The 144,179-nt window shown below is 37.2% G+C and overlaps 9 protein-coding genes across 14 annotated transcripts; 3 read left to right on the top strand and 6 right to left on the bottom strand.

Annotated features, from left to right (window-relative positions):
* The first annotated feature begins 36,834 nt into the window (after positions 1-36,834).
* On the top strand, positions 36,835-40,901 carry adrb2b (adrenoceptor beta 2, surface b). 2 transcript variants are annotated; one of them, XM_065287316.1, is made up of 2 exons: positions 36,835-37,064; positions 37,272-40,901. In XM_065287316.1, the coding sequence occupies exon 2, from the start codon at positions 37,275-37,277 to the stop codon at positions 38,514-38,516; it is 1,242 nt and encodes a 413-aa protein (XP_065143388.1). In that variant the 5' UTR covers positions 36,835-37,064; positions 37,272-37,274; the 3' UTR covers positions 38,517-40,901. The 2 variants fall into 2 exon arrangements, with proteins under 2 accessions (XP_065143388.1, XP_065143387.1); XM_065287315.1 differs by having other exon boundaries at positions 37,265-40,901.
* Positions 40,902-49,421: 8,520 nt separating this feature from the next.
* poglut3 (protein O-glucosyltransferase 3) lies at positions 49,422-55,454 on the bottom strand. Its single transcript, XM_065287314.2, has 8 exons — positions 55,045-55,454; positions 54,592-54,786; positions 52,818-53,101; positions 52,242-52,452; positions 51,962-52,158; positions 51,677-51,871; positions 51,477-51,581; positions 49,422-50,405 (listed from the first exon to the last, which is right to left on the bottom strand). The coding sequence occupies exons 1-8, from the start codon at positions 55,247-55,249 to the stop codon at positions 50,277-50,279; spliced, it is 1,521 nt and encodes a 506-aa protein (XP_065143386.1). The 5' UTR covers positions 55,250-55,454; the 3' UTR covers positions 49,422-50,276.
* Positions 55,455-55,774: 320 nt separating this feature from the next.
* Positions 55,775-77,983, bottom strand: tmprss15 (transmembrane serine protease 15). Its single transcript, XM_065287310.2, has 25 exons — positions 77,416-77,983; positions 77,163-77,299; positions 76,921-76,988; positions 72,790-72,941; positions 72,657-72,698; positions 71,414-71,539; positions 71,189-71,297; positions 70,986-71,095; positions 70,782-70,919; positions 68,852-69,004; positions 68,275-68,380; positions 68,003-68,153; positions 67,509-67,650; positions 66,921-67,010; positions 66,677-66,802; positions 64,349-64,489; positions 64,151-64,261; positions 63,936-64,062; positions 63,723-63,818; positions 58,482-58,531; positions 58,224-58,407; positions 57,564-57,745; positions 57,084-57,179; positions 56,734-56,873; positions 55,775-56,410 (listed from the first exon to the last, which is right to left on the bottom strand). Exons 1-25 carry the CDS (start codon positions 77,534-77,536, stop codon positions 56,231-56,233), a joined length of 3,078 nt encoding a protein of 1,025 aa, XP_065143382.1. The 5' UTR covers positions 77,537-77,983; the 3' UTR covers positions 55,775-56,230.
* A 275-nt stretch (positions 77,984-78,258) lies between these two features.
* On the bottom strand, positions 78,259-82,839 carry rbm11 (RNA binding motif protein 11). Of its 2 annotated transcripts, none has more exons than XM_065287312.1 (5): positions 82,604-82,839; positions 80,861-81,008; positions 80,695-80,758; positions 78,810-78,903; positions 78,259-78,627 (listed from the first exon to the last, which is right to left on the bottom strand). In XM_065287312.1, exons 1-5 carry the CDS (start codon positions 82,685-82,687, stop codon positions 78,403-78,405), a joined length of 615 nt encoding a protein of 204 aa, XP_065143384.1. In that variant the 5' UTR covers positions 82,688-82,839; the 3' UTR covers positions 78,259-78,402. The 2 variants fall into 2 exon arrangements, with proteins under 2 accessions (XP_065143384.1, XP_065143383.1); XM_065287311.1 differs by having other exon boundaries at positions 80,852-81,008; positions 82,604-82,837.
* Positions 82,840-83,500: 661 nt separating this feature from the next.
* lipia (lipase, member Ia) lies at positions 83,501-97,041 on the top strand. Its single transcript, XM_065287830.2, has 11 exons — positions 83,501-83,605; positions 84,192-84,255; positions 88,100-88,470; positions 92,857-92,965; positions 93,056-93,157; positions 94,891-94,980; positions 95,177-95,344; positions 95,466-95,555; positions 95,907-96,015; positions 96,114-96,287; positions 96,583-97,041. Exons 1-11 carry the CDS (start codon positions 83,603-83,605, stop codon positions 96,665-96,667), a joined length of 1,365 nt encoding a protein of 454 aa, XP_065143902.1. The 5' UTR covers positions 83,501-83,602; the 3' UTR covers positions 96,668-97,041.
* Positions 97,042-97,559: 518 nt separating this feature from the next.
* On the bottom strand, positions 97,560-101,587 carry LOC135776533 (uncharacterized). 4 transcript variants are annotated; one of them, XM_065287306.2, is made up of 7 exons: positions 101,420-101,585; positions 100,904-100,965; positions 100,696-100,790; positions 99,630-99,740; positions 99,146-99,372; positions 98,935-98,998; positions 97,560-98,214 (listed from the first exon to the last, which is right to left on the bottom strand). In XM_065287306.2, exons 2-7 carry the CDS (start codon positions 100,932-100,934, stop codon positions 98,176-98,178), a joined length of 567 nt encoding a protein of 188 aa, XP_065143378.1. In that variant the 5' UTR covers positions 100,935-100,965; positions 101,420-101,585; the 3' UTR covers positions 97,560-98,175. The 4 variants fall into 4 exon arrangements, with proteins under 4 accessions (XP_065143378.1, XP_065143381.1, XP_065143380.1 ...); XM_065287309.2 differs by lacking the exon at positions 100,904-100,965 and having other exon boundaries at positions 100,692-100,790; positions 101,420-101,584; XM_065287308.2 differs by lacking the exon at positions 101,420-101,585 and having other exon boundaries at positions 100,692-100,790; positions 100,904-100,943.
* A 14,953-nt stretch (positions 101,588-116,540) lies between these two features.
* On the top strand, positions 116,541-131,648 carry kif20a (kinesin family member 20A). Its single transcript, XM_065287303.2, has 19 exons — positions 116,541-116,692; positions 116,997-117,177; positions 117,546-117,659; positions 120,350-120,469; positions 120,659-120,797; positions 120,885-121,060; positions 121,138-121,243; positions 121,651-121,863; positions 121,992-122,103; positions 122,664-122,738; positions 122,824-122,967; positions 123,051-123,219; positions 123,294-123,443; positions 123,542-123,681; positions 123,776-123,878; positions 127,193-127,463; positions 127,651-127,742; positions 128,047-128,184; positions 130,642-131,648. The coding sequence occupies exons 2-19, from the start codon at positions 117,007-117,009 to the stop codon at positions 130,984-130,986; spliced, it is 2,778 nt and encodes a 925-aa protein (XP_065143375.1). The 5' UTR covers positions 116,541-116,692; positions 116,997-117,006; the 3' UTR covers positions 130,987-131,648.
* Positions 131,649-131,677: 29 nt separating this feature from the next.
* On the bottom strand, positions 131,678-137,792 carry cdc23 (CDC23 (cell division cycle 23, yeast, homolog)). Its single transcript, XM_065287305.1, has 16 exons — positions 137,678-137,792; positions 137,023-137,095; positions 136,705-136,842; positions 136,577-136,619; positions 136,143-136,248; positions 135,451-135,583; positions 135,189-135,366; positions 134,891-134,988; positions 134,725-134,806; positions 133,958-134,111; positions 133,757-133,876; positions 133,592-133,667; positions 133,251-133,312; positions 133,091-133,169; positions 132,171-132,290; positions 131,678-132,011 (listed from the first exon to the last, which is right to left on the bottom strand). Exons 1-16 carry the CDS (start codon positions 137,785-137,787, stop codon positions 131,844-131,846), a joined length of 1,740 nt encoding a protein of 579 aa, XP_065143377.1. The 5' UTR covers positions 137,788-137,792; the 3' UTR covers positions 131,678-131,843.
* Positions 137,793-139,872: 2,080 nt separating this feature from the next.
* On the bottom strand, positions 139,873-143,553 carry lig4 (ligase IV, DNA, ATP-dependent). The gene is made up of 2 exons (XM_065287302.2): positions 143,336-143,553; positions 139,873-142,971 (listed from the first exon to the last, which is right to left on the bottom strand). Exon 2 carries the CDS (start codon positions 142,957-142,959, stop codon positions 140,230-140,232), a length of 2,730 nt encoding a protein of 909 aa, XP_065143374.1. The 5' UTR covers positions 142,960-142,971; positions 143,336-143,553; the 3' UTR covers positions 139,873-140,229.
* Positions 143,554-144,179: the final 626 nt, after the last annotated feature.

The following is a 144,179-nucleotide window of genomic DNA, read 5'->3' as shown; positions in this document are numbered from 1 at the left end:
CATTTATAGATAGTTAGACAGACGGACGATAGAAAGACAGACAGACAGACACACAGACAGATAGATAGATAGATAGACTATACATACATTTATAGGTAGTAAGACAGACAGACGGATGGAAAGAAAGAAAGACAGACAGACAGACAGACAGACAGATAGATAGATAGATGGACTATACATAAATTTATAGATAGTAAGACGGACGGACGGATAGAAAGAAAGACAGACAGACAGACAGACAGACAGACAGACAGACAGATAGATAGATAGATATACTACACATAAATTTATAGATAGTTGCATGGACAGACGGATTGATAGAAAGACAGATAGACAGATAGATAGATTTTTAGATTGTTAGACAGATGGATAGACAGACAGACAGACAGACAGACAGAGAGACAGATAGATACACATACTATACATAAATTTATAGATAGTTAGACAGACGGACGGACGGATAGAAAGACAGACAGACCGATATATAGATAGACTATACATAAATTTATATATTTATAGACAGATAGATAGATTTTTAGATTTTTAGATTGTTAGACAGATGGACAGAAAGACAGACAGACAGACAGACAGATAGATAGATAGATAGATAGATACATTTTTAGATTTACAGACAGACGGACAGACGGACAGACAGACAGACAGACAGACAGACAGACAGACAGATAGATAGATAGATAGATACATTTTTAGATTTTTAGACAGACGGACAGACAGACAGACAGATAGATAGATCGACATACTATACATACATTTATAGATGATTAGATGGACGGACGGACGGACAGACAGACAGTTAGATAGACATACTATACATAAATTTATAGATAGTTAGACAGACGGACAGATGATAGAAAGATAGACAGTCAGACAGACAGACAGACAGACCGATCGATAGATAGACTATACATACATTTATATATAGTAAGAGGGATAAGACAGACAGACAGACGGACAGACATACAGACAGACTATAGATAAATCTATAGATAGTAAGACGGACGGACGGACGGACAAACAGATAGATAGACAGACAGACAGATATATAGATAGATAGACTATACATACATTTATAGATAGTTAGACAGACGGACAGACAGACAGACAGACAGACAGACAGACAGATAGATAGATAAACATAAAGATAGACTATACATAAATTTATAGATAGTTAGACAGACGGACGGACAGACAGACAGATAAATAGACTATACATACATTTATAGATAGTAAGACAGACGGATGGATAGAAAGAAAGACAGACAGACACATTTTTAGATTGTTAGACGGATAGACAAATAGATAGATAAAATGAAAAATAAAATAAAATAAAAATGGTTGCCCTAAATTTAAAGACTGCCAGCCTTATTTTATCTTCAACTTAGGTTTTCATAATGACTGTCTGATATGACTGATTTATGCAATTATGTGAACACTGGTTATATGAAATGTAAAAATAACTCCCACTTTTCTTTAATTTTGTAAAACGTACAATTTAATGGTTTCTGAAACAACATGATTGAGTTTCCAGTTTTGCTTCCTTGTTTTGTTTTTCATCAGTTTTTGAAGCAATCACATGTATGGACTGCAATATCTCCTTCATCCATAATTTTGTCATCTGAAAGGATTGAGTTGTGGATTTACACTACTGCTGGGTTCTAGCGTGTAATGAAGTTTTCTGACCGTGTCCACACACCAGGATATCTAGAAAACGAATACAATCATCTTATAAGATTTTCAAGGAACGCTCTATAACATTATGATGCAGGATCACATGCACCTGTCATGCCTAAATTCATAAGCGCTACCTGTACTCAACGGGAAACGACTGCAGGTCATGTCAACACAGCTTTATACTCTCACTCAAGGCAAATCTTGTATTAATAACATGGACTGAAGCATACAACCACGAGGGCAATTTGTCCTTGTGCACAACAACACTTAGATACACCAAAATCGAAAGGGAGGAAGCTGATTATCGTTGTCTCCAACATCTCTGCAGAGATCCAGCTTGCTCTAATCCTTGTTTTTAGCTTTCTCATGCTAAATGCATAAGTCAGAGTAACCTATTACCAATAAATTGAGTAATGTCATGTCATCGTATGTCATTTGTGGTTTAGACTGCAATTACAGAACAATAAAATGAATTACATTAACATCAAGTTTGGACGATTATTTGATCGTTAACATTCATAAATGAATCAGGCATGTATAACCTGCGGGTAAGTTGATTCAGACGGTTCACGTGGAGGGTACGGAGAAAAGTCAATATCTTAAAGGTGCATGGTCACCCAAGGGGTTGTGATGTGTCTTTGAAGAGACAGTCGAATGAGGGTTTTGCCAAGGTTCGATTTGTTAAAGATATTGAAGATATTAATCGTAATGATTTTCACAGAATGTTCTCTACATTATGTAGGATGAATTTATGTAGAAAAAGAGGTTAGCAGACTGGGTCACATTAGATTTGATTGTAGATAATAGAATAATGTCTTAATGTAACAACAGTGGCGTAATATCATTGCACCTGCAGCCATGTTACAGCAGTTAAGTCCTTGATTATTACGCCAGAATGAGAGTATAGTTCCTAGCCATATCTGCCTAGAAAATCACAACTTTTAATTTCCATCAGTCTTAAGGGCGATTTATAGTCGTGCGTAGGTCCTTCTGGTCCACCAGAACCCCTCCCGTCAGGTAAAAAAACTGCGTCATAGGTATTTCCGTTTGAGAAGGTGAAAACAAAGATGAGCCAAGTTGAGGAGTGATTTAACACAAACTGCAACATAAGTCGCTGTTTATTTACTTCCATCATTGCTGGTTTTCTCAAATTATACACAACAAGTTGCTATTTCTTCTTCGTTTGTTGGTTAACTTGCTTAGCTTCTTCTTCTGTGACGACTTTTGCTGCTACTGTGGTTAGACGCGTGATTACTGCCAACCAGCGGTTTCGTGTGTGTTTGCACGTTGACGCGGACGGCGACGCAAAAGTATAAATGAAAACCGACGCGGAACCTACGCACGACTATAAATTGCCCTTTAGTACACAATGTAACCGAAGAGTCAAGTTTTAAATAGAAAAAATATTGTAACTTTTTGGTTATTTTTTGTGCAATGCTAATGGTCTAATCAGATTCAATGGATTGTGCTAAGCTATGCTAAAAGTGCTAGCGCCAGACCCGGAGATCAGCTGAATGGATTCCAAAACTGTAAAAATCAAATGTTTAATGAGCCTATTTTTTTTTTAAATAAGTGGAGCGTCCCTTTAATTCAAATCAGAGCTAAAGCATATCACTAAGCTAACATTGCTGTGTAAAATTTATGTATACAATGTGATCTACAGATCCTTGAATTCTTGCCTGGCTGCCAAATCTGCACAGCTGGAATCCATGCTCGCCGTCTCCCCTCGTTTCTTGGAAACCAAAAGCAATTTTATTTTCCCAGTATTTGTTCCAGAGTTCAGTTTAGTCACTAGCCAGACAGGAAGTTAACTTTGTGCCATGCGTTTGCATCTGATAAAACCATCTATAGAGGATAAAATAATAGATGATAAATAGTCAGGATAAATAGTAATCAGTTGGACAAAATATAAAACACTGGCCTAATGGTTTTTTTGGATATTTTACTGCAAATATTTACAAACTGCACCTTTAAAAATAAACAAAAATTCACAATGCAGATTATAATAATGATTATAATTTGATCTGTCGGCTCGGTTTTCCTGGAAAAAAGTTTGAAAAACGTCATTTGACTTTTAATGATGACTTACACATCTGTAAACAAATAAGAGGAGCTGGCCTCTTCATCGAATGTGCTCCGGATGGGAGTGTGTACAGTAGCTTGTTTAGAAAACATGTCATCTAACAAGCCATACAAACAATGATTCAAGGTATACACTGTAAAAATGACTTTCTAACTAAGTATTTTTTCTTGTATTCAGTACAAATATCAAAGAATTCTTAAATCAAGATGCATTTTCTTGATGAGCAAAATGACCTAAGAAATTTTGTCAAATCTAAGTGAATTTGTGCATAAAAACAAGCACAAAAATCTGCCAATGGGGAATGGAAATTTTACAAGGTCTTATTTCAAGGTTTTTTTTTTTTTGCTTGTTTTAACCACAAGTTTACTTAAAGGTAGGGTAACACATTTGATCCTGAAACTTTTTTAGTTATGCTGGTTAAAAGTCTCTTCACATCCTGATAGCAATCACTGTGTTAAGTTGTTTAAATTTATTTGTAGAAATTTATATCATCTGTGAAATGTGTAGGACCAAAAAATGTTCAACCAATCATAGATCTCGGTCCGAACAGACGTTGGCTTTTTTGTCCCTAATCTGTAAGCGTAATTTGAATGGCCACCGCGCAGCTAGTCCACCCAGACACCATACGTCATCGGCGCGTTCACGTGCACTCACCTCCTGTCTGTAAACAGCGAGAACAGCAAACTTTTCTGCTGAATTGACAACCTGCACAGGAGGCACAAAACGAAAGACATCTTTTATAACAACAACACCAAAAACTGCCTGGATCAGCAAAGAGCAAAAACCCAAATTAACATCGGTGACTTTACTGCTTTACCACGAGATGCAAACAGCTGCGGGAGGCAAAGGATCCGAAAGGGTCGTTGCACTGTTTATTTTGGCGATATGTTTGTATTGAGATGGATTCAGATATTCTACTTTGATGAAACATTGTGTTGTTTTTAAAATTTGTGTTCGTTTATGATTTAGCGCAGGGGTCCCCAACCTTTTTTTCACCACGGACCGGTTTCAGCTTTAAAAACATTCGCTGAGTTGCTGTTCAAACGTGCTGAAAATCCTCCTTTTTGAAATTTACGTTTTAAACGGAAGTAAAGATAACAACCATGCATTAGGAAAATTAATAATTGCTTTATTTAGGCTATAGTATATTTTCTATAGATGTGTAAAACCATATTTTGGCGGATTGTTTTTTACTTTCATTGTTTTTACTAGTTTGCCTGTCCATTTAGTCTTAATAATTAATGGAACCTAAACGAACATGGCTTGCAGTTCTCGAAGGCAGCTCGAATCTTGGTCGGGTTCGAGACCCAATTCCAAGTAACAGAAGAGAAGAAAAATGCAGTGGAGGAGGAGAGATGCCAGAAGAATTGCGGCTGGGCGCAGAGGCACGGAGACTCACGTTTACCATGATTAATGATGATTGACAAGTTTAGGTTCCTTCCAAACCTCCGTTAAAAGTGTAGCCGTTAAAATATTATTAGCCTAATAGTTTATTTTGATCATGGTGCTACGATCGATGAATAATTCTGAAGTTGTTTTAAAGAAGAATAAAATAATAACTTTTCAGTCATTTGCGCTGTCACACATTTGAACGTCTCCCCATATGTACATCATTGCGACGTACATTTGCAAATAATTCATAAAGTCATACCTCCGCAATTCTTTGATCGATTGTGTTTTAGAAGTACTGTATGCTGAAACTCTAATGACAGCAATGTGATCGCTGATGCGCTGGTAGAGAGAGAGAGGCGGAGAAAAAGAGAGAGAGCGCGGCTCTGTTCAAAAGTGGAATTGATTGATGTTATTTGAAGTCGGCTCTTACAGTACAAAATTCCCGATAAAGCGATTACGTGGCTATTATAAACATTTTTTCGGGACGTTCTTGCGACCTGGTGGCAACTTGTCCACGACCCAGTACTGGGTCGCGACCCGTGGTTGGGGACCTCTGAATTAGCGTAACGATATAGTTACTACGTCTACACAACTGAAAGTGTGCTTTAACTAATTCTGATGTAAACCAGTTGTTTATGTTGGTTATTCTGGAAATGTTATTTACTTTGTACTGTATAGTTTTCTCACCAGTTAATGAGACATGAGATGTGACCGTCTGAACTGTGCGTGTTCATGTGTTTTGAAAGAGGCATGACTTTGGATGCCGATTTGACTGAAGGGTAGGATTGTGATTTCATTGCTAGGCGGCTACCGTTAGCATTTTTCAAAATGTGATACCCTACCTTTAAGTCATTTTTTGCAGTGTGCCCATCCATTCCCTTGCATAGTTTGGAAAATTTCCCTTATTTTCAAATCCCAACATTCTTAGTTAACATAATGAACCAGTTGGTCATGAGACACACAAGAGCCAATGCAATTTTACAAAGATGACGTATCATCGCTTCTTCTGGTGGCAGTTTTTGTATACACCAGATCTCATATTTACAGCGAACTGTCATCACTTTTGTGTCTTTTCTTTATATAAATCGATCATTTGACCCTTGGTTGTCACTGTTTTGTATAAATTGATTATTGCAACTCTCTGTACATTGGTGCCTCTCAGTCTTGCATTTCACGATTACAGCTTGTTCAAAATGCTGCCGCCCGGCTCCTAAAAGGAAAGCGTAAAAGCGAACACATCACACCAGTTTTAATTTCGCTTCATTGGTTACCTGTCAAGTACAGGATTGATTTTAAAGTTTTGCTTTTTGTTTATAAGTCTTTGAGGAACCAGGCACCACAGTACTTATCAGAACTTCTGCACCGGCCATCTCAGTCTTGAGCTCTTAGATCTGGACATTCTGATTTATTGTATGTCCCTAGAACTAGGCTTAAAAACAGGGGTGACCGCGCTTTCGCGGTGATGGAACAGTCTCCCGGCCCACATAAAAGCTGCTCAAACACTCTCTATTTTTAAATCTGTCCTGAAAACTTACTTTTTCTCGTTGGCATTTAATGTTTTTTGATACTAGCTGTTGTGTTTTACCATATTTTTATTTTTAAATTGTTTTATCTAATTTTGTTCTCGTCTCTGTAAAGCACTTTGGTCAATTTTAAATTGTTTTTAAATGTGCTATACAAATAAACTTGTATTGTATTGTATGCTGTGTTAATAAATATATGGGTCCCTTATATGCCCCAAATGCCTATATAGTGTAATTTGTAATATAAATACAATTAATCTTGCCAGTTTAAATTGAAAATGTAATGGACAAACAACCAAAACAATTGTTACAGTACAAAAACAAAACATGTTAAAACACTCCTCATTCTTCCCTGACTAAAACAAAACCTAAAGTAATAAACAGTAATGTCTTTGTGACTGTCCCAAATCTAACTTTGGTATATCTACTCTGTACCAGTGCAGTCCTGCCAGGTGTCAGTCAACATATGCTAGTAGGCGCTATTAGCTAAGACAGCCCTGTCAGTGTAACCAAATGATTGATCTGTTTGGTCTTACAAACGGCCTTTGGCTTTTTCTCTTATCAATGACCTTATAGTCGATAGGCTAATGCCCTGTGCTGTGCAGCAATAAATACTTAAAAAACTGTGCACCCACAGAGCTAGAATTTAGTATTGTGTGGTATACTGTACTGTTTGCTTACATTAAAAGTGTCTAATGTTAACAATAAACAGTAATGTGGCACCTATCCTTCATAGCCATCATGTGTCACTGACTTGACAAAGGCTACACCTAATGTATCTATGTAATAACATGTTCACTTGTGTGTGAGTATTTCCCAGGAGCATAAGCAAAAATCCTTTCCAAACATTCCTGAAGGCTCTTTTCCCCTGTGACCAATAATCCCCTTGGGATTTTCCGATCAACAGGTTCTTCTCGCATCTTCAACCCACGAGGCCATTACAGCATCATATGTCACTAGTCAAGTCATTAACCACGCAACTCGCTCGGGTCTATCCCAGTGCATGCGATCCCTCCAACTCATGCTAATCCCATTCAATGCTGTTGTAGGTAAATATGTGTGTCCTGGCATTCCTTCATGCTGGCTTTACCTCCGAGCTGGGCTGCGGTATTTAAAGCTCCTAATGAAACATTGCGCTCCATTTTGTTAGCGTGATCGGTCTATTTTCTAACCCTAGAGATCGTTTTACCTGGCAGCACTTGAGATTGAGTGCAGAGCCAAGATTCAGTCTGTTAAAGGTCACTGGAGAGCTGCCAGCAAACTGGCCTAATTTATGTAAGAGATTGTACTAAGTGTCTATAATGCTCACGTGGAGCGACTGAGTGGTGGATCCTGTGAATATTGATAACACGGCTTCATATGACTCAAACATAAAAGGAAATATTGAGAGCTGCACAAGTGACCGGAAGCATATGAGATCTTAAAAAAACAAAAACATTGCCATTGTAGAAATAGGATTTGTCTGTGACCCTGCCTGTGAAAACCTAGCTAAAGCCATTTTTTTGCGATTTTGTGTTAAAATCATCCAACATAAAAAACATTCTGTGAAAATATAACCTTGACATTTTTAATATTGACTGAGTAAGGTTATGTCAAAGACTGAAATCAATGATTGAAATCCAACTTTGGAAATGCCTCTTATCTCTCCATTAGATAATGAGACTTTAGCCTGAGTTACACAGATAGGATCACATATTCCAGGTCTTGCAAAGATATTTGCTAACTTTGTGTAAAAATTTTACTAAAATTGAAGTTATAAGTCGCTGAAAAACTTTTAAATATGATGCATCACAGTCGGATTAAGAGTTTAGCACCTTTGATGTCAAACCTTGACATGCCACCATCAAATTTATGCAAACACTGTGTTTCATATGAAAAAGAGCATTTAAAATATGTTTTTAAATATATGCTTAATATATATTGGAATTTAAAAATATATGTTGATATAAAGTTAAAAATAAATATATTGCGAAATGTATTTTACGGGCAACAAATTCCTTTCGAATGTACAACCCATATGGCAAGAAATGTATTCAAAATATACTTTACATATATGCTAAATACTAATCTAATTTTATAAAGTATATTTTCGAAGAATAAAATATATTGAATTTAAACTTTTTCAAAAACCAGTTATGTTAACAGATTTATAACATAAACATAAATTTTTCTTCCAATACAACGTGAATATATTTCGTTTTTTAAAATATATTTTAAAATATGCAAAAAAAAATTTTTTATAAAATTCCAAATATATTTCATCAAATATATTTTTTGGCCATTTAATGTATTTTTGAAATCAACCCAGTATCACAAAATTACGTACCTATCCACACCATTCCTACCCCCTATGACGCTTTGGGCGAATTATGGGTGCGACTTCCGGCGCGTACTGTCACTGAACCAGAGTCGGCGTTTTCCATGATGATTACGGTCATTATTTCATGTATGAGCCAGTGTGAGGATGAAATTAAGAAGTGTACTTATACATCACATGAAGATATATTCAATCGTTTCATGTTGCTCCTCGGGGGTGACGGGTCTTCAATGCACAAATATAACAGACATACCAGTATCTCTACAGTGGGACAGTCAGTTGAGTGTTTAATAACCTTTCAGGTGATGGTTTAAAATGTCACAATTGTCCCTCTGGTGTGAGGTTTTTTTAAACGGCAATTTTTAATCCACTTGTTTGAGTTTTTATGGCGACACATCAAGTTCACACGATCCGACAGCAGCAGTAACTTATGATTCTCATTCAACACATTGTAAGTTATTGAAACAAACCATAATAAACATATTAAACTACTATTACATGTTTTCAGTATTGTTTTCGTTTTATGGAAATATTATTATGCAGTAGATAAGACATGAGCTTATGAAATTATTTGCTTAAAAAATCATTTAAAACATAACAAAAGTAACGCTATGCGTAAACACATCACAAACTATTATAAACATTACCTAACAATAAGCAGTTTATGCAATCTCATTTATTTTTATAATACAGTATAGAGTAGCAGAATAAATAAACTAGCTAAATCAGCATATTTATATCAGCATAATATGTTGTTTTTGAATAATTATTGTATTTATTGTTCACTGTCAGTTTCTATGAAAGGTTTTACTGGATGGATGTTTGGATAATAGATGCACGTGTGTCACATTTAGATCTTGCGCGTGTAGTATAGTTAAAACAAATGTTTTGTAGAGATTTACTGAGTTTGTATCATCTATTATGGCAACCCTTAACGGCACAAGTTGTACCTGTCTTCCTCAATTTCATAATAAGCATTAAAATGCCAGTCAAAACGGCAGACTCGTATCCCTCGCAATAGGACTCCCATTAGCTGTAGTGGCTCACCTGGAAGTTTTACCCATCTGAGCTCAAAGATGGCGTCGCCCGCATTTACGTCAGGAATAGTGTGGATAGTCACGTAAATTTTTGAGTCTTTTGCGTGACACTGACACGTATTTCTGTTTACATGTCACTGTCACGTATTTGTTACTCAACTGTTTTGTCCTTTTTTCTTTACCATTGTCACTTCGGTTTAGGCTTAGATTTACATGACATCCTTAACCAAACTCAACTCTAGCCCCTAATGCCAGGCGACAATGGTTTAAAAATCATAAAATATAAAAAAATCATGAAAAAAGGTATAAACCAATACTTAAAGTGACATCCTAACGTAAACACCAAATCTAACCCTAAACCGAAGCGCCAATGGTTTGAAAATAGGATAAAACATGTTCACCCAAAAAGGTGGAAAACCGTTTCAGTGTCAAGCAAAAGACTTTACGTGACTTTAGGTATGTAATTTCGTGATACAGCGTTGTTTGAAATATATTGAAAACATATTTCTTGTCGTATGGGGCAAGCAACACTAAGATCATGGTTGAATTCCCAGGGAAAACACAAACTGGTAAATACCTAGATTTCACTTTGAGAAAAAAGGGGAATATTGACAAATAAATTTAATTTTGGTTAAAAATTTGGGTCTCGTAACTGATACTGTTTGTGACCCTGGACCATAATAAGTAGCACAGGTATATTTGTGGCATTAGTAAACAATACATAGTATGGGTCAAAATTATCGATTTTTGTAATGCCAAAATCATTAGGATATAAAGTTAAGATCATGTTTCATAAAGATATATTTTAAAAAAAAATTATTTAAAAAATTTATTTATAATTAGTAATATGTGTTGCTTAGGACTTCATTTGGACAACTTTAAAGGAGATTTCCTCAATATTTAGATTTTTCCACCCTCAGTCCAGATTCCAGATTTTCAAATAGTTGAATCTCTGCCAAATATTGTCCTATTATAACATACCATACATCAATAGACAGTTTATTTATTCAGCTTTTAGATGATTTATACAAAGCATTGACCTTTAAGACCTTTTTGTGGTCCAGGGTCACATATGTTTTATACTTTAGATTTTTTTTCACATATTGCAATCCAAAGGCTCTCATGTTGTCATAAGAACTTTGAGTATACTGTTCAGAAAAAAATGACCCATAACTCCTACTGGGGATTAACAGTCCTTTTAAAAAGGAAACCTTTACCTTAAGAGTTCATATTAGTACCTCAGAGGTACATATTTGTATTAAATGTATATTGTCTGTACCTAACATTGCTAAAGGACAACCTAGAAAAAGTTTGTATCTTTCATTATTATTTTTTTTAGTTGAGATTGTGCTTTGGAGTAGGAAATGATTTCGAGAACCAAACTGTATTCATTTTCAGACAAATATGTTTACTGTAGTAGCCTCAAGGCATTTTTGCTCATGTTGACTATGAAATAATTACTTTCCTCATCTTATTGGACTGCATTTATGAGCTAGTTTGCATAAAAGGTTTGAAATTTACAGGGAAAATCCATTAATGGTTGATATTGCATGGTTGGGCACAGCAGAAGGTCCATTTAAATTCAGTTTAATGTATTTTATCAGCCTAATTTTTCTTCAGGTCCTGACAGAAACACCAGGATACATTTAAAAAAAAATGTTTTGAGCCATACAATAATCCCACATTGCCCTCAGGCACAAACAGGATGCAAATTCTGTCTCTATAGTTACCAAATCATAGCTGATGGGTTAAAACTGACGTGTTTACAAAAGGAAGGCAAAGCAATTTAAGCGGGAGAAATGTTGCCAAAATATTGACCTACCGCAGGTGACCAGTGACCATCTTTTCATCAAAATCTCATTTAATCAAAATCGTGAAACACACGGCTATAAACTCCACACACGTAACAGAAATTTCCATTGTATTTCATTACGTTCACCATTAGCATCTCACAGGTCAAGCTGTCTATTACCATGGAGATGTGCCATCAAAGTCCTCATGGGATTCAGATCAGACCTAGAACAAGTCTGTACACAGTGTACGAGAACTGCCACTTGTGCATTTGTACTGGTGTACTAATACACTATCAGTTTAAACCCAGAGGTATTTTGGTTAGTTTAAGTTATAGTGGACAAGAAGTGACACGGTGTCACACACACATCAATGTATTAGTGGCAGATCTGTCACAGCAATAACATTCTTTCCATTGCTTGCTATATTAGAGCACATTGTGTTTTAGCAGCACGTAGCAAGCTGGTACAGTCAATCTCAAGGCCAGTTTCCCACAGAAGATAATGGGTACATCCAAAATAGAAATGACAAAACCTCACTCCATCGAAATCTACTGTATAACAAGTTAATCTTATTAGTAACCTTTACACATGCAATATCAAAGTATGAACTGCAATAAACATGTAAACAACTTCCGGGACATTTAAATCTGCTTTAGCTTTATTAAACATTGGGTTTAATGATTGGGCTTCTTCTTGCTTTTTTAATAATTGTACATTTTTTTACCATTCACATTCCCGCTAGTTCACCTTCACCATTCCTTGCTGGTGAAATACTTTTACAAACTCTGTCCGATCCGCTGCATCTCTCACAGCATTTACAAAATCATGTTGAAAAAAATCCATGAACACTTGACAGGAACATGTTAAAAGCTCTGCCTATTTATCATGATTTGAGAGCAGTGTTCAGTAGGTCCCAAGCTTCATCTCTCACTCCCAGCTGCCCATATGATTGTGCAATAGAGCTATTGCCTGGCACTTCTCCACCTAATGGGTGCCTTTACTCGCTCTCTGTACTGAAAGTGAGGCCATTAAAGATTCCCTAGTAGCCGGTATAATACATCCTTCTTCCTGTCTGTCTGAGATGGGGTTCTTCTTCGTGGTGAAAAATTATTGGTCGTTGTGTCCTTGCAGTGATTATCAGGGGTTAATTAATATCACATCCTTTGTAGGGAGCAACCATCTTTACAAAGTTGAACCTATTCAAGGCTTATCACCTCGTATTAAGGAGAAAGAGGAATGCAAGACTGCATTTATGTCATTTACAATATTTGATTATGCCTTTTGGTCTATCTAACTCGCCCGTGGTCTTTCAGGCATTTGTTAATGATACCCTCAGAGACATGGTCAACCAATTTGTATTTATCCTGATCTTCTCCCAGAACAAGTGCGACCATGCTCGACACATCAGGTGAGTGTTACAACGGTTACTTGCGAATCGGAATTTGCAAGTTTCATGCATGGTCAGTTCTGTTACTGGGGTCATCTGAATGTATCGTGGAAAGGTAAAAGCAGTTGCAGATTGGCCCACCCCAGAGAAACGTAAGACGAGTTCGCCCTTACATCTAATGTGATTGCGCAAGTAAGCATATTTTGGTGTTCTGTTCTGGGGGAGGGCTCTGGATCTGGAGTGAAGCTTGAACTCAGGATTCGGGGTATGGCCCGAACCCGGAGAACTCCCCCATCCCTGACGTGGGATAAAAACAGATTAGAGTGGGGAGTTGGGGTGGTGAAGGGATGTCGGAAAACGAACTCAGGACTGAGGTAGGTAGGATGTATGTATATGTAGTGTTTAGCCTGATAACCTAATGAGTTGCACCTGTGCCGAATTAGTTAATTATCTGATCCTGCTCCCTCCGAACCTTGTTAATAAATCATCATTTAGCGATTCCTGGGGTTCAGCAATTTTTACAGATGATTTATTCTGGATTCTGGTGCCCGTCAGTGGTGTGGGATGCATGGAAAGTCATATTGGCCTGCCTGGTGTAATCATATCATTCGCATCCAAGGCCTTTCAGTGGACTTAGTCTCTGACAGTGGTCCCCAAGTCGTATCTAGACAGAATTCTGTCAAAACTAGGGGGAAAATATGACGTTGCTTTTCGGGCTAAATCATAGCCTTTATTTAGCCCAAAAATAAGTTTTTTTTTGTCCATCCGATTTAAACCAAATTGAGCCCAAGATAGACTTCCGGTTCGGACCCCATACAGCCCTAAAAAAGTAGCTAGCCAAAAAAGTCTATATGATGTTGAGCATCTTGTCTGATACAAGTGGGGTCTGCCATTGTCATATTGATCTTAAGACACCCAGGCTGAGATTACCACAGGTTCCCATCACCTGGCTATGGTCAACATCCGGTGAACTGTACAAGGTTGAGCATTAGGCCAAACCAAAGATGGGTCTGTTAGTTGTGGGTGAAAGGACAAGATATGTAGACAAAACAAGTTAATTTTAGCCAAGAGTTTGCTTACACATGTAAAACATGATTCGACTGGTCGAGTTAACTGTTTTGTCAGTTATTTGGTGAATTCTTGGTGAATGATTTATTCATAAATTTCCATGACGTTTCTAAATCACTTAATTTACAAAAAACACTGTAACAAGCCAATGCGGCAATGAAAAATATGACGTTGCTTTTCTGGCTAAATCATAGCCTTGATTCAGCACAAAAATAATTTCCATCCAATTTAAACCAAATTGAGCCCAAGATAGACTTCCGGTTCGGACCCCATACAGCCATAAAAAAGACTTAAATAATTACAGATCACATTAGTGTGAATGATTATTTATTGATAAAAATGTGTGCTATGATGTGTATTAGAATAATGTCAGAACATGTGCGAACAAAGTAGGGTCTATTCTAAAAGTTTACTATTTTCCCAGTACACAAAGATACACCTAAACAACGTATTTTTTATGGTGATGTCACACCATAAAAATATGTACTCTCTAGAGGCAATACAAAAGTGTTTCAGACATCTTTTAATGACATCTTTTTAACCAAATTTTGATGAGAGGGACGCCTTGTTACGGATATCTTTTTAACGGTTAGGAAAAGACTTCTTTTTAATTTCACATTTTAACCAGATTTAGACATAGAGGGACGTTTTATTATGGATGTCTTTTCACCTTTCACTTTACAACCAAATCCTTACGTTGTTTAGACCAATGGTTCTCAAACTGGGGGCCGTGGCCCCATGGGGGGCCCTGAGATGATGCCAGGGGGGCCCGTTTTTTTATAAATAAATAATAATAAAAAAAATAATAATTTTAGCATAAATTCTGTGTAATTAAATCTCAGACAAAAAAGGCTACTTACCATTAGCACTACATTAAACAATTTTATATGTTGTGTTTAATTAAAATTTGAAGTTTTACAGTGTTTTATGTCATAAATATTCTTTGGGGGGCCACAAAAAGATGCACCGTATACAAGGGGGGCCTCATGCTGAAAAAATTTGAGAACCACTGGTTTAGACGTCTTTTCAGTAAGTCTTTGCTGGGTGGGTACGGTCTGTCACCTGTTAATTTCTGCTGTATGTTTTGTTCCTGTCATTCTTGTCTGCACGTGGACTGAGCAATTAATTGTGCTCAATTACTACACAAATCATTTAACTTTCGCTTGTTTCCCTTTCTCTTTACATGTTCTTATGCATCTCACCCAGGCTGTCAGTTGATCATTTTGTGATATAGTGCTTACGTATGATCTGTGCTTCCTACCATTGTGTTCAGATAATTACCTGTTTGCTTTCATTGTGCTCAGGACCCTATATGACGATAAGTTAGCAGCAAGACAGTCTGCTGTACTCAGATTTATTATTTGGCTATCCGCCTTCTCTTATTACAGCGTTCTCCCCAGTCAGTGGGATCAGCTGATACGTGTTCGGAGAACATAAGACTTTCATTTCTGAGTCTCTCACTCAGGCTCATTTTTCCTGTTCACCCTTTTGTTCCTTTGAAAGATTTTATAATAAACTTCATTCATTGTCATCACGGCCATTGAGTTCTGACACTTACTGCTTTCTTATGACAAATTAATTCACTGTTTTCTTCGCTGTATAAAAGCATCTACTAAATGCTTGAATGTAATGTAAATTTGAGTTCAAGACTGTGTTGGCATTTTCTTGCTGTAGAACTGGTTTTAACTGGTAAAGCATTTGGTTATGAGTTTAGTTCCCAAGGAACAAACATACTTATAAAATGTATGTCATAAACGTGCTGTAAGTCATTTAAAAGGCATCTAGAAAGATAAAAGTATATAAAATACTGTATAAATCTTTTGGTGACTGGTCAGGACAAAAATAGCCAGAACATTCCCGAGGGTACTCTAAGTTAAATGCTCAGACACAATCCTATAGCAGGACTCTTACCAGTGGAAGATTGAGTTTGTTTGAGAAACGCCTTTGTAATACCAAATTTATTTACAAAAGCTTGACATGACAGGGATCAAAGTGAGAAATACAGTAAACAGTGTACAGGCCTACGGTAACATACTGTAGCCTACTTCAATTCACCTTTCACCTAATGTCTTGAGTTCAAAAGTGTAACTTACATCAAAACTCTGTTTCTATAGCCAAGTAATGATTGCATTAGCAATAACTTCATTGTTTTACACTATATCCCATTAGCAGACCACTCCTCAGTTTGGCAATATCCTAGCGGAAATTGCCACACCTTCATTGTGTTAGAAAACCACAACGTAAACAACACAGTTAAGACCTGTTTTTCATTAACTTTGTTTATAGTAAGTTACATTTGCACAATGTCTGATTCATAATGTATTACACTTTATATTTAAAGTGATTGGGAGTGTGCCAAAAACGGAAACATCCTCTTTAAACAAAGAGGGGGGAGAGATAAAGAGTGAGACAGAGAGAGAGAGAGAGTGAGTGAGACAGAGAGAGAGAGAGTGAGTGAGAGAGAGAGAGAGAGAGAGAGAGAGAGAGAGAGAGAGAGAGTTTATCTATACTGATAATTAAATGTAATAGTGATTGACCATTGACCAAGTTTACATGCACCTCCCATTTCCTCGATTTCCCACGTAGGATCAATAAAGTAGCTGTCAATAAAGTATCCATCCATCCTTTATTTAGATTTCGATATAAGGATATAAACCTGAGTATTATTTTATTTACGTATTGCTCATATTCTAAATAAACCAATGCATTATTTGTTTGTTATAACTTCTTCTATTCCTGCTATTCTCTTGTGTAAATAATTAGGGTGCTTGCTTTTGACATTTATTTTAATTCAACTTTAACAGATGTGCACAGTAATTTGATCAATTTAATTTGACAACTGCACATAGCCTAATCAATTACAATGCGTTTCGGTGCTTTCATCTGTCTGCATATTGATTTATATTCATTTCTTTTTGTGCTTGCAAGAAGGAAACATAACAAGGGAAAAACATCCTGTGTCTCACTCCAAATTGCTTTTATTCAGACTTGCAGTGAATATACAAAATAACACATTTACATGTCATATGCCAAACCAGTATCACGAAATTACATACCTATAGACACGTAAATTTGTGAGTATTAAGCGTGACAATGACACGGTTTTCCGCCTTTTTGCATGAACATGTCACGCATTTCTGTTTATGTGTCACTGTCATTTGTTACACAACTGCTTTGTCCTATTTTTTTACCATTGTCACTTCGCTTCAGGGTTAGATTTACATAAAATGACATCCTTACCTAAACCCAACTCTAACCCTAACGCCAGGAGACAATGGTTTAAACAATCCTTCCTAAAATGCATTAAACTTTCGTTTACAAAGACGTGAAACTCACCGAGTGGTCAGGGGTGTTCACTGGTATGCTCACACAAAAATCGCTCCAAAAGACGCATTCCAACAGGTTTTATCGTAGTTTTTTCCAACTCCATTGACTTGTATTAGATGTCCTGTGAGGTACGGTATTACTCCGCGCCGGGAACTTTGTTTCTATTCTTGCAATTGGCAAAGGGGGATTAGCGCCACCACCTGGGCTGGAGTGTTTATTATTAAAGCTCTCAGCGGAAGAATGTACGGGTGTGAGGCGTTTGGAAAAATAGATCCACAAGTTAACAACGAATGCTAAAACAGCTGTTGAAAAGCATCTTTTGCAGCGATTTTTGTGTGAGCATATCAGTGAACACCCCTGACCACTCGGTGAGTTTCACGTCTTTGTAAACGAAAGTTTAATGCATTTTAGGAAGGATTGTTCCAGTGCACCATTAAACCCATTGTAGAGGTGTGAGGTGAAACACAAACACGCGAAAATTCTCAGGGCAGCCGCAAATGTCGAAATTTCAGTCAAAACCATTCTATTTCACCATAAACAATCTGAAATCAGGGCTTTAAGTCTAAAATACCTAACTTGTCTTTTAAAAATCATAAAATATAAAAAAATAAATCATGAAAAAAGGTATAAACCAATACTTAAAGTATTGGTAACGCAAACACCAAATCTAACCCTAAAATGAAGCGACAATGGTAAGAAAATAGGACAAAACAGTTGAGTAACAAATACGTGACAGTGACATGTAAACAGAAATGTGTGACATGTTCACACAAAAAGGCGGAAAATCGTGTCAGTGTCACGCTTAAAGGAACACGCCCACATTTTGGGAATTTAGCTTATGAACCGTATCCCCCAGAGTTAGATAAGTCCATACCAACCTTTCTCATCTCTGTGCGTGCTGTAACCGATGCAGCCCCCGCTAGCTTAGCACAAAGACTGGAAGTGAATGGCTCCAGCTAGCATACTGCTCCCAATAAGTGACAAAATAACGCAAACATTTTCCTATTTATGTGTTGTGATTTGTATAGTCACACTGTGTACAAATAACAAGGTCATATGAGACACACCCATCTTTTAAAAGTATATATACTGCGAGCAAATCCCTTCACCCAAGTAGCAGTGCTTCGCCTTCTGAGAATATAATTCCCAGTATGTATAGACCATTTCAAAAGATGTAAACAACACTGGTCCAGAAGCACTTCCTGTTTCAGTTTGTGACTGTTTTTTTTTTAATTTCACACATATATCATTATCTTTAAGATGTTTGTTTAACTTTTTGACTCAGTTCTATGTGTTCTTTTGGTTGTATTTTATCCCAACGTTTATCTAGTGTTAAAAAACTGAAACAGGAAGTGCTTCTGGACCAGTGTTGTTTACATCTTTTGAAATGGTCTATACGGTTAAAAAATGTCTGTGTCTCATATGACCTTGTTATTTGGGTACACGGTGTAACTATACAAATCACAACACATAAACAGGAAGTGTTTGCGTTATTTTCTCATTTATTGGGACGGTATGCTAGCTGGAGCCATTCACTTCCAGTCTTTGTGCTAAGCTAAGCTAAGTAAGATAAGTTAGATAAGTATGGACTTATCTAACTCTAAATTCCCAAAATCTGGGCGTGATCCTTTAAGACTCACAAATTTACGTGACTATAGGTACATCATTTCATGATACAGGGTTGCAACCCATAGCTGGAATATAATCAATTTCAGATATTAATCTGAATTGTTGATGTGCGTTTGTAAACATGTTTACTAGTGTCACAGTACTGTATGAACTGAGAATTTGAGGAGTGCTGCAGGTGCTGGTGTGAATATTAAAGTTGTATAACAAATCATTTATCAAATCTGCAGTCTTTCCACAGCACTGACAATGGGGAGAAGCGTCAAAAGCATCCTGGAAGCATGTCACGGCACAATCATTTAAACATGCACTTCAGGAATGAGATCAAACTGCTCAGCTGACAGCAGTGATCTGTCAGTGGCTACACACAATTGATAATAACACAATTGCACAATTTACCCTGTCAACCTGTGAAATTCCATTATCTATTAGCAACATAAGAGCTTACATGCATGAAAAGGAACACAGTTGATTAAAATGGTAAACATAATGGCTGTCACTAACCCAACACACTGTCAAAAATGTGTCCCCTTTGCACCTAAAGTGTTTATACTGTATGTATAAGTACCTCAAAGGGTACATATGGCTAAATAACAAAAGTTTCCAAATTAACTGAGACTTTTTGCTAATCTCATGTTAATCTTGAGTACCAATAGAGTAGTATTGCATCCTTCATATCTCCGAAGAGTCCGAATCACAAGCAAGCAACACACACAAAACATCATCATTTTTTTTCTTTTTTATTACCTGAGATGCAATATAACAAATCATCACTCAAATGAGATATGGATGTAAATAACTGCTTCAATATAATAAAAAAAACTTACAATAAAATTTACATTAATAACTGTAAAAAAGTCAATAGGACCATGTCAATGTTTGTGGAAGCTAGCCAAAAAAGTCTATATGATGTTGAGCATCTGGTCTGATACAAGTGGGGTCTGCCATTGTCATATTGATCTTAAGACACCCAGGCTGAGATTACCACAGGTTCCCATCACCTGGCTATGGTCAACATCCAGTGAACTGTACAAGGTTGAGCATTAGGCCAAACCAAAGATGGGTCTGTTAGTTGTGGGTGAAAGGACAAGATATGTAGACAAAACAAGTTAATATTAGCCAAGAGTTTGCTTACACATGTAAAACATGATTCGACTGGTCGAGTTACCTGTTTTGTCAGTTATTTGGTGAATGCCTGGTGAATGATTTATTCATAAATTTCCATGACGTTTCTAAATCACTTAATTTACAAAAAACACTGTAACAAGCCAATGCGGCAATTCCAACTTTACAGAGCTTCACACATGACCCATCTACAACAAAAATAGTCAGCAATTCTGCTTTTACATGTAGTAATGTGCCACAAGAATTCACATACACAATCTCCAAAGTACTTTTAACAGTACATTACTGCCATTTAAATGTGTGGAGGGTGTTAACTTTGAAAGAAACAAACATGCATCACCTTTAAAAACAGGATGTGTCTCTCATATCAAGCGGTCACATACTGTATGCACTCCATAAAATGCCTTCACTCCCAGCTAATACTCCTTTGCTGGTACAAATCTGAATGTTGCACCAACACAAATATATCAAAGGTGGAGGTGGTAAACATAACATTCCTTTTGTTTTATGACATGGGAGTATGACTTGAATCCCTACAGTAGCTGGTAGCAATCGTTTATTGTTTTTTTATTGCAGTATGTTGTGTTTCTGTAGCTTAACTGATGAAGCATTGCGTTAAAAAATGTGCAAAGGTCATGGTTTAAATTCACTTGGAACAAGTCGATTTGGATTTGGATAAAACCGTCTGTCAGATGTGTTACTGTAAATAAATGTGTTTGTGAATATTTGAGGCTCACCCCTGTGCTTTTGGTGGTGGGCATAAAAGTGATACTCCAGCCAAATATCAAAATTACCCCATCTAGCCTGGGTGCCAGCCGATCTTAGCCCTGCCCATAACATTTTGAGGACGGGAAGATCGGTCAGGGGTTTCTCCCTGCTGAAAAAACCAGCATACCAGCAAGACCAGCATATGTTGTGTTTTGGTGCTGGTTTGCTAGTGAACACCAGCTAAACCAGCATCAAACCAGCATTAGCACCAGCTAAACCAGCATCAAACCAGCATTAGCACCAGCTAAACCAGCATTAGCACCAGCATCCCATGCTGGTCATACCAGCATATGTTGTGTTTTGGTGCTGGTATGCTGGTGACCACCAGCTAAACCAGCATAGACCAGCATAATTCCCATGCTGGTCCATGCTGGTTTGATGCTGTTTTTTCAGCAGGGCTCCGTTGAGGAGCTACTGTACTTTGCGAAACCCAAAGCTGGTCGACCAATCAAATTGTCAGGGAGGGCTTTATACGATGATGGACAGATGATCAACAGTAACGTAATCAACCACGTCACCAAAGAGCGCGTGTGTTGAATCTATTTACAACAAAATGGCTGCCGGTGTAGGATTCAGATGTGTGGATTCTGACATTGAGTCTGTTCTAAAAGATATCGACAGAGCATTGATTTTAAAAGAGGAACAGAGAAACGCGATCAAGGCAATTGTTGATCGGAAAGATGTTTTTGCCGTCCATCCTACGGGATACGGCTAAAGATGATCGCACTTATGGAGGACCAAGTTAAAGAAGCAACTGAAATGGGTATCACGGCGATGCAACTTGGCGTGCACGACGAGATGGATATAATTAGCCCTCTCTGCCAGCTTCTTTTCGGAAGCCCGGAATCGTGACTGCTGAATAAGTGGAGGGACGTCATGCTAGGCTCTGATATTTTTCAAGCAAACGTAAAGGGTATCGTCGTGGATGAAGTTCACCTAATGTACAAATGGTAAGAGATAGTCTTACTGTATGACTTAGTAAATACTTAATGTTGTGATATAAATGAAATGTTGTAAACATAGTAGGTGTTGATGTACGTTCGCTAACTCAGACTTAGTATAATCACAATGTTAGTGTCATTGTAGCGAAACAACTAGCAGTTCGGTCAGGCTGGCAAGACGTCATTTCAACATACGTCACACACTCCGTTGCTCTGATTGGTCGTAGGTCTATCCAATTAAGTGCAAAAGCATTTTTCGGTTGAGACACACCTTATAATCATAGCCCAATGGAGCGGTATCAGACTCAAATTCTGACTAGAATAATTGAGTATGACAACGTCAGGCTACCATGATTCACTTTCCCCCCCAATCAATCTGAGATACATATGTCCATCATCTTTCAAACGAACACATTTGGAGTAATTTTAGTAAATGTCCTTGCTCTTCCAAGCTTATAATGGGAGAAAACAGGGATCAGGAAACAACCTCTGACTTTGAAACCTAAAAAAGTGCATGCATTGTTTACAGAGGTAATCTTACAGTTCTGGTAATGAAGCCATCTTGGACTCACAATTCACTCATGAGTTTTAGCAGGGTGAGCGTTGGTTGCTATGGATACCCGCAGTGACTCTTGAATCTCTTGAATCCAAGATGGCGTCATAACCGGAAGATAGTTTGGTAGTTGATAAAGTTTAAATTATGATAAAGTTTATATTTTTTTACAAAATGGCATTGTTTACCCGCAGAAGACCTAACCCCTTGGAGCCGTGTGGATTCTTCTGTTAAGGACGGATGCACTTTTTGGGGGCTTCAAAGTCAGAAGTCTGTTCCATGTTTTCTCCCATTAGACGCTCGGAAAGGAAGTACATTTAGTAAAATAACTCCAAATTTGTTCGACTAAAAGATGAAGGACATATGTATCTCGGATTGCTTGAGTAAATCATGGGGTCATTTTGATGTTGGGTTGGAGTTTCGCTTTAAAACCATCAGCAGGAGTTTACTCATCTTTTTTGTGTTTACAATTCATGTTGTCCTTGTGCAGGAAATAGCTAGAAAGTGATTCTGGACAAGTATATGTACGGTATTCTGAATATGTAGAAATAAATTAATATAAATTAAAAGTTCAACTTGTATTATTTTCACTGCAGGAATGCACAGGAAATCATTAAATCTGCAGGTTTCCAGTACCGTTTGAGTATGCAATGTAATAAGAGCATTTAAGGTAATGATTTAGTCGGTATGCTTGATAAAGTAGCAGTTGGTCTGTATTGAGGAGATTTACCCTGCTGGATGCCCAATTACGCTCTTTGCTGATATCAAGGTTGTGCGTATGATGGTGACAAATGGAATGCTGTTTAAAGTGGCAGTAAAATGAATTACACTGCATGGTAATAGACACATTAAATTTTGTCATTTGCTTGAAGTGGACTCGGGCCATATTTGCTGTGAACTAATATACAGTCATTGGGTTTTAGAGGCCACACCAGCTTGACTTTGAGTGATGCTAATGTTAATGGTGATGGATGTCTTTACTATTTATTTATTTACTTATTTGCTTTGTAGTCTTGCTAATAGCTGCAAATGGAGGCAGAAGATAAGGTTTGACTAAAAAAAGATATAAATTTGTATAACTTTAAACTAATAGTCCTCTTCAGTGAGTGATAACAGGCCTCCCTGTCCTGGTTGTGTATGAAATCCTACAGCAGTTTCCTGGCAGGCCTCTGACCTACATACATTAGAGGAAGACAGATGTGTCCCGAAGTGACCATGCCTTAGCCCTGACCCTTCTCTCATACTTTGTTCACATCCGCTTTACATCACTGACAGAGCATCAGTTCGTTTGAACCTTTTCAGGACAAGTTCAGCTTGTGCATTTGATGTTTACAGTCATAACTGAAAAGCTCAGATGAAAAACTGCTAAACGCCACCTCCGTCAAACATTAAACACTGTAATGATATTGACTGAATTCTCTAGGAATGTATTTTATGTTCAGTAGATACTGTCGATTAAAACAGTAATAAATGTTTATTGGCAGAATGGTCACAGCTTTTTTTGCAAAATCCTCAAAGTGCACAGAAGATGAATTGGATGAATGATGGTTTGCGTACGTCAAGGTGCAAGAGTCTTTTACCTGAATATATCACAATATTGACCGAATATGTGAGTATTATTAAAAAAGTATTTTGCAGTCAAATGTGTTAAATACCAATGAAATTACTAAAGTGCCATTTTTGGAAAAGTAATCTTTTTATTGCCATTAAAATCCAAGATAAGTGGACTTTTATGGCAATGAAAAGATTATTAGATTATTTCATTGCCATTAAAGTCCAAGATAAGTTTATGTATAATTGTTGTCCATAAATTGAAACAACACAAGTAATAAAAAAAACAATTGTAAGAGCATATGCGTGTAGGTATGAATGTGTGTTTATGTGTTTATATATGAAGTTTGTATATATTTATGTGTGTATATACCTATTTGTTTATGCAGGTATATTGCTTATGCCTAAATTACGATGGGTAGATGTTGTTTGGTTAGCAGGGTAGGCGTAATAAGCCATGGCTTCAGTCTACACCTTTTCGGTTACCCCCTTTGTTTGTAATGAATTTGCTGTAAATATATCTTGTTCTATGTTCAGTACCCGAATAAACTTTCATTCATTCATTCATTCAAAGTAAAATTTCTGAAACTAAACAAAAAAGCCTGATAAAAATGCTCATTTACAAGAAAAAGTGTCAGATGCACGTCAGGGAGTTTCATCTGAGCTCTTTATTTGTTGTGTATTAAATTGCATGCTGTAGATCATGTGTTACTGTCAATAAATTGTCAATACAATTTTCAACTGGGTAAATATGTATAAACAAAGTATTCAGTAAAGATGCTTTGCAGTGTCAATATTTCAGAGGCAATCAGACATTAAATACCGTGATTAATATTATAGGTTAAGATAAGATTTTATCTCAGTTTTATGAGCGTAATCTCAACATGAAATCCTGACTGGCGTTAAAATACAGTCATAACAACGTAGGAGAAAAGTCCCATGAAAATTCCTAAGGATCCTTTAAAATGCTGCATGAACTCTTTAACATCACCCCACCCATATAAACAAACTCTGGAGCAAATGTGAAACAAACATGCAATGGAAATGTCTGTTAGCTTTGTTCTCAGGTTTTGTATGTTGTATACCCAAACTGGTATAAGCAGGAATCTGTTCTGCTTTGTTGTCCCTTTAGGATATGCTGCCCATCGACCAGAAAAGTCCTTATTTTGATTTATACTTTAATTTTTAGAAATATCTGACTCATGCCTCTGTACGTTAAGAATTAATCGAGTGAGACTTTTTATTTGACTGATGAAGCTGTTCTCTGTCCAGAAGCTGCTTTGAAGACTTCGTTATTAAAAACCCTGGTTTCCCGAATAGGGTTTAGTTTAATCCAGGTTATTGGTTATGGTCTTGGTTATTTTAGGACATTTAAGTAGATTTACAAACAAAAACATTACTGCTGTGCATCTTACTGTGGGTTCACAGTGGGACGATGTGAATGCGGCGCGTTTGCCGCAAAAGCACGCACTATTTGCCTTAAACGTGTCTTTGCCCAAAATAAAGATATTCAACTCAAGCGAAAAATTTGCATAAGTAAACTAGAGCGAGTAGCGCATGAATGTAGCATTGGAGTTCTAAACGGGTCGGGCACGTTTATTGTTTATAAAGTTTATTGTTTCAGTTGTTTGTATTGTTAAAAGGCGTGAACATTAAAGCTTGATTTGAATTCCCGTCTGCTGGTCATGATAATAGCCTACGTGTATAAGAAAAAAAAGGCGGGGGGGGGTCGGCTGGGTCGGGCCGCGGGTCGGATTCGGACAGATAATTCACGTTGATGTGTCGGGTTACATCGGGTCCGGGCTTTAAAAGCCAAGGGCCAGGTCGGGTCGGGTTGTAATTTTCAGGCCCGTTGAGAACTCTATGTAGCATTAATGCTGCGTTCACACCAGTCGTGGTAGAGGCGTCAACCGCGAGTGATTTTAATGTTAAGTCAATGTGAAGACGCATTGATGGGCGTCTGGAGGTCTCGCAGCGCGAATGAGGCAGTAGACGGGATTCCGCCTCATTCGCACGTCTAGTTTGCGCGAATGCCGCGAATTGATCGTTGCTGCGGAAAAAGTTCAAAAAAAATTTATTTGGTGGAAAAATGTGCCGCGTTAAACATCAGGAGCTTTCTCTAGTAGTGACGTGATTACAGGAAGTACGTCCCTTGTAAATGTACCATTAAAACTAGACGCGGTAGACGCAAATTTGATGCCTCAAACGCAGCTGGTGTGAACCAACAGTAAGACAAAACTAGGGCACTGATATGTTTTTTTACGATATGTCAGTGCAAGCTGTTTTCAGTTAGGACAACTCAAACAAGCATTTTAGTCTTGGACTAGACCTAATTAAGCCATGTCTGGGAAATGCCAAATTATTGCCAAATGCATTTAAAAGTACAGAAGTTATGCAAGTTTAGCAATACTGTAAAAAAATTCTGCCTTAAGTTTAATCAGATTGGTTATGCAAGTCATTTCAACCAACTATTAAAGTTTTGACTAGTGATGAGTTGACATTAATGATAAAAACAAGTTGTTTTATTGTTTAACCTAATTTGTTAAGATTAAATAACAGCACCGATCGACAGGCCATAAGTCCGTTTTGTGTTTAATGTCTGCCAATCTGTATTATGGACACAAAGCTGGAATGTGCCTCTGAAGGGAACTGCCTTGAAAATAGTCTCGATGACATTTTCTTTTAGTCTTATCTCAGTATAATGTCTGATAAAGCGCTGTTTATAAGAGAACACGACATGCTTTGTTTAGGGGTAACCCTGGCAACTGCTGTATAAGCGCCTTTGACAGAGAGTGAATTTTGAGCTTTAATTCATTTCATAAAAAAGGCAAAGAATGTAGACAATGTGTTGACTATCTCTCTATCTCTCACTGACGTGCACGTGGATCAGCACCTGCATGACGGCAATAAATCATGCCCTGGTAATTTAAACCATATTGCATGATGTAGTTTTGATGCGCCGCTTGCTCATTATACAAACACCTTTGACAAGATGAGGAATGCCGCAGCAGTGTTGCCAGATTGGAAATGTCCAAGGATCAAACCAGAAGCTCAAAATTATGGTATCTGGAAGAAAGTCAAATGTGCAGAATACAGCTATTTATCTAGACCAGTGGTTTTCAACTCCATTCCTGGAGGCCCACTGTTCTACGCATTTTGTATGTCTCTTATATCTGACAGTTCATAGAGATATCTACTAATGAGCTGATGATATGAATCAGCTGTATATGAATAAGGAAGCCATACAAAATGTACACAGGAGTTGGCCTCGAGGAAAAATGCTGCAAACCACTGATCAGCACTTTTGATATCCTGCAGATTTTGAAAGTAGATACATAAGTAGGTGTACCTTATAGTAAGAGGGTCAAAACAACTTACTAGAAACTACAAACCTAAACATAATTGAGAAGAGATGGAGTTGCCGCACTGTTTTATCCTAATTCTACCACCAAACCTAACCCTAAACCCAACATTTAACAGGATTTAGGCCGTAGCTGTATTCCATCTAGCCAGGACCGTTGTTTTCCTAATTATATTCCCAAACCTAACCCTAAAACTAGGCATCTCATGAGTTATAGGCCGTAGCTGTATCTCTTCTAGCCGAAACCAAGGGATGGAAGACATGCTTAACACAAGTTCTCCACAAAATTATGGCGGTAGACGTAGGATCCAAAGCTAGATCAATGATTATAGAAGCCCTATGCTTGTAAAAACCCTTTCAAGCGTCACAAAGTTTGGAAATTATTGTACACTAAGGGATTTTTGATTTATGATACAAATAGAATAACTATCATACATCTGGCAACACTAGGGCACAGCAGCCATAAAATACCCTTTCGGCGGTTCATCGTTACCATAAGGCTTCAAAGAAAATTAATATCCAAAAACACTAAAGCCCATTTAAGTGATTTATATTACAAGTCAAGTTTAAGTTGGTTATACTGTACTTCTATTATAAAAACAATATAGACACAGCATGTTTTATGTCTGTATGGTATACAAGGACATCAAGTTGTTAATCATTCTCTCTCCCCCTTTCTTCTCTCCATAGTGGTAAATTAATTTGTTCAAATTAATTTACAGACCGATTTGCTGTTATCATGTGAAATATAAATGTTGCAGTCCCTTCTTCAGGGATTACCAAAACAACCGATAATGGCAGCCCTATTTTATTTAAAACAGACCACTTTGTATTAATCTTTATATCATGTTATTTATTAATTAATTATAGTACAATAGTAATTATACACTATACACTTTCTAAATAAAATGTGAAGTGGTGCTTGCCTTGGCAAAATTCCGGGGACGATATCATTCATGATTATTCTCCGAGTCACAAGTTAAACAATCCAACTCCTGTGTCTCCACGATGTTCTGATGCATAGTTATAAGGCTTTGTTTATTTTGTTGCTAGAGTACAGTATTTGGTTGCTAGGGAAAAATTTGGCATCTACTAGTGATTATACTCTGAGTCACAAGTAAAATGGCCCAACCCTCGTGTCTCTACGATGTTCTGATGCAGATATATAAGCCTTTGTTTATTCTGTTGCTAGGGTACTGTAGTTGGTTGCTAGGGGCGTGGCTTAATACCTCTGTAAGGATTAATGAGGAAAATGAGTGACACTGTGGTGCGAAAATATGCTTCTGAGTATTTAATAATGGCAGTCTATGGGATCGGTTGCTAGGGTACTCTCTTTGGTTGCTAGGGTGTGGCTTGGGAGTGGCCAGTGATGATTCTCAATAAGCTAATTAATTGGTCTTCTGCTGTTGTAGCCCATCCGCCTCAAGCTTGTGCGTGTTGTGGCTTCACAAATGCTTTGCTGCATACCTCGGTTGTAACGAGTGGTTATTTCAGTCAAAGTTGCTCTTCTATCAGCTTAAATCAGTCGGCCCATTCTCCTCTGAGCTCTAGCATCAACCAGGCATTTTCGCCCACAGGACTGCCGCATACTGGATGTTTTTCCCTTTTCACACCATTCTTTGTAAACCCTAGAAATGGTTGTGCGTGAAAATCCCAGTAACTGAGCAAATTGTAAAATACTCAGACTGGCTCGCCTGGCACCAACAACCATGCCACACTCAAAATTGCTTAAATCACCTTTCTTTTTCCATTCTGACATTCAGTTTGGAGTTTAGGAGATTGTCCTGACCAGGACCACACCCCTAAATGCATTGAAGCAACTGCCATGTGATTGGTTGATTAGATAAATGCATTAATGAGAAATTGAACAGGTGTTCCTAATAATCCTTTAGGTGAGTGTATATATATATATATTAAATCCCTAAAGGGCATCTGCAATAATCCATACCTTAAACTTAAAAAAAAAGTCATTTATAACACACTGCGAGTACACATGGCCGATTTCCAGAAACCTTTAGTCTGGTGATCAGTACAATAACTGCAAACAGTCAAAACACTGATCTCATCTGTTAAAACTGCTTAAAAGAGGAAACAGCCCACCTTACAAATATCTCACTCAAGCAACAATAAACACAAAGCCAACTGTGCTCAGATGTGCACCTGTTTTCTTCAGCGTCACGGAAAATCAATCCATGCATGATAGCGAGATCCAAGATCAATTCAGTCCAATCCCACCGAAACACTGAATTCTTGATCAGACTTGGTGTGGAGGGCCAAGATCTTATTTTATAGAGCTGTGAACCCATGAGTGGCATTTGAAGCCTCTGATCGGAGGAAAATGCATTAATTGGTATGACACACGATGTCTGAGACAGGGATTTAGCAACACATTGCTAAACCTCACTAACCTTTCCACAAACAGGTTGTCACATCCTGGAAACCAAAGATCAAAACAACAGAAACTAGTGTAAGCAGATATTTATTTTTATCAGTGTGATTTTTTATCTCTATATTCTTTTTTTTTTTTTAAAGATATATTGGTTGCATAATGGCTCACGTTGGAAAATATGCAGTTGTTACTGTAAAAATATTTTTATGAGATTTGACCCTTAAACATTATCATTGTTGCTACAAAACAATGTATTTAGGTTATATTAAATATCACACCAGTCAGTTAAGATTGAAACACACCTTTAAGTTACCTAAGCAAATAGCTTTTCTCCATGCTACAGTATAGCCTGCACAATTATGCAGAATAATATTAGAAGTTTTTCCTTTGAAGATTCACTTTCAATTTGCATTCTGCTATCTTCAAAATATTAAAATGAAATGAGAAACCGAGAAATAGAAAAAACTAATCAAGCATAAAAATATCCTAAATTAGAGAGGACACGTGTCTATCATGAATTCTTTAAGTGCTGTAGATTTATCTTCTTCACTGATTCTTAGGACAGTAAGCTTTTATCTATAATTGACCAGAGTGCATCGCTGTCTGCTTTCATTACTTTGGTGCTTTCTTTGACAATGCACCTGCTGTTTTGTGTTAATAAATGGATCAGGTCAGCAGGGCTGAATGTTCTTCCATGATAAAGGTTTTGAATTCTTTCAGAAGCTGAAAAAGGTAATTGTTTATCCTGCTCTTTAAACAGCCAATTCAGAAGAACCAATTAATGAACCAGTTAAGTAAAATTTTCTTGACCCTTTTATTGCCAGCCAGGTAGTGTGTTGTCTAAATTCATCATTTCCAGGATTTTAAATGTTATTTTTGTGATACATACTAGAAAATTTTATTAAATGACAGAATATATACTGTAGATTTATGAACTACTAATATACAGTAATTTACAGTAATTTAGCCAAAACTATTTATACAGTATTGTGTTCTCAAATTACAAGAATACTGTAATCAACTGCACAGGTAGTTGTAAACTGTAAAAACAGTATTTTGCAGGTGAAGCCACTACCAGTTACAGTGAAAAGCATTACTTTGTATGACCAGTTAATAGAAAACACTAATCAACAGCACAGATATTTGTAGTAGCCTACTACACTTTTACTTTAAATACAGTAAAAAACTGTAAAAACAGTATTTTGCAGGTGAAGTCACTACCAGTTACAATGAAAAGCGTTACTGTGTATGACTAGTTACAAGACAACAGTGATCAACAGCACAGGTATTTGTAGAAGCCTACTACACTTTTACTTTAAATACAGTTAAAAACTGTAAAAACAGAACTTTGCAGGTGAAGCCACTACCAATTACAGTGAAAAGCGTTACTGTGTATGAAAAGTTACAAGACAACAGCGATCAACAGCACAGGTATTTGTAGTAGCCTACTACACAGTTACTTTAAATACAGTAAAAAACTGTAAAAACTGTATTTTGCAGGTGAACCCAATACCAGTTATAGTGAAAAGCGTTACTGTGTATGACTAGTTACAAGACAACAGTAATCAACAGCACAGATATTTGTAGAAGCCTACTACACAGTTACTTTAAATACAGGAAAAAACTGTAAAAACAGTATTTTGCAGTTGAACCCAATACCAGTTACAGTGAAAAGCGTTACTGTGTATGACTAGTTACAAGACAACAGTGATCAACAGCACAGATATTTGTAGAAGCCTACTAGACTTTTACTATAAATACAGTAAAAAATTGTAAAAACAGTATTTTGCAGGTGAACTCAATACCAGTTACAGTGAAAAGCATTACTGTGTATGACTAGCTACAAGACAACAGTGATCAACAGCACAGATATTTGTAGTAGCCTACTACACTTTTACTTTTAATACAGTAAAAAACTGTAAAAACAGTATTTTGCAGGTGAACCCAATACCAGTTACAGTGAAAAGTGTTACTGTGTATGACTAGCTACAAGACAACAGTGATCAACAGCACAGATATTTGTAGTAGCCTACTACACAGTTACTATAATTACAGTAAACATACTGTAAAAACAGTATTTTGCAGGTGATGCCACTACCAGTTTCAGTAAAAGCATTACTGTGTATGACTAGTTACAAGAAAACAGTAATCAACAGCACAGGTATTTGTAGTAGCCTACTACACAGTTACTTTAAATACAGTAAACAAACTGTAAAAACAGTATTTTGCAGGTGAAGCCACTACCAGTTACAGTGAAAAGCGTTACTGTGTATGACTAATTACAAGAAAACAGTAATCAACAGCACAGGTATTTGTAGTAGCCTACTACACAGTTACTTTAAATACAGTAAAAACCTGTAAAAACAGTACCAGTTACAGTAAAAAGCTTTACCGTGTATGACTAGTTGCTTTACAGTAAATTTTACAATAATGGTTTTACATTTTATTTCAAATTAAATGACAGTAAACAAGATCAGAACAAGACTGCCCACACAGCAGTCAATTCCGCACCAGAGCTGTCTACTTTGGCGTGGATCGAGTGCGCATCAGCGCCAGAGTCGACTGCTGCATGGGTGTGCTGAAACCTTGTAAAAGTCTAAGATCCAAGTTTCCAAATTAGACACTTATCTTCACAATCTTTTTGAAAGTAATTCTAATCTATATTCTAAAATTGCCATGCTTTCGTTACTTTATTGTTTCTATTCGATGCAAAGTTGCTCAGAAACAAACAATTTTTTTTAAATAATTGTAAAAAGTGCTAAATAAATTAGAATGTAACTTAATTTTAACTTAACTTTATAGTATTTATAGTGTTTCTAATGCTATAAATACTTTAGTGTATTTATACTATAGTATAAATAACAAATAATCTTTTTAAGACAGAAAATAACCAAGCCTGCACTCATTACAGGTTTTTAAATTTTTTATTTTGGATAAAACGTTTTTTTACAATGTACTGCTTATTGTTTATTTATTCTTAATGCAGTTCCAGCATCTATGGTGATATTTATAGCAAGGAACTGATTCATCCATTGATCCACACAAGTTAATCCATACACAAATGAATCAATACACAAGTTAATCCATACACAAATGAATCCATATACAAGCTGAGGGAGGGGCAATTTGGCACAGGGAGAGTACTGCTTATTGTAAAGAGGAAAGTATTAAGGTGTCACTGTTACAATGTAATAATACAGTACAGGGTTTATAATTACAGCATGTACTTACTATATAGGATTAGGATTAGGGTCTGGTTTAGGGTATTTGTAAATTATGCAGTATTTACATTTACTATTACTACAAAAGTTACACACACAGGCACTGTAAAATAAAGTGTTACAGAGTTGACCAATGTATTTATTTAGTACAAAAATTGTATTCAGTGTCGTGTTTATGAATGGATTGAATGCATATCAATTTTCTACATGTACAGTATGTCTGACTAAACACACAAGCATCCAGTTCCCCCTCCACCCTCATTTCCCCAGGAAGATCAGCGATCTGTGGCCCGTCAAATCTCTGGCATTGCATGAGAATACAGCAAAAACCACTGGAAGGGCATCCTGTGGAAAAACCTTCAGAAGATTTCACTTCCTTAACTGCTCTCGCTTCTCTTCACCGAAAGTTTCTAGTATGAAGGGGTGTGCTGGTATTTACAGTGTGCCTGAATGTGTTTTGGCAAGGATATCGTTTCGGAACCATACGTAAGCGCTTGTCTGGACGTAGTAGATGTCCCTCTTGGGGATACTTTGCTCTAAACACCATTTCCTCATGATCTTCATAGAACCGACGGCATTATTGTTTTCCGGATGTCAAATGTGTCCCCCGCTTGCCTTCAAAGTCAAGCTGACGCATTAGAGGCCAGAAATACTAAGATGGATGTGTTATTGTGCCACCGGCTTAATTGTTTGGGCCTTAAAATAATTAGGATGCATTAAAACCCTAATAGGTGGAACGTTTATATTGCCTTCATGGCAGCACAGTATGTTCAACCTGCTATTTGACAGGTTAAAACCGGAACGGCACAAATCATTTGCAGCACATTTACAATTAAAGAGACGCTTTTCATGCATGTGTGTTCATTACCACATTTATAAACGAAACAAAGGTTAACATGGGGCATTCTGTAAGGTTTCTAAATGCAGTCAAAATGCAAATGCAACCACTCTCCTTTCCTGTAGTGAAAGCGCAGTGGCAGCATTTGGGTGACATTAAACATGATTTGTTGTCAACAGAACATGCTTACAACCGATACAACATGCTCACAGAAGTCAATAGCTGCTGTTTCTGGTGAATGATTAAACACATGCTGTGCTATATCACATGAACGTTTGACTCAGCATTAGGAGTCACTTGGAGTTTGGTGCTTTCATGTTGTCTTATCTGATTTTAGTTGGAGACCCTGAAGTGAACTGTGCTTTTGACAGGCATCATTGCTTTTCGATATAGTCATATTTTAAAGAAACTTTTTGCAGTTTAAAAGTGCTTGGGGTTTAGCGTTAGGTGTAGGGTCAAGATACTTTAAATGTCAATTTAACAACATGTATGTACACTGTACTGTAGTTACATTATATACATTTTTGTCATGTAAGTACATACTAGTTAAAGAGGCCTTATATGAAATGGGGCAAGCTTAACGCGCTAATAAAATAATAATAAACGATATTTAAAAACTAGTTTGCTGTGTGTGAGTTTTATAAATGAGCAAATCTCTATTTTTGAGGAATACTCTAAACTGCACATTTTCTTTGGTCAGAAGGCAAAGTTTAACACTGAGGGATAAAAGTATTGATCCTGCACAGCCAAAGTAAAAAAAAAAACAGTGGGAATTCTGACAGGGTACATAGACCATTCATTTCACAGCAGAGATGATTAAAACAGAACAAAACAAGTGTCTCTCCGCCTGTCTATTAGTCTCCCCTGTCTATCTGTATGTCTTTATTTGTCTGCATGTCTCTGTCTGTCTACTTGAATGGCTGTCTGTCTGTCTGTTTGTTCGTTTGTCTGTCTGTCTACATATGTCTGTTGGTCTATTCATCTATCTGTCTGGATGTGTCTAGTTGTTTGTCTGTCTGTCTTTCTGTCTGTCTGTCAGTCTCCCTGTCTAGCCTGTATTTGTCTGCATGTGTCTGTCTTTCTGTCTATTTGAATGGCTGTCTGTCTGTTTGTCCCTCTGCCTGTCTGTCTGCTTGCTTGCTTGTTTGTTTGTCTGTCTGCGTATGTATGTGCTCTATTTGTCCATCTGTCTGTCTCTCTTTTTGTCTGTCTGTCTGTATTTATCTGCATGTGTCTGTCTGTCTGTCTGTCATTTTGTCTGCCTGTTTGTCTGTCTGTCTGTGTATGTCTGTTGGTCTATTTGTCAATCTGTCTGTCTGTATCTGTCTGCATGTGTCTATATGTCAATCTGTCTGCCTGTCCATATGTTTGTCTGTCAGTCTGTCTGTTTGCCTGTCTGTCTGTTTGTCCGTCTGTCTATCTGTCACTCCGTCTGTCTATGTTTGTTTGTCTATTTGTCCACCCGTCTGTCTGTATTTGTTTGGAAGTGTCTGTTTGTTTGTTTGCCTGTATATATCTGTCAATCTGTCTGTCTGTCTGCATCTGTTTGTTTGCATCTGTCTGTCTGTCTGCGTATGTATGTTGGTCTATTTGTCCATCTGTCTGTCTGTATCTCTCTGGATGTATCTATTTGTATGTCTGTCTGTCCATATTTCTGTCAATCTGTCTGTCTGTTTGCCTGCCTGTCTGTAACTGTCTACTTATTGTATGTCTGTCAGTCAATTTGTCCATCCGTCTGTCTCTCTTTTTTGTCTGTCTGTCATTTTGTTTGCCTGTTTGTCCCTCTGCCTGTCTGTATCTGTCTGTCAAGCTGTCTGTCTGCCTGTCTGTCTGTTTGTCTCTCTGCTTGTCTGTATCTGTCTGTTAAGTTGTCTATTCGTCCACCTTGTTGTTTGGATGTGACTTTTGTTTGTTTGCCTGTCTATATATCTGTCTGCCTGTCTGTGTATGTATGTTGGTCTATTTGCCCATCTGTCTGTCTGTATCTCTCTGGATGTGTCTATTTGTTTGTCTGTCTGTCCGTAATTCTGTCAACCTGTCTGTCTGTTTGCCTGCCTGTCTGTAATTATTTACATATTGTATGTCTGTCAGTCTATTTGTCCATCCGTCTGTCTCTCTTTTTGTCTGGCTGTCTGTCATTTTGTCTGCCTTTCTGTCAAGATGTCTATTTGTCCACCCGTCTGTCCGTATTTGTTTGGATGTGTCTATTTGTTTGTTAGCCTGTCTATATATCTGTCTGTCTGTCTGTCTGCGTATGTGTGTTTGTCTGTCCATCTGTCTGTCTTTATCTCTCTGGATGTGTCTATTTGTTTTGTCTGTCTGTCCATATTTCTGTCAATCTGTCTGTTTGCCTGCCTGTTTGTAACTGTCTACATATTGTATGTCTGTCTGCGTTTTTGTCCATTCGTCTGTCTCTCTTTTTGTCTGTCTGTATCTGTCTGCATGTGTGTGTGTGTGTGTGTGTGTGTGTGTGTGTGTGTGTGTGTGTGTGTGTGTGTGTGTGTGTGTGTGTGTGTGTGTGTGTCTTTCATTTTGTCTGTCTGCATTTGTGTCTGTCTGTCAATTTGTCTGCCTGCCTGTCTATTTGTGTCTCTGCCTTTCTTTATGCTTTATGTATGTATGTTTGTCTCCTGTCTGTCTGTCTGTCTATATAATTAGTTATATATATATTTTTTTTTTTCACACAAGTCACACAGAAGATCTTTTATGCAGTTTCACATTGAAGAGTGCTACTTCTCTTTACAAACATACTCATCTACAGTGCATGGTAGACATTTTCTGATTGGCTGTGGGCGAGTTGTGATGTCATCGCCAACCACTATAAGAGTCCAGCTGATACACAGAGACACATTTAGTCCACAGCGTGTGTTCAACAAAGTGTGCTGCGAGAGCATGTAGAGAAAACACAGTGAGAAAACATGACAGGGTGAGATAAAATCTTCAATGAACACACGCTAGTGAAGACGTAAGAGCTGGAGAAACACAGTTCAAAAGGATTATATTTGGATATCTTACGTGTGATAAAGAGCAGTGGAAATCATTTGGAGACTCTAAAACACTCTTGTGATTTCAGTAAGTGCATTTGCTAAAAACTTTATTGTTTGTCTTTGTGTATGTAACTATTTTAATGCAAAGTTCTCATACTTTAAAAGCAATGCTGGTCATATTTTGTCATCTAAAAGGGTTCAGTATTTATTTGTACATTTAAATGTCACTTTTTTGCTTAGTTTCTATTCTTAATGTTGACTTTGTCTCCTCTGGTTATTTTTGAGGTCACAGCTCATGGAGGCAGAAGATACGTGGAGCACTGAGAATGTCTCCATGCGCGGGAACGTTACCTTGGGTTTAAATGACTCCTCTCCGCTATCTCTGCTCGGCTCGGAGTACAGCGACGCAGAGGTGGTCTCAATAAGCATCCTGATGGCCCTGCTGGTCCTGGGAATTGTTTTCGGCAATGTACTGGTCATCACTGCCATTGTACGGTTTCAACGTCTGCAGACGGTCACCAACTACTTCATCAGTTCTCTGGCCTGCGCCGATTTGGTCATGGGCCTGCTGGTGGTCCCATTCGGGGGGTGTTACATTCTCCTCGACACGTGGCACTTCGGAAACTTCTTCTGTGAGTTTTGGACGGCCACGGACGTGATGTGCGTCACCGCTAGCATAGAGACGTTGTGCGTGATCGCCCTGGACCGGTATGTGGCGATCATGTGGCCCTTGCGTTATCAGTCGATGCTCACAAAGCGGAAGGCCTGGGGGGTGTTGCTAGGGGTGTGGGGGGTAGCCGCCCTTATCTCTTTCTTACCCATTCATATGAAGTGGTGGGTATCTGATGACCCAGTGGCACTGAGCTGCATGGAGAACCCCAACTGTTGTGACTTCAACACCAACGCCGCCTACGCCGTCACCTCATCCATCGTTTCCTTCTACATACCGCTGGTCATCATGGTTTTCGTATACTGCAGGGTCTTCCAGGAGGCCCGTCGGCAACTTCAGAAAATCGACCGCATCGAGGGGCGAATACGGACGCAGAGCTTTAGTACCCAAGAAGGAAACGAGGTGAAGATCCGGAGGACCAAGTTCGGCATAAAGGACCACAAAGCTTTGAAGACCTTGGGGATTATAATGGGGACGTTCACCATCTGTTGGCTGCCATTTTTCGTCCTCAACGTAGTGGCGGCCATTTGGAAGATGGACAACATCAAATTGCCCTTCAGGATCTTGAACTGGATCGGCTATGCCAACTCTGGTTTCAATCCCCTGATCTACTGCAGGAGTCCTGAATTCAGATGCGCCTTTAAGGAGGTCCTGCGCTTGAGGACTTCTCGCACACCCGCCACAAGAAAAAACAAGGGGTACATCTATAGCGGCGACAGTTGGAGGTGTCACACAAAAACCACCAGACAACGAGAACCTTCTTTGTCTAACTGTGAAACAGAGATGGGTACTGACTGTTTGACAGAGGATGTCAAAAACACAAATGGGAATTGTAATAACCATGCAGACATTTTTGAACAATTGTAACCCCGTCCCACATGTACCGAAAATAGTTTTAAAGCACTACAGACAAATTCTGGTGTTTGGATCGAGAGGTTTGCCTCGAAATTATATTTATGATGTACTACTGACATACTGTGATGTTTTGGGACAGAACAAATAGAAATTATGGACATTAATGTGGATCGGATCAGATTTGAAATCTTAAAAAAGACAGAAAACAGTCTACCTCTGCACCGGATACCTCTGGAACTACCTCACGACGCATCTCAAACCTGTGCAGTCTTTGTATTTATTAAAAAAACTCAACGTATATACTTAAACGCATCCTGAATTTGGATTTGCATAATAATATTTGACTTAAAGGGCCATGGCCAATGGGGTGTTTTGTACCTTTGGACTCCAATACATTCCAATAAAGCTTCAGCTTTAGCCTGGGATCTTCGGCACGAACCCTTTCCAGAGAGGTGAAATCTAACCCTCTGATGGGACGCAACAGGTGCACATTGCCGTCTGTGCAATAACCAGCTGTTCTTGTCAAAAGCAAGAAACGGAAAGAGCCAAGCAGTTCCCTCTCTCTCTCTCTCTCTGTCAGACCCCCAACACTTTAACATTTCCACTGGGAAATCATTTTAAGGTTACAGCTGAGAGGTTATGTCTTTGTAACTATTTATCATAGGTAAGGTTTATATAAACACACATCGCAGGCCGGTTCGCACGAATAGTGGTGGTGTAATTTAACACGTCAATATTTGCAATCAAATTAAAATGGGCGTAAACAAACGTTCATTATCACACAGTGATTTGAATAATGTTCGCAAGTAACCCCACTTCAGCAGTCGTTCGTTCAGAAATCCGACTTATTGGATGTATGTTTTACGTGCTGGCTGTTTGTGTTGTTGTCGGACTGTTTACAGATACTGGAACAAACTGTCCATAGGGCAATCCTCCTGATAATGATCCAGCAGATATTTCCACGGGTTTCGTGTTAATAGCACAGGTTGTGTAACGCATCCGATTATGGAAGAGATATTAATGGAAAATATCTGACATTAAAAAAGAAGGTTATGATTTAAATAGCAGATTCAAATGTACATTACAGCTGCTCAATAACATTGTGTTGATGTTATTGATGGTGCATGTGTTGTTATATACATTTATGAGCTTAAGTCAGTGTTCGTGTGTGTGTGTGTACTTGTACAGCTATCTTTGTCATAACCAATTGAAAAAGCATCAGAGCGAAGACAAAGAGAGTGAAGACATTTTGTCCGGTCCTCACTTTCTGGCACCCCTTTAAAGGCCTTTTGGGGGGTTAGGGTTAGGTTAAAGTTGGGGTTAGGCATTTAACTGTGATGGTTGGGGTTAACGTGTGTTCCCAGGTGAAAAAAAAGTACACTTTAATAATGTACTATTATCACACACTAATGTTGTATTTATGGCTGTCAAAAGATTAATTGCGATTAATCGCATACAAAATAAAAGTTTATGTTTGCATAATATATTTGTGTGTGTATTGTGTGTAATTAATTTGTATATATAAATACACACATACATTTATAAATGTAAGCATTTTAAATTTATTTATGTACATTTTTAATTTATATATAATATAAAAAAATCTAAATAAATATATATATATAAACATGTAAATTTTTCTTAAATACATACATGCATTTGTGTGTATTTATATATACAAAAAATATTACATACAGTGCACACACATATATTATGCCAAAAAAAACTTTTATTTTGTATGCGATTAATCACGATTAATCTTTTGACAGCGCTAGATACAAAAAAATCTTCTGTAGTATTTCTTAAGATCTTAAATGTATTTATCTGTGCTATTTTAAAACGCCATGAATATTATGCTAAAAATGTTTATTTTAAAAATGTATTTAAGTATGAAAGATGGGTTCAAGTTTAATAAAAGTGGTAATATTTTTAAACAGAGATTGTGTGTTAAAATCACATTTTTGTTTATATTCATGGTGTCTCAAAATAATAAGGATAAGTACATTTAGATATTCTTATGATTATTATTAAGAAGAATTTTTTAGGAATCAAGGACAAAAATAGGGCGTGAAAATAGAGCACTTTAAGACGTGTACTACAATTATTTGTTATTATCATCGGATTAAAGTGTTTGACTAGTGAGCTGTACAATTGTTTGTGTGTGTGCGTGTGTGATGTGATACGCAAACAAGATTTGTATTTCTAAATATAAGTATTTTTCAACATCTATCTAGTATTGTTTTGTGAAATCTGTTCTTTGGGTAAAAATCTGTGAGGCTTGAATTGCTTTCATTTTGTAAAGCATTTATGGTGCTTCCCTTAAGAAAATTAGCCATGGTTTTACTACAGTTAAAACCAAAAAACCATGGTTACTGTGGTAAAACTATGGTAACCACATGGTTTTCAAAAAAAAGTTTTGCTGATTGTAATCAATACACCAAAAAAACATGGTTACTACACTTTTACCACAATAAAACCATTGTTAATTTTCGTAAGGGTTTGTTGTGGGTACTGTGTTACGTCATACGTTTCATTTTGAGCTTATGGGTAATAATAACTTTTTAAAGTCTTGATTGTCTTAGGCTCACGTGGCAAGAAGTATTTACTAAGATATTCAGCATTTCCACGAATGTGAATGTTGCCTAATGTGTTACTGTGTCATGACGACACATCTCTAAACTTAGTTTGTGTCATTCCACGAAACAAGAGCGACTGTTTCGTCTATGCTCCTATATGTTTCGTTTTAAAGTGTATTATTTTGTTTATTTATTTTTGTATGTCCAACCTGCTGCTGAATGTACATGTGAAGAATTAAACATGGCTGTTTGTAATTGTAGTTGCCATTGTGTGAAGCTTGTGGGCACTTTGCTCTCTCTAGTGGTCACATGAGGCCAACACTCAATATTTTGACTACTATACTAAACCTAAATTTCATTATTTCCAGGTTGAAGAAATACAGATGAAAAGAGTGATTTATCACTGTATGAAAGTCCAGACCGAAGCATGAATGAATAAATTAACGCATGGGTATATACAGACAAGCAGTCAATGAAGCTTATTTCAAATATATATGAATAATGGTAGCGGTTATTCTTGCACCCATAAAAAAAGTAATGTACGTGTCTCTTTAAACATAAATGCTTAAGGGCATCTCAGCAATTAAAATGCACTGTATAGAAAGTCATATGTAAAGTTTAACCTGTGAAACACAGGAGTGGGTGGATTTGAAATAGCATTGTGATGTCAAAGGCACAGATCTTAAGGGAAATCGAGCATAGAGGGTTGGCTTCTTTGTAGACGGGGTCACATCTGATCGAAAACTCACTGTTTATGCCCGCAGGACTCTAAGCTATCTCATTTTAAATTCATCCACGCTAAATGACTCACTGTTTCACATGTAGTCTGCTTATGGACAGAGATATTTTTGTTAACCCTTTGGGTAGGTATGTGACAAAAAATATAAATACTAGAAAATTCATATATAATCATATGTTAGATAATAAAAATACCTTTAATGTTTTTTAAATGAAAATTTGATTACTGATAATTATTAAGAAAGTTATGGAATTTTTAAACTCGAATATTAGGGGTCATTTTTGTACCCAATTAAAACAATAAAACTATGAAAAACTGACCTCTTCCGCTTGACCAAACACTTTAAAATATCATAACTCATCATTTATTGGTCTATTTGCATAATTCAAACCCCAGAGTGTAGGTAATTAAAAGCCCAACAAGATAAAGATGACCTCTTTTTAAAAGGTATATATAAAAATTGTATTATTTCTGATTAACCACTAATTAATGAAACTGTGAGCATCAATCCACGCATATCTTTCCATATGAAATCAAAGCCCTCTCAAATAAAAGCTATATTTTTATATATTAAAGAAACATTTCATTGTTTCTTTAATATTTCTTAATTGACTACTAATGCTGGCGAGCAATTTAAATAGTCAGATATTATTAATACATTAATTGATGATTATGTTATTTATCATTAATAAATCAATAAATGCATGCATGTATTTATTTATATGTTTGAAAAATCATGCCGATAATGTAATCTAGAGATTCTAATTATTCGTTCTGTATGATTACTTTGAAAAATACTGCACGGATTGAATGGCCAATATGATTGAATGGCCGATTCTGCTTTTGACAACAACGTCACTTGCGGATCGTAATAAACACATGCGAATGTTAAAATCAATCCCAAACTTCACCTAGTTCAAGTTAAATGTATATTCTATCAAAAGTATTAGGTTTGAATACTTATTAGGCCAAAGTATTAGGCCAAACACAAGAGAAATTTTGCTTCGCTTATAACTTTCTTCTTACGGCAGCGATCTTGGAAATTCGAACGAGAGAATCAACGTGAGGAACTAATTCATGTCACTAGTATATGGGCTTTAGAGGTATTCACAAAGCAAAGATATGACCGATTTCCTAGTCACCAACAAATACCTGCTGGGAACACAGCCGTGGGAACAAAACGCTTGTGCATATTACGTCATTTTGTCACATATCTACTTTGGGAAAAAGTTATGGAAAAAATCCATCTTTTCTCCGAACCTGCTTGTCTTCTGCACGGTCTTTACCTAGACAGTAGACGACTCTGGGCCGGATCTGCACCGAAGTCAACAGCTCAGGTGCAGATCCGGCCCAGAGTCGTCTGCTGTCTGGGTAGGGAAAAATCCACATCCTACACTCTTAGAAGAAAGGGAACAAAACCGTTCACTGTGATGGTACCCTTTAAAAACGCCCTAATATATGCACCACACTGTAAGATAAAGGACACAATAAATTATAGAAATTTTTCTTGAAACAAACATATTTTTTTTCTGTAATTCTACATTAAAGATATGTACTTTTGAGATACTATTGTAATATTTACACTTTTGTTTACACATTTGTACTTTTTAAAAGGGTACTGCCCCACGCATTGACAGACTTATACGGTACGGTATTTTTAAAATGATTGTGTTATTGTGGTTTTTAGACAACTCAATAAGGAAAATAAAGAGGAAAAATCAGTTAAAGATTTAATTAAATAAGGAGTATAGACAAATTTCAGGTTTCTATACAAACAAGATATATTTTCGGTCAATATCTGACGTTATTTGCCGATTCATTCCAAACTTTCCCAAGGACCCAACTCCAGGCCATATGTAAAGTATACATTCAATCAGCAGTGCAATTGACCAGTTGAATAATCCTGTTTGCTATATTGTCTGCTGCTGTTCCCTATGGTCTGTAATACAAAAGATCTTAATAACATCTTTAGACCGGTTAGAGTAAGTGGATTTCTGAAGAATGAGATATAATGACCACCTGCACACTTCAATCTATGCTAATCACTGTGCCTGTGTCTATTGAGTTCAGTCTTCACGACTGAGAAAAGCACAGGACTGTGATACACAATTACCATTGAGATGATCTTTAGTTGTCATTAGTGCTTTGAGGATAATGGGCAAAATTCAAAGACCTGGTCATTGAAAATCAATGAAAGGGACATAAAGAGCCAATCTGCCACAGATCCGGATAAAACCTGTGCACAATTCCCACTCGGCCTTATCTCCTTCGGACCACATCAAATCGATTATTTACAAAAACATCAATTCTTTGAAAAAAAAATTTCAGCTGCACAATAACCACACACGTAAAAAGCTTTTACACACTGTGTATGCATCCAGACAATATGTTAAATCTCTAACACAGCTGTGACATAAACTAGGAGCCATTTTACTATTGTTGTCGTTTTTACGGTAAAAAACTGGTAGCTGTGTTTGCCAGAAAAGCAGTACAAATACAGGAAACATGTAAACAACTTTAAGGGGTAAAAACATGGCGTTAACTTTTTCATGACAGCAAAGTTTTGTACATTTCAAGATTCTTAACGGTTTGTTTAATTAACTGATATATTTGTCTGTTATTATAAATCTGCTTTGTATTTCATAACACAGGTGGTAACATGGACAGCCACATGCTGAATCAAAGTTGATCACAACAAGTGGCCTTTCCATAGATCGTTGCCAAAACATGCAAAGATGGTTGGTGTGTAGTGTCATTTACACAAACACCATCATTGTAATGCATGTGACATGGAAAAAATTATATATATTATACTAAACGTAACACCCCCTAATGTACATAACTGGTAAAATATAAGAGTAGGCTAAACATTATTATTTAAATGAAATGTCATTAAATGTGAAGGTTCACACACTGGCAGTTGTGGAAATGTCATTTTAGTTTTTCACCATAGATTTTACGGTGACTTTTAACTTACAAAAAACCCCGTAAATTTAACAATATTTTACTGTAATGTAAAATTCAGTTATACATGGATATCAGCTGACGTCACTCACTTGTCTTCTGCCATTTTGAGTACCTGAAGTGGTCGCAAAAGAACTAGAAGCTATGCCTTCAATATGCTGTGAGCATCAAAATCGCTATTTTTACAACACTAAGAAGGCTCGACACAACATGATATTTTGCTCGAAGTATCGCCTGTGTCTCTACACGTGAACTCGAGCATTGAGAACATTGTTTGTGAACACAGAGTTAACAAAAAAGAAGGTTTTGAACAAATGACTTTGGATGATTTGGCGTCCGGTCGCCGCCTTCTTCCCAGTCAAGATGTATCGATCTCCAATTGCGATGTAAGGAGTGAGGAGAGTAAAGATTGATATCTCCTAAAGCATAGTTCCATAAATTTGCACGGATAATTCGTTGTTTTGTCGCAAGTGAAAAACAATATTGACCTTCTAGTTGAAAAGGGAGCCTCATATGAGATTCATTCATTCGCATTCCGAAATCAATTCTTTACGTCTGGCAGAGACGACGAGCGGACACCATAACATCCAAAGTCAGTTGTACAAAACCTTTATTTTTAGTAAACTCTGTGTACACAAACAATGTTCTCAATGCTCGTGTTCATGTGTAGAGATCCAGGTGATACTTCGAGCAAAGTTTCATGTTGTGTCGCGCCTTCTTATGTTGTAAAATAGTGGTAGTTCGGTAGCAGCGGACAGCGGCTGGAAGAACGCATCAGGGATCGAGTAGGCACCCTAACCAAGATATATTTTTTTAAAGTAGCGTTTATTTTCATGACAGTCGAGATGCGACATGTTGTCTTTTGCAGCCCTTTACTATATCCGTAACATCCATAGACAGTAAAAGATAAGAAATCCGTAAATCGTAGCAAGGTAGCCAATGCTTGTCAATAGACCTTTCTCACAGTAACCGGAAATACGTAATCGTTGTGTAAGCGGAGTTCCTGTCAAGCGTCAACACACTAGAAAAACATAAATCCGGGCAAGTTTAAAATGGATCAAAGAGTCTACAAAACTTCGTTAACGGATTTGCCAAATATTACATTTGCTGATGTGACACGACTAATGGAGGAAAACTTTTTCCATGAAGAATTTGTCAATAAATTTCTAGGTAAGTAGAGAGCGAGTATAACTGTTACTGAACTGTTAACTAAAACGACACATTATAAGTCTCTCCGGATAGCCTGAATCCACTTCTGTATACCTTCACCATCAACAGGGAATTTATGGAACAGATACGGCTTTTTACATTGCCTTGACTGCGGAGGAAGTAGATTTCCGCGACGATTGCGTAGTTCCGGTCATAAATACGGAAGTTGTGAGAAAGGTCTATAGCCTACTGGTACTCGGTAGGTCCTCAAGATGGCGGCATGACGTAAAAGGTCACATGACTGAAATCTATCTATAGGCTATTATAAAGATTTCAACCGTAAAAATGCAGACATTTTTACTTTATTTCTCTGTAAAACTAAATCTAATATTTGTTAAATCTATTACAGTTTTTAACCGTAAATGTCAAGGTTTTTCAGAATTAGTCAATAATTTGTTTACCATTAATACTGATGAGGATAAGGATCACTTATTACTGATAAGGATCACTTATTACTGATAAGGATCATTTATGACTGATAAGGATCACATATTACTGACAAGGATCAATTATTACTGATAATGATCAATTATTACTGATAAGGATAATAACCCCTCCCTTGCACATGAGGCTGCAAAAAGGTCATTGTAACTTTGAAGCATTAAATCTTCAAAACATACAGTCATGCGGCACATCATTTGAAAGCTTAGACTCTCAGGATTCCATTAAGCGCACACACAAAAAAGTAAAAAAAAAAATATTAGTGCAACTTTCATGAAGTTAAATCAATAAAAACCATTCCTTCCAATACAAAAAATAGTCCCTGACCATTAATAAAAATGTGTTTCAATGTGTAATATGCATGAAAGCTCAAATTAAAACAACAAACCGTTCTCAAACTGATACGTGTGGTTGCTAGGTTGCTAAGGGCGCAGTGATAAACAGAACCGTTGGGTGAAGCGGTCATAGCTGTGTTTTATCGTGAATAAAGCACACCTGTTGACCAATCAGAATCAAGGATTGGAACTAACCGTTTACCGTTTCAGCGGTAACAAAATAAACAAGCCGCTGTCGCGGTCCGCACGTAACTTCCGGTAAACTCCGCTAATAATAAATAACAACAAATTCTTTAAACATAGTTTATTTATATAACAAGCAAACAAAACAACACATAGATTACCTAGGAAATCAAAACATTATTTATTTTCGACGAGGCATTTGTTCAAGAGATCAGTTTAGCAACTAGTCAGAGTACCATTAAAAAAACGAAACCGGAAGTAAGGTTCGGATCCAGACGTGTATCACGTGCGTCCGATGAAACCATCTTTAAAGCAGTCATAAAACTGTAACCTAGTTGTTAGTTACCTGAACCGGGCGGTGCCGATTTAGGATATTACCTTACCTTCAAAATCTTCCCTTTATCCACTTCGGTGAAATTGTCCAAAACAAATTGTTCATAAATCCCCCAATGTCCAAGGAAATGGAATATCCAAGCCTTTAAATCCAAAACTATTTGTTCGCCTCACAATCTTGACTTTTCTGACCGAATTACGATATAAATACTGTAAACAATTAGTTCACAACATTCGTTCGACTCTCACTTTTCATTCACGATTTATAATGATATATTCAACAAGTGTCACGTTTATTGTGCAACGTCTGAGGAACAAATACGCCCCCTTGTGGAATTTCAGCCGTTCCTAAAATTACAATTTTTTTCAATATTAAAAATTAGCTTTGTTAGCTTTCTTTCTACTACTGAAATCCTAAAAACTATTACATAAAAAAAAAACATGTAATACTAATTTTAAGATGTGGAGGCCACCATTATGTTTCATTCTGGATCAACAATAGTTGTCATGAAATATTACTACAGTTTACTATAGTAATTGGGTCATTCTACAAAAAAGGTGGAAATGCTTGTCCCTTGCTTTTGCAGACCCCTTAATAATTTAATTTGACCCAAAAATCCCATAATGATATATATTTAATAAATATAGACTGTCCTTAAAATGATGAGAGAGTTTATTTATATAAAGTTCTTTTTTTTTTTTTACTTTTTTTTAAATGTCTGGTACTGAAAATTGCCCTGTCCCTTTGATCATACATGGAAGTTGAACTGTGTACTTTTTATAAAACAAATCTAATTCACATTTACCTTTAACCCTGTTTGAATTTACTACAACACTGAAATGGTAAAAATACACTATTAATATGAATAATATCAAATAAATATTTGTCCACCAAATTTATGTCATTGGTGTTACCCTACCCAAAGCACTGAACAATGCTTCAGCTCTTTGAAGTTTTTCTTGGGGCAAGAGGTCAGTGGAAGAAGTGCAGTGGAGGAAGGCAAAAGGTTTGTGAGATGTCTTATCTTATTTGTCTAAAATATCATGATATATCTAAGAATTCTGAAAAAGATTTTTTGGATGTCATTAGTGTTACTCTTTTTTTATAGCTGGGAGTGTTAAGATCTTTAAATAAAAAATACATTATACTGAATTAGTATGTGATTGTTACATCTCTGATGAAATAGCACATGGCTATAGTTTTTTTCTGCAAATTGTCATTGGTGTTACCATCATTGGTGTTTCCATCATTAGTGTTACTAATCTAATGAGTACTTCCTAAGCACTATTCCTTTAACTGACCAACATAAAAGCATAAAAACAAAACAAGATGGAACATTTTAAAGTTTTATCATATTCATTATCTATTATTATATTCTAAATTTGTCATTGGTGTTACATTGTGTCATTGGTGTTAAACCAAGTTTTGGTGTTATGAATGTATTTTCTTGTACTTTCTAATATTTAGTTGTTGACATGGGATGTAAGACATTTTTGATATTTTAGTCTTTGCATCAAAGCCTTTTTGGTTGAATATTTTTGTTTTTGTTTAAAGAAAAAAGTCAAACTGAGAATCAAATAATTTCATACAATGCTGGGTAAAGATGAAGAATTTAATTAAACAAATATTAATAATCAATTATTTTTCTTGCTGTTATCATTCCTCTACTCAACCTTTAATTAAATACACAAACTGTAATGAGAATTTTTTTTTAGTATCAACAACATTAATGTTGTTTAAATCACAGGTAACACCAATGACAAATACATGACTCATGGATTCTTTATTAAAATTTATTAAAAAGTTAAAAATAGATTAAGCTCATCGTTTTGCGGATTCATAGATTTGACAAGTTAATTAATACTATTAAAGAAGTTTTTGGTATGTTGAAAGGCGTTAATTTAAGCAGATTTCCATCACCCGGAATTTCACCTTTTCTGTAGAATGACCCAATTCCTATCTACTATAGTTTTTCATGTGAGAATGTTTTACTCCCACACTTTTACCTCTCAGGTCTTTATTTTGTTCAGCTTTTATTTGTTTTCTGTATTGTTCATCATTTATGTCACTCTCCGGTTCATATTTTGACATCATGTGTTGTGATGTTAAAAAAAAAAAACATGGCAAACTCAAGAGTAAAAAGATTTTACCAAAGTTTATTAAAACTGTGACATTTGTTCTGTGTTGACTTTCACATCATCCCCAGTGTTAATCTATTACGCCGTCCATGTGTTTATGCATGTCAGGTTACCAAACAACCATTTCATTCATTTCCGTAAATCATTAAATTGGAAAATAGCTGACCGTTGGGAACCACAAGACCCTGTTTGGCACAAACAAATAACAATTTAAGGCAAACACACTACATGAGGCACAAAGTGTTCTACATGTATAACCATCATCATTTTTTTTTTTTTTTAAACAAGAGCACTTCAAGTTTAAGCCAAAACACAGTCAAACTGTAACACACCAACATTTTACATTATCTGCACATTTAGTGTTAAGTAAAAAAAAAAAACAGATTGTTTATTTGCAATACATACGTTATTTCCTCTTGTAGTCATGTAGTGTTCACTTTAATGCCGTTTTTAAGTACAAAACTATTAAAAACAAGACTAACAGCATTCACAGGATTCAAAAGCTTATGTCCCCTTTCACCTGACCAACCAACTGAAACTTATTTAATCCAATACATTTTAAGGAAAACTATATATTGTAATGCATATCTGTGAGCAGAGAGGTATTTTTTAAATAAACGATTATAAAAATAATGAGGAAAGTTGAAAATTAACACAAAAGTATTAGGAATAATGCAAAAACACCACAAGTAAATACCTAATTTTTTTGTCCTCTTGAGAACACACACAAAAAACCCATCCAATTTTAACGCTTGAATGGATTTTTGTTAAAAATGTTCAATTCGACCTTGTGTCATACGATGTGGATTTTTGGGTGTAACAGTGATGGATTGAAGTTGTTAAGCTGATTGTGTCAGAGCTCATCTCTCTGCTCCACTAATCTCCTCTCACAGTTACACAGTGCTGTGTGATCAGACGGTTGATGAACCGCCTCCATATCAGGATGAACTACAGGCTGAGAGGTCTGACGACTCGCATATGTCTGCAAAAAAAGCAAAATTATTGCTTATAACTTGATGGCAAATGTGTCTGTATAAATAAATGTATATAATTGTATATTTATAATTTTTGTGTCTACAAGGCTGTTAAGCTGCAACCTATGTGGAGTATAAAAATATCATGTCTCCAGGTACTTATAATATTGATAGATATTGAAAAATTATAAGAATTGTGAAAAACTCACTTGTAAAACACAACTATGCAAAAAAGCATTTTGGTATGAATCAACATTCGCATACAGAAGAGCATTTAGCATTTAAAGCGAACAGTTTAGTACATGTGCTTAAAAAGTCTAGAATTTTTATGATATTATCCTACACTACACATGAAATAGTATGGATTTTTTTCCAGAAAACTTCTTGCATAAAATAGATTCAAGCACTTTTAATGACCTGTATCTATGTATGTATATTTTTTTGCAAAAACTTCCCAGGGCCTTGAACTTTTTTACCCAAATTCACAAACTTTCAAGGATTTCAAGGACCGGCGGGAACCCTGATTATGGTTGTTTATGTATGCTATTTATATTTATGAATAACTCTATTTGACTACTAACTAGTGATGCACCGATGTATCGGCCACCGATATTTATCGGCCGATTTTTGATGAATTTGAAACCATCGGCATATCGGCAATAGCACGAGAAAGGCCGATACCGATTGTTTATTAATTAACAGCATAAAGAAATCCATTATATGTAAAAAATAAGTTAATGCCGTTAATAACATAAATACTGAATAGCAAAAACCACCTTTGAAGGTTGTCATGTTGTCTAATTATATTTGTTTTAGCTTAATTTGTGCCTCTCTTATTATGTTGGTCAGTTGAATGTTAATTAGATCCAATCCGTGTTCGGGTAAAAATAATTTGATGCAGAAATAAACTAGCTAATAGACCAACTGTATAGTATTGTATACAAGTGTTTAATATCGGTATCGGCCAGAAGTTGTCTGTTTAAATCGGTATCGGTCCAAAAAAATCCCATCGGTGCATCCCTACTACTAACCTCAATAAATAATTAAGGATTCATTGTTTATTTACTTCAGAGTCTTACCTGAAATACTGAGTAGTAGTAGCAGTAAAGTCTGTGAGGCTGGAGCAGATCTCTGACCAATGATTGGCCGCTCTTAGCAATGACCTCTGCTTCTGCATCACTGTTCTGTGTATGTTAGACAGGAGAAATTTTGTTAAAAGTCCTGTGAAATTTAAATTAGGTGTCACATAGTCAGTGTAGCAAGTAACAAATTTTTGTACCTTAGCCCAATTGATCTTATCAATGAGGTCAGAAAGGTTCCTCATCACAGGTATGTAGTGCACACCTGCTTTCAAATGTGTGTAGAAGTGTTCATAATACGGTGAATCCTGCTTTAGGACCAAACTGTTGCCCAGCATCAAATAAGGAAACCTGTAGGCAGCTACCGTCCCATCTACATTCACCTGGTATTTGTACTAGAAAGATTGCAGAAGAATGTATCATTAAAAACCTGTATTTTTTAAGAAAAAAGTTTTTCGAACAAACCTTTAAGGGTCTTATTTTACCTTGAAAAAGTCAAAGAAACCAACCAGCGGAGCCTTGCCGAGATCCTTCTCCCGGTCCCTAAAGAAAAAATATGCCGTTATTCCAGCGTCAAGCAGCTCTGGGTTTTGTTTGGACATGGTTACCAGATTTAAGCGTTCTTCTCGACTGTCTCTGCCTCTGAAGAAGGCCTTGCTTGTTTTATTTGACCACATAGGACCTAGAACACAGATAAACAAGCACAGCACGATGAGACACAGATATTGCCGATATTAGTATTCGAGACACGAACTGAAGCAGCACCTGTGTTCCCCTGGACGGACAGCAGGTCATTTGTTACGCCTCTCATCGCCTCTAGAGTGGAGTGTGTGATGTCGTAAGTGGGAAGGATGATGTCCCGTGTGTCCGTGGACCCACACCATGAGATTATTGGCACTGGTTTGTCACCCACTTTTCTGTTCTCCATCGGCCAGTCGCCTACATTAATATAAAATTCCACATCAGGTAATTTTACCTGGTTGTGATAGAAAATATGATAGAAATGATAAGAACAGAGTTCATTGAATAGCTTATATATCCAATTAATCACCTCACCAACTATCTAATATAATATATGTGACCCTGTCTGTGATAGTCTCATAATCGAAGCATGATATTAGGAGAATCAAAGTTTGATTTTAATCTTTGTCATGATCTTATCTAAAGATATCAAGGATATATTTTAACAGAATGTTCTTTATGTAGGATCATTTTATGTAGAAAATCAGTAAAGCACAAAGAAATGACGTTGGCTGGGTTTTCAGACTGGATCACATACTGTTACCCAGATTGCATGTTGTGAAAGTCCCTTACAAGTGAAATAAGGTGGAAAAATCGTACCTTTCGAGCCAAGGAGAGGAGAATCTCATCTGAGAACATCTTGAAATCTGTGTATTTGCCTAGTGAACGACGATACACTTGGTTATTCAGGATGGTGTAGTGAATGAGTCCACCCCGCTTTGCAAATCGCTGTGGAACTTCCTGCAAGAGTTGCTCAAGGTCAATAGAAGGAAATGAACTGAAATCCATTTGAATTTGAGGATCTTCCTCCGGGCACTGCATGGTCTTCTGCCAGGCTGACACATCTGACTGTGAACAATCACAGTATTCGTGATAAACAGGACCTGGAAATGAAATAGACTTTCAGACTATGCAACAAAGTAAGCCTTCTTGCCAAATCTAATCCAGGACTGCAATACTTCATTTTATTGACCTTATACGATGTTTCTTGCATATTAATATTGAAATGATATACATTCAGCACTTTTTGTGTTATTTTAGCAGTTTACCAAAATTTAGTCCAGTTACAGTAAAATAATGAATATTAGCTTAAAGGAAAACACCACCGTTTTTCAATATTTTACTATGTTCTTAGCTCAACTTAGACAAATTAATACAAACCTGTCTTTTTTTTAAAATGCGTGGACTTAATCTTTTTACAGCTTGTCGTGAATGTGTTAGCATTTAGCCTAGCCCCATTCATTCCTTAGGATCCAAACAGGGAAGAATTTAGAAGCCACCAAACACTTACATGTTTTCCCTATTTAAAGACTGTTACACGAGTAAGTATGGAGGCACAAAATAAAACGTGTTGAGAGAATGAGAACTATAATGTATGGCGGAAGAGCAGCACTTCAACCTCGGCGCGCCGTAACATCATCACTCCTGACTACTCCCCCTCTCGCTCAAACTTAGTGCTGCAAACAAACTAAAGGGCTCGTTATAGTCGTGCGTAGGTCCTACGGCATAGCCGCGACGGCGTAGGTTCCGCATCGGTTTTCATTTATACTTTTGCGTCGTCGTCTATGTTGACGTGCAAGCACACGTGCGTTTAACCACAGTAGCAGCGCGAACGTCAAAGAAGAAGCAGCTTAGCAAGTTAACCCACAAACGAAGAAGAAACAGCAATTTGTTGTGTATAATTTGAGAAGACCAGCAATGATGGAAGAAAATAAACAGCGACTTTTGATACAGTTTGAGTTAAATCACTCCTCAACTTGGCTCATCTTTGTTTTCACAGTCACGAATGGAAATACCTATGACGCAGTTTTTTACCTAACGGGAGGGGTTCTGGTGGACCAATCACAGCGCTTGCGGTCCGTGTAGAACTGACGCGCTGTAAAAATGTTTGCGAGGTGCGCGTCAGGCTACGCAGAGCTACGGATAGCCTACGGCGTATAACCTACGCACGACTATAAATCGGGCTTAAGTGCCCTTCCGCCATACAAAATAGTTCTCATTCTCTTGCCATGTTTTATTTTGTGCCACCATACTTACTTGTGTAACTACTCATGTAACAGTCTTTAAATAGAGAAAACATGGAAGTGTTTGGTGGCTTCTAAATTCATCACTGTTTGGATCCTAAGAAATGAATGGGGCTAGGCTAAATGCTAACACATTCACGACGCGCTGTACAAAGATTAAGTGCACGCATTGAATAAAGATAGATATGTATTAATTTGTCTAAGTTCAGATAAGAACATAGTAAAATATTGAAAAATGGTGGTGTTTTCCTTTAAAGCACACTCTTTATTTAGACGATATTCAATTTAATGGTAATAATAATTTGGTATTGCTAATAATCCATTAATGTTAGTACAAAACATTATTTTACCTTTAAGCGTGTATGGTGATTTTGCCACTGGCTGGTCTTTATACAACACTTCAATATTTAAACCCTTTGTAGAGCTTCCATAGAGACGATATCTAACAAGCAGAGAACCATCACCCCGATCCAAAGGTGGCTGGATATGAATACGAAGATACTCCTTTTCCAAAGAGGTTATCTTCACTTTAAATAAGTCGTTACCTGACATGAATAATACAGAGTAGGGAGAGAGAGAGAGAAAAATGTGAAAGTTGTGCACTAGCATCAAAGTACTGCTATTAAATGAGAACGGGGAAAAAAGAGATATACTAACTGGGAAGACACATTTATTGTTCATGTAATTAAACGGGTAACTTAACCTATCTTAAATAATACTGTATAAAACGTTCATAACGTTGACATTACTACATTATATAGGCTACTGTGTAGTTTAATGATCACATCATAATGATAAATTACCAGGCGAGACAGTGATGTTTGCTCCTTGCGAGTCGACAGTCTGAATGTAGAAATATCTGACTGGCAACACAACATCAGGATTCAATCCAGGACCCCACACAACACATTTAGCCGGATCAATGGCAATGTCTTTACAAAAACCTAAGTTTAAAAGTGCAATAATGATGAGCACATGTGCGTTTATAATGTTTATCTGAGAGAGCATTGTGTTTGTCCAGCCTTTCGGAGCAACGCCGATTAATTACAGAAAAAAGATCACAACAAAAATGCTAAAATATCTACAAAATTAAACGTCGTTTACATTAATCATTTCTAAGGCACAGCTGTAGCATTTACATAAAAAATGTAAGTAAAGAAACAGTTAACTATGCAGATTTTGAGCGTGGCGCTTATGTTGCGGTGCGCCTCAAAATAATTCCGGCGTGTTTCAAAAACTGCACATATACAGTTCCGCATCTCTTCATTAGTAAAAACTCTACCATTTTTATATTATTAGTTGTCATTAATTTTAAAGTTATGCGAGTAATGGTATAGGCATACATAAATATATTTATTACAAAATAATTTTCTTCCATCTTATAAAAATGTAGTCTCTCAAATATAAAAAAAACTGTAGTACTACTCCTACTACGGATTCGTTTACTGATACATTTTTTAAAATCAGTTTAAAAACGTTTACATAAAAAAAGAAATACACAAAGTCTTTATACATTATAATTACAAAGTCTTTATTAAGGATATACTGATTTGTGTTTTAGCAAAAATACAATTTCAGTACACAATTGAGGAGGTGAGGTCGGATACAAAAGCTTTCACTTAACCTTGCTTAATCCTGGCCTCAGGTGATTCAGATATGGTTGTTGACAAAATCCATTATGTCTGATAAAAATAAATGCTAATTTACAAGAAAACAAGTTAGATGCATTTAGAGGGTTTGGCATCTGAGCTCTTCAATAAAAGTTCAAGAAATAAATGTATTTATTTAAATTCAGGTAAATATACACCCTGGCATCTGAACAAGACAAGTATGTTGAAGTTTTGAGAAAAGACCCTCAGTAAAGTGCGCAGGTCACAGCAATTAACAAGACAGGTACAGTATTATGTTTATGTTACATGATGTTGTGTTAACATGATGTCCAGAAGCCCAGAGGAATCATGAAGCAATTTATTAAGACATAACTTCACTTTAACCCTTCCAGTCTGAGTATAAACGTCGTGTCTCCGCCACCCACTCAATAAACCTATTGACGTTTGCAAACACACCGGGCCGCTGGGGTCGTCCACAGCCTACACCAAAAGATGTCACTCCCACAAGAGTGGCCCAATGGATGTCCTCTTTACACATTAGTGGACCACCAGAATCCCCCTGTCATATATTAGATGTGATAAATGTGTGAGAAAAATCTTCATTTTCTTCATTCTACGTTATGAAAAAATACATGCAGCATTTCTGCAAGTGTTAAGATTATACACATCCCAATTTTGTTATTTAATAATAAAATGAAGGACACACATAATATTAATAAAGTAATATCAATAGTAATATAAAAAGACACCTTATGTACTGCATGGTATTAACAAACACATATTTCTTTACTGCCATGTAGTAAGAAAGGTGTGCAATACGCAATGCAATGCTAAATAAAAAAACAAGAAGTTTATTAAGGGTAAGTTAAAACCTGTACATACCTTACAGGTGTCGACACCACCTTCAGGATATCCTGCACATATCATCTGCTCTGAAATGTTGTACTCAGGCATCCATTGCTGACACTGTGTCCTGTTTACCAGCGGCACAACAGCCTGCTGTAACACATTAGCTACCGTGTCTAGAAATCACAAAGAGAAACATTTAGACCAAAAATAGCACATTCACAACCAAATGAATAACATAAAGTCTCAACACAACATATACATATATTAAGATAATGAAAAAACTCTAATATTAGTTTGCATAATGCATAATTGAATTCTTTCATACAAAGTTGGGTGAAAGATCGAATGTAAAAAAAAAAGGCACAGAGATGTGCTCATCTGACCGGTTTCAAAACGTCTTCCCCAACCAGCAATGAAGCACTTTTCGCCTTGTTCAAATATCGTACTGGGTTCTGGTAGGCAGATGGGCTGAACATAATCTGAAAGATAATAATACACTTCTTATAAGTTGTTTATTTATTCAAAATCATTAAAACGAATAAAATAACAAAAGAAGCGAACAGGTGAATCACATTAAAGTAATGTGTAGATACTTAAAATAGTCCCAAAGTACACTTAACTTTCTTTCTTTAAAATATAATTTCTTTCCTTTCTTTTAGTTTTGGTGTAAAATATTATATGTGCAATCATGAGAATTTACATTGTTCTGTAAGATTCACACATTTTATTGATTTAATTTATAGATTTACCCGCTTTTAAATTCCAACAATAGAGAAGCATTTGCATAATGTTTATCCCCTGCCCACAGAAATTAATATCAAGTTATATTGAAACACCTAATTTTATATTAAATAAATACTTACCTGTGAAGTCGGCAGGTGTCTCTAAATGCATTAGGGCGATGTCCGATTCCTTTGTCCTTCTGTTGTAGTGTTTGTTCATAATAATCTGATCAATCGTACGGTATTGTTTGTCCGAGTCTTCCGTATTATACTGAGCATGAAGACCCAAAACAGCCACCCAGCTTGACAGGTGAATGTTCTTCCTACAAGATCAAGAGATCCTCATTGCATGCTCATTCTTGTTATTCCTATATAACTTACAGTCACAATGACAGTGTTTCATTAAAGGGGTCATATTATGAGATATTTTTAAGATGTAAAATAAATCTTTGGTGTCCCCTTTTAGCTTATTATACCCCACATATAATTTATTATTGCATGTTAAAATTGCCACTTTGTAGGTGTGAGCAAAAATTTGCCATTGTTGCAAACTTTAAAATGCAAACACTGATCGCAATAATGGTGGTTTGTTGAAATTGAAACTCAATTGTCATGAAACTCTACATCACAAAACAGGCAAAATCTGAACGACCGAATTTTCAGAAAATGATTTACCAAAACTTGTTCTTTATCACGTTTTCTAGGTTGATAAAAGCATTGGGGACCCAATTATTGAACACATGAATAAAGTCCAATTTTCTTGCTATGACCCCTTTAACGAAAACTCTGAGCAGCACTCACCCATAAACACAATGTGCGGCTGTAATCAACCATTCACTGTCAATCAATGAAGCTCCACAAACATGGACACCCTGCCATCGCAGAGACACTATCCAAGGCCACGCCCCTTTCTTAGCGTCCTGTCCTCCCACCACCCTGCCTGCATCATTGTTTGGGGCACGTAGCACTTTGGGCAAACCGCATGCTAAAACAAACATGATGAGTTGTTTATGTGACTTGTTTGTGAGTCTGATTGTGAGCCGCAGGTTTCAAACTTACGCATATTATCACACCAAAGTAATACAATCTTCTCGTTGAGACATTTCTCACTGTGAAAAACACAAAAACATGAAATTTGATTATATCAGATTTGGAAATAAAAGTTCTCCCCTATGTCTTTATCAATAACAATTTCACTTAAAGGTGCAATGTGTAACTTTTAGAAGGATCTCTTGACAGAAATGCAATATAATACATATAAATATATTATCAGTAGTGTATAAAACCTTACTAAATAACTGTATAGTTTTTATTACCTCAGAATGAGCCATTTATCTACATACACCTTTATACAGTATTTTATGCCGCAAATGTTTCTACAGTAGCCCAAAACGGACAAACTACTCTTTAGATTGCGTTTTGTCACTATGTTGTGTAAGACAATGACGTGTTTGTCCTGTGGTGGCAACCATAGCTTCTTACATGCGTTTCGAAAGGGAGGGGTGAGCTGTGGACTGAGCTGTCAGTTGCAATTCCCAGTCTCACCAATAGATGCCGCTGAAGATCTCTCATTGCACTAGTAATGCACCGAATTTTCACCAACTGAAATTATTCAGCCGAGAATAGCAAAAAACTAATTTTCGTTGTTCCGAACAAGTGAAAAGACTGAATCAATTTTACAAAATAATTATGTCTTTGATGACGCGATCAAATAGCAAGCAGTGGAGATTGAGAGACGCGCAAATGCAGCAAACATGTTGGTGAAAGCATTTTTTAGTTCTTTATCTCAGGTCATAGAATGAAGAAAAGCATCAGCAGTATGTAACAAAAACTTCCTAAGTCCTACAATGCCTAGATGTGTCACGATTCTCCAAATCCTCGATTCGATTACATTTATTTCTATACTAAGGTCACGGTTCGATTCTCGAGTTTTTGAAAGAACGGGTTGCTGTGCCATTTTTAGACAAGACTTTTATTAAAGGGGCCATGGCACAAGATTTTTTAAGATGTCAAATAAATCTTTGGTGTCCCCAGAGCACATATGTGAAGTTTTAGCTCAAAATACCATATAAATAATTTATTATAGCATGTTAAAATTGCCACTTTGTAGGTGTGAGCAAAAATGTGCCGTTTTGGGTGTGTCCTTTAAAATGCAAATGAGATGATGAAATTCAAACACTGATCACAATAATGGTGGTTTGTTGCATTAAAACTCAATTGTGCTTTTTCCTGCACTAAATGGCAGTGCTGTGGTTGGATAGTGCAGGTTAAGGGGTGGTATTTTTATAATAAGAGCTCCTTATGACATCATAAGGAGAGCCAAATTTCAACTACCTATTTTTTCATGTGCTAGAGAATGGTTTACCAAAACTAAGTTACTGGGTTGATCTTTTTTTCACATTTTCTAGGTTGATAGAAGCACTGGGGACCCAACAATAGCACTTAAACATGGAAAAAGTCAAATTTTCATGCCATGGCCCTCTTAAATATAATATCTGACCTTGAACTCGGAGTTGCTGGGTTCTGGCTGTAGCTAGCTAAGTTAGAGAAGGTTGACTCGCAGCACTCAAAACATGTTTTTTCCCGCTTGGCAAGCCGACTGGACGTGACAGCATCGACGATTCCATTCTTTAATTCGAAGTTGTGACTTAATTTCGATCAAATTTCGATTTAAAATTGAAATCGTGAGACACTTAAAGGTGCAATTTGTAAGATATTTGCAGTAAAATCTCCAAAAACCACAAGGCCAGTGTTATATATTTTGTCCAGCTGATTACTATCAATATCTGTAATGTTTTCAACTACTTGTAAATCGTGAGAAAATTTCCATTCAAAACATTGACACGGGGCAGTGCAGTCTCCTGTCAATGACGTTAATATCCATGTGACCCTTTGTCACCGCCTTTACTGACGTAAACCACATGACAACAGTGGTCGAGCTTGAAAAAATAAAATGGCGGCCAAGGAAGCGGCTGGAGCACAAATTTAGTGAAAATAAACGTATATTTTCACTTTTTAAGCATTTTAATTGCATTTCTATTGAGAAATTAGTATTGTAGTTTTCAAATATGTGATTAGTTATCACAAAGGCGCTCTCTGTTTATATTTCAAACACGCTGCCTTTGAAGTGCGTCGGAAAGCCTTTCTCTGAGCGGCCTTCAGGCCTCCGAGGCCGAAGTCATTTCCTCAAGAGGCAGCGAGGCAACAAGTCCTCACTGCCTTGAGTTTTCGGACGCAGCGAGCCAGTGTTGTGGACAAATGCGGAACTACCGTATGCGATAGCGCCTGTCGGGCTACGCGCTTGCTTATGAACTTATGGATATCTCTGTACCGTCTGCCGCTGGTTGTGTCAGCTCCTGTAAGCGTACGGGCCAACCAAACGACCCAAGAAGAGTTTGGAACAAAACGAGGGAGGATCAATTTGTTGTTGCATTATCTGGATGGAGAGAGCTTCACGACAACATTTAACTAGACCGAGATTCTGATCCTGCTTGTGTTTTACGCGATGGGTGAGTTGTTTTGATTCGTAACCCTTCAAAAAACGTATGCTATTATATTGATCACAACATTAGTGTGTAGATTGTAATCAGCGCGTCTTCCCGCGGACGATATGCACATCAAAGGTATTGTACAGCAATATAAATGTTCATTTTAAGACACTTCACAATAAGATTTGTACTGTCAATACATTATGTCAAAAATCATTGTAGATTGTAAGTTGAAAACTTAATTCTGTGCTGTGTTTACCATCGAATTTGGACTAATACTGTAATATATATGACTAACAATTTCGTTTTGAACATCACATATAAACTTACATAATGAAATAAACGATGTCATCAAACGCAACATTTATAAGACTTGATTACCTTACGTGATTTCTCGTTCTCGTCTGATTGATGGCCATCAGCGGTTGAGTTAAAGACTACAAATCCCATAATTCCACGCTGCTTCAGAGCGTCAGTAAACAACATCATTGTTTTTGTTTGATCTGGTGCCATCTAGCGGCCGGATAAATACAAATTGTATCTTTAAAGGCCGCGGTATACTATTTTCCGCGTCCGCGTCCGGCTCGCGCGCGCACGCGTCCGCGCAGCTTTTCGAGTATACTCCCCGCGGCTACACGCGGATGGCCGCGTTCGACACTATACGCAATACAAATGATTTCTTATTCAAACTATTAGTCTAACAGGCTGTCAGGGCAGCACTGATTTGGCGACATTTACAGTAAATTAAAACATTAGGATAGGAGAAGAAAAGTAACTGATCCACCATTGCAAACACAGTTTAGAACAAACAACAAGACAACAAAGAACAGGAATCAAACAAACATGCTCCAGAGCTTTCTGTTCTTGGAAGAAGTAAAAGTTAAAGAAGAAAAACGATAGTGTGTGTGCAAATGCTGTCTATTTCCTTTGTATAATTGTTTATAGTGGAGTGCACTGTCTAAATATTTTCACGCGCATGCGCTGTTGTACGCGGACTGTACACGCACTGTCCGCGCGGTCTCAAATTTTGGGCTGCACGCGGACGGTCCGCGCGGCCGGCCGCAGACCCTCTTGATGACGAAAATGACGTCATGCGGACGGCGCGCATACGCGGACGTCCCTAGTATACTTTCGGCTTAACAATGACAAACAAGAAATAAAACATTTAAATCCGTGGTATACTTTTTTCCGCGTGCGCGTGCGAGCCGGACGCGGACGTGCAGCTTTCCAAGTATACTCCCCGCGGCTACACGCGGATGGCCGCGTTCGACACTATACGCAATACAAATGATTTCTTATTCAAATTATTAGTCTAGGCCGTCAGGACAGCACTGATTTGGCGACATTTACAGTACATTAAAACATTAGGATAGATGAAGAAAAGTAACTGATCCACCATTGCAAACACAGTTTAGTACAAACAACAAGACAACATAGAACAGGAATGAAACATTATGGTAACAAACATGCTCCACAGCTTTCTGTTCTTGGAAGAAGTAAAAGTTAAAGAAGAAAAACGATAGTGTGTGTGCAAATGCTGTCTATTTCTTTTGTATAATTGTTTATAGTGGAGTGTCCTGTCGAAATATTTTCACGCGCATGCGCTGTTGTACGTGGACTGTACGCGCACTCTCCGCGCGGTCTCATTTTTTGGGCTGCGGACCCTCCTGATGACGAAAATGACGTCATAAGGACGGCGCGCATACGCGGACGTCCCTAGTATACTTTCGGCTTTATTAACAAAAGCTTTTTGTTAGACTGCTTTGTTGAGCGCTTTTTTCCTCCGTCATCTCCTGTCAATCTTGCCTCTGTTTCTCTTTCTCCCTTTGACCGTACATGCAGCCGCGTCCGCTGCTCAACATAGAGTACATTGCTGCATAAGCAGCAAGTCTCTAAGGTCTACGAGTAATTTTAATCTGCTCCAGCCTGGCTCACGCTTAAAGTCAAGAGGGGACCGTGCCTTTGCAGTTGTTGGTCCTAGGCTATGCCTCTCTCCTTAAGATCTTTATCCTCTGTATGTGAATTCAAACATAAACTAAAGTTGTATCTTTTGGAGCGAGCATTTTCTTAACTTTAATTTTATCCATGTTTTTTCTACAGTCTGAATGTTTTATGTACTTTATCTATCTTTCTGCCTTATGCTTTGTGAAGCACAGTGGTCAACGTCTGTTGTGTTTACTTGTGCTACATACATAAAGGAAGAAAGAAAGAAAGAAGCGCCTTTGCAAATTTCTTAAGGCATAGTAATGAGTAGGTTATTTGTGTGGGAATAGAAAATCAGATTAATATCTGTTTAGCCAAGACTCATTTATGTGGTCGAATGTAAATGAAACAGTTTTAACAAGCCTATCTATAGCTGTCTGATCAGAGAAGTGACTAGGTGTAAGGCGTAAGTCATTGTTAAATAATGTGAAATAAATAGAGTTTAAAGGACATTTTGAATGTAACTTGTGCAATGGTGAAAAAATTGGCAAAATAATTAGGAAAATTAAAAAAATAAATAAATTTGGTTGTTTGGTATTTGGCCTTTAGCTGAGTATTTAATTTTATACGGCTTTGGCCAAGAAATTACCTTTCGGTGCATCCCCACATTGCAACTTTCTATTTACATTTTTTATTCAAACATTTCTATATTTATTATGTCTCAATAAGCAAACAATTTAAAAACATTTGAGGTCATGGGTGTATTTCCCGGTTATCACAAAAACTGTGATATTGATAAAATGTACCATAAGTGCACTCTGGATGAAAGCATTTGTCAGATGAATACATTAAAAATACAGAGACCTAAAGCTATTGGACTCTGGTTTACCTGGGTTTCAGCTCCAATGTGCCATTTGCATTAAGACCAACTGTAATAAAGGGAGCATCTCCATCCATAATCTGTGATGATTTATAACCTCCTGCCCTTGGAATATAAAACAAAAAGATATTAAGATGTGTAATTCCTTATATCCTTATGGTATCATACATAATTGTAAAACTAAACACATGATCCATTATTTAGGCATTAAAAGTAACCTACCTATACCCCAAGTAGCGACAAAAGGATCTAGATATTGCTCTGGTCCAATTCTGAGAGCAGGCTGTGTAAATTTTATCCTGAACTTGAATCCGAAGTCGATAATTTTCATTATCTGTTATTAGATGCACTAAAATAAAAAATTATTAAATAGAGATTAATAATGCAATTGCTGTGAACCGGTTTGTGAGGTTTTGTTGTTAAATCCAATAATGTACCACAGTCAGTTTCATCTGATCCATCAGGACAGTGTTTTACCCCATCACACACGCTGGTAGCAGAGACACACGTGCCCGTTCTACATTGAAAGTGGCCGGTGGGACAAGGATCTGTATGTAGATGAAAATTTTGCAAACACTTAGACTTAAGTGTTATAACAGTTTTGAGTAGCAGCTCACGCACAGAGGTAAACATACCCGGTTGACCGAGGTGAAGACCGGTGCTGAAGTTGGCTAGAAAGCCTCTGTTGCTCCCCGATAAGTCTGTAAAAAACAGCACGGTCATCTGGGAGGATTTGGAGAAAAGATCCGGAAAGGAACGATCCCCTGTTAGGACAGCTGTGAATAAAAAGATTATATAGTCTGCATTTTTGTATTGTTGTGCATAAGAAAGGAATCATCAATTAAAAATATATTCAAATGAAGTGCATTGTCATAGCAGGTTGCAAAATCTTGCTGCTCTGTGACATGATGGTGACATGCAAAATTTAAACAGGTGCACATTTGATTTTATAAAAGATACAAAGCTACAATAAATAAAGAGGGATTATTAGTTAAAACCAATTAAAAATATGATAACACTTTACAATAAGGTTGTATTTGTTAACATTAGTAAACACATTAGCTAATATAAACTATAAGAAATATGGTATTTCAGTAATAATAATTTTTTTGTTAATATTAATTAATGCAAGTACAATTGTTCATGTTAATTCAATGTGGATAAACTAATGTTAACCTAATGTTTATTAGTTAATGCTGCAATTAACATGAACTAATTGTAACTTGTCTTGTTAACTACTGTTAAAGGTGGGGTGCATGATCTCTGAAAGCCAATGTTGACATTTGAAATCACCTAAATAAACACGCCCCTACCCCAATAAAATCTGGACCATCTTTTGATAGACCCGCCCCACACATGACGCAACCCAGGCAACAATGTCAGTTTGTAGACACGCCCCTTACTGCTGATTGGCTACAAGTGTGTTTTGGTAACTGTCCCGACTCCCTTTTCCAAAGTGTTATTTTAACAAATATAATCTAATTGTAAATTTACAGTTATGGTACTTTTATTTTTGGCATTTTTGCAGCTTGGCACCCGCTGGTCACCATTAATTACTACTGTACAGAAACAATTCATGTGGACAACCTGCATACAGTCTCCTTTTGTGTTTTAAAACACAAGAAAATTCAATGCAATCTCATGGCAATTTGTACGCATTTTATGAAGTGGCTAATTTGAATTAATTCTTACAATAACATTCATAAGTTTTTGTACGATTTGCTTTTTGACCTGTGACGTTGGGTTAGGGGCGGGGTTTCATTATTGTTTTAATCGTATGTTTAAAAGCACATGAGTGATTTAAAAAAAAGATGTAAAAACAAAATCACCAAAAAACAAAAACACAAAAAAGGCCTCCCCTTCTGTTGCTACCTTGTCGTGGTGGGGAGGCTTGTGTTCCTCCGTGACCCTGAAGATTATACCGACGGGGGTTATACAGCTGGCAGGAACTACCAAGCCAGGCAGTTTTGCAGGTTAGAGGCCAGTATAAAAGCAGCAGGATGATTGGATGAACATTGGGCCGATATATTTATCAAACATATGAATGATGTTTCTGCCTATGCAAATTAGGACATATTAAATAAGTGTAAAGCTCATGTGGATATTCAAATTCATTTCAAAATAAATTGTAATACTAAAAAGTTACTTTTGGGTGTATTTTGGGCATATTCAATTAATGTATAGCTCATTTGCATATTAAACTTAATTTTCAAAGCAACTTGTAATACAAAAAAAATTTCTTTTCATGGGTACTTTCATTGTGTAAAGTTTCATTTTGATAGGAGTAAAGGAAAAAAATAGCCCCATTGGGGTGTATTGTAGTCTGGCCTTATTGGCACACATTTCGGATTGATGAGAAATTAACATATTTCCTCAACTAGGATTTCTTGGGACTTTTAGTATGTTGTTCTGGACACCTCATAGAAATAATCTATGCTGAAAAAAATTCTTTTACAATTAGTCTGTCGTAAAACGCTATTTTGCCTGGACTAATAGAAAAACACATTACATTATATTACAAACACATTACAATGACTTTTTTTTAATAGAGATGCACCGATATAAAATTTCGAACCCTACAGCCGGTTTTTCAGAGTGATATCCGCTGATACCGATAGTTTGGTGGTTATATTAACTTCCATTAACTAAATTCTGAAGATTAAACTTTCTGAATGTTATTCATTCATATTATGATCTTTAATAATGAACATTAAAGTAGTGATGTTTCTTTACATTTTCTATACACAGAACATTGCATTTTCTCTTTTGATTGACAGGATATATATAGGCCATGACTATCGGCTGTTTTTAAACTATCGGCCGGTAGTGTGAAAACTTGCTTTTATCAACCGATGTTGCTTATTGGCTGATCACTTTCAATGCAAAAACATTTAGCTCCTGGTCATAAGCCTCCTGACCTGCTGGTTTTTCACCTTAGAAAATGTTGGTCCAAACAGACTCACCTATCAATTCTGAATTAGGATCCACTCCATCTCGAATTTCTAAGACGTCATTAGATGCCTCCAAAGCAACATCTTGAAAATGCAGCTGGATATTCTGTCCTTCCTCAGCATGCAAAATCCACATACCTAATAAACAATAATTCAACTGTTATAAGTCCAAGTTTTTAAAGTTAAGTTAAGAATATTCCATCAATTATTTTGCGTTTCTTGATTTTTTACTTGCTAGTGTGTGTTTAGTACTTACATGAAGCCTCTGCTCCATAACCAAGTGGGTAATTTGGAGAACTGAATGTCGAGTTTGACTCATATAGGTCAAATGGTCCTCCACAGTCAGCTATTATGACAGAAGAACAATGGGTCATAAGAGTACTTAATTGTATATAATTATAAATCACCCCTTTTAAGTATTCCAAAAATGATCACAATCATATTAACACCACAGCTGTGATATTATACGAGTTATTTACTTTTACAATAATGCATCTGACAGACACTTTAGTCCAAAGTGACTTGCCGTGAATCTGAGCTATTCATTAGAGCAATAATGTGAATCGAACCAATGTGATGCTAAGACAATTCTCCACCAATTGAGCTACAGTAAAGATTCAACTGAATGCAAATGGCAAAAGTTTCAGAGAATTTAAGCACTAATGAGAGTTTTAATGGGTTTGAATATATACAATAAAATAATGGAATTAGACAGAACATGCATGCATGTTAAACTGAGACGCTTGACATTAAATATGATTAATTGCACAAGTGTAGCTTTCAGGTATTGGGCCATAAATCAATATTTTTGTTGGTAATAATTTGCAAATAATTTGTTAGTTACCTGGCATGGGAGGTGGAGTCATGGGCGGGGGGACACGGGTTGGTTCAGGTGGACCCGTCCCACAGGAACCATGCACTATGCTGATGTCATCTATGGCAATATCATTCAGGATGCCCGCTCTCTTCTGAGCTTCAAAGATAACCTGAGAAATAAACAGAAACCCTTATCGTAATAGTCACTTTACAATAGAGTTGTATTTGTTAACATTAATAAATACATAAGTTAACAATATGAGCAATATAGTTTATCCGCATGTATTAATCTTTGTTAATGCCAATGCATCTGTTAATGTTAGTTGTGCATTAACTAATATTTAGAGTTACAACTTTTGATTTTAAAAATGTATTAGTAAATGCAGAAATGAGCATTAACAATAAGATTAATTAATGCTGTTGTAATGTATTGTTCATTGTCATGTTAGCTAATGCATTACCACTGTTACTGACTTTTTAATAATAATAATTTTTTATTAAGTATACAAAAAATAAACACACCACAACATGTGCATTTGCATTGTTTAAAGTGGTTTGCCCGTAGTTCCAGTTGTCACCATAATTCCCTTCTTTCTGAAAGATGACGGTGACGTCAGACCCTTCCTTTGTCATGACTGTCAGACGCCAAACGTCGTCCCCGAACATATGATACCTCAAAGAGAACACCATCATCAGATGTCTACAGAAATGCATAATGCAAACCCGACCTATAGATATTTTGTTTATAGATATCTCTAAGGCTTTACAAAAAGTGAAAAACATCAAAAACCAACCAGAATTGCAGACACATCAATTGATTTGTAGGAGCAAGTGGAAGACTGTAAAGGCGAAATTTTGTTTCCCGACTCCCAACACTCCGAGGGGTCACTATGTAGAACCCTGGTAGAGGAAAATATCAACCGGATCAGTTATGTATATTATGTAAATAAGTTGTTTATTTATTTATTTAAAGAAAAGGATGCACTATAATGCAGCTAATAGTTTAATAGAGCATTTAAAGGTCCAGTGTGTAGATTTTTAGCAGAATCTAGAGGTAAGATTGTGAATTGCATCCAACGGCTCAGACCACAGCTAAACTCTCCATTTCGAAATGCGCTCTATATAAAAGTTTGTCTGTTTAGGGCTACTCTAGAAACATGATGTCTTTAATATCTTTATACATTACTGATTGCATTTCTGTCAAACGATTCTTCTAAAAGTTGCCTAATGCACCTTTAATATCTGAATATAATACTATGGTTGTTACTGTTTAGATGTTTATGCTGTTTTTAGTTCCTGTCACAAATTTCAGTTACATTTTATGTCAGCCTAATTTTTATTATTTTGAATGGTTGCATTATTGAATTGCACCTGATTGGTTGCCCAGCGTGTGATCAAAACTCGGGCCAGTTTCAGGTGGAGGAGTAGAACCTCGAACTCTTAACCAGTCGCCATTATCATCTTTGAGTTCTTGCCTCCAGAGACAAAAGTCCTCTTCAAATGAACAGCTGATCTTGTCTTCATCTGCCAAAGAACAAACTTCAGTTAAGTACACTCTTAAAAATTAAAGGTGCTACACAATGCCATTAAAGAATTAGACAATTTTCTGACACAAAGACATTAATTATTATCATTCAACATACAACAACGTCGGAACGGTCCTCTTATCCACACTTGTAAACACTGGGGCGTAGTTTCGCATACGTCATTCGTGACCTCTTGACGTGATGACGTATTGCGTGAGCTCGCGCTGGGTCATCACAGGACCGGAAATAGACGAGAAGTTGTGGTTTAAAAGTGTATATTTATTATTTTTCTTGTCAAAAATGACAATTGTTTTGCTAGATAAGACCCTTATGCCTCGTTTGAGATCGTTTAGAGTCCTTTGAAACTCCGTTGAAAAAAACTGTTAAGTGTTGAGTTAAGTGTTAAGTGTTGGGGTCAATTAAAGTCCATTAAAATGAGAAAAATCCTTGAATGTTTTCCTCAAAAAACATAATTTCCTCTCAACTAAACAAAGAAAGACATTTTGGATGACATGGTGGTAAGTAAATTATCTGGATTTTTTTAAGAAAATGAACTAATCCTTTAAAGGCATCACAGTACAAAACCTATATTTTTAAAGACTACCTTGACTATGACGACTTTATATATGCCTTCTACTACTAAAATACAGAAACACATTAAATATTTTCATTACTTTAAAAAATTTTAACCTATGGAGGCCGCCATTATGTTTCACTCATAGTCCATTCTGGATTGATGATGTGTAATGGTTCTTGTGAAATATTACTACAGTACAATAGTAAATACAATGGCATCTGCTATAGTTTTAAATGTGAGAATATTTACTCCCCAATCCTTCTTACCTCTCAGGTCTTTTTTTTTATCATCCTTTGATCAAAAATGTTTTCTTTATTGTTCATCATTTATGTTACTCTCCAGTTCATATTTAAAACGCTAAACAGAAGACGCCATACATGTGTTTATAGTCAGGGTAGCCTTTTAACTCTTTCCTCACCAGCTTTTTTTTAAGTTGCCAATCAGTGCCAGCATTTTTTATGATTTTCACAAAAGTTGAATGGCTTCCAGAAAATATTCTTCTTTAATTATATAAACATACAATATATCAAATGAAAGAACAGACCCTTTGCTTTCAATTAAAAACATTCATCCTAACCTTATTTGTGCTTTTTTAATAACCTCTCAAATATGGGTAGGTTTCTTAGAAAATATATAATTTTGAAGCTGAGATAATTGCATTTTTGTATAGGACTTTTGTTAGAGATCAGATTCAGAACGATGATCAAAACATGTTGTTGAATCCATGTATGCTTTAGTGTTTTATAAGTTGGGTAAGATCGCCACCTAGTGGATAATATCGGAAATATAGATTGCCGTAAAAAGTCGTCAATGGCAGGGAAGTGTTTCTTTTAAAGGAACAGTATGTTGGATTGTGGCCAAAACTGGTATTGCAATCACAAAACTTGTGGCTAAAACTGGTACTGCAATCACACAACTGGTGGCCAATACACAAAATGACAACATAAACATCAGAGGGATGCAACACCACATTTTAAATGACAATATCCTGTTTAGACCACTGTTGTCAGTGATATAAGTATTTAAAATGAAAATGATTTCTTAATGTCTAGTGACATATCAGGGCCATTTTATGATTCATTGATATAAATTTCTTATATACTGTTCCTTTAAATGACGAGATGGTGGGGAAAGAGTTTAAAGTGCAGGTCATTAAATTCACATTGAATACACCTTAAAATGGTGATCTGATACTCACTAGACAGATGACTAATGTTTTCAGCTCTGTAACTTGCATTGAAGCCTTGAAAGTTGTTGAAGTAGTCTGTGTAAAATTCAAGCGTGGCTTCATGAGACAAAAGCCAGATGTTTCCAGATGCCACTCCTGAGAGAGAGTCTGAGAGAGAGTCTGATGTCAATGCACTCATTTCAAACAACAATAAACTTAATAGTGTTTACTCACATGTTAACTGTTTCATAGATCCAGTTCCCTCATACAGATCCAGAACATCAGTCTGCTCTTCTGTACGGAAAGCATGGAAGGTGATTTTTATGGCTAAGCCGTCGTTCACTCTGTGGGTGGAATGAAAGATAAACTCTCTGTATCTTAATGGTATTATATTGATTATTACAGCATTTATGAGTTAGTATAAAGTACTTAAGTACCGTATGATCCAGCGACAGATCGTTTCTCTGTCGTATTCCTGTGGAAAGTTTTTCGAGTGGAAGGATCCAGTCGGACCAAGCAGAAGAAACTGTCCATCACAAACTGTTGCTATGGGGCACAAAAAACATAACATATATAAATACACACACACACACACACACACACACACACACACACACACACACACACACACACACATATATATATAGATACTTAATACATACCACAAACACTTTGATGTTCATCTGAGGCATCAGGACAGTTGTTTATTCCATCACAAAATTGAGATGTAGATATACAGGTACCATCAGCACATGCCGTCTCTCCATCTGGACACTTCACTGAAGTGACTGACACAACATCATTAGTCAAGTTTTTTTCGACTACTGAATCTCTTGCACGAAGTGTGTTGTTGTTTGTGAGGGAAATTTAAGCTTGTGTAGCTTCCCAAAGAACCCAGCATTACGGAAACAACGGAAATTGTTTGTTTATGCGTGGCAGCAGCGGAGTTGTGTGTGTGTGTGTGTGTGTGTGTGTGTGTGTTTGTTTATGGCTGAATTTTGTTGAAATGGAGCGGTCCCAACCAGGTAATGAGTCGCAGGCGGTAAGTAAAACTGCATCAAATGTCTGTGTTTTGTTGGAAATCGCCGCTTAACTCATTCCCCACCAGCCTTTTACTTTTTAAGAGTTGCCCGCCGGTATTTTTGTGATTTTCAGTTTCACAAAATGCCTTCCAGGAAAATTTTATTGTAAAATTATAAAAACATACAAATATATTAAGTGAAAGAACAGACCCTCTGCTTTCCAACAAACAATAAACAAACAAAACGGGGAGGGGGGACGTTTCACCCTATCTATATTTTTCTCTGTTTATAAACTCTTCAAAAATACTACATTTTTAGCAAAAAGCTGAAATAATTGCATTTTTGTGAAGGAATTTTGTTAGAGATCTGATTCAGAACGATTATGAAAACATACACAGAGTTTAAAATTAATACATTTTTTGCTTCAGTTTTTTTATAAATTTGTTAAAGATGCCATCTAGTGGATAATCAGGGTATTACAGACTCCCATAAAAACTCATCAGGAACGCGTTTTTTCCATGCAAATGTTTTCTCTTAATTAACGAGATAACTTGTCAATGGCGGGGAATGAGTTAAGTGCATATAATGTAAATGACATGAAGCATAAGTTAAGAGATAGTGGGTTAAAGTTTTAGTATACTATGTGGAATAACACAAATACTATATTTTGTGATTAAAATGTTTGTAAAGTCATCAAAACGTTTTAGTCAGGTGACCTTGAACTTTTTAGCAGTACTCTTTTAGGGAGCAAAATGCATTGATTAAATCATTGATAAACTGATAACATTTATAAATGCATCGCTAAAATCTCTAATGTGGCATGTGTACGGATTTCCATTACAATGAATGACCCCAAACACTGTCATACATCATAAAATCTCACCTGGATTGGTTGTAGGTGGCCTCTTAGTTGTAATTTCTTTGTCTAAGAGTATATAACAGTCATTTAACACAATCAAGTACATTAGTAAACCAACACTTAAAAATAAAAGTCTTCAGACAAACTGTAAAGATACCTGAGACATGCACGCTGCTGCTGTCTATTATGAGTCCTTCGTTTGATCCAGTCTCACCCTGTTTCAAACCATCTATTAATTCTTCTTGCGCCGTGTTAGAATCCAAAACACCATGGAAGAAGATATCAAAGTGCACAACAACACTTCCTTCACTGAAAATAAACAACATATGTCTTCTTAATGTAAAGTGAAAGTGATGTGATTGCCAAGTACGGTAGCCCATACTCAAATTGTGAGCTCTGCATTTAGCCTATCGTAGTGAGAAGTGAACACACACACATGCACACACACTCGTAGCAGTGGGCAGCTATCACTGCAGCGCCCGGAGAGCAATTGGGCAACGAGTGAGACTCGAACCGGCCCACAAACAGGTGATAATAAGTATTTTGCCCATAAAACAATGTGTTTATAGGGAAGTAAAACTGCTTAAGACATCTATCAGAGGTTTTTCTTAAAGGTGCCAAAGCATGCATTGATACAATATGTTTAATTGTTTTCTGATATCTGCATAGAAGGTATGTGACTTTATTAAGTGCAAAAATTATCCAGAAATGGTTTAACCAAAAAAATGATCAATCTTACCCCCAAGCCACTTTTCTTTAGTTAAAAGTTTGTGACTTTTCTAGACTATCTGTCAATATTTATATAAAAACTCGGCTTGATTCGGTCTAAAGATTTGTAAAAAATTTACCAAAAAAGGCCCTTGGGAGTAAAAATAAAAATGAATGGGAAATGCATAAAAAAAAAAAACGCACACATGCATGCGCACACACACAAACACACACAGATTCAGACACACACACACTTACATTCAGTCAAATTTCTGTGGAAATTTTGTAAAAACATATATTTCAAAATTCATCAAAAACTACAAAAAAATTATACTACTTGAAATAATATTTATTTTAATGTCCTTTCTAATGTTTCTAATATACATAAATTCACAAAATCATTTTGACCAGCAGAGGCCCATAAAGACCCATTCATTTCACTTGATATGGACAACTGCTTAAATCACTACTTTAGTGATACATTTTACGGGCTCTATCCTACACCCGGCGCAATGCAGCGCAATGCGCGACGCAAGTGTCTTTCGCTAGTTTCCACCCTAATTTTCACGTTTAGCGCCGCGTTGTTTAAATAGCAAATGCATTTGCGCCCCCTTTTGCGCCCATGGGCGTTCTGGTCTGAAAACGAGGTGTGTTCAGGCGCATTGTTAGCGCGTTGCTATTTTGAGGCAACTAAAATAGACTACGCCATTGACCAACAAAAAACTGGTCTAAAGTCTAAAGTCAATGGCGCAATGTGTTTTATGTTATTTAAAGAGCGCATTAGTAAAATGCGCCTATACACGGGAGGACAACGCGGGTTTGCTTATCACAAGGTACATGAATGCGCAGCAGCACAAAAATGCTTTTAAATATGAAAGATTAAAGGATTGAATGTAAAAGATTATTATTGAGTCTCTTGGACATAAATGAGGACTAATTATGAGACGTTAGAAGGCACAAAGAGTTGCTTCACCTGCAGCCTGGTAAATAAATAAATGCTTTGCTTTGAACAAATGCGTCTGTTTTTAAATGTTTTTTTTTACGCTACCTCACGGATTTATTTCATATGATGACTCTGTACCTGTGGATATGGTGAGATGAGAAACATTTTTAAGTAACGCTTAAAAAAACTCTTTGCTAAAAAAACGATGTCCAAAGTGCTGAAACGTGAGGAGAGCCGTTTGTAAATTCTTTATCTCCTGTTTGTTACAAATAAAGTATTTTTAGAGTACAACCCTTTTCTTAGATACTTGTAAATTATTTTTTGATGATATTGGATAGCCATACATTTTAAGCAATTACAAGCCTGCTTTTTACTTCCATGACTAAAAGAAAACGGGTTTTAAAGGTTTTAATAAAAAAATAACAATTTCAATACAAGTGGAAAAACAACATAATTATTTAACATTAATCTTACACTGGGGATCTTCTTCCTCCGCTTAGTTTTTCAGTTTACAAAGTCCGTCATCTAAATAGGGATTAGACATAGCGTCAGCGCAACTGGCTTTTAAAGGGGATGAGAGCTGTGACTCTCATTGGTTTACTGCACGTTACGCCCAAAATACTCCCATTACAATAGGACCTACCCTTTTCGACCATGCGCTCGGCGCAAAAACCATTTTTCCCGTCGTTAAATTAGCAAAAGTGGATTCGGACACGCCCATTTAGACGTTGCGCTGTGCGCTTTAGACAATGCCCTAAATGTATCACTAAAGTAGTGATTTAAGCAGTTGTCCATATCCAGTGAAATGAATGGGTCTTTATGGGCCTCTGCTGGTCAAAATGATTTATTTCTAGCGCTGGGCATAGATTAATCTAGATTAATCATTATCTCATACAAAATAAAAGTAATTTTTTGCATAACATATGAGTTTGTGCTGTGTGTAATTATATATATATATATATATATATATATATATATATATATATATATATACACACACATCCATGTATTTATTTAAGAAACATTTACATGTGTATATATATCTATTTATATTTTATATATTCTAAATTACATATAAATTAAAAAACGATATTTAAATTAAACATTTCTTAAATGTGTATATATGTATGTGTGTGTGGTTAAATATACATAATATTTACACACATCACAAACTCTTATATTATATGGAAAAAATTAATTTTATTTTGTATGAGATTAATCTAGATTAATCTATGCCCAGCCCTATTTATTTCATAAACTGCATTTATTTTACGTTTTTTTTTTCTAAACACCAGATGCCCGAATTCAACACAAAGCATCTAGATCAATATCTAAAAACAATTTAAATATTTTAGATAATCATTTATGTGCATTTTTCATAAAACATTTATATTTTACAGACAAGCTAATGGTGTAGTTGAGAAATTTAGTGGTAAACAGGTACAAAAGTACTTCATATCTCCCAAAACACAGAATTAATGTATAGATGGGAAGTAAACAAAAAATTACACTGCAAAAATGACTTTCTAACTTAGTATTTTTGTCTTGTTTTCAGTAGAAATATCTAAACATTCTTAAATCAAGATGTTTTTTCTTGATGAGCAAAATGACCTAAGAAAATAACACTAGTTTTTAGACAAAAAATATACAAATGAAGTGAATTTGTGCTTAAAACAAACAAAAATTAGTTAAGTGTCATTTGTATTTTTAAGTTTTTTTTCTTATTTTTTCTTATTCACTTATTCTTATTACACTGTTAACCTTTCTATCGTCGCGCATGAGCATAATGTATGTGGGTTGATATGAATAGGTTGCATATGGCATGAATATGCATGGTCATGCAGGTGTATAAGTATAGTTGTGTTTGTATGAATATATGGGGTGTGTAATGGTATGTAAGGTGCATACATGTATGATTATGTAGGTATATGCATTGTTTTTTTTAAAGGTAGGAGTATATTCAGGTATATAACATTTGTATACACTATCAAAGTCATTTATATCTATATCTCTTTCCTCCTATGTTTAAATATTCAGGTATTTACGCAGACAATCATACACTATTTTTATTTTTATTATTAATATTTTTTTTATATTATATATTTTCTATTTAAATATGTATGTATAATATGTATATATACATTTTGTGTAATTTTTTTTTTTATTCCAGTTATTTATTATTTCTGACACTTATAATTGAACAAGTTGTGTTTGTTAATGTTTCCCTGTTTATGAAAAGCCAAATAAAAAAATAAAAAAAATAAAATAAAAAACAAACAAAAATATCTGCCAATAGGGTGAGAAAATTTAGAGTGTTTAAGAAAAAAGAAATCTTATTTCACAATTTTTTTTCTCACCCCATTGGCAGATAATTTTGCTTGTTTTAAGGACAATTTCACTTAAATTGTATATTATTTGTCTTAAAACGAGACATATTTACTTAGGTAATTTTGCTTATCAAGAAAAAGCATCTTCATTTAACAATTTTTAGATATTTCTACTGAAAACAAGACAAATATACTAAGTAAGAAAGTCATTTTTTGCAGTGTATATATTATTTGTACCATTAAAAATTTATATATTTTGTGATCACTCTTTTAATTTCTACACAACACAATTTTAATGGTTTTGTCTTACCTGAATTCATTAACCTTACAACTTTTGAACTGCTCCTTTAGGGAACCATGACTGTAGGCTTTGTTTATCTGCCGGGAACAATCACATAAAAACAACAGTAAAACTGTATGCTATTAATGCTTTAGCTTACATGAACTAGCAATGAACAATACTTCAACAGCATTTATACATACATTTACAAATTCAAAAGTTGTAATTGTTAGCATGTTAACTGTTCAATGAGAAATTAATGTCTTATGTACCCGCTGTGTAGTGTCATAAGCCAGAGCTTTAAACTGTACACTGCTTCTATTGAGGAGATCTGCTGTAAAAATGGCTCCATGAGAGATAACAAAACGTCCCGTAAACTGTGAACCCGTTTCCTCCTCTCCTCGCTCCCCTAAAAGAAAACAAAAAACTTTATGCATTTTTTTAGATGACATAAACATGCTACTTTCTCATAGTGAAAATATACAGTCTACATTATTATTAAATTATAAAAATATAGTTTCATACCGTTCTTGTCCAGCGCAAGCCAAGTGACGACAATTAGACCCACACACACCACAAACAGAACAACCAACACCGTCAACAGCAGACCCTCCACGGATGACAGACGACAACCTCTCCGAGACATATTTTACAGACAACTTACTCGTGTCTCCTTGACTTACGATTTTAGATTTGTCTCTTGTCTGCCTTGTGTCTCTCTTATATAGCCCGTAATAATTTTTTATTGATCAACAACTAATATTGCGTGCACTACTGAGTGCTTTTTATCAGCATTTCCATGAGGTGTAACCCAAGACAGTAGGGAAGCCTGTAAATAAATAACAAGGCCTATTTAATAACTAGCCTATTTATATCAAAACATACTTCCCAAATCACTTCATCCATGGCTGTGAAATCCATCTTTCTATGAAATTTTGGTAGTTCAGTTTATTATCTGTTATTTTGATACACAGCAGAATACAGTAAGATTGCAACATGGTATGAAAAAGTGACCTCTGATGTTAAAATGACCCTGAATTATCATCCATTATAACATTCGTCATTTTATTCCCTCATAAATATGTCATTGTGTGACCAATCAATCATTTTGCTATTGACTTTCTTATTACACGCTTGATGTCACAGCTACAACAGATGCAAAGTCTAACCCAAAAACAGAAATATTTTACCCGCCCACTGCTTGAAGGGATTTCTGGTTACCAAACAACACTTAAAAAACGGTTTGGGTTTTGAAGAACAAAAAAGATATTAGGGGTTAATTTGACATAAGGGTGAGTAAATAATACATTTTCATTTTTGGGTGAACTATCCCTTTAAATAATTAAAGAGACAGTGGCCTGCATTTGGAGTAATTTATTAGAGATTACAGTATAGTACAGTATTTTTGCATTTGTGCAGTGCTTTTCTCAGAAAAGTATTGAATATCAGTGTGGCGTTTCATAGATTTAAATCTAATGTAAATCTGAGCCATTCACAACTTGATGTTATTGTTTACAGTGAAGTTCGCATTTTTCTGTGTTTGCCATGTTTGTTACCCACTAAACTCGCATTTGCGCAACCCGCTGTGGTACTGGTTGACCTTAAGAACAGACAGTGATCATTCTGGTACGATGTCCAAGGTGAGAAGCCCGACTCAATCCACTGCTGGAAAGGAGGACTGTACCACACAGCTGGTGGCACAACTGAAAGGCACATATCATTGGGTCTGTAGAGTGGCTAAGACAAAGAAAATAAAAAGACTGGTTACTTATCTTGCAATACCTTTGAAGATATTGTTTGAAAAGGCAAGGGATCTAAAGAACAAATAATAATACCCCACAAAAAAAAGTACTCTGTTATCCTTACTTTAAGACTTTAAGTTCGGAAAAGTCTGTGTTATGAGTTTTTAAATGGGTTACCGTATCACTCCAGCTGTGTGTTGTATTATGGTTTTCCACACATGGGCTGGTATTTACTTTCAAAGCCATATTGTCCCTGAAGACAGCGCACTGGCTTTATAGAAATCATACAGAGAAAATAAGAAATAATATATTGAATCAATACATAACACAACATTTGATGAAATATAATTAACTTTCAAAACAAATATTAGGGTAGGACATAGTTCTTTAATGCACAAGGGAATTACAGAGGTATTTGAGTTTGACAATATACTAAAATCTGACATCATGCTGAAATCTAACTTATATAGTAGTTTTATATATATATATATACTTTGATTGTGTTTACAGTGCACAATTTAATGTGTGTTCATATTTCACGTGTAAAAACAACAACATAAACAAGCGGCTGTCGTGGTCTGCACGTAAGTTCCGGTAACCTCCGCTATTAAAGCGACACTATGTAGTTTTTTTAACTTTAAATAATGTCTCTAAAATTATTTCAGTGATAGAACAACTTTTAACTGGACAATTTGTACTGTTGCTGCAACCTAAGCAGCCTCCTAGCTGCTACAAGCACACTCTGAAAGTGGCGGTGGAGGGTAGGAAACACAGCCCCGCCCCTCCCCCTGCCTGCAGAAGAGTGTCTGATACCAGGCACTGTTGCGCTTTTCAACCACATGGGGAGCTGTAAGTAATTTTTACATGGAAACTACATAGTGTTGCTTTAATAACAACAAAGTTACGTAGTTTATTTATATAACAAGCAAAAGAACAACACATAAGTTACATAGGAAACCAAAACATTTGTTATTTTCGACGAAGCATTTGTTCAAGAGTTCAGTTTAGCAACTAGTCAGACCATTAAAAAAAACGAAACCGGAAGTAAAGTTCGGATCCAGACGTGTATCGCATCAGCACACGTGTGTCCCATGAAACGGTCTATAGCGCTGTTTTCACTGACCTAAAAATGACTGATGCCTTCCTTGTTCAATGGAGACCCTCCTATAGAAATATGTATCGAGTTCTGATTGTGTAGTTTGTTTAGTTAGGGTGACCATACGTGCCATTCTTCCCGAACGTGTCCTGTCCAGGATTTCAGGTTCGTCTTCCGGAAGTCGTATTTGTCGACCGCATACGTCTTAGAGGATTATTATTATTATTATTATTACAGAAAAGCAACCATTACGTTTTAAGGAAAGAATGAAGCTACGATTGTATGTCTTATGTTTTAACTGAATGGCGTATAACAAATACGACTTCCGGAAGACGCATCGAAATCCTGGCCAGGACGCGTCCGGAAAGAATGGCACGTATGGTCACCCTAGTTTAGTGTGTTGTGATTCGATAGCAGCTTAGCTTGCCGTTAGCTTAGCTGGCGACTGACGCATCCCTGTGGGCGGAGTTTAGTCAAAAAAACTGTTCTACCGACGTCATTAAAGCAGGAAGTAGAGGGCTGTAGTCCAAACCGTCAGTTCACTGTAGGCTTTGAAAAGCGAATTCTGTTAAAGAAAATATATCGCCTGGCAGGGTTTAAAAAATTTGATCAGAATGAATGTGACCTTTAACGTCTAGCACAGCACTTACCATTATAAATGTAACGGTTTCAAAACTTTCAATACGTCATCCATAAACATAAATGTGCGTCCAATCAGATCAGTTCTTATCAACAGTCAAGATGAAAAATACAACTTCCATCATTCCACACTTTTTCTAGACAGCATCATTAAGCTGCAGCCGTTGCTGTTGTTTAGCAAATCACATATTGTGCCTTTAATCAAAGGTTGCTATCTTTAAAAAGTGGGGATAGCATTTGCAACTGCAACAGCAAAAACTTAGAAAAGCGTCATGTGACTTGTGTAATATTACATGACAGTGTAATATTTATTGTAATCTGACACACCTGTTTGCTATCACTCCACTGTTCATGTCTGCATATCTCATGTCATGTTCTTGATAACTGCCACCTATAATTAGTACAGTAGAAACATTCAGTGGTTAAGTACCTTAAGATAACAAGTTTGCCTTCAAATTAAAGCTGATCATTATAAGTTACCCACCAAATTTACACTGTAACTTGATTGGCTGCCCATAAATCCAGATGCCATTCAGAAGTTCAACAGCATATGGAACCGCTTCAGCATGCTTATAGTAAACCAATGCATAGGGCTTCTGGTGTCCATTTCTGAATATGTGCACCTTTTCTACTGGCCCAGCCTGATGGGGAAATCACATATTCAACATTTTATAATGAAACACAAAAACTGAAAACAAATGCAAGGAATATTTTTTCCAACTGAAGTTACTTAAGCTTTAATGAAAATTCATATTCAAAAGACCATTTTTGTGAATTGAATTGAATTCCACAAAACTTGTAATGTGCACTAGGGAGTACTATTGTCAGGAAAAGTACAAAAGTTGTCACCAGGAAAGGCAAAAAGGTCCTTTGGACCATTTAGGTACAGATATCACATTTGGTACCAATATATATCTTTGAGGTACTACTATGCACTCTTCAGGTAAAAAGGTGTTTTTTTAAGGGTAATGCCCCGGTGACAGCTTTTGTCCCTTTAGGGTCGATGTTTTTTTTTTATACTTTAGCTATTATCATAATTGTCATATTATTTCAAAAACTAGCCAGGGTATCTCTATCTTTCAATTCAGATTGAACGCAATTCACCTATTTACCCTCTGCCCTAAAAATATATACTTTCTTTTTAAATTTAAGTATATGCATTCAATACTCATTTCAACATACTGTAGTCTGGGACACATTATTTCTAATTCTTAATACTGTTTTAGGAATAGTTCACACAAAAATGAAAATTAATCTTCATTTTACTTACCCTAAAGCCTTCATAGATGTATATGATATGACTTTCTTCTTTAATTTATTATTTATTTGATCATTTTTTTTGTTATATTAAATAATATCATGGCTCTTTTCAGCTTTATAATGGCATTGGATGGTGCCCCATTTTTAAAATAAAAATAAAAACATCTAACCAACAAAAACTAATCCATATATTTATTAAATGTCTTCTAAGGTAAAGCGATGGGTAAAACGTTATAAACTACGCGGCCATACGAGTGTTCATGTGAAAGCTGAGGTCAGGTGGAAGGCTGACCTCTGACCAAACATAACAAAAACCCATAGCTTCACCTCATAAGACATTTCAATAACTGTATGGATTCGTTTTGTATGAATCTATATGGATTTTATATAATGTAACTCTGACTGTGGTTGCTGGTCGTTTATGTAGGATAGTTGGGGGTAAGTAAAGCATGGGTTAATTTTCATTTGAACCCAAACGTCTTTGGTTTCAAATGTAGGCTAAGGGAGTGAAGGAAAAAAAAGATAAAATACAGAGACTCTAAATACAGGGAAAATGTAATATCTAGGATATTTATTACATTATGAGGATCAAAGTTTGATTTTACATTGATTTTTTAATTTTTCACAGCGTGACTTTTGACAACAGCGTGGGGTCGAAGTGAGGAATGACGTCATAAAATCATAAATCCGGCGGAGAGACTGTCAGTTTTTAATGTTAAGGTGAATTTGTTAAATGTTTTGAAGTATACTAGCTTATAAATATCTTAAATGCTAACATGTTCATACTGAAAGCCAAAAATCTTTCATTTTGATTTAATGGTTGATTTTATTTTATTTGTTTCATACATACATGTCATCAAATCTTCAAAACAAAATATATAATTTTTAGTGGAAAAAACTCTAAGATTTAGTTATCAGTGATGACAGCAGGACTTTGAACAGTTTGATGACTGAGATGAGATGAGATTGAGCTCACCTGCAGAAATAACTCATACAGGATTTCCTCCGTCACACAGCTGTGTATGTTTCCCACAAAGATGCTCCTCTCCACCTCGCTCATTTTTACATCGCAGATTTACAGGTTTTTCATTTATTTTTATTGGATGATGTTTGCTTTTCAATGCCTCGTTTGAAAAGATGGTTTAGCATGTATATGTCGTGATTAGCCTTGCGACAGTGCAGTGACGCACTAATCCAACAGATGGCGCCAGAGGGGCGCTCTTCTTAAATGATCACTCGGCGTAGGTCAACACAACCGGTTAGCAACAATTTAATACAAACTCTGATAAATGTATAACTTAAATGCACTGTAAGTCACTTTGGGTAAAGTTGTCTGTCAAATGTGTAAATGTAGCCCAAATGTAAATTTTAACAAACATAGTACACAAAAACGTATTTGTAGCAGGACACTTTAGTAACAGTTGTAGAAATTACAATTGACGAAATATCAAATATATATGATTAATTTTCAAATACTTTAATGCAATTGGCTAGTCAGTGTGAACTCTAAAGGATGTGTTCATTTTTTACACATTTTTTTGTGTTATGCTATTTTTAACACATTAGCCTATGTGTCATTTAAACACATTTTGTGTTAAAATAAAACAAAAGTTGGAACTGTGTTGTTTCAATAATAACACAGAGTTGTGTGTATTCTGAGACAAAGCATTTATTGTGTTGTCCCTAAACTAACAGTGATTGTGTTGTTTTTAACACACCGGTTTAAGAGTGTGTTTGTGTGTGTCCTATTGTGAATTACTCATCTGCTTGCTTGTCTTAATTTTCATCACAACAGGTATTGAAGTCTGTATCCGGTTTCAGGAATGTGCCACCTGTAGGTGAAAGTATGGAGGATTGATAGGCGGAGCTTGTCCTGATAAAGTCAGGGAGGAGTTGCCCTTCCAGTAGTCTTATGTTATTTCCTGGTGTCTTTAAATGAAGTTTCAGCAGCTGAAACAACACTGCCAGATCCACCATGGTAAGATGTATCCTATTTTCCTATAAAGTAGCCTTTTGAGCTTTGCGAACGAAATGTTTACGGTTTGATGCATATATATTACCTATAAAATGGGTTTTATTTGTTTGAATGTTGCATGTATGGCCATTGGGAAGATATGAGTATGTTTGTCTGGCTGTTTACATGATTGTTTTATCAGATTATGTGAATACTGTACGATCAGTTTTGGAGATTTCAGACAAATAAGCTTCATGTTATTGTTCGGCTTGTTTCGGAAAGCACATTCTTATACACTCCCTGTGGCAAAAGGGAAAACCAGTTTGTCCTCTTTTACTGCTGGGAGGTTTGAATATGCTGTAGTCCCCAAAATGTAAATAACCAGACAATGACACCCACACTGCACAGTACTGAGTTATATAGAAACTGAAGGTAATGTGTGAGCTGGGGTCATCTGAAGACCTGGGGTTTCGTTATGACTTACTGTAAAAATGTCATGTTGTTTTCAGATGGCTAAGGAAAAACAATAATGGAAGCAAATATATAAAGGAAAGAGAAATGCTTTGGAAGGAAGACTTTCTGTCTATTTACTCTTTGTTTCTTGTTATAGGTCAGTAAGATGATGTTTTTGGGGCTCTTACATCTGATGCTGGTGGCGTTTGACACTTACACAGGTAATGTTGAACCTTACGCATATCAAAATCTAATCTCATGTTTCCTTTCTTTTCCTTTTTTTTCTGTAGCTCAGATATGAATGCACTGTAAGTCACTGTAAGGATTAAAAGGTTCTGTCAAATCTATAAATGTAATCTTTTAAAGAAACGTTAAAGGATTAGTCCACTTTCTTAAAAAAAATCCAGATAATTTACTCACCACCATGTCATCCAAAATGTTGATGTCTTTCTTTAAGTCGAGAAAAAAAGTATGTTTTTTGAGGAAAACATTCCAGGATTTTTCTCATTTAATGGACTTTAATGGACCCCAACACTTAAGTTTTAATGCAGTTTAAAATTGCAGTTTCAACAGAGTTTCAAAGGACTCTAAACGATCCCAAACGAGGCATACGGGTCTTATCTAGCGAAACGATTGTTAAATATATATAAATGTAAAAATATGCACTTTTAAACCACAATTTCTCATCTATCTCCGGTCGTGCGACATGCCAGCGTGACCTCACGTAATACGTCATCACGTCAAAAGGTCACGGATGACAAATGTGAAACTACGTCCCTGTGTTTGCAAGTGTGGAGAAAGAGGACCATTTCGACGTTGTTGTATGTGGAATTATATTAATTAATGTCTTTGTGTCAGTTTATTGTTTAAAATGGTCCGCAAATGTGCGTTTCATACATGTATCACGTGACTTTTCCACAGCATTACGCAATTACGTGAGGTCGCACCGGCGCATCACAGGACCGGAGATAGACGAGAAGTTGTGGCTTAAAAGTGCATATTTTTTATTTTTCTTGTCAAAAATGTCAATCGTTTCGCTAGATAAGACCCTTATGCCTCGTTTGTGATCGTTTAGAGTCCTTTGAAACTGAAATTTTAAACTGCATTAAAACTGTTACGTGTTGGGGTCCATTAAAATGAGAAAAATCCTAGAATGTTTTCCTCAAAAAACATAATTTCTTCTCGACTGAACAAAGAAAGACATCAACATTTTGAATGACATGGTGGTGAGTAAATTATCTGGATTTTTTTTAAGAAAATGGACTAACCCTTTAAGTATTTTTGTTATGTCATAAGTGAGTACCACATGGACCATGTGACATTCTCCATATCATAAGGCTGAGAAATGATTTTGTGTCTGCTATTTATCCCACACAGTGGTTAACCATAACAATGAGTCAAACTTTTAAACCATAACAGAAGTACAGTAGTGGCCAAAAGGGATGTCCGGAATGGGAGGGGTGTACAATAATTCATGGTTTCATAAAGAACCTTTGACATCTGAAAAACCTTTCTATTTAACAAAAGGTTATTTTTAGTGAAAACAGTTTTTTTAATATAAAAATATATCCCCTTTTCGGTTCCTCATACACCACATTCCAATTTATTATGCACATGCCATTTTTGTTTATTTCAAATACAGTCAGTAAGTTTCACATTTTATTTTACCCTCAACAGTTATATGACAGTGTGGATGTTATTATATTTAAATTAAATAAATGTCAAAAGATACCTTCCAGTTTTTCTCAGTCGCTTTGGTGCATTTCTCACATCACTATTTACATTTGCAACAGTAAATGCAGTTCTCAAAACAGTTAGTACAAACTGCAAAACCTAGTAGTTGATAACCTAATTCCTCAAAAGTATTTATGTCAATGAGAGTGTCAGTGTCATCAAGATGAAAAGTCCTGACACCATTGTTTATGAACAAGATCGTCATGTTTTCATTATGACTGTTTACTCTATAAATGTTTTCCAATCCAAAAAAAGTCAGATCTTTGTGACAATACATAAAAAAATGCTCAAGACAGCACTATATTTGCACAGCTATTTGAAAAATACAGTAAAGTTACACATTGTATGTTTCACATTTTTACTGTATATGCTCTTTGCAATTTTAATTTGTTCACAGCATTGTGCAAAAGAAAAAATACACTCTTATTTAAAACAAACATAAACTCCCTTTGGGTAGAGCTGTGCACAACTGTAAACAATATTGCAGTACATTGAAACTGAACAGCAACAACATCCAGACATTCCTCTCTGTCTGGCCACATAATTTCAGAAATTGTTCAATTTCCTTTATATGGAGTGACTAGTCAGCATTCACAAGTATAGTTAATTTTGACTGACATGACATACAAGCAAATGATAGTTTTATAAAACAGCAGAGAATTGTATAAAAGCTATTGATGCATGTCCAAAAGCATTTGCAATTTGTTCGGAGGAATGAGAAACTGCAACTATGATGTGCACGAATGACTAAATTTTGTGAAGGTTAAACCAACTGTTGTACAAATGTAAATAGTGATGTGAGATATTCACCAAAACTGTAATACTTTGAAAAATATGCAAAATATGCTGTTCTAAATTATTAAGCAAGTTGTAGTTCTCATGCAATATTGCTGTGAAAAAAGATCTTTCTAAAGACATAAAAAGTGTGCATTATCTTAAAAAAGCAATGCATTTCCTATAACAATTTATATTTGGTGGCCTAAAGAGAAATTGTTGAACTACTATAAGATTTATGAGTGATGTACAGAAAGATTTGACTATATAAAGGCTTTTTTTAAATATTATTTAGGAAAAGGCAGCAATAAAAAAACACCATTAAGGAGCAAACATGTATTTAAACCTGCTGGTGTCTCTGGAATCCCAAGAACCCCTTTGATATGGGATCCTTCAGTGCATAAAGTTGTATTTCTACCCCTCCTCAAAACTTTTACACAGATTTTAATAACATTTGCTGTGAGCGCATAATACAAGAAGACTATTTTCACACAGTTTTATTCATTGACATGCCATATTACACTTAATATTATAGATTATTGTCAATCTGGATTGTTGGTGAATAGCCACTATATTCAAACAAAACTGTAACATTAGGGAGAGGTGGGAGAGTAATGATTCGGACTGGAATATTGGGAAGTTACAATTTTAATTCATACGGGCATAAAATAAGAAAGAAATGGGTGTGACAACCATTATCCTCTGACCTTAGTCCTATGGTGCATCATTATATGAAAGATCTGTGAGGTGGACAGCACCTTTTTATATTATTATTATATATTATTATGTAAGAACCTATATATTTTATAAAACCATCCATTTTACTCAAGGACTAGCTAGAAACCAGCCTTAAAACATTTTTAAAGGTCACATAACACACAGTGTTTCTGCTAATCTCATGTTAACCTTGTAGTATTGCATCCTTCTGAAGAGTCTTTAATTTGATCAGATTTATAAAAGACAGTTTAGCTGTACCTGGAGGCGTAACGTGGCCGGAGCGAGTACCGAACAAGCAACAAACAAAACATTATTCCATTATCATTGGATAACTTATGATTCCCAATGTTCATGTCACCGTCCCATTTTAATGAAATCCAGCATTAAACAAACGCACACGCATAAACAAACGCATAAATAAACAAAACCTCTGCTGCTACCTTGGATAAACAAACTGTATCCATTGTTTTCATAAGGCTGGGTACTTTGGGAAACTGAACAAGCTTAAATTTCCCTCACAAACAACAACACACTTCTCTGGTGACGCTGATTTCGTTTAAGCTCTTGGTTGGTGTGTGTGCTATTCTGAGTGAAGTGCCCATATAAGGACTTCCTCTGTACTTCCTGCACTGAAACGTATGAATCTTTCATGTACGAAAATTTCCCAAACTTGTAAGAACCCTGGTAAAGGGCATACGGTAAGGAAATACGTCCAACTGCTTTTTGACACTTTGCCTATGTTTAGCATGAGCAATCCAACTCTTTTATTATTACCATTACAGTGGTAATAAGTCAGAACGCATGAAATAGCTTAAGACCCCCCTACCTTTTTTCTTGCAGCCGAGGAATGTTTGCAGATGACAGACCTTGATCTTAAACACTCCATTGCCGGAACGGCTGTGGATGTCCGATTGCTGCTTTATACACGGGCCAATGTCACCTGCGGTCAGCTGCTCTCTCACGAAAACCCTTTCAACAATCCTCACTTTGACCCCATCCGCCCCACCACCTTCCTCATCCACGGGTACCGGCCCACCGGCTCGCCCCCGGTCTGGCTGTACAAGTTTGTGGAGTTTATTCTGATGCGCAGTGATGTGAACGCAATCGTGGTGGATTGGAACCGCGGTGCAACCAACGTCAACTATCTGAGAGTGGTGAGAAACACACGTGTGGTGGCCAAGCAGCTTACAGACCTCATCCATAAAATGAAGGTAATGCTATGATTTTGTTTTGGTGGGAAATTGTATCTTCTGGATTGGGATAATTATAGTAACAGTAAAAAATTGCCCCTAGCTATCACTGCGACGGTTTCAACTAAAGAGTTCATATTAGTATCTCAAAGGTAACTAGTAACAAACGTATACATATATCGGTCCCTATATTATAGCTACAGTTGTTGGCACTACACTGTTAAAAGTGAGATAAACTTAAAAATTAATTTTATTGGAAACACCACATATTTTCTCACTTTAAAAGAGTAGTTCACCCAAAAATGGCCCACATTGACTTGACCATACTAATTTTTTACTACTATTAACAGTCAATAGGCCCCATTTTTAGGGTGGACTCCTTCTTTAAGCTAAAATGAGAACATTTAAAGTGTGAAAATAGGTTCATAAAACTTTATTTTTTAAAGTGATGTGTGTAAATTTCAGTGGCACCTAGTGGTGAGATTGCAAATTGCAACCAACAGCTCACCCCTCAATTTCAAAACGAATATATGGTAGCCACCACAAGACAAACATGTCGTCATCTGAGACAATGTAGGGACGAAAGCAAGTGTACATGAATGTACGCACACGGTCGAAAACACACAGCCTTGCAAAGTATAGTTTATTTGACTCATACGTGTACCAGACGTTCAAAGCATATGCATTGTGACAAAATGCAATGCAACTCCTGGGCTACATACTACATTCTCCTGTAAGAGCACGCGCGCACTCTGCTGATGACCAAAATTGACGCGCTCACTGTATGCGGACCCTCGCGTATGTGTTAAAAGGTCACCAATACTTCGGCCTTAAAGGTGGGATGCACGAGTCGGGCTGAGTACCAAAACACACTTATAGCCAATCAGCAGTAAGGAGCATGTTTACTAATGACATCGTTGACTGGGTTGCGTATGTGTGGGGCGGGTCTATCAAAAGAAGGTCCAGATTCTATTGGGGTAGGGGTGTGTTTGTTTAGGTGATTTCGAAAGTCAACATTGGCTTTCAGAGATCTTGCACCCCACCTTCAAAGCATACCTTTTGTGCGTAATCTCATCAAAAGGTCATGCGTTACATATGTGAAACGCACACTTGCAGACCATTTTAAACAATTAAGTTTTTGTTAACACTGGAGTGGTAGTTTCGTTTACGTCGTGCGTGACCTTTTGACGTGCTTACGTAATACGTAAGGTCGCACTGGCACATCACATGGCTAGTGCAAGAAAAGAAGTTGTGGTTAAAGTATTTTTTGTGGCAAAATGACAATGGATTTTCGCTTGAAAAGATGCCTTGGTTGGGATCGTTTAAAGTCCTTTGAAGCTGCGTTGAAACTGTAAACTGTTGAGGTCCAATAAAGTCCACTATATGGAGAAAATCCTGGAATGTTTTCCTCAAAAAACTTAACATACTTAGCAAGTGTAAAAATGTCAATCCAGGTAGTGGCAGCAATTTGCACAAAAACGTTATAGTTTTTATTTAGGCTACTTAAAATATATATTTGTACATTTTCTTTAAAAAAAGAAACATTTAGGGAAATGAACATTTTCAGCAGCAGAATTCTTTGCATCTGTAAAAAAAACTTAGCATCTTACATTTTGTGAATGAAGCTTTATTAAAGTTCATTGTCCCTGAATAAACGACAATAATTGTTGTTTCTCTAATTATGTGGTAAAAGCAGTTGCAGATGTTTTACAGAATACATAACAATGTTTGCACCAATGTGCCACACTTTCCATTTTACAACCAAAATATGTAATATCTATTTATTTATTTGCAATTAAATGTTTCCGTGACATATCGCGAGGTTTGGGCAAAAGTCTCACAATTTACATCCAACACATGATGCATGATGGGATACGTTTAGCCTTGAATAACTTCTGATGCGGTAGTGTGGGTTAAGGGAATTGCCAGTTTCAAGACATGGGACAGTCTTGCGCACTTCCTACATTTCCTACCGCATGCACACGCTCTCATGTGGCCAAAACCGCAAGTGTGGATATTTGGACGCAGCCATTGTCCCCTATTTATAGGAATAGCAGTGGTCAATCTTGTTACATCCAATATCTTTGGCTATACACAAAGCTCATTGCAAAGGGGTGTTTCAATCTATGGATCAGTAAGAAAGTGGAAAACTTCTGTGAAGTTTAGTTTTTTGGTTAAAAGCAAAAACGTATTAATCTTAGGTAGACGTCATGGGAAAAATATACAGTATGACCCCTTTAGGGTGGAAATTTGCAATAACCAAAGGCAGTTTGTCTGTTAACAGTTAAAGTGTGCAGACATTTTATAATCACTTGTTTATCATTAACTCAACCATGTGAAGACTTGCATAGGAAAAAACCACAAGGTTCAATCTCAAAGTGTTTTATTGCAGAGCCTATTTATTATGTTGAGATAGTAGTCATATATGTGGAGGGGTGACAACCTATTAATATCTAAGACCATGACCAGAAGCAAAGGGAGGAGAATTGCGTTGTTTTCTTGCATTATTCGTTTCCACCCATCTTTAATGATCTTGCTGTAAATGATTTTTCTGATTCATAACTTGCTGTAAAATATACAGTACACTGCAACATTTTTATGCCACCATTAGATTTGTTGTTTTTGCAATGGTATAGTGAAGATGTATAATTATTTCTCAGTCTCTTTAGAATACAACTAGACAATAAAGGACATTTATATGTAATACCAAAAGCTGTATAAAAGTATAAGCTGAAGTGTTAAGTATACAAGTATACAATAAATCAGGGGTTTTCAAACTTTTTGTGTGTGTGGACCACTATTTATATTCAAGAATTTTCGCGGACCACCTCATAATACTTATTATAAAATATGTCTACACAAAGTCCTGAATTAATCTGCACATCTAAATAGTCTTACTAGCACTAAACTAAAACTATAACTGGTCATCACATCAGTACAACAGGTTTCTTAACCTTATATCATAATTATTTATATACATATTCTTAGTGTTGGGAAAGTTCATTTTCTACATGAACTAGTTTAGTTCTTAGTTCACAAATTTTAAAATGAACAAGTTCAGTTCATAGTTCATATTTGAAAATGTTAAACTAGGTCACAGTTCCAAAAATGAACTAATTTATAGTTATTTTTCCCATATTATTTTTTTTTAATGATTGCCATTATAGCCCATATAGAACCACCGACAGCAATTATTTGATCAGTTTTAACACTGAAGCTAAATGCGTCAGATTTCATCTTCATGTCCAACTTTAAATCCTTATCCAACCAGAGTTTACATTAGCATTGACTGTCTTTTAATTTTTGTATTTGCTTACACATACCTTGAAAGGCTAGCTGGGTGGGGGTCGCACCCCGGGCGAGAAGCGCTGGGAGGCATTGCGTGTATGACAACTCGCAGGTATTGCACACCACACGTGCACGTTAAATAGCATGAGCTTATTCAAAGTATATTTCAAGATCCGGAATATGCGTTAGCAGCCTGTGTTAATCGTTAACGATTTAGGACAAATATGATGTTATTTAATGTTAAACTATTTGAGTTGCGCGGCAGGAATTTCAGCAGCGTCTGTGTTGTTGTGATGACGCATGCAGCGTGAACACTGACTGGTGGCGGTGTTGCCAGATTGGGTGTTTTTTTCGCTTCACATTAAGGCCTGTTTACAGGGTGTTTTAGTCGGGTTTTCGCCTGGAAGAATATACAAATCTGGCACCCTGTTGAACGACGTAAAACTGAGAGAGCGTGCCGTTCACAGGCACCAGAATGAATGACGTTCACAGTAACGTTTATTAGGCAGCAGTACACGTTCGCCCAAAATATGAACGAGTTTGTATATTAAAATATATTCTTATTTTGCCTTTTCACGGACCACCTGCAGTACCCTCACGGACCACTAGTGGTCCGCGGACCACAGTTTGGGAATGGCCGCAATAAATGACTTCAGTCTCCTTAAAGCAACACTATGTAGTTTCCATGTAAAAATGACTTACAGCTCCCCCATGTGGTTGAAAAGTGCAACAGTGCCTGGTTTCAGACACTCTTCTGCAGGCAGGGGGAGGGGCGGGGCTGTGTGCTCTACCCTCCACCGCCACTTTCAGAGTGTGCTTGTAGCAGCTAGGAGGTTTCTCAGGTTGCAGCAACAGTACAATTTATCCAGTTAAAAGTTGTTCTATCACTGAAATAATTTTAGAGACATTATTTAAAGGTAAAAAAACTACATAGTGTTGCTTTAAAAAAGCTCCAGATGTGTTTATTGCCACACTAAATAGTCACACTAAATACTGACTGATGCCTGAAGAAGACATTAAGTTCTGAACATTTTGGTTTTTTATATTTCCAGTATCTTCTATTTGTGTTAATAAAAAGAGTGAACAATAAATATAAGACTTTTGTGTGTCTCATTACAGGGAAGCGGGACCGTCCTCAGTTCCATACACATGATTGGTGTTAGTCTGGGAGCCCATATTTCTGGTTTTACTGGGGCCGATTTTAACGGTGAAATTGGCAGGATAACAGGTGGGATATGTCTGCTTTTCTAAACCACTCTGTAATCAGTTCAGTAAGTGGTTATGACACTGTAAACTAAAAACATGTGTATTTTCTCAGCATTGGATCCAGCTGGACCACAATTTAATCATAAGCCAATCAGTGATCGTCTCGACCCATCTGATGCCAAGTTTGTGGAGGCTCTACACACAGATATGGATGGTTTGTGTCTGTCACATGATCTTTTTTTGGTTCTTTGTGCATCATCCATGCAAAAACAGCAGAGGACTGAATATGACAATAGTGTCATTATCAAAAGATGTTGACTTTCTGATCTACAAGATGTTCATGCTTTAATTAAAGGTGCTTTGTGTACCTTTAACCCCTGTTAGACCCAAATATACTGTACTGTACTCATTGGTTATCTGTAAGAGCAATGATCATGACGCAAACTGTCAGAGCTACTCCAGTGTTATATGAAGGGAGATGAAATCATTAAAGATATCAGTATTGAAACTGAAAAAAAAAATTTCAGACAGTAATACCTGTCATGGGGCAAGGTATTTGTTATTGAATGGCTTGGTTTTGTTGGCGTGATGTCCACATAATCATCATATAGGCAGACATAGAGACATATTTTTAAATGTGTTTTTTTTTCAGTTCAGAGGCATTGTCAAATACCTCCTCATAAGTCATATCAAAGTCCTATCATAAAGTCACTTTTCCCAAATTTAGATGATATAAATGACCGTCCTGTCTGGTAGCATTCTGAAATTAAAAACACACTGATTATTGTCATGCTTATTAATCTTGATGCAAATCAATTCCAATCATACTTATACATTTAAAAGGATTCACCCATTCCACAGAATTCACACAATGTTGTCTAGCAAGCTCACTGTCCTCTATTTATAATGCTACCTATTCCCCCCACCCCACATTCCAGAACATTATCACCTGCCCCTTATGCAGCAAACAGATATTTGGGCAAACAAAGCCCAGACAAGAAAACAAGACCAGCTAAGTATTTTTTATAAATAATAAGATACAGATAATTTTCAAAAATTGCTACATAAATACTTTCAAATTCTCAAATAAATAATTAATTTCCTAAAAATGTATTTAATAATCTTATATCAATATTATATTGTGTTGCTACCAAAAAAATCTTTAAAAAGGTAAATTTTAACAGGTAAGAAGTACAGTTAATTCATGTAATGTGCAAGGTCCACAAGTGAATTGTGATACCTTAAGACCAAAAGTTGTAAAACTACAACATTATACAAAATATAACATAATCAAAATATTCAACTGTATCTTAAAATCTGCATGATCCAGACACACAGTTAATCACAGAAAAAATATTTTAGGCATTTTACTTCAAGGCAGGTTTACAGGTTTTGTAAGTCTATGGCCAGGAAAACAAACCTATTTACAAAGTCTACCATTCAAAACCATTGCCGGGTTAAACAATAATCAAACAGGTTTATGTCATTTAATAAAATTATATATATATTTTGCAAGGAAATGTTTGTCCTCATATTCTGAGAATGACTTAAAGCAACACCAAAGAGTTTTTTTTAACCTTAAAATAACGTTTCCAAAAAAGTTTCAGTCCTTCATCCACTCGAAACAGGATGAACGGCACTTTCACATTCGCTTTGCAGCCCTCTATCAGCCAAAACCGCACTAAAGAAGTTTCCAACCATCGGGTCGCGGTCCTGTAGTTCGAGTAAAAAACTACAAAAACTTGCTTTACGGCAGACCTACAATCCAATCAGAGCCAGCTATGCTGCAGTATTTACGACAGTGGGTAATGGACAATTACGCTTCTAACCTGTAGGGGGAGCAAAGAGCAAAAACTCTTTAGTGTTGCTTTAAAAGAAAATGTGCATGCATTTATTTTAAGAATCAATCATTCTAATTATTATTTTTTTTTCTTTACCATCTTGCAGCATTAGGTTACAGGAATCTGCTGGGTCACATTGATTACTATGCAAATGGTGGAGCGGATCAGCCAGGATGCCCCAAAACCATCTTTTCAGGTCCGCTTATATCATGTCAAAGTTGCAAAATTGCTTTTGGTCGTATTTAACAGTATGACCCACACACTGTCCATGAAATGTCCCTTTAGATTAAGAAACGTGTAGTTTTGTATGGCCTTTGTAGGTAATATTGTAAAAATAAAACTGCATCAATTCATAGAATAATGTACTTTTTCCTATCCAATTGTTTTTATAGGATCAGGATATTTCAAGTGTGACCACCAGAGGTCTGTGTTTCTTTATATGAGTTCTGTGAATGGCTCCTGTCCCATCATTGCCTACCCCTGTGACTCCTACACAGACTTCCTGGATGGGAAGTGCATGGATTGTAGGAAGTTTGGCTTTGACGAATGCCCTGTTTTTGGTGAGCTTCAAACGAGCTACGTTATTTATTATGTCATGTATTCATGCAATCAATTTGCATGTGCATAATTTGATTCATTTCCATCTCTGAAAACTTTAATGTTTTTTTATTTATTGTCCAGGTTATGATTCTATCAACTGGAAAGAGTTGCTGGTGAAGTATAACCAAACACGGACATATTTCCAAACAAATGCCGCCTCTCCATTCTGCAGTGAGTATCTCTTTGATTACATTTAGCATTACTTCAAGAATAAATGGGTAATTAATGTACAGTATAACTATTTTATTTATCTGTTTTCTTACATTTTTGCTCCTTTTTTGTTTGAAAAACATTAAAATTGTTACTTTTTTTAAAACCTTTTTGTGATTAATTCCTGTGTAAAGGAACCAACGATAAACTAATTATAAAAAAAACAATTTAAAGTACAAATGTTCATAAAAGGTATTAATAATAATTGTATATAAAAGCTTTACTTTTTTACAAGATGTAATCTGGATTTTGAGAGCTCGTGTGTGTTTTATGAAACTGTATCTCATTATATTCAATCTTTTACTCCACCAGAGTTCGGTTACAAGGTTGATATCGTGATATGGAACCAGAAAACACATTGGGGTTATTTAACAATTAAATTACAAGATGGAAATGAAGAATCAGAAGTTGAACTCAAGCAGTAAGTCTGTGAGATCTCTATTCCACTCTCATATCTGACATTATTTATAGATGACGATAATTGTGAAATGATGCAAATGTTTCTCATCTCTATTCCAGTAAGGCCTTTACGTTTGAAACATTTGTGGAGACCAGTCTTCATGCTCAGTTTGATCGAGAGATCCAGTCTGTTAAACAGATCACTGTGAAGTATCGTACAGCGAAAGCACTCTGTCCAAAAAACAAACTCCGGATACTTCGCATACGTCTCACTCCTTTACAGAGCAAGCTCAGGTCTGTCTTTCCTTTATTTAGGACAGCCTACAGTGTGATGCATGTTAAAGCTAATTTATTGCTAAGTTATTGCTGAGGATCTTAGATTTTCATTTTATTTGATTTTTAGGAACGGGTATAGTTACTACTAATTTTTATCTTGGGAATTGTTTACACATGTTTTGCAAAATATCAAAGCTTTGCATAAAATTGGTCAATGCATCTTTTATACCCCGCTCTCCCCTCCTGGCATGAGAAAGTTGGCTTATGATTTCAAGCTAACAGATATTAAAATGGTTGCTTTGCTTTTGCACAGGCCTCTGTGTCGCTATGATCTTCTTCTGGAAGAGAATAAAGATGTGACCTTCAGACCGATTCCTTGTGAAGACTCAAACTTCTGATCCACATACAACAGTGTAGATATTTGAAGACCATGTATCCGCATGACACAAATGTTTTTTGATACTTTTATAGTTTAACTTAAAAGTGTTAGTTTTTTAGAGTTATACTTTCGTATTCATGTTTCGTGTTTTATTTTGTTAATGAAAATACAGTTGAGAAGCTTTTTATGTTATGTAAATAAATATTTTTGTAAATATAAATTTTTCTGTTTACTGTGTGATATGAACTTTATATTAATGATATTTATGGATTCACTTTTGTTTGTAGGCTATAAAAGTAAGTGTGAAGTCTGATAATAAATGTGTTCTCAGTTTGTGACACCGCCCAAACAAATTTGAACGATTAAAAGAAACACCAAGTAAATAAAAGAAATTAATCTGCTGTGAAAGTGTCTGCTGTGGCGCTGAAACCACGCCCACAAAAGCTTCCGGCTCTCTCGACTTCCAAATACCGCTACAACCTTGAATAGATTCTCGAGATTCTGTGTAACATTTTTTGTTTCATTTCTATTAGTTATAATGTGTTTAGAAACAATTCTCTAAAATGATTTTACACAGACTTAAAACTCATATGATGTGGGAATTTAAAAGGAATAAAACACAGAGTAAAACAGATTAATGTCAAACAAAGATTGTGTAATATTTAATGATATTGCTTCATATGTTATACATTTTTCCTTATACTCCACATAAAATTAAAAAGAGCTTTTTTGTTAAATTGCCATTATAACATAGTAGACATAAAACACAGAATAAATGAAACGTAGAGTTTAAAATCAAGTAGTTCAAGCATAAAGAAAATGCATGAATGTGATCAATTCAATTCAATTCAATTTTATTTATATAGCGCTTTTCACAAAAGTCAATTGTTTCAAAGCAGCTTTACATAAATAGAAGCAGTGAAAAGCACAGAAAACGACAGATAGCACAACAGAATACATGATAGCATGAGCAGTTAAATTTGCTGCGGCTATGACTCAATATTATAATTGCACGTATTACTAAAGCAACGTATTGAAGAGGAAGCTAGGTAAAGCCCAAAAAGGCTGCCTCCCCGGGGTGAAAAACCCCCTAGGAGAAAAAAAAATCATCAGCTTTAGGTTATTAATGTCTGTGTGTCATGGTCAAAAACAGCAAAAAGCATAAAATGCAATGCAAAGCATTAACATAACGTGTTTTACAAAATCTTAATATATTCCAGTTCCACATTTCCATTTGTCCTTCTTTCAGACTCACACAGTACGTAGCGGGAGTTTGATTTTGTCTGAGCTATTAATAAAAGCATATACGAATTCATATTAAAATATAAAGATTATACAAATAAAATATGTAGACTGAGTAACTTAAGGCTTAAATAATTTTAATTCATTTAAACCATATTTAAAAACCATGAACCCGCACTCTGGCTAAGTATTGCAGTACCCTTGTTTGTCGATAGGTGCCCCCAAATCACAAACTTAAAAACTCCGCAAAGTTTGTACACTTTGCTTTGAAGTGAAGTTGTTGGGTCACTTGGACAGGTGTTTCTTAATGCGTTCTACATCAATCTGAGGTAAAAAAAAAAAAAAAAGAGTAACGATTTAGTAAAGACATACACTTTTAGAGTATCACTAAACTTTAGGTAGTAAATATTTTTTCTTTAAAACAGTCCTTGAAGCTTTTTTATATTTTTACAGTCAGTGGCCCCAAAAAGCATCTGGACATTATATTACCCTTAAAACTGTATTAATTATAATTGGATAACGAAATACCAGAAAAGTTTTTTTTAACTTGGCAAAACCTTTCCGGCAAAAGTTCAAAACTTTCTGAATGTAAAAGTTGGAACTGTAACTAGATGAATTCAATGGTTTTATAAATAAATCGCTTTACACATCCACTTACAATGGTCAGATTTAATTGGATAGGCTTTAAATGCAACACTTAGTATTTTACGAAATATATTACTGTACATCTTAAAGGCTCCTTGAAAAACCAATCGAATGCAAATTATACTGTTCATATACATTAAGTGTGGAGTAAGTGTCCAAATACTTTGTATAGAGCAGGCCACACTGTCACAAAAACATGGCCAAAAATGGATCCAAGCTGTTACTGGGGCAGTAGCCTTTAAAAAAGGTCCTAATATGTGTCATTTAGGTGCAAATGTGTAGTTTTTGAAGGGGCACCGCCCAAGTGACGGCTATATAGACACTTTTTTTCTGACAGTACACACTTTAAAACAGTTCAATGACAGTTTCTCCTATAAGGACAATTTACATCTCACTTACTTGCAGTGACAAACGCATCTTCTTCTCCTCATCCAGTTCATTCATCAACAGTCTGATCTCTTTTCTGAATCAGCATCCGTACATTAAGATGAGAAACGCATTCCCAAAAATAATGCATAGTAAATTCTAATATAAATGTAATAAGCAATTATCAACAAAAAAATCAAGAAATTTTTTATTTAGTTCATATATGCATTTATATTGCACTTACTTATGCTGAGCTTTAAGCAGGTCCAGTTCATCCTGTATTTTTTGAAGCTGCACTTTCATCTGCTCCACTGTTACAGGGCCCTGCGGGGCGTCTCTGGATTTTGCTGGTAATGATCCAGAGAGAGCAGCAGAGAGCAGAGCGGGAAGGGATGAAGCCATATCACTGCCAGGAGATAAAGAGGATACATCCACTGGCTTTGGAGCAGGGGTGCCATTCTGGACTGGTTCCTGAAACATTTAAGACAACAATCATATTAGACTTATTCAGATATGATCGTGACTGTTTATGGAGGGCCACTGTCCTACAGAATTTAGCTCCAACAATTCAGAAAAAAACTGGATTAGGAGGTTCAGATATTGCATATCCATAAATTATTTTTATACGACCATACCAGCCAAAATATATGAACTCTGCGTGTTTGTAATCACTTAAGAGCCAGACCGAGTGGTGTATTTAGAGTTGTCTCAGAATGCTATTGACTTACTGTGATGTCATCAGGTGTGTCTGTGTTAATAAAGAGAAACTTGAGAGCCAGCAGGTCTGGTTCCTGCTTCACTTCATTCATTTCCTGTCCTGTTTGTTCCTCAGCAGTGGCCTGCAGGGAAAGACTAAATTGAGGATTGTTTATTTCTAGAGTTGAGTGTTAGGTTCTCAGAATGACATGTTGTTATACACATAGGCAGAGTTTGGGGGGTACTGCCACCCCAGACCAGAGCCAATTATGATTTTGTCTGAGCTATTAATAAAATATAAATATTAAAATGAATATTTAATTCGTCTATTATTTATATTTTAATTAACAGGCTGAGTAACTTAAAGCTAAAATCGTTTTAATTCATGTAAAGCATTTAAAAAACAATGAAGCCGCACTTTGTCGCTAATCTCAGAGTATGCAGTACCCTTGTTTGCCGGTAGGTGCCCTCCAAGCACAAATGTGAAACTATGCTTATTATTGTTATAGACAGTTACATGTTGCATTTTATTCAAGCATGGTATTCAAGTACTTACTACAATTGAAGGAATCTTAGTATCTGCTCTAACAATTTAAATTATTTAAATATATTTAAAATATAAACTTGATATCCTTCATATTGGGCGAGCAAGGTCATGTCAAGGATTCAAATTGATGTACAATCAGTGAGTGAAATCAAACTTTGATGCTTCTCATCTTATCATAACAATATGAGACTTGACTAAAACCAATAAACACTGAAACCAATAAAGGTTGAATTTACTTAAAAATATAGTGCATCATTTTTGCATTCATTTTTTGCAAGCAATTTATGCAATTGTTTAAATTTCAAGCAAAACTTACTTAAGTGGATGAAAAAATAATGCACTATATTTTTAAGTAAATCCAGCGTATTATTTTTTACAGTGTAGACAGGATCACAAATATATATTTTTTGTATCAATCTAAACAATAAAAACCTTGATGGATATGCCTTTAATAGGCTATAGAATATGTATGTTTTGTTCAAGACTGAAATTTTAAATGAATAACCCTGATGAACTGAAATCTTTTATTATTGAGGATTTCACTTACTGACATGATTTATTGACTCTGTGCTCTCCAGTCTGTGTTGCTCAATAAGAGTACGCTGGCTCTCCAAAGTTGAAATGATGGATTTGAATTCTTCAACTTCTAATGAGATACAGAAAGTGGAAGAATTATCCAAATGCAATTCTTTGCTATTGGAATGGTCAGTAAATGAACCTAAGATCAGACACAGATAAAAGGATGATAGAGCCTTTTACCAGAAATCAGTGAAGAGTTGTAGTTGCCCATGGCAACAAGAAAAGTACGTACTCATGGATCTCTAAAAAATAAAAAAAGTTGGATGTTTAACAAAGATATTTAGAAATGTCATGCCTCGTTTGTCATAAAGTCCTTTGCTTATTGAAATAAGAAGCGACTGGTGCTTGATTCCAACTATTTTTAAGACAGCTTACACACAGTCACCTTGTTGTCAGCACTTTAGTCACTACATGTATCTATATATAGCTCCTATGTCCACCAACTGCTCTCACTCACTGTGTTGAAACTGTACACCATCATGACAGAGACTATTGTCAGGACTAAGTTTAGTCGGGGACAGCATATCTCACACTACGGCCTGATCCAACTCAAGAGATACAAACAATCTTGAGCGATAAAGAGAATTTGCTTATAATGCAGTTGAACGTAAAGATGCAACTGTATTTAAAACAGTAGTTTTAGATCTAAAGGCTAACATAAACACTAAGGTTAGACGTTTCATCCTGTAAACTCACCTGTGATTGTCTGTGCAATAAAAACAAAACAGCTCTTTAAACTTCTTCCACAGAATTTCCTCCAAAATACTTAATGGTGGTTTATCATGTCCTGTCTTTCACATTGATGGTCTTCTTGAGCTCTTCTGTATTGACACTGGGCTGTATCTTTGCTTCTCAAGAGCTTATCTGAATGCCCACTCCTTTTATGGAGCCCCCAAAACACCAATCAGACAAGAGTCATGCACATGTCCCAAACATTTGTCTCTTGCATATGTCCCACAAATTTTCAGAAAAATGTATGTGTACATAGAGGGTACAAATTATTATATTTGGTCTATATTATATTATATTATATTATATTATATTATATTATATTATATTATATTATATTATATTATATTATATTATATTATATTATATTATATTATATTATATTATATTATATATTTAACTAGAAATGCAATTCCCAAGGAATTACCAGTGCATGAAAATGCAAAAAAGTTGATTGACAGAAATGTAAAAGAAACTTAGTCTAGTAGTTTACCTGGCTGTTTACATGTTTTAGTGTGAAGCTAGCATGATTTAAAAAAGTTATCATGATGAAATATGAAGCTAGCATGAGTTAACATGATTTACCATGAAGTTAACATGATTTATCATGAAGCTAGCATGATTTATCATGAAGCTAACATGATTTAACATGAAGCTAACATGATTTAACATGAAGCTAACATGACGTTAATATGATTTAGCATGATTTAGCATGAAGCTAGCATGATTTAGCATGAAGCTAGCATGAAGCTAGCATGATTTAACATGATGTTAGCACGATTTAGCATTAAACTAACATGAAGCTAGTAAGATTTAGCATGAAGTTAACATGATGCTAGCATGGTTAGCATTAAGCTAGCATGATGCTAACATGATTAGCATGAAGCTAGCATGATGCTAACATGATTAGCATGAGGCTAGCATGATGCTACCATGATTAGCATGAAGCTATCATGATGTTAGCATGATTAGCATTAAGCTAGCATGAAGCTAGCATGATTAGCATGAAGCTAGCATGATGTTAGCATGATTAGCATGAAGCTAGCATGATGCTAGCATGATTAGCATGAAGCTAGCATGAAGCTAGCATGATTAGCATGATTAGCATGATGGTAGCATGATTATCATGAAGCTAGCATGATGCTAGCATGATTAGCATGAAGCTAGCATGAAGCTAGCATGATTAACATGAAGTTAGCATGAAGCTAGCATGATTAGCATGAAGCTAACATGATTAGCATGAAGCTAGCATGATGCTAGCATAATTAGCATGAAGCTAGCATGATGCTAGCATGATTAGCATGAAGCTAGCATGAAGCTAGCATGATTAGCATGAAGTTAGCATGATTAGCATGAAGCTAGCATGATGCTAGCATGATTAGCATGAAGCTAGCATGATGCTAGCATGATTAGCATGAAGCTAGCATGATGCTAGCATGATTAGCATTAAGCTAGCATGATGTTAGCATGATTAGCATGAAGCTAGCATGATTAGCATGAAGCTAGCATGATGCTAGCATGATCAGCACGAGGCTAACATGATGCTAGCATGATTAGCACGAAGCTAGCATGATGCTAGCATGATTAGCATGATGCTAGCATGATTAGCACGAAGTTAGCATGAAGCTAGCATGAAGCTAACATGATGCTAGCATGATTAGCATGAAGCTAGCATGATGCTAGCATAATTAGCACGAAGCTAGCATGAAGCTAGCATGATTAGCACGAAGCTAGCATGATGCTAGCATGATTAACACGAAGGTAGCATGAAGCTAGCATGATTAGCACGAAGCTAGCATGATTAGCATGAAGCTAGCATGCTGCTAGCATGATTAGCACAAAGCTAGCATAAAGCTAGCATGATTAGCACGAAGCTAGCATGAAGCTAGCATGATTAGCACGAAGCTAGCATGATGCTAGCATGATTAGCACGAAGCTAGCATGATGTTAGCATGATTAGCACGAAGCTAGCATGATGCTAGCATGATAAGCACGAAGCTAGCATGATGCTAGCATGATAAGCACGAAGCTAGCATGATGTTAGCATGATTAGCACGAAGCTAGCATGATGTTAGCATGATTAGCACGAAGCTAGCATGATGATAGCATGATTAGCACAAAGCTAGCATGATGCTAGCATGATTAGCATGAAGCTAGTATGATTAACATGATGTTAGCATGATTAGCATGAAGTTAGCATGATGTTAGCATGATTAGCATGAAGCTAGCATGATGTTAGCATGAAGCTAGCATGATGTTAGTATGATTAGCATGAAGCTAGCATAATTTGCATGAAGCTAGCATGATGTTAGCATGATTACCATGAAGTTAGCATGAATTTAGCATGAAATTAACATGATGCTAGCATGATTAAGATGATGCTAGCATGATTAGCATGAAGCTAGCATGATTTAGCGTGAAGCTAACAAGATTTAACATGAAGTTAGCATGATTTAGCATCAAGTTAGCAAGATTTATTATGAAATTAGCATAAAGCTAGCATGAAACTAGCATGAAGCTAGTATGACTTAGCATGAAGCTAGCATGAAGCTAATATGACCCATATTAATATACCTGGCTGTTTACATGTTTTAGTGTGAAGCTAGCATGATTTAAAAAAGTTATCATGATGAAATATGAAGCTAGCATGAGTTAACATGATTTACCATGAAGTTAACATGATTTATCATGAAGCTAGCATGATTTATCATGAAGCTAACATGATTTAACATGAAGCTAACATGATTTAACATGAAGCTAACATGACGTTAATATGATTTAGCATGATTTAGCATGAAGCTAGCATGATTTAGCATGAAGCTAGCATGAAGCTAGCATGATTTAACATGATGTTAGCACGATTTAGCATTAAACTAACATGAAGCTAGTAAGATTTAGCATGAAGTTAACATGATGCTAGCATGGTTAGCATTAAGCTAGCATGATGCTAACATGATTAGCATGAAGCTAGCATGATGCTAACATGATTAGCATGAGGCTAGCATGATGCTACCATGATTAGCATGAAGCTATCATGATGTTAGCATGATTAGCATTAAGCTAGCATGAAGCTAGCATGATTAGCATGAAGCTAGCATGATGTTAGCATGATTAGCATGAAGCTAGCATGATGCTAGCATGATTAGCATGAAGCTAGCATGAAGCTAGCATGATTAGCATGATTAGCATGATGGTAGCATGATTATCATGAAGCTATCATGATGCTAGCATGATTAGCATGAAGCTAGCATGAAGCTAGCATGATTAACATGAAGTTAGCATGAAGCTAGCATGATTAGCATGAAGCTAACATGATTAGCATGAAGCTAGCATGATGCTAGCATAATTAGCATGAAGCTAGCATGATGCTAGCATGATTAGCATGAAGCTAGCATGAAGCTAGCATGATTAGCATGAAGTTAGCATGATTAGCATGAAGCTAGCATGATGCTAGCATGATTAGCATGAAGCTAGCATGATGCTAGCATGATTAGCATGAAGCTAGCATGATGCTAGCATGATTAGCATTAAGCTAGCATGATGTTAGCATGATTAGCATGAAGCTAGCATGATTAGCATGAAGCTAGCATGATGCTAGCATGATCAGCACGAGGCTAACATGATGCTAGCATGATTAGCACGAAGCTAGCATGATGCTAGCATGATTAGCATGATGCTAGCATGATTAGCACGAAGTTAGCATGAAGCTAGCATGAAGCTAACATGATGCTAGCATGATTAGCATGAAGCTAGCATGATGCTAGCATAATTAGCACGAAGCTAGCATGAAGCTAGCATGATTAGCACGAAGCTAGCATGATGCTAGCATGATTAACACGAAGGTAGCATGAAGCTAGCATGATTAGCACGAAGCTAGCATGATTAGCATGAAGCTAGCATGATGCTAGCATGATTAGCACAAAGCTAGCATAAAGCTAGCATGATTAGCACGAAGCTAGCATGAAGCTAGCATGATTAGCACGAAGCTAGCATGATGCTAGCATGATTAGCACGAAGCTAGCATGATGTTAGCATGATTAGCACGAAGCTAGCATGATGCTAGCATGATAAGCACGAAGCTAGCATGATGCTAGCATGATAAGCACGAAGCTAGCATGATGTTAGCATGATTAGCACGAAGCTAGCATGATGTTAGCATGATTAGCACGAAGCTAGCATGATGATAGCATGATTAGCACAAAGCTAGCATGATGCTAGCATGATTAGCATGAAGCTAGTATGATTAACATGATGTTAGCATGATTAGCATGAAGTTAGCATGATGTTAGCATGATTAGCATGAAGCTAGCATGATGTTAGCATGAAGCTAGCATGATGTTAGTATGATTAGCATGAAGCTAGCATAATTTGCATGAAGCTAGCATGATGTTAGCATGATTACCATGAAGTTAGCATGAATTTAGCATGAAATTAACATGATGCTAGCATGATTAAGATGATGCTAGCATGATTAGCATGAAGCTAGCATGATTTAGCGTGAAGCTAACAAGATTTAACATGAAGTTAGCATGATTTAGCATCAAGTTAGCAAGATTTATTATGAAATTAGCATAAAGCTAGCATGAAACTAGCATGAAGCTAGTATGACTTAGCATGAAGCTAGCATGAAGCTAATATGACCCAAAGACCCAACCCCCATGTCTCTATGATGTCCGGATCCAGAGATATAAGGCTTTGTTTATTATGTTGCTAGGCTGCTCATATTTGGTTGCTAGGGGCGTGGCTTAATACCTCAATAAGGATGGTCAGAGACTGATTGGATGCCTGAGTAAAATGAGCCCACCCCCATGTCTCTGTGACACTGTGCTGCAAAGATATCCATCTGGGCATTTTATAATGGCAGTCTATGGGAAATGTTGCTAGGGTGCCCAAAATGGTTGCTAGGGGCGTGGCTTAATAGCTCAATAAGGATCCTAAGGGACTGATTGGATGCCTGAGTAAAATGAGCCCACCCCCATGTCTCTACGACACTGCGCTGCAAAGATATCCCATCTGGGACGTTTTTATTTCCTTATATGGGCATGATTCCTGCCCCATTATAAGTCTATGGGGAAATTTGGGGGCCTCTTACACCCCAGGGGTACAACTTACACCCCATTGTGAGGTATGTTCTTACAGAGCCTGCCAGCCTCTTCAAATGTGGCAAGTCACAAGTTTCTGTGAAATTCTAGGTCTGAGCTACGACTCGTCAAAGTTTGTCTCCATGTTAAGTCAATGGGATTTTTCGGCTGCTTTTTCGCCCCTGGGGCGAAGACCGTACCCCCGATCGCTTATAAAAGTCATAGCACACTATTCCCGAATAGTCCGCACGTTTGAGAGTTTGAATGAAGTTTCTAAGTTAAGCGGTTCGAGCCGTATTAATTGCGGAAATTTGGTTGGAAGAATAATAATAATAACTAGATAGGTACATTTCCTGAAGAAAATGTGAAGTGGTGCTTGCCGTGGCAAATTTCAGGGGACAATATATGATTATACTCCAAGCCAAAAGTAAAACAATTCAACCCACATGTCTCTACGATATTCTGATGCGAAGATATAAGGCTTTGTTTATTCGGTTGCTAGGGTACTGTATTTGGTTGCTAGGGAGAAAATTGGCATCCACTAGTGATTACACTCCGAGTCACGAGTCAAACGGTCAAACCCCCGTGTCTCTACGATGTTCTGATGCGGAGATATAAGGCTTTGTTTACTCTGTTGCTAGGGTACTGTATTTGGTTGCTAGGGAAAAAATTGGCATCCACTAGTGATTACACTCCGAGATACGAGTCAAACGGTCCAACCCCCGTGTCTCTGCGATGTTCTGATGTGGAGATAAAAGGCTTTGTTTACTCTGTTGCTAGGGTAATGTATTTGGTTGCTAGGGAGAAAATTGGCATCCACTGGTGATTACCCTCCGAGTCACGAGTCAAACGGTCCAAACCCCGTGTCTCTACGATGTTCTGATGCGGAGATATAAGGGTTTGTTTACTTTGTTGCTAGGGTACTGTATTTGGTTGCTAGGGAAAAAATGGCATCCACTAGTGATTACCCTCCGAGTCATGAGTCAAACGGTCCAACCCCCGTGTCTCTACGATGTTCTGATGCGGAGATATAAGGCTTTGTTTACTCTGTTGCTAGGGTACTGTATTTGGTTGCTAAGGAAAAAAATGGCATCCACTAGTGATTACCCTCCGAGTCACGAGTCAAACAATCCAACCCCCGTGTCTCTACGATGTTCTGATGCGGAGATATAAGGCTTTGTTTACTCTGTTGCTAGGGTACTGTATTTGGTTGCTAGGGAAAAAAATGGCATCCACTAGTGATTACCCTCCGAGTCACGAGTCAAACGGTCCAACCCCCGTGTCTCTACGATGTTCTGATGCGGAGATATAAGGCTTTGTTTACTCTGTTGCTAGAGTACTGTATTTGGTTGCTAGGGGAAAAAATGGCATCCACTAGTGATTACCCTCCGAGTCACGAGTCAAACGGTCCAACCCCCGTGTCTCTACGATGTTCTGATGCGGAGATATAAGGCTTTGTTTACTCTGTTGCTAGGGTACTGTATTTGGTTGCTAGGGAAAAAAATTGCATCCACTAGTGTTTACCCTCCGAGTCATGAGTCAAACGGTCCAACCCCCGTGTCTCTACGATGTTCTGATGCGGAGATATAAGGCTTTGTTTACTCTGTTGCTAGGGTACTGTATTTGGTTGCTAAGGAAAAAAATGGCATCCACTAGTGATTACCCTCCGAGTCATGAGTCAAACGATCCAACCCCCGTGTCTCTACGATGTTCTGATGCGGAGATATAAGGCTTTGTTTACTCTGTTGCTAGGGTACTGTATTTGGTTGCTAGGGAAAAAAATGGCATCCACTAGTGATTACCCCCCGAGTCACGAGTCAAACGGTCCAAACCCCGTGTCTCTACGATGTTCTGATGCAGAGATATAAGGCTTTGTTTACTCTGTTGCTAGGGTACTGTATTTGGTTGCTAGGGAAAAAAATGGCATCCACTAGTGATTACCCTCCGAGTCACGAGTCAAACGGTCCAACCCCCGTGTCTCTACGATGTTCTGATGCGGAGATATAAGGCTTTGTTTACTCTGTTGCTAGGGTACTGTATTTGGTTGCTAGGGAAAAAAATTGCATCCACTAGTGATTACCCTCCGAGTTATGAGTCAAACGGTCCAACCCCCGTGTCTCTACGATGTTCTGATGCGGAGATATAAGGCTTTGTTTACTCTGTTGCTAGGGTACTGTATTTGGTTGCTAGGGAAAAAAATGGGATCCACTAGTGATTACCCTCCGAGTCACGAGTCAAACGGTCCAAACCCCATGTCTCTACAATGTTCTGATGCGGAGATATAAGGATTTGTTTACTCTGTTGCTAGAGTACTGTATTTGGTTGCTAGGGAAAAAAATGGCATCCACTAGTGATTACCCTCCGAGTCATAAGTCAAACGGTCCAACCCCCATGTCTCTACGATGTTCTGATGCGGAGATATAAGGCTTTGTTTACTCTGTTGCTAGGGTACTGTATTTGGTTGCTAGGGGCGTGGCTTGGGAGTGGCCAATGATGAGCCCAGTGATTACACTCCGAGTCACAAATAAAACTGTCCAACCCCCGTGTCTCTACGATGTTCTGATGCGGAGATATAAGGCTTTGTTTACTCTGTTGCTAGGGTACTGTATTTGGTTGCTAGGGGCGTGGCTTGGGGAGTGGCCAATGATGTGCCCAGTGATTACACTCCGAGTCACAAGTAAAACGGTCCAACCCCCGTGTCTCTACGATGTTCTGATGCGGAGATATAAGGCTTTGTTTACTCTGTTGCTAGGGTACTGTATTTGGTTGCTAGGGGCGTGGCTTGGGAGTGGCCAATGATGTGCCCAGTGATTACACTCTGAGTCACAAGTAAAACGGTCCAAACCCCGTGTCTCTACTATGTTCTGATGCGGAGATATTAGGCTTTGTTTATTCGGTTGCTAGGGTGCTCTAATTTGGTTGCTAGGGGCGTGGCTTGGGAGTGGCCAATGATGTGCCCAATTGTTACACCCCTAGTCACAAGTAAAACGGTCCAACCCCCGTGTCTCTACGATGTTCTGATGCCGAGATATAACTGTTTGTATTTTATGTTGCTAGGGTGCTCAAAAGTGGTTGCTAGGGGCGTGGCTTAGTAAGTCTGTAAGGATCCTGAGAGACTGATTGGATGCCTGAGTAAAATGAGCCCACCCCCATGTCTCTATGACACTGTGGTGCGAAGATATCCATCTAGGCATTTTATAATGGCAGTCAATGGTATAGGTTGCTAGGGTGCCCAAAATGGTTGCTATGGTAACCTTACACCCCATTGTGGGGTACGTCCTGACAGAGTCTAGCACCCTTTTCAAATTTAGTAACCCACATGTTTCTATGAAATCCTGGCTCGGACCTATGACCCGTCAAAATTTTTGCAATGGTAAGTCTATGGGATTTTGCCCCATTGACTTTTCATTGGGGCACTTTTGGGCACCTCTTACACCCCAGGGGTACAACTTACACCCCATTGTGATCCATGTTCTTACAGAGCCTACCACCCTCTTCAAATGTTGTAACCCACATGTTTCTACAAAATCCTCGAGCGGAGCTATGACCCATTGAAGTTGGGCCCAATGTTAAGTCAATGGGATTTTTGGGGTGGTTTTACGCCCCCCTTTCGGAAATCCTGCACCCGATCCCTTATAAAAGTCATAGCACACCTCTCCTCAATAATCCGGTCGATTTGAGCCCTCTTTCATGGGTCTACAACAAAGCGTGCGGGACGAGTTAATCGCCGAAAAAAGTGTCCGGATGTAAGAATAAAATATAATAATAACTAGATATTAAAGTTTGAGGACAAACTTTATGTTGGCTTGAAAAAACGTAGCCTGAACATTTAAAATGGTTTGACAGAAGTTTATTTTAGTAGGCTATCTGGCTGTTAGCATGATTAGCATGAAGTTAGCATGATTAGCATGAAGCTAGCATGATTAGCATGAAGCTAGCATGATGTTAGCATGATCAGTATGAAGCTAACATGAAGCTAACATGATTAGCATGAAGCTAACATGATTAGCATGAAGCTAACATGATTAGCATGAAGCTAGCATGATGCTAGCATGATTAGCATGAAGCTAGCATGAAGCTAACATGATTAGCATGAAGCTAGAATGAAGCTAACATTTATTCCCTTGCTAGGGTACTAAGTTTGGTTGCTAGGGAGAAAATTGGCATCCCATAATGATCAACCTTCAAGCCACAAGTAAAACGGTCCAACCCCCGTGTCTCTATGATGTTCTGAAGCAGAGATATAAGGCTTTGTTTATTCCGTTGCTAGGGTACTAAGTTTGGTTGCTAGGGAGAAAATTGGCATCCCATAATGATCAACCTTCAAGCCACAAGTAAAACGGTCCAACCCCCATGTCTCTATGATGTTCTGAAGCGGAGATATAAGGCTTTGTTTATTCCGTTGCTAGGGTACTAAGTTTGGTTGCTAGGGAGAAAATTGGCATCCCATAATGATCAACCTTCAAGCCACAAGTAAAACGGTCCAAACCCCGTGTCTCTATGATGTTCTGAAGCAGAGATATAAGGCTTTGTTTATTCCGTTGCTAGGGTACTAAGTTTGGTTGCTAGGGAGAAAATTGGCATCCCATAATGATCAACCTTCAAGCCACAAGTAAAACGGTCCAACCCCCATGTCTCTATGATGTTCTGAAGCGGAGATATAAGGCTTTGTTTATTCCGTTGCTAGGGTACTAAGTTTGGTTGCTAGGGAGAAAATTGGCATCCCATAATGATCAACCTTCAAGCCACAAGTAAAACGGTCCAACCCCCGTGTCTCTATGATGTTCTGAAGCGGAGATATAAGGCTTTGTTTATTCCGTTGCTAGGGTACTAAGTTTGGTTGCTAGGGAGAAAATTGGCATCCCATAATGATCAACCTTCAAGCCACAAGTAAAACGGTCAAACCCCCGTGTCTCTATGATGTTCTGAAGCGGAGATAAAAGGCTTTGTTTATTCCGTTGCTAGGGTACTAAGTTTGGTTGCTAGGAAGAAAATTGGCATCCCATAATGATCAACCTTCAAGCCACAAGTAAAACGGTCCAACCCCCATGTCTCTATGATGTTCTGAAGCGGAGATATAAGGCTTTGTTTATTCCGTTGCTAGGGTACTAAGTTTGGTTGCTAGGGAGAAAATTGGCATCCCATAATGATCAACCTTCAAGCCACAAGCAAAACGGTCCAACCCCCGTGTCTCTATGATGTTCTGAAGCGGAGATATAAGGCTTTGTTTATTCCGTTGCTAGGGTACTAAGTTTGGTTGCTAGGGAGAAAAATGGCATCCCATAATGATCACACTTAAAGCCACAAGTAAAACGGTCCAACCCCCGTGTCTCTACAATGTTCTGATGCTGAGATATAAGGCTTTGTTTATTCCGTTGCTAGGGTACTAAGTTTGGTTGCTAGGGAGGAAATTGGCATCCCATAATAATCAACCTTCAAGCCACAAGTAAAACGGTCCAACCCCCGTGTCTCTAAGATGTTCTGAAGCGGAGAAATAAGGCTTTGTTTATTCCGTTGCTAGGGTACTAAGTTTGGTTGCTAGGGAGAAAAATGGCATCCCATAATGATCAACCTTCAAGCCACAAGTAAAACGGTCCAACCCCCATGTCTCTACGACACTCTAAAGTGAAGATATTCCATCTGGGACGCTTTTATTCCCTTATATGGGTATGTTTCCTGCCCCATTATAAGTCAATGGGAGATTTTGGGGGCCCCTTACACCCCAGGGGTACAGCTTACACCCCATTGTGATGTATGTTCTTACACAGCCTGTCAGACTCCTTAGATGTGGTAAGCCACAAGTTTCTACAAGTTTCTCACTCGCAGCTATGACTCTTCAAAGTTTGTCTCAATGTTAAGTCAATGGAAATTTTGGGGTGTTTGAGCCCCCCGTTTAGGAATTCGGAAGGTCCCATCAGTTAGAAAAGATATAGCACACTAAGTCAGACCAGTCTGAAGGTCTGTGGAAAATTTGGTGCATGTAGCTTGAAAGCCCTAGGACGAGTTAGTGTCAGAAATTTGGGGTAGAATAATAATAATAACTAGATATTAAAGTTTGAGGACAAACTTTATGTTGGCTTGACAAAGCCTGGTCTGAACGTTTAAGACAGTTTGACAGAAGTTTGACAGAAGTTTGGTTTAGTAGGCTATCTTGTTGTTAGTATGCTTAAGTATGAAGCTTTTTAAAATAAAGCTAACATAATTTAGCATAAAGCTAGCCTGATTTAGCATGAAGCTAACATGATTTAGCATAAAGTCAGCATAAAGCTAATATGTTTAAAGACCCAACCCCCATGTCTCTATGATGTTCTGATGCGGAGATATAAGGCTTTGTTTGTTCCGTTGCTAGGGTACTAAGTTTGGTTGCTAGGCAGAAAATTGGCATCCCATAATGATTACACTTCAAGCCACAAGTAAAACGGTCCAACCCCCATGTCTCTATGATGTTCTGATGCGGAGATGTAAGGCTTTGTTTGTTCTGTTGCTAGGGTACTAAGTTTGGTTGCTAGGGAGAAAATCGGCATCCCATAATGATTACACTTCAAGCCACAAGTAAAACGGTCCAACCCCCGTGTCTCTATGATGTTCTGAAGCGGAGATATAAGGCTTTGTTTATTCCGTTGCTAGGGTACTAAGTTTGGTTGCTAGGGAGAAAATTGGCATCCCATAATGATCAACCTTCAAGCCACAAGTAAAACGGTCCAACCCCCGTGTCTCTAAGATGTTTTGAAGCGGAGAAATAAGGCTTTGTTTATTCCGTTGCTAGGGTACTTAGTTTGGTTGCTAGGGAGAAAATTGGCATCCCATAAAGATCACACTTCAAGCCGCAAGTAAAACGGTCCAACCCCCGTGTCTCTAAATGTTCTGAAGCAGAGATATAAGGCTTTGTTTATTCCGTTGCTAGGGTACTAAGTTTGGTTGCTAGGGAGGAAATTGGCATCCCATAATAATCAACCTTCAAGCCACAAGTAAAACGGTCCAACCCCCGTGTCTCTAAGATGTTCTAAAGCGGAGAAATAAGGCTTTGTTTAGTCCGTTGCTAGGGTACTAAGTTTGGTTGCTAGGGAGAAAATTGGCATCCCATAATGATCAACCTTCAAGCCACAAGTAAAACGGTCCAACCCCCGTGTCTCTATGATGTTCTGAAGCGGAGATATAAGGCTTTGTTTATTCCGTTGCTAGGGTACTAACTTTGGTTGCTAGGGAGAAAATTGGCATCCCATAATGATCAACCTTCAAGCCACAAGTAAAACGGTCCAACCCCCGTGTCTCTAAGATGTTTTGAAGCGGAGAAATAAGGCTTTGTTTATTCCGTTGCTAGGGTACTAAGTTTGGTTGCTAGGGAGGAAATTGGCATGCCATAATAATCAACCTTCAAGCCACAAGTAAAACGGTCCAACCCCCGTGTCTCTATGATGTTCTGAAGCGGAGATATAAGGCTTTGTTTATTCCGTTGCTAGGGTACTAACTTTGGTTGCTAGGGAGAAAATTGGCATCCCATAATGATCAACCTTCAAGCCACAAGTAAAACGGTCCAACCCCCGTGTCTCTAAGATGTTTTGAAGCGGAGAAATAAGGCTTTGTTTATTCCGTTGCTAGGGTACTAAGTTTGGTTGCTAGGGAGAAAATTGGCATCCCATAATGATCAACCTTCAAGCCACAAGTAAAACGGTCCAACCCCCGTGTCTCTAAGATGTTCTGAAGCGGAGAAATAAGGCTTTGTTTATTCCGTTGCTAGGGTACTAAGTTTGGTTGCTAGGGAGAAAATTGGCATCCCATAATGATTACACTTCAAGCCACAAGTCAAACGGTCCAACCCCCATGTCTCTATGATGTTCTGAAGCGGAGATATAAGGCTTTGTTTATTCCGTTGCTAGGGTACTAAGTTTGGTTGCTAGGGAGAAAAATGGCATCCCATAATGATCAACCTTCAAGCCACAAGTAAAACGGTCCAACCCCCATGTCTCTATGATGTTCTGAAGCGGAGATATAAGGCTTTGTTTATTCCGTTGCTAGGGTACTAAGTTTGGTTGCTAGGGAGAAAATTGGCATCCCATAATGATCAACCTTCAAGCCACAAGTAAAACGGTCCAACCCCCGTGTCTCTATGATGTTCTGAAGCGGAGATATAAGGCTTTGTTTATTCCGTTGCTAGGGTACTAAGTTTGGTTGCTAGGGAGAAAATTGGCATCCCATAATGATCAACCTTCAAGCCACAAGTAAAACGGTCCAACCCCCATGTCTCTATGATGTTCTGAAGCGGAGATATAAGGCTTTGTTTATTCCGTTGCTAGGGTACTAAGTTTGGTTGCTAGGGAGAAAATTGGCATCCCATAATGATCAACCTTCAAGCCACAAGTAAAACGGTCCAACCCCCATGTCTCTATGATGTTCTGAAGCGGAGATATAAGGCTTTGTTTATTCCGTTGCTAGGGTACTAAGTTTGGTTGCTAGGGAGAAAATTGGCATCCCATAATGATCAACCTTCAAGCCACAAGTAAAACGGTCCAACCCCCATGTCTCTATGATGTTCTGAAGCGGAGATATAAGGCTTTGTTTATTCCGTTGCTAGGGTACTAAGTTTGGTTGCTAGGGAGAAAATTGGCATCCCATAATGATCAACCTTCAAGCCACAAGTAAAACGGTCCAACCCCCATGTCTCTATGATGTTCTGAAGCGGAGATATAAGGCTTTGTTTATTCCGTTGCTAGGGTACTAAGTTTGGTTGCTAGGGAGAAAATTGGCATCCCATAATGATCAACCTTCAAGCCACAAGTAAAACGGTCCAACCCCCATGTCTCTACGACACTCTAAAGTGAAGATATTTCATCTGGGACGCTTTTATTCCTTTATATGGGCATGTTTCCTGCCCCATTATAAGTCAATGGGAAATTTTAGGGGCCTCTTACACCCCAGGGGTACAGCTTACACCCCAATGTGATGTATGTTCTTACAGAGCCTGCCAGCCTCTTCAAATGTGGTAACCCACAAGTTTCTACAAATTTCTCGCTTGCAGCTATGACCCGTCAAAGTTTGTCGCAATGTTAAGTCAATGGAAAATTTGGGGTGTTTGAGCGCCCCGTTTAGGAATTCGGTAGGTCCCATCAGTTAGAAAAGTCATAGCAACAATCTACGTACCAGTCTTAAAAGTTTTGTAAAGTTTTGTGGGTGTAGCTTGAAAGCTCTAGGAGGAGTTACTGTGAGAAAAAGTTTGTACCAGAAGAATAATAATAATAATAATAATAATAATAATAATAATAATAAGCTTAGATCGAAGAACAGTATGTTGGCTTTGTCAAGCCAACATAATAATATCCCTGAGCAATAGTAATAGTGATGCTTTGCATAAATGCAAGCACCACTAATAATAAAAAGCCCAGTAAGAACAGTACAGCGCATTTTCAATGCACTGTAATAAGTCAAAAACCATCTGGCTAGGATTGAACTTGGACCAAGACATGGACAATCACTACACTGTAGTAGTACAGTAATGTCAGCAGGGATAACCACGTAACATTGACATGAAAGTAAAACAAACGTAATAAAATACAAAATTAGGTTTGAGTAAATATAGATGTAAATGAATAAATGTACATTCGTGGAATAAAAGTACATTAATTAAACAAATAAATAAATAAAATAACTGCAATCTGGATTTTAAAAGAACGTGTTCGTGTTCGACTTCATGATTTACTGCGTAAACTGACCCGTATGACATCAAAGTACCGCGAGATCGATTCAAAAGTTCTCTGTAATCTCTACTTTCGAAGCGCTCTCGCGGTATCTGATGCATGTGCCGATCGTTCTGCGCAGCAGTCTGTGTTTTAAACGTCACCGGAACACCTCTTAAGGAGGGGCGACGTTGCAATATTAGCCAATCACAGGTACATTTTTTCTCGCAAGTGATTGATTGGTCAGCAGCTGGAGCACTGCTACACTGTGATTGGCGGAGAGCGTAGAGCGCTGTCTTTGAATTTGTTGTCGTCTCAGTAACGGTTAATGTGTTATACAGGTGAACAGATCAGATGTGTTGAGTAGGGCACCGTACAGTTTACATGATCAGAATTTTTTATTAATTTAGGTTAGCGCACGTGGTCATTTTTATATAGGTTAAATTATCATTTTGCGTCGTAGTTTTCGCCCGAGGACATCAAACAAGGTAACGTTTTGTAATATATCACGTTAACGATATGCTATGCTAACTGCTAATAGCAACTCTAACCTCCAGTCAGTCAAATAACGTACACTTTACTTTCTTGCTTCAGTTTGAAAGCGATAGTTTAAAATATTTACGTATTTTGTTTTTGTTATTAATAATGTCAATATGTCTTGTTTGCAGGTTTAATTTTTAGTGCAACTAGCTTAGCTGGCTAAAGTTTTGTATTTGCTAATAAATAGTCGAAACGGTACATTTAATGCCTATGTCGTGATTGGACAACAATCGTTCATGTTTTCGTGTCTAGATCTTTTATAATGGCCCTGACATTGGCGTCACCGTGCGGAATACTGTCCGATGAGGATGAATGCGGGGCTGTATTTGAATCCACGGCTGCTGATATCGGAGGTCTCATAAAATCTCAGCGATTTGTGTCTCACCTGCCGGAGATCTCCGTCATAGCCCCTGCTGCAGACTCTACTAAAGTGGTATGATATTATGACTTCTCATTAGGGTAGTCAAGCTTGTAAATGTAACGCTTGTAAATGTATAAATGCTATTAACGTTACATTAGTATCTACCTGGACTGTATTACAGGCTGTATCTGATCTGTTTAGTCATCATGGCAATGCCCAGATCTGCTGAATTGTCACATTATGCCTTGATACTTGGCATTGGCATTGTTGTTTACTCAGTCATTCCTAGTGGCTTAAACTTGACAGTTCTTCTTTTCATTACAAGTTGCTGTGAGCTATGTAGTTTTCCCCTGGTAAAACAAACTGCTTTATGAATAGTTCTTCTGTGATCCTTCGCAGCTTTTATATCCTTGGTTGTTGTTTATTTTTGCTCTGAACAGATCAAGAGCGATGTGAGCAGAATAGGAAGCGCCGATGATGGATCAGAGAAACTGAAGGTCTTCCTGCGGATTCGTCCTCTAACCGAAGCTGAGAAAGAGCGGGGAGAGGAACAGGTAAAGTCATGAAGAATTTGACACGCCTGTATGGGTGAGGAAAACTGGGTGGGGTGTTTTTGGCTGTTGTGACCTGGTCTTTGATTGGTCTTTATTAGTCAGAAACTAATTGCAGTGGTTGATATTTAAATCTTTTCAATCAGCCAACAAATTTTCAGTTTTGTTCTGTTGTTTTATGGGGTGTCAGAAAAACACATGCTTGTCGATACTGTATCGATGTTCAACGCAATATCGGTTTTGTTTTTCATACAAGATTCATAGCAGTTGTTCAGTTTTGAGTTTACATCCCGACCGATAGATAGCTGTCGTCTTATCTCTAAACTTCAAGAGTGACAGGAAGTTCTTCCTAACGTTGGCGTATGGTGGTGTGTTCTTGATGACAGCTTTCCTAAAATTATGTCCTATTCTATTCCCAAAACAAGGAATATCCCAATATACAGTCTCGCTCACAGAAGCACAATGTATCGTATCACAAACCCGTGTAGCATATCATATCGTCAGAATCTTGCCAATACACAGCCCTAATACGTTACACACAACAACACTCCGGTGGGCAGCATATAAATCTAATTTAAGCCACAATATGTACAATTTTTGTAATAAAATATAAAAAAACACTTCCACAGCATGGTATATTAAACGCAGTTGTGTACTTGCATTATCCCAAAAATTCAGAAGGATTTGTTTATTCAAAAATTCCTATTTTAAACATTGCCTCGTCCCTTGTCTCCCTTGTAATTGTCGCCCTTTTAGTGACTTAATATCCATGCTATCCTCAGTTTCTAGTTGTATAAACTATGACAAAAAAAGGGGACAAATGTGGAAGTGGCAGACAGTTTTATAACATAGTGTCAGTATTTTTGCCTTTGTTGTTGTAAAATAGCGATCTCTTGTTGTGAAAATCCAACATATTGTGTCTTTAAAACCGTACCGTGAGGTGTCCGATCTGTGTAAATATGTGCTACCCTATCTCACGGCAAGTCGTGTTATTGTCAAGAAAGTGTTAGTGATGTTTTTGTGTTATTGACACGATTTTTTGCTGTCTTCGTGCCTCTGGAGTAGGGATCGACCGATATGGATTTTCCAGTGCCGATACAGATTTTTTTTTTTTTTTGATAAGGGCGATTTATAGTCGTGCGCAGGTCCTACGGCGTAGGTTCCGCGTCGGTTTTCATTTATACTTGTGCGTCGCCGTCCGCGTCGACGTGCAAACACACGCGAAACCGCTGGTTGGCAGTAATCACGCGTGTAACCACAATAGCAGCAGAAGTCATCACAGAAGAAGAAGCTAAGCAAGTTAACCCACAAACGAAGAAGAAACAGCAACTTGTTGTGTATAATTTGAGAAGACCAGCAATGATGGAAGTAAATAAACAGCGACTTATGTTGCAGTTTGAGTTAAATCACTCCTCAACTTGGCTCATCTTTGTTTTCACCGTCTCAAACGGAAATACCTATGACGCAGTTTTTTTTACGTGACGGGAGGGGTTCTGGTGGACCGCGTAGAGCCGACGCGCTGTTAGAAATTTTGTGAGGTGCGCGTCAGGCTACGCAGAGCTACGCACAGGCTACGGATAGCCTACGGCGTAGGACCTACGCACGACTATAAATCGCCCTATACAGGTGAGGGTGCTATGGAACCATGAACTGTACTCTACACAATGATGAGGAACTTTCAATAAAGGATATTGATTTCTAGCACTTTACTACTACAAATATATATATATATATATATATAGGGGTGCTTTCTCGGACAGGAATTATCTTAACCTAGGACTAGAGCTTAGTGTAATTAGGAAATATAACTAGTTTTAACAAACATGCCTTACTAAAAACATTACTTGTGTCCATTTTGAGGCAAAACACAGAGCACTGATGTATTTTAAGACATGTTAAAAAGAGATGTTATAAGTTTGGACAGTTCTTACATTTATTTTAGTCTAGGACTAGTCTAATCCCTGTCTGGGAAACCGCCACATAGAGATGAGAAATAAAAACCCGCTTTGTGCAGCAATGATCAGCTGTTAGGCCGAGCTTTCTTTCGACGTTGTCATGGAAAGGTTGGTTGTTTTTAGTCACATGACCTGCAATCGCTTGCGGCTTCCCGCACTCTGTCTGTAAATAATGTTGGAAAAATCAGCGAACATGGCAGCCATGTATCGTCCGATGCCGACACACATAAAACTCGAAAATATCGGTCTATCACTACTCTGGAGCACAAATGTCTTTTTTTGTCCTACCCAGCACGAATTTCTATAAATGTTTTTTCGTCTCTGTGTCACGCCTTTCTTTATCGTTTCATTTTATAAAAAAAAATTTTCTCTCATCATTTTTCCTATTTTTAAATAATTGTCGTTTGGGTTTAGGGTTAGATTCGGGGTTTGCGTTAAGATGTAATTTTACGCAATGTTTTTCCGCCCGCTTTTAAAACTATTCTCGCCTGGATTTGGGGTAAGAGTTGGTATTTGGGTTAGGAAGTCGCAGAAGCAGCAGAAAATTGTGTCAATAACACAAAAGCATTAATAAAATTTTTGTGACTATAACACGAATTGGGTTGGTTTTGTAAATATTTTTGTTTATCTCTGTTATTAAATTTGTGTTATATCGGCATCAGTACTGACATCGGCCATAAAAAAAAAACATGTCGGTCAATCATTAATCTTTATTGTAATTTTAAATGTTTTGTTTAGGGCTGTGTGAACGTGCAGTCTGAGGACAGTCTGCTACTCCGAGCGCCTAAAGACTCCAACAACATGAAGAACGCAGAGAGAGGGGTCGCTCAAAGCCTGCACAAGTTTACTTTCACAAAGGTAATGCCACCCAAGTTAAACTGAGGCTTAGATTCATTTTACAGCTTGAATTAAAAGCTGTGTTGATGTTGTTCAACTGGTAAAGCATTGCATTAGCAGCGCAATGTTAATGTAAAAAAAATGACTTTGAGCTGGGTTTGTTAAAATACTAATACTCCCCTACTTAAGCAGAGTGTTTTGTCCCTATAGATTTTTGGACCACAAACTTTGCAGCAGGAAGTTTATGATCACACCATACGAGAGATGATACGAGATGTTCTGCGTGGAGAGAATCGTCTCCTCTATACCTATGGTGTGACCAACTCGGGCAAAACCTACACCATACAGGGTACGAACTGCAAAACTGCCTTCCCTTTCATTTTGATATGTGCTCTACTTTGAGATAACCTGAATTGTTGTTGCTTTCATTGAACAGGCACAGGTGGAGAAGCAGGTCTGTTGCCACGAGCGTTGGTATCTGTGTTTCTTAAGCTGTCCGGGAGGCTTTACTCTGCCATGGACCTCAAGCCTGTACTGAGCCAGGAGATCCGTAAACTGAGCACCGGTGAGATCCGTGCTGAGGAAATACGCCGTGATGCTTTGTTAAAAGAGGTAAAAGGAGAAACGATGAATCAGAATGATGAATCATTTATTTTTGTCTTACTGTATTTTTATACTTTTGTGTTTAGGATGAGAGCTCAGGTGGACATCAGTCCAGGCTGCGTGGTGGTTTGTCTTGGGACAGCGGTATTAGTGGACTCTCAGCTACCAGTCACATAGCAACACAGCTGGAAGGTGAGGATCTGAGCTAATACATAATCTCACTTTACATGTTTAACATTTCTTAAGTTAAAGGCGGGGTGCTTGATCTCTGAAAGCCAGTGTTGACATTTTGAAATCACCTAAACAAACACACCCCTACCCCAAGAGAATCTGGACCTTCTTTTGATTGACCCGCCCCACACATACGCAACCCAGGCAGTGATGTCAGTTAGTAGACACACCCCTTACTCCTGATTGGCTACAAGTGTGGCCTGACTACCTTTTTTTCCAAAGTGTTTTTTCAAAAATCATGCACTTCGCATTTAACTAGGATTTAGCCTGGTTTTTCTATTCAGCTGACTTTGTTGGTTTCAAATTATGGATTTTTTTTTACTAACATGACTAAATTTATTTGACAAAGCTTTGTCTTTATTCTCCAGATTCAGATGGTGTTTGTCTGGAGGCCAATGGCTTATCCCTAAGTGGTGGTGAGGATCTTGAAGAAGGGATGCAGTTCTCAGTATGGGTCTCGTTCTACGAGATCTACAACGAATTTCTTTATGATCTCCTTGATGCTCCACCTTCTCTTCAGTCCCACAAGAGAGCAACCCTACGCCTCAGCGATGACAAACATGGAAACCCCTTCGTGAAGGGTAGGGTTTGCACACTTAAGTGCTTATTTGATCACTTATTCTTTCATTAATTTCATCTGACTGATCTGATTTATTTTGAATACATGTAGAGAACATTTGTAGTTGAATAATTCACCTTCTCTTATTAGATTTGACTTGGATTCACGTGCGCAGTGCAGAAGAGGCGTGGAAAGTACTTAAAGTTGGACGACGTAACCAAAGCTTTGCCAGCACTCAGCTAAATCACAACTCCAGCCGCAGGTACCTGCCAAACGTTATATTTAGAAAGCTAGGTACACACCAAGCTTTGCAGGTTTTTTTTGCTGATTTACCATGTCGAATCATTCTGATTGACTGTTCGGCTCAGCAAACCAGTGCATAAGAAGAAAAACAAAAGTGACGAAGCAAGCAAAGCGAGCGCACAAAAGTCATTCTTTATTATTTTTCATTCTAATGCTTAAAATATGTGTATTATTTGTAATATAGGGGCGGTTTCCTGGACAGGGATTAGACTAGTCCTAGACTTAAACACTTTTAAGAGCTCTCCAAATGGAAAATAACTTGCACTGACATATCTTAAAATACATCAGTGCCCTTTGTTTTACCTCAAAATGCACACAGGTAATGTTTTTAGTAAGGTATGTTTGTTAAAACTAGTTATATTTCCTAATTAAACTAAGGCCTAGTCCGGTATTAAGCTAATCCTGGTCCGGGAAACCGCCCCATAGTGTATTATAGCTGACTAAAATAAGGTTAGCATTGTATTAAAACTAAATGAATAGGAACATGATCATATTATATTTTGTTGTTGTTTTTTTTAGTCATAGTATCTTTACCATCCGCATTCTGCAAGTCCAGCCGCAAGCAGATCTGAAACAGTCAGCCCGAGTCAGCGAGTAAGTCTCAGTCCATTCAGATTTCTTTTTGAAACTACTTTTTTGAAACACGTCATGTTAAATGCCTTACTTTCTTTTCCAACAGGCTCTCGGTGTGTGATCTGGCAGGGTCGGAGCGCTGTAAAGACCAACAGAATGGAGACCGAATGAAAGAGGCAAACAATATCAACACCTCCCTGCTCACACTGGGACGCTGCATGACTGCATTGAGACACAATCAGACCAATAAGTGAGTGCCAACCGACTATCATATCCGAAACATCACTCACCCGTTGAGTGTCATTGCTTGCTTACAAATTATTTTCTCCACAGGTCACGCCCTCCTCTGGTCGTTCCATTCAGAGACAGTAAGTTAACCAGGGTCCTCCAGAGCTTCTTCTGTGGTCGTGGACGCTCCTGCATGGTGGTCAACATCAACCCGTGTGCCTCCACCTATGACGAGACTCTCCAAGCGCTGAAGTTCTCGGCCATTGCCACACAGGTAAAAAGATGCTTTTGTGTTTTCCTGTGAATGAAGCACACAAGTATTCAACTGTTTGATGATCTTTCATTCAGCTTGTACACGGCCCGTGCAGTAAGACGCGTGTGGCCTACATCTTGTCCCTGCTCAATGAGCAGCAAGCTCACCACAATGACACAACTCTGCTAGAAGAGGAAGAGGAGGAGAGTGACGAGGAAGGAGATATCACCATGTTTGATCCAGAGGTAAATTCAGTTCAGTTAGGTGCATAAAACATCAACAGTATTTGTGTGTTTGCACTTTCTAAAATATATTTGTGTTTCGATGTCTTTGTGTTGGGCAGGCCCTCCTAAAGGCCATCGATGTTCTGAAGCGTGAGGTGTTGCGTCAGCGGCAGGAGAAAGAAGAACTGGAGGCTAAGGTTCGAGATGAGGTCTGTACCGAAATGATGGAGGTCATCAGCCGCATGCAGGACGACTTCAGGTAGCCAACCGAAGTGGAATATATCCATGTATACTATCACTGTGAAGTTGTGTTGGTGTAGTTGGATGCATTTAACTTCTTCCTTGTGGCGCAGTGAGACGCTGGAGAATGAGAGAGAGCTGATGGAGAAGAGGTGCGAGAACAAGCTCAACAACCTAAAAAACAGCCTGAAAAAATACTACAGCCAAGAGTTAGAGGTCGGTAACCTGTCAACAAACCAAAGTAATTGTGTGAAGTAATGCCTGTTATTTGTGCCTTTAAAGTGGATGATCAGTGGTGGTTTTATTTTTTTCATAATGAAATAATTGGATTTATTATTATTATTATTATTATTAGTATTATTTCGCCCGATTAATCTGATAAAGACATAAATAATGTATTTTCCGAACTATAAATTGTCACACTTTTTTCATAGTTTGGCTGATCCTGCGTACGGCTGGGTATCGATTCAGATGTTCCAGATCGATTCAATTTCGATTCACAAGCTATCAAATCGATTCGGTTCAATTTTCAATTCTGGTTGTCGGGTCAGTTTTTATACTCGATTCAACTCAATGAATATAGATTTAATACAAATACTATATTAATAAAAAAGAACATTGAACAGCAGTTTACAGTTGGGTAATTAATAAAAAGAAATTAAAATCCACAACATTGTTGACGTCATCTTGCTTGTGAAATCTAAAATGCTTCCATACCTCTGACTTTTTATGTGAAGGTGGCATCAACGTCGATGAAGCAGCTGAAACCGCCATTTTGAGCACTGAATGAATGAATGACAGGCTCACCTCTCGCTCCTTGGTAACATCGCACAAGACAAAAAAGAGGGTGACATCTAGTGAAGAAGACTAGTAATTAGATTAACATTAATCTTACATTCAATGTCTGCGGAAATAAATCCGAAAGAGAAAAATCGATTCTGCTCTTTGAGAATCGATTTTGAATTGACCACGTAAAAAAAAAGATTTTTTTACGTCCTGTGACAGCCCTAGTCCTGTGACTTCTAGTCAGTTGCGATTTATATGTCAAAATTAATTCATATGAACCAAGAGAAACCATTATGATGCATTTACACCAGCCGAGGTAGAAAATTTGAACTTCCGTGGATTTCCACGCCACGTTAACCAATCAGAACCTTGCTATAGTAGTGACGTGATTACAGTAAGCGAGCCGAGTGGCGGAGTCTCCGCAGTAGGGATGCACCGATACCACTTTTTTGGAATACGAGTACTTGCATTTCAGTACTTGCCGATACCGATACTGAGTACTTAATAAAAAAACATGATTTAAATTTACAGGTAACAGCTTTAGTCATATAATTTAACAAAAAAACAAAGGACTAGTTTTCCAGTTTGTTGTAAACTCTGCCTCTTTGGACAACACACGAGGCATTAACCCCTTACACGCCGCTCAAACATAGACATTTCTCAGACCGTGGTATCAATTCCAGGTATCGGGGGACTTTTAACGAGTACGAGTACTTTTGAAAATGTGGTATTGAGGCCGATATCGGTATCGGTGCATCCCTACTCCGCAGAGTTGCAGAAGCCCCTCCCAGGACTAGAATTTTACACACGGAAGAAGCGAGTGAACTCAAATGTTCAAGCATCCAACTACGCGCGAATAGCGGGTTTTTGCCGCCCCTACTGCGGCTGGTGTAAACGCAACATTACGGTCTACAGCTGCGATAGTCTGCTCTATGCTGCTCCTGTATTTATGTAATTCAATGGATTCAGTGATGCGGAATGACTTCGGAAGCTTGTTAAACTTGATTTGGCTTGTCGTGTTAATTTAGCCTATTTACCCCTCCCAGGTATGTTCGATAGGCTATTGTGTTTGGTAAATAAATGTTAATGTTACTTTAACATGTATGGACACCTATTCAGCCTGCTGTTCTGTCTGCAATTGTTTAGTTGAATAACTTGCCTTTCCAGATTAAATGTTTGTTCTTCGGCTTGGATTTTGTGAAATAATTTTCTAAATAAACGCGACGTATAGTCCAGTGCGACATCTATATGTTTTTCCTCTTTTGAAATGCATTTTTGATCAACTTAGATTATCTTGTTTTTGCAATCAAAATGTGCAGAAATCTTAATCCAACAACAATTAATTGCACAGCTCTAGCCTGAAATAATAAGTTTGTGCAGTTTTCGAATAGTAAGACATCTTTAAATGTCAAAATATAAATAAACAAAACCCAGAAAATTTACAGATTAAACTTAAAAACAGAATAATACTTAAAAGCTGCTGTGTGACAAGGTGTACAGCTAACAAGCCAAAAAACCCAGAAATAAGTTTTTATAAGCTGTAGACCCCAAAAAAACAAGCGTTTAAAGACACAAAACTGGAAACAGGCAACTTTTCATAAAACTCCTATTAGTAGAACTGCATCCACTAGAGAGAAACTTAGTCGGCGATCCACTTTTTTTCTCCTTAAAAGCTGGGTTTTTACGGCTCGACAGCTTATAAAAACGTATTTCTGGGTTCTTTGGCTTGTTAGCTGTACATATTGTCACACAGCAGCTTTTAGGCATTATTCTGTTTTTGTTAGGGCTGGGCAAAAAAATTGATTTTTCGATTAATCGATTTTTAAAACGTGGTTGATTAAAAATCGATTCTCAAAGAGCAGAATCGATTTTTTTTTTCATATTTATTTCTGCAAAAATTAAAAGGAGGAATGGAAGCATTTTAGATTTTGCAAGCAAGACGTGTTGTGGCTTTTAATTTCTTTTTATTAATTACCCACTTGTAAACTGATGTTCACTTTTTTTATTTTTATATAGTATGTGTATTAAATCTTTATTCATTGAGTTGAATCGAGAATCGAGTATAAAAACCTACCTGAGAACCAGAATCGAAAATTTAATCGAGAATCGGGATCGAATCGATTTGATAGCTTGTGAATCGAAATCGAATCGATCTGGAACATCTGAATCGATACCCAGCCCTAGTTTTTGTTATAAGCCAGAAATGACAAGGAGGCGGCCTCTCGCAATACAAAGTCAATGGAGACGGTTGGATTGTTTCCCGCGGTGGGTGTGGTTTTCAAATTTGCATAACTGCGCTCTGTCTCTATGGGTGAAGCTGATGTGGCTGGTTGCTGAAACCATGCCCACCTAGCTCGATTCAAGTGACAGCAGTGGCCGTTCACCCCCACTTAAGTGGCCACGCCCTTAATTATGCAAAAGTTTAAGGCTTAATATAATTTAAACGGATGAGTTACAAAAATATTCACCCCCTCACAGTTGTCATGAAGGGCAGAATTAACTATACAGACCAATAACACTTTTTGTATCAGGCTGTAAACATATTATATTCTACTGTAAAGTTGAGCATTTTAACATTGAGGTCTATGGGATTCACTCCCTTTTGGAGCCTCAAGCGGTCAGTCGATGAATTGCAGTTTAAGTCACTTCCGTATTGGCTTCATCAGAGAGATCGGAAGGTTGCCCCTCGGTTGCATCCCTAGTTTCATTTTTTCAGCATCTAATGTTTTTTTTGTTTCTTGAAGGAACGAGATGAAGAGATCAAAGAACTTGCTGCTGCCCTTAAGGAGAAGGAAGATGGAGGTATAGCCCCCGTTCCCATGTTCCCACCTCTGACAGAGGGTAACGCTCCACGTCGCTCCCGCCGCCTGGCCTCAACACACAAACACGAGGAGTATCACGAGAGTGCAGAACTCATGGAGTGTAAAACTGAGCTGGAGCAATGTAAAACTGAACTGGAGCAATGTAAATCTGAGCTGGACCTCAAGCAAACAGAACTGCGGCTCAAAACGCTCGGTAAATTCTGCGTGCGATTTACGAAAAGTATTTTCTGACATAAAGATTCATAATTGGGTTAATTAAGTTCACACAACAGATCAGAGCCACTTACATTTTACAAATCAGATTTGTTTTTGAACTCTATCAATGGTTATTGACTTAGAAGTGGACAATGTGAATAACTGGACAAAATGTGTGTTTGTAGAACTGAAGCGATGCCATGAAAACGTCCCTTTCACTGGCACCACGAGCAATGTAACAACTACAGCCGAGCGAAAACTAGAGGAGGGTCAGCGGGTGAGTACTGCTTAAGATCGATCGATCATAGGACCATACTGTTCCTGTAGCTCACTAAGTGGCATTGTGTTAGCTGCACAAAAGGTTGTGGGTTTGAAACATGCCAACTGATAAAATGTATACCTTGTAATGAAATGTAAGTTGCTTTGGATCAAAGTGCCTGCCGAATGCATTAATAGAAATGTTTATAGTTACTTTTATTGCACAATAAAAACAACATTTTTATAGACTTAGGTTCAGGGTCTCTTTTGAGATGTAGTGGACTGTAAATTTAGACAATGTTTGTGTGTTGTTTTGCATGCAGAATCTGAGGCAGCTGCGGGTCGAGTTACAGATGTTGGGCATTAAGCTGCAGTCTGGAGAGAGAGCCTGCTGCCGCAACACAGACGGCGAGAAGCTGCGTCACGCACTTACATCTGCCGACAGTAAACTCGCCAAACAGGTAACATGCAAATACAGAAAGCTATTTATGTTTAGGTGAGGAATACAGTGCTTAGCAAAATGATTCATACCCACTGAACTTTTTCACGTTATAACCACAAACAAAAATGTACTTTATTGGGATTTTATGTGATAGACCAACACAAAAGAGTGGTGTGTGTTTGTATTCTGCCCCCTCTGAGTCAATACTTTGCAATTACAGCTGCACATCTTTCGGGGTATTTCTCCTCTCCTTGCCCTGCCTGTTAATTTAGGTTGACGACCATGTTTGCAGTTGTGCCCTCCCCTTTCCATTTTCGGATGATGACTTGTACAGTGCTCTGTGAGATCTTTAATGTTTGGGATATTTTCTATAACTGAATACTGTTTAAACTTCTCCTCAACTTTATCTGTGATCTGTCTGGTGTGTTCCTTAATCTTCATGATGCTGTTTGTTCACTCGTGTTCTCCAACAACCTCAGGGCTTCACAGAACAGCTGTATTTATACTGAGAAATAAATTACACATAGTGAAGCCAAATGGTCCAACTGAATTTTAGTTGGGGTTATCAAAGTTAAGGGGGCTAAATACAAATGCACACCACACTTTTCAGTTATTTCTTTCATTTATAATTTTTCTTCAACTTCAAAATTATGTTCCACTAACACTTCAAGGGACACTCCACTTTTTTTTGAAAAATGCTCGTTTTTCCAGCTCCCCTTTAAGTTTTTACCGTTTTGGAATCCATTCAGCAGAACCCTGGGTCTGGCGCTACCACTTTTAGCATAGCTTAGCATAATTCATTGAATCTGATTAGACCATTAGCATCACGCTCAAAAATGACCAAAGAGTTTGGATATTTTTCTTATTTAAAACTTGACTCTTCTGTAGTTACATCGTGTACTAAGACTGACAGAAAATTTAAAGTTCAAATTTTTCTAGGCAGATATGGCTAGGAACTATACTCTCATTCTGGCGTAATGATCAAGGACTTTACTGCTGTAACATGGCTGCAGCAGGCACAATGATATTACGCAGAACCCGAAGATAGTCCCCTTGGTAACTTTCAATAGCATTTTCGGGCACTGTGTGTAATATCATTGCACCTCCTGCAGCCATGTTACAGCAGTAAAGTCCTTGATTATTACGCCAGAATGAGAGTATAGTTCCTAGCCATATCGGCGTAGAAAATTACAACTTTATTTTTCCGTCGGTCTTTGTACACGATGTAACTACAGAAGAGTCAAGTTTAAAACAGGAAAAATATTTAAACTCTTTGGTCATTTGAGCGCAATGCTAATGGTCTAATCAGATTCAATGGATTATGCTAAGCTATGCTAAAAGTGCTAGCGCCAGACCTGGAGATCAGCTGAATGGATTCCAAAACGGTAAAAATCAAATGTTTAACTCTAGGGGAGCTGGAAAATGAGCCATTTAAAAAAAAGTGGAGTGTCCCTTTAAAATTCCAATAAAAAAATTTTATTTGTGGTTATGTGAAAAAAAATGTGGAAAAGTTAATTGGGTATGAATACTTTTGAAAGGCAGTGTATTTGGTCATGTTTTAATAGTCATCAAGGGTTGGGTTTAAATTATTTTCCAATGTGGTTTAAAAAATTAATCACTTAGTATTCAAAATAAAAATGATATACTTGTAAAAACACTGACTATAATTGTACTATTTTGCATAACAGTCAGCAACAAGTACACTAATAAAAATGCTGGGTTATTCCATCAAAAGGGCATGTTTTACAGTTTACTTGTTACTGACCGTGATGCAAAGTAGTTTATTTTTGAGCAAGTAAATCCTTTTTGACTGTAGTAACCAAAGTCTTGTTATAGAAAAGTTTGCATATTTATTATAAAAAAAAGTGTCGACGTGTGTTATCAGAACAGACTCTAGCTGCACAATATTTCAAACACGACCACACTTTAAAATTGATACAGTGAATAGCAGATGCTTTTTACATTTTCATTAATGGATTGATTTTCGATTCCCAACCCTAGTCATCTCGGCCCAGATTCTTTAGGACTAAACAACTTGCATTCGGGATCACATTTGATTTAGTTTACTTATGACCGTTCATCAAAGTTATCATTCTTACAGTTATTGACTGTCATGTGCTGCTTGCATAGTTAAGTTTATACTGCACAAACATCTTTTCCTGTCTTTATTTCTTTCTATATTCTCTCTTTAACCCTAAAGCCTGTTACCCTAATTTAGATTTTTTTTTTTAAGTTATAACAAGTAAAAAATCCTCATAGCATCACAAGAATGATTTGCATGCTTCACTTCTGCTCTATTCTCATCCTGTTATGCTGTTTCTTCTTCTTAATCCTCCACTTGGTGATATTTTCTTCTGTGAATGAATTAAAAACACTGAGATTGCTCATATAACTCCACTTTCCAGCCTCACGTTTTACCCTCAGGTCTCTCTAACCCTGTCCGCTCCCCTTTCCTTCTCCTTTCTCTGTCTGCCAGGACCAAATGCTGGTAGAGCTGCACACAAGCCTGCAGTTGGTCAAAGCAGACCTGCGCAGGAAAGACGAGACCCTAGCGCAACTGCAGGGATCTAAGCTGCCACCCCAGGCCTCCGCGACCCCAGGCTCCTGCAAGAAGAGAGGCTGTGGAGCCACACCTGTAGCCTGCATAGAGAACCAGCCTCCTGAGAAACGAGCCTTCTTCCGCTCCCTGTTCCCCACACGCACGCCTTCAAAGACCCCCGCACGACAGCGGCCCGAGGTCACCACTCCCTACACCCGCATCCTGCGCTCGCGGCAGCCATCACCTCCATCTACTCCGGTCGGACGCAGGGCCAAATATTAAGAGCTTTAACGATCAAACCAAGGCTTTGCCGTTTTAAAAATATTTTTACGTTTTTTGTATATACTTGTTTTATTCACAAGCTTTTTATAATGTAATCAGGTGGCCTTGTTACTTACAAGTGCATCTTGTTTTGACAAAAAAATGAATGTTTTACTCTTAATTTGATGGTTTTGAACTGCTTGCACACCTGAGTATTTACAATAAAAGCTCAATGTTATGGTAATGCACTACTGTAACTTAGGTGTGACTTGAACGATAACATGCTTGAGTATGACATCTTGTCATGTATCACGTTATACTTAAGCAAATTAAACTTAGCTGTATGTATGTATAACAGAAAATAGCTCCATTTATACATCTAGTATGTATACATAATATTCATTGTTACTCCTTCAAAAACATGTACATGGGTGATGTTTTTGCAGTTTAATTTTATAATAAAACATTGATTTTCTTTGGCAGTGACCAAGTAAACATGCATGCTTTTTGTTGGCATGTTGTCTCTGGTAAGTGACCAGATGTTTAGGGTTATATCAGTGAAAGCACTACATTATTGCTTTGGCTGCTCTTTTGCACATTTTGCATGAGTTTGAAGGTTGCATGTTTTGTCACTTTTAAATGTCTGTCTTTCCTATCAAAACCTGGACTACTTGTGTGATCTTTGCAATAAACCATTTCAATGCTATGGCTTGCTTCAGTTTGGTTTTATTTAGTATAATGTGTACGGTTGTCTATACAAAAGTTATTTACATTTTCCATGAAGAGCTTTCATATCTGAACGCAGACATCCACGTTTAATGTTCAAAAATTTTAGTATGCAGAATGTCTGGACAAATGTGATCCTTAATTCACACGTGTTAAGGTGTAACAGAAGACAGATCTAATGGAGAAACTCTCCTGACTGGAGTCGTGTTGTTGGACAGCGGGTTAAAGACGCAGGGTAAGGTCAGGTCTGTAGAAGAAGGCTCTCCTTGTTCTCGTACAGCGGAGATCTGTCGCAACAATGCCTTGCCTTCCTCACGTGCCTGAGAAAAGACAATTAACAAGTTCATAAATTAGACGACTAATAAAGCTTTATGAGAGACAAGGGTTAGTTAAATTAAGATGTACGTGTTCTAAATAATCGGATTTGCTAACAAATCCTTTCTGTAAATCACATTTTGTGAATGTGAAAAGAAACGTACATCGTTGTAGTCACAGCAGCGCTGAGCACAGAGGGAAGCTTCATCGTAGAGTTTGTTTTTGAAGTAGTATTGGCCAAGGTATCTTAGCGCCGTGCTCACTTCAGCGTGCTGCAACTGCTCCTAAATAACATAAATATCCATCAGATTAGTCTAAAGTCTAAATACATTTATACATGTTAAAAAATTGTGCCATTTTAAAGGGGACATATCAATAAAATCTGACTTTTCCTTTGTTTAAGTGCCAAATTGGTGCTTTTATCAACCTAGAAAATTTGAAAAAGATCAACCCATTAATTTGCCTCCCCTTGTGATGTCAAAAGGGGATCTTATTATAATAATACTGGCACTTAATTTGTACTATACAACCATGGCACTAATAAAAAATAAGAATAAAAAAATTTAAATTTTTTAGAAAGTAGCCTATAAAGATGTCCAAATTAAGTCCTTAGCAACTGCATCCATTCACAAAAATAAAAGTACGGTAGGAAATTTACAAAATATCTTTGTGGAACATGAACTTTACATTATGTAAATCTTAATGATTTTGGCAAAAATGATTTTTTAATGATTTTGGCAAAAAAGAAAAATCGAAATATACCCTTGCTTCTGAAGTCTGCTTTTGTGGTCCATGATCAAATATATAATTCAATAAAACTTGATGAATGAAATGCGTGTAAACAACCATGCAATGTCACATTCAGGAAGTTTTTTAAGCTTCAATGTAACTTTTCCAAATAATATTTGCGAGTTATGAATGTGAGAAAACATTTATAAGATTGATTCTCAAGTATGGTAGCCTAAACTTGCTCAAGGGCACCTTAGTCAAACTGCTGGCCGTGCGACCTTTGGGTTATAAGCCCGACTCCCTAACCATTAAGCCCAACTTTAAGTTATGTATAATCTAGTCCAGAAAGACTTACTCCACTTGAGAAAATATCCTGGATGTAAATAATGTAGCATTGTGCAGCTTCGGCAGATTCAGTCAGTTGCTCGTGAAGCCTAAAAAAAACAAGCGCACAACAGATCACAACAAAATAAAAGCCTACGCACTTAAAACTTTTACTGCTGACATTCACTCACTTCGCCAGCTTCAAAAGAGCCATTCTTTCCACATCCCCAACAGAATATGCTCTCCAGTAACACTGTACACACAAAAAACAACCACAATAAAACTGGAGATACAGTCCAAAATGCCTTTGGTTTAAAACGTGACCCTCTTTAAAATCCAGGCTAACATCTTAAAATATAATGATGAAATTAGGAGCATCAAAGTTGATTGATTTCAATCTTTGACATGGCCTTATTTAAAAATATCAAGGTTATATTTTTACAAAATATTGTAGGATGATTTTATGTAGTAAACAACAGTAAATCACAAAAAATGACTATATACTGTGCTAAACAAAATCTTAGCCGATTACCTTCTTGGCCTCGACCTGCTGAGACAGTTTCTCATAACATTCACCAAGAGCCACAAGCATTCGGGAGTCATTTGGCCTAAAACCAAACACAAGTGAACTCAATGTAAAACAGGTCCATTACAAACACTGATTTGAATTGACAGATTTACACGTTGTTATGCTCACCTGAGTTGATGGGCTTTCCTGTAGTAGTAAAGCGAGTAGAAAGGCATTTTTAGGATCTCGTAGGTCTGACCGAGTCCGTACCATGCACGGTAGTCTCTTTTGTTCACTTCAATCGCATGTCTAAAAGATGAAGGCATACGTTAACAAATATGGTTTAGAGAGACATTATGAGGAGAGACTTGTAGATCAGATGTACTGCACCTGTAAGCCTGAATGGCAGCGGATGTGTTTTTCATCTCCATGTACTCGTGACCCATGAGGGTCCAGGCACCCAGACAGCGTGGATTCAGCTTCAGTGCACGCTGGAAATACAAGGCAGCCTTTTCATGCTGCGCCCGCAAGCTATAGTAATTACCTGTTGATTAAAAGAAAAAAAAACACAAAACCAGCCATAAGTTGCATAAGTATATTTGTAGCAATAGCCATCAATACATTGTATGGGTCAAAATTATAGCTTTTTCTTTTATGCCAAAAATCATTATTATATTAAGTAAAGATCATGAACCATGAAAATATTTTATACATTTCAAAATATCAAAACTTTATTTATGTGAGTAGAGATGCAGTTGCTAAAGACTTGATTTGAACAACTTTAAAGGCGATTTTCTCAATATTTTGATCCCCCCTTAATTCCATATTTTCTAATAGTTTGCCAAATATTGTCCTATCCTAACAAACTATACATCAACAGAAAGCTTATTTATTTTATATAATTATCTTATTATCATTTTTTTGCAAGGGGGGTGTAAACTTATGAATCTAAAAATGAGCATCAGTTGAGCTCATAAGCATCCACCAAATGATAACTTATCAATAAATTACGACCAAGGCCATGGTCCACTGTCCGTTTTACTCTGACACATCTAAAAAATAGAAAGTTGCTGTACTATGAACAACATGCAATGTTTCTTTTGTGTATTTGTTCACATTTGTTCATGTGATGTTTTGCATTAGAGTTAAATACTCACCTATGACACAGCAGGTCTCTACTTTGTATTTATCGATCTCCACCAGATTATGGGCCAAGTAGCTGAGCTCAGGCTTCATGGTCTAAAGGAAAAGTTTCTCATTTGTCTACAACACTATTTTGAAGTACTTAAAAACATTATCATAAATGCATTCAAGTGATCTCACCCGAACATAGAGGAGGTTGGAGAAGGTGTCCATGTTCTCGATGCGGAACGGATCCTGGTCCCGCAGTTTGTTAAACAGATATAATGCTTGATCAATATCTAGGGAGGTAATATCATTATTACTATACTGTATATATATATATATATATTATTATGGACACATTCAAGTCAAGTCAAAAAAAATTTTCCTCCATTAATTCCTTTAAGCTACAGTACATACGTACATGCTGCCTAAAGCCTTTTTAAAACATCACAGTCTCAGTCTCAAATAACTGAAATATTTTCATCACGGTAAGTACCTCGTATGTTGTGGTAAGCCACAGCGATCTGTGAAATGATGTAGGTGCTCTTGCCAAACCCCGCCTCCATAAGAGTCTGATATTTCTGGAGTGCCTCTTTGATCATCTGGAGTTCAGTGTACATGTGTGCCATGAAGAAATCCTTCACCCAGCAGTCTGGCAGAGACAAGGACTTCAGCTGAGAAAGACAAAGTGGAGAAGCTGATGAAAGTGCATCTACTTATTAAACATACGAGGCATGATGGGATCGATAAAGACGTACCATTTCAATATTGGTGATGAGGTTGCAAAGCTCCAGCCACGATCCCCAGTGCATAGGGAGAGCGTGTGTCGCGGCTACGAAGATCTCCACCGCCTCCTTCAGCAAATCTAGTTTCCGTAGAACTACACCATAACTGGCGTAAAATAAAGGATGCGCATTAGCTTACTTTGGGGAGAAAACTACCAGCATTTTTTGTAGATCTTTGTTAGGATCCGGCACTATCCCGTGAGCGGGACACCAGAGTTAAATTCTAAATTTGTATCTATCATAAACTATATATCATTGGAAATGTCTAAAAATGTAATCTTCATATCTCAAAACATTTTACCAGTAATAATAATGCAGTGACAGTAATTTATTAATTCGTAACAAGAGTATGCAGCAAACCAGACACCTAGTGGCCGTTGTTGGTAAAACAACTAAAAGTGTAACTTTTTTACTTCATTTTTTGTGATAATTTTTTGTATTAAATATATACTTTTATTTATTACAATAGAAGAAAAAAAAATAAAGTGTCTTCTTGAAAACAAGAACAAGATTAGGTTTCCATACAAAAAAACATATGTGTACATCACATTTTACTTCCCTTGATGCACAGTTACTTATGTATTATAATTTGCATTAAACGTTATTTTCTCCTATTTCTTGGTAATAAACATCAGTTGAGAACTGTCGCTCTAAATTATACATACAGATAAAGTGCAAATCCATCCAGCTCCCCTGCACTGTGCTTCTTGCTCAACTCCACTCGCAGTTCCCGCAAGGCTTCATTTCGGACCTGACCCTTTTCCAAAGGACCTGCAACCATATACAAGTCTATCAAAGGAGACCATATATCATGTATGCATTTGGCAGAGCCTTTTATTAAAAGCGACTTGCAGTGCATTACAAGGTATTAGGGGTGTCCATCGACTAAGGATTTACATATTCGAATCAGAATTGTCAAATCTTGCCGATAGTCGACTGATGGTCGAATCATCTATGTGTGTTTGCATGGGTTGGGAGGGGCACCAGACCAGGTAGTCAACAAATGGGTTTAGTGATTTTTTTGTGGGTCAAAATAGCTATGCAGGAGCACCTTATGTGCTGGAAATGGTGTTTAATAGATTTAAAGGTTCTCGCTTACCAAGACTGTCCACTGTTTCGTCATCTTTCTTCTTTTCCCCTGACTGAGAGGAGGAAAAACAGGATATTTTTTCACATTCCCTTTTTAAACATGGAAGCAGAGAAAAACACAAGCCATTTCTCTCTTACCAGGTAGCGTGAATACATATACAGAAAATATGCTTTCTGACTCCGGCAGCCACGGAGAAAATACGCGGCTCTATCATATTCCTTCAAATCAAAATATGATTTGGCCAAACAAAGAGCATCCAAATCCTGAGCATCCTCCTCGGAGACAGAAAAAAACGATTCGGTCAAAACATATCTATTTGAAGTAAATGAAGTCAGAGAATAAATACTAGAGTGTTGAAATAAGTTTCACTAAAAATTAACTTTATTTAACCAAACATTACATGACAAACATAACGCTATGAGTACAAAAAATGAGTTGTAGAACTCAAGACTGACTTCGGTTAGGTCAGGTTGTGGAGGGATCTCATTCAGAGGAAGAGGGTCTAAAGAAAATGCCAATTCAGATGCCCTGCAACACAGAAATCAAAAATCAGACCAATGAAAATAAATTCCCTTCTGTACATTACTGTCTAGCTACAGTATTTAACATGTAAGCCTATTTGTCACATAATGTGGGATATAATCATTGCCTTTCTTATTATTGGGAGTATATATTTTTACTTGCCTCATTTCAAGATATTATACTCAGTAGTTTAGTCGTGTTTATAAAATAATAATAATAATAAATACATATGACAAATCAATTTGGTAGTATGCTGCTAATCTTGTTTTACAAAAAGTACTGTGGTGTTTTACCATGGTAACGTACAGTAATGTTATCATTGTAATATTTATTTTGATACACCGTTATATTTCTTTGTGAATGACTACAGAAAAATGCCCCTGAAATGGCGAAACGTTTACAAAGCACACATGACATATAAACATGCAGTTTATTTAACATTACACCTAGGTTTTGCTATATTTTGTCTCTTTATTTCATTGCGTTAGCTGTCACGCTAGCTAACTGTCAACCAAGAAAACAACGCACTTACATCACTAACTGTATTTGTAACACTTACGTTAAATGATAAATCAAAGCTTTTTTTACCATTTCACGCTGTGGACGAGTCCTCTCTCCTTGCATTGTGCTATGATGGAAATAAGTTGCTTTTTTATTTGAACCAAGTCACCAAACTCACTGCTACGGGTAGCCGCCATTTTTTCATATATACGTCACGTGGACGTCACCAGAGCGCAAGACGTGATTGGTCAGACGACTGGTTTACAAGACTGTGGAAAATGAATTAATTTGCGATATGAAAACCTTTTAAAAATATATATTAATTGTTGCTTTAAAAAAAATTGTTTGTTTGTTTAGGAGGTAATACCATGATAATTTGTAACACGAAAATTAATTATAGATTTTTGTCTAATTCATTTTATAATCGAAATTATAGTATTAACATTTACATGAGTGATCCATGTAAATGTGTTTTAGGTTTTACTTAACTCATCCGAGGTTTCTGTCTCTCAGGTCTTGGTCGTAAAGTAAATTATTTAGACATCGTAGTGGATAAAGCCACAGTTTTTAATGCACTGGAAAATGAACTGAAAGCCACACTTAATAGTGAATATGGACCATATTAATTAAAAAAGGCCTTATGAATACTGATGCAGCTTGTTTCAATGCAAGTGTTAACATCCAAGTGTTAAAGCTTAAATTAAGATTATAATAAAAAGAGTCTTTTCTTTTAGTCTCTCAATAATAGGCTATATTATAACTGAGATTTTTATACGCTAAACTATACCTTTGATTTATGTTATTTGACAAATTATGGTAAAAATGGCTGTAACTAATTGCTCCAGATTTGTAGATGTTAGATTATCAGTTGTATTGTAAGCATGTAACTTACAAAGCCAGTTTCATGTATCATCATCTCAAAAAACAGCACACATGTAATCCTCAGAACTGATTGTGTTTCCCCTTCATTTTTGTTTGATAATGCCAATACTGAATTGGTAATAACTTCTATTTTACATGGATTAAATGAGCCGAAAAGTAACAGTTTTGTTCTTGGAGCTCTTTTGTAAATAAAATAAAACAGAGCTACATCAGACAATAAATGCAATAAATAAAATACTGAAGAAAGCCTTTTATAAAACTAAACTAACTGATAAAAATAGACTCTTACATTGTAATATTTCCTAAAAATAAATGGTTGTTGCAATAGCTGCATTTAAACTAATATGTGTGTGTGTGTTTTGGAGACATTGCTATTATATTTTAAAGTAGAAAAAAATTACTATTTGCCTTTAAAATATTCATAGATTTAATTGTTTACAAAGAGTTTTTAAAAGAGATTTATTTATTGATTAGTTAAATAAAGCCTATCTAAATTAAAAGACCCAAAATTAGCTTTGTTGGTCTTTTGTACACTATGATAAAACAGTTTTATGGCCACCATTTTGTCATTGTGTCCCAAATATTGATTTAATGATTATAAATTAGTATTTATGATGTTGTGGAGTATCATAAAAATATTTAAGGCAGTTAAAACAATCTTAGATTTATTGGAGCCATCAATTTGGTCTGAAGAATCTGAGAAATTAATTATGAGATCTCATTTTATGAAAAGATTTTTGCCAAATCTAAGCACGCTTTAAGTCATTGCTTAAATTTCTGAGGAAACTACTGAAAACATTTATGTGAGTTTACAGAGGATACTTTCCTATAGTATTGTGAAGTATTATATGGAAATTAGATAATTTGAGCAAAAATATAATCATGTTTTATTTACATAACACCCTCCAGAATATTCCTTTTACTAAACATTTTAATACAAGATAATGCAGGCAAATATTTGTAACAATAAAAATTGTATGCAAAACATCACTTAGTGGGCAAGGTGCACTCTCGGAAACAAAGGTACAATGATGGTAATTATTCAAAACTACTTAAAAGGATCCATCCCAGGGACAACTTTTAACTTTTTTCTGATGATGTAAGCAAAAAAACAACCTTACATATAGGGAGAATTTTTATAAAGTGCTTACTCCAATTACCAAGTGTAAATATTGATATTAAATTTACAGGCATAACCATAATGTAAAGAGTGCTTGCGTTTAACAACTCGCCAATAGCTCTTGAAATGATATAACTAGGAAACATCACAGTCATTCACATTACAGACAATAAGAAATTTTGTTTGTTTGAAAAACTGTTTGAATGAATTTCAAGGATATCAGTAGTCATGAAGTTAACAGAAAGAACATTTTAACAGCAACAATAAAACTACTAAATGATTCAAGGATCAAATTTACTTTAATTTTGTATATAATTTTAACTAAAGGAACGTACAGTGTGTACTGTATAGTGCAGTTACATCAGCATATATACATTAAAAACATTTTCCAAAATCTTCAACTTACTTTATTTGAAAATTAAACTTTACCTTTCCTGATCAGGATACAATACAAATGTATATTTTATTTTGCATGACAATTTGTTTAGAACACATCAACATGTAGGCGGAATTACACCCAAAGTGAAAACAAAGCTTTTCGTCATTGAAATTCTGATGATAATAGGCTCTTCTTTATTATTATATTAAAACCTGTATTTTAAAAGTGTTTTAACTTTTTATGAAGTAGACATCATTGTTATACGAGGTAGTCAACATCATTCACTACATGGCCTGCTTCGATGGAATCGGTCACCCACGATTCCCGAACGATTTTGAACTTCTTTGTATAAAGACGTCTCAGCGTCTTCAAGTCCAGAATCCTTCCCTCTCCATCTACTATGACATGCGAGATTCCTTCCTTCAGTTCCTCCACAACTGTACCACCATGGAATCGAAATTCTAAAGCTCGCGTGTCCAAACGTGTTCCCCGGATGAGGGTTTTTGCATCTCCTAAGTCGGCACACCGATCAAAGTATGCGCAATAAGGCCTAAAAATGCTAGTAAGCAAGTCATCCCAGGCAAACTTTTCTTCGATCTGTGCCACAGATGGAGATTCATCTACAGGTCCAATCCTTCCGAACACATCCATGACCTGCTGTTCATTTGTGTCGACGTAATAACTGTCTCCATACTTATCGTACTCCTTGGCAAAGTGTTCCCTTGTGGGAGGCGACATGTGGATCATGTGACGCGGCTGCCACGGCACAACCTGCTTTTTCTCCAAACACTCAACAAGCCAAGTGGCCCACACCACATCGTGTTGGTTTGAGGAGACGAGGTTCTTAACTCTCATGTTTTGCACAGCAGCGATCACGCAGTACGTATCCTTTCCAGGGTTCTGCACGACAATGCCTCCGCAGCGGGCCACGTCCCTCTCAAGCTCCGACTTGGAACGTTTATCGTTTCCGTTGATCACGCAAAACTCCACCCCTTCGAACATATCCGTCTCTTTGGTGACCGCCGATAAATCCTGAGATTTAAAGTGGTCAATAACACCGATGGTTTTCTTGGGTTTGACCACTAGTTTGCGCTTTTTCTTTTCAGGCTGATCCTCTTGGTAGTTGAGATGTCTGGATGCCAGCTTTCCAGAAGCTTTGGAACGGTATTGACTCAGTTCAGGCAATGTCATGCACTGGTGCCATTCTTTATCTTCTCGGATTCGTTCTATTCTGGGAAAACGTAACGTGCAGTTGGTTTTGTACATATCGCTGGAAACGATCTCTGCCGCTTTGACTTGTATGATCACAGAATTCCGCGGTTCTATGTAGACCTCCGGTTTTTCCGTTCCGCATAAGATGGATGCCGGAGGACTGTTTTTGTTGTATATTTTCCAATGCTTGGCCAACTTCAGCCCGAGATCATAAAGCTCTTTCAAAGTGTAGCCCGATCCGATGCGACAGATAGTGTGGAACACCGTCGGCTTCTCCCCAGGACTCGGCTCCTCGGCTACCGCGCAGAGAAAATGCGAGAGCATGCCGCTTCTTCTGCCTTTACCCCAGTAGCCACCAACTATCAACAGATCGAGTTCATCCATCAGACCATCTACATATTCAGGTTTAATTTTCAGCCATTCTTTACCACGTTTATCCGGTTTGTAGATGGACATGGGATCCTTAATCATAATCCCCTCTTCCCGACTATCAATGGCTTCATTGAGGGCGTTCACCACTTCTTGCGTGGTTCTACCTTCGGATTTAGACACCAGCTGGATTCGACCTTTGATGGGGGTGAAGATGGTGTGAAGAATTTCGTAACGCTTCTTCAGCGGTTCATTTCCCAATTTCTGGTCATTTAACAAAAGGACATCAAACACACAAAAGCATGTTTGCAAGTCGGAGTCGTCCACCAACCTTTTAATGTCAAACTTGCTGCCTTTCTGCATGAAGGTCTCAGCCGTAGGGTTATAGGCCATCATCTCTCCGTCCAGTATGCAGTTCACGACATTAGGTTTGAAGACGTTGTGAATGTAGGGTGTGAGCGAACCCTCCAGGGGAGAGGCTCCAAACTGTTGCGTGTACTCGTAAGAGTTCCTGGTAAAGTATTTGTATACATCCCCAGCTTTGTGCAACTGAATGCGTTCACCATCAAGTTTTGTCTCGATATAGAACGGCCGGTTGCCCATTTGCTTCTCTATTTGTCCGACATTGGCGACGGCGGCCAGCATCGGTTTAAAAGCGGAAAACATATTAATGGACACATCGCTCAGCGACACAGACGGATCGTGAAGTTCTCTGCACACTTTATCCAGATTTGTGGTGACATTGTAAAATTCTGGTGCGTCTGGATGGAAAACCTTCAGTATTGTTTCCTTGCTAATGCCGAGTTTCATATCCTTAAGGATCATTCGAATAAGCCACTTCTGTTCCAATGCTGAGCTTTGGGTTATCACATGCAAAAGGCTTTTTTTCACCTGATCCTTCTGTTTGCTGGCATTGTTGATAGCTACTGAATCCAAAAAGTCATTGATCTCTTTAATGCTTAGGTTACTTTTACTTGTGATCCTGCTTTTGAGGACAAAATAGGCCATGAGGGCAAAGTCACCTGATTCCCCTTGAGATGTAGTCGGGGCTCTGTAATGTAGAAGTTTGTTTGCTTCAGACCCATTTTTAGGTAGACCCAAAACGTCAATATAAAGTTTGGCCAGCATGTTCTCTTTTATTCCGTAAGCCATTCGCTCTCGCTCAAACTGAGGCACGATGAGACGTATGGCCGGGTAAAACGAGTCTGTGGTGCTCGTGTTGTTCTTGTGAAGCGCTGCGTGGAAATTCCTCCAGGAATCAATGAAGTCCTTCAGGATTGTGGCTTTATCCGGTCGGAGTTTGGCCTTCTGGATTTTCTCCAGAACGGTGCAGAGGTTGATGAAGGGAACCTCCGCAGCAACTGATGTTTGTGTTGTGGCATCACTTTTTGAAGAACTTTCCATCATTGTAAATGAAAACTGTGAGAGTCAAATAAATAAATTAATGCAAAATACATAACGTTACAGACTTTAACTCAAATATAAACACTGTGCCTTACAAAACGAATATTTAGCAGTTGGTCTTACTATCATAAGAAAAAGTGTTTTTCATTTTTAAGTTAAAAGTATAGATAGAAACAAACCAATTTTAAGCCATTTCACTAACACACCATTAATAATATAAAGAAAGAATATCTGACAAGTCTTAAACATTAAACATCACGCAGACAACTTTAGAAATATTTGCTCAAACATGCTCTAATCGTTTTTGTTTGGTCAAACAAACAATAATATTTATTCAACAGGAAATATATAAACAAAATAAACAAATAAACATATTCACCTGTGGAAGAATGAAGACGATTTATGTTAACTTCCGTATTATTCACATCGACGGTCAAAGCGTTTTCTAAATAATTGGTTTATTTAATAAATCCCGTTTAGATTTACATATGAAACCATTTATTTTAAAACTGTACAAAATGAATTTGTTAAACGTAATTTGCTCCTCATCGTTGAACGTCAGTATGTTTTTGATGAAACACACGGAAATGACGTAATGTCTTTAGTCTTAACCCTTTAGTGAACGAAGCCACTCATTCGGTGACAGTGCCATCTGTTGTTAGATCGGAGGTTGCGGCTGCGACCCAAACCGCCTACTTCCATATACCATACTATATAGTAGGCAAAAAGCAGTAGGCGAACGAAAAGTATGTCCGAATCAACAGTATGCATAAAAGAGGCTTGTTTGAGATGCAGCTTGCCTAGCCTGAAATATAAGCCTGCTGCAGTAAGGGGAGGAGTGAAAAAAGTGCAGGCAAGCCGGACGCTTCATGAATCTCGCTGTGTTGTGGACTGCAAACGTCAACCACGGAAGAGATCGCGTTCGCGTATTTTATCGCGGATTAAATAGATGCAACTTAAATACCAACAAATGCATTTACATTAAGATGTTTATAAGGAGAATTAACAAAGGTGAACTGCTCATTACTGGAAAACGTTTCTTAGTAATGTTGGGATGTAATCTAAGTCTAGACATACAAATACGTTTCTGTGTGAAATATAAACGGCAAATAATACAACAACACCAATACAAAAGTTTAAAGGAATTCATTAAAAATATGAATGTCATAAGTCAAGAACAAGTTGAATAGGCCTACATATAAAAACTAATACAGGAAGTGGAG

This window comes from Paramisgurnus dabryanus, chromosome 18, assembly GCF_030506205.2.
Source record: "Paramisgurnus dabryanus chromosome 18, PD_genome_1.1, whole genome shotgun sequence".
NCBI classification, from domain to species: Eukaryota; Metazoa; Chordata; class Actinopteri; order Cypriniformes; family Cobitidae; genus Paramisgurnus; species Paramisgurnus dabryanus.
The sequence above is the reverse complement of the archived record's forward strand: the minus strand, read 5'-3'. Positions and strand labels throughout refer to the sequence as shown.

What these genes read in the sequence shown, in the direction of transcription:
- adrb2b (XM_065287316.1), top strand. Translation starts at nt 37,275, where the DNA reads ATGGAGGCAGAAGATACGTGGAGCACTGAGAATGTCTCCATGCGCGGG.
- poglut3 (XM_065287314.2), bottom strand. Translation starts at nt 55,249, where the DNA reads ATGCTCTCTCAGATAAACATTATAAACGCACATGTGCTCATCATTATT. An exon ending in TCCTCTCCTTGGCTCGAAAG is followed by an intron (nt 52,453 to 52,817) that starts GTACGATTTTTC and finishes TATCACAACCAG; the next exon opens with GTAAAATTACCTGATGTGGA. An exon ending in ACTACTACTCAGTATTTCAG is followed by an intron (nt 50,406 to 51,476) that starts GTAAGACTCTGA and finishes CTTTTTTTGCAG; the next exon opens with ACATATGCGAGTCGTCAGAC.
- tmprss15 (XM_065287310.2), bottom strand. Translation starts at nt 77,536, where the DNA reads ATGTCTCGGAGAGGTTGTCGTCTGTCATCCGTGGAGGGTCTGCTGTTG. An exon ending in GCTTGCGCTGGACAAGAACG is followed by an intron (nt 77,300 to 77,415) that starts GTATGAAACTAT and finishes GTTTTCTTTTAG; the next exon opens with GGGAGCGAGGAGAGGAGGAA. An exon ending in GCCACCTACAACCAATCCAG is followed by an intron (nt 71,540 to 72,656) that starts GTGAGATTTTAT and finishes ATGTTGTGTCAG; the next exon opens with TCACTTCAGTGAAGTGTCCA.
- rbm11 (XM_065287311.1), bottom strand. Translation starts at nt 82,687, where the DNA reads ATGAGCGAGGTGGAGAGGAGCATCTTTGTGGGAAACATACACAGCTGT. An exon ending in CAAGTTACAGTGTAAATTTG is followed by an intron (nt 80,759 to 80,851) that starts GTGGGTAACTTA and finishes TACTAATTATAG; the next exon opens with GTGGCAGTTATCAAGAACAT. An exon ending in AGTGGAGTGATAGCAAACAG is followed by an intron (nt 78,904 to 80,694) that starts GTGTGTCAGATT and finishes ATTTCTATAAAG; the next exon opens with CCAGTGCGCTGTCTTCAGGG.
- lipia (XM_065287830.2), top strand. An exon ending in GGCGTTTGACACTTACACAG is followed by an intron (nt 84,256 to 88,099) that starts GTAATGTTGAAC and finishes TTTTTCTTGCAG; the next exon opens with CCGAGGAATGTTTGCAGATG. An exon ending in TCTACACACAGATATGGATG is followed by an intron (nt 93,158 to 94,890) that starts GTTTGTGTCTGT and finishes ACCATCTTGCAG; the next exon opens with CATTAGGTTACAGGAATCTG.
- LOC135776533 (XM_065287306.2), bottom strand. Translation starts at nt 100,934, where the DNA reads ATGGGCAACTACAACTCTTCACTGATTTCTG. An exon ending in CAACTCTTCACTGATTTCTG is followed by an intron (nt 100,791 to 100,903) that starts GTAAAAGGCTCT and finishes GTATCTCATTAG; the next exon opens with AAGTTGAAGAATTCAAATCC. An exon ending in GCACAGAGTCAATAAATCAT is followed by an intron (nt 99,741 to 100,695) that starts GTCAGTAAGTGA and finishes CTTTCCCTGCAG; the next exon opens with GCCACTGCTGAGGAACAAAC.
- kif20a (XM_065287303.2), top strand. Translation starts at nt 117,007, where the DNA reads ATGGCCCTGACATTGGCGTCACCGTGCGGAATACTGTCCGATGAGGAT. An exon ending in CAAAACCTACACCATACAGG is followed by an intron (nt 120,798 to 120,884) that starts GTACGAACTGCA and finishes TTCATTGAACAG; the next exon opens with GCACAGGTGGAGAAGCAGGT. An exon ending in AATCACAACTCCAGCCGCAG is followed by an intron (nt 122,104 to 122,663) that starts GTACCTGCCAAA and finishes TGTTTTTTTTAG; the next exon opens with TCATAGTATCTTTACCATCC.
- cdc23 (XM_065287305.1), bottom strand. Translation starts at nt 137,787, where the DNA reads ATGGCGGCTACCCGTAGCAGTGAGTTTGGTGACTTGGTTCAAATAAAA. An exon ending in CACAACCTGACCTAACCGAA is followed by an intron (nt 136,843 to 137,022) that starts GTCAGTCTTGAG and finishes TCTGTCTCCGAG; the next exon opens with GAGGATGCTCAGGATTTGGA. An exon ending in GATGGATTTGCACTTTATCT is followed by an intron (nt 135,584 to 136,142) that starts GTATGTATAATT and finishes ATTTTACGCCAG; the next exon opens with TTATGGTGTAGTTCTACGGA.
- lig4 (XM_065287302.2), bottom strand. Translation starts at nt 142,959, where the DNA reads ATGATGGAAAGTTCTTCAAAAAGTGATGCCACAACACAAACATCAGTT.